Below are 144,179 nucleotides of genomic sequence, written 5' to 3'. Positions count from 1 at the left end.
AATTTGCTCAGACGATATTTACATTTATATATTCGTGCATTGTGTTTATTCAAGTTTTTTCGTACACATTTATATTTTTGCCGCCTATTGTTTTTCTCCCACTTTTTACATATTATTATTATTATTATTATTAATAATAATAATAGTAATAGTAGTAGTCGTTGTAGTAATAGCAGTGGTAGTAGAAGTAGTATTAGTAGTTTTGGCAATAATTTCTTTTAATATTCAGTATATTAATGTTGTTATTATTACCATTATTATTATTATTGATGGTAGTCATATTAAGAGTACATTTCTTGGCAGTTTTATTGCAACTTTTATTGTTATTATTCTTGAATTCCATGTAAATAAGAAGACTATTCGATAAGGGGAAAATTGGTTTAGGATAGACTAGAATCGAACCCTGTAGGCAATTTAAGAAGTGCGATTTTAGAAATTTAGTCTATCGTTAAATGCTATTAGAATAGTTGATAGTTCAATTTATAGAAATTGGAATATTAAATATGCCAGTAAAAGAATTAACAATGCAGTTAAATTATATTGTTAAAAATAGGTTAGAGTAATATATTGAGGGTTTTTTTGTTCGTCAAAAGTATGTTGGACAAATATATGTAAAGTCACGTGAAATTGGCCACGTTTGAAAACACACGTATGCCGTCATAGACAAAGTCCATTTCTTCATATTATGGGTTCGGGTTTTAGTCAGCCAGAGAGCAAGTCAGTTGGCAGTCAGTTATGTATTCTATCTCCTGTATCACAAGAAATGCCTCCCCTTCTCCAACATGTGTTATGATAAATATCTTCTCTCCCTCATCATCGCCATCGTGTATTACGTGAGCCCCGTTATATATGTGCCCCAATATGAACTCCCAGTCATATCCTTAATATGAACCCCCATACAACATACGTCGATTTAGTGCTCGTATCGAGTGCACCCATACAAGGGTGTGGAAAAATTGAATTTCGCGTATACCACGGAAACAACTAAAGTCTTTAGCTAGACGAAATACACAAATACACACAACGAAAAAAGTAAAGCACACATTCTCACACGGAAAAATGTCGATAGGTCACGAAGAAAAAAAACAATAATGAAAATATCAATACTAAAAAACCCACACGAATATCTATTTAGAAAGGTAAAGTAAAAATGCTAGACGATTTATGAAGGAAGAAATGCTAGACGATTTATGAAGGAAGAAATGCACGTAAAAAATAAAAAGAGATGATATGCCGCAGAAGAAACAAAAACAGTGTAGATATGAATAAAAAAGCAAGAAAACACTCACATACAAGAAAAATCAAGTTCGAAAGTACTTTTGTGTAAAATTCATTGTTAAATAAATTGCTTTGTTTTGAAAATACAGACCCGTACGTGTTAAAAGTTGGGGGTCATCTGTTATTTTTATGACATTTGTGTCAGTGTTGAAATTGTTTAAATTTAGTCCGTAAATCAAACTTTTGTTATGAGAAGAAATTTACTTTTGCTGCAAAAAGAATTTGTTGTTCATAGTTGAACATTTCAGCTCTCCAGGTGTTATTTTTGTTTTGTTTTTCTTTTTTAAATGGAAAATCTTTTAACAGACTTTGTTGTTGTTGTTGTTGTTACAGAAATTTTTTAAAAAATTATATCTGTAACGTTTTGCGTTGATAATAGTTAAAGGTAATAGTAACATGTAATAATGTACTTTTTGAAAATTTTATATATGGTTGAACAAATATTGTAAATTATTTTAAATGTATGTATAATGTTATTGTATTTGTTGTCAGGAATTCAAATCATAATTAAGTAAATATATTTAAATGAAAGAAACAAGTCACAGGAAAAAATTAAAATGAGACGTAACTTCAGACAAATGGTTGGTCTAAAGATAAGTTAGACTTTAAGAGAGGAGACAAGAGAAAATTACGTAAACGGGTATTTTGAGTCTTTTTACGGATGTTTATTACTGCAAAAAGAGATATCTTTTTCTTTTTTCTTTTTGCTTTTTTTATTGATGGCCATAACATTTTTGGCAAGATGTGTAACTTCCAGGCGACAGTATTCGATATGCCCGTTAGGAAAATATATATGAGAACCTGCGATATTGTGTGCTTATCAAGCATGCTGCACACAAAACGTCTCGACACAAAAAAAAATTTAAAAGGCAGACGTTGAAGGATACGAGAATTCCTTAGGGTACGAAAAGACTATAAGAATCAATGTCACGGCAAATCACATATATCCTAAGAAGGTAGAAAAAGTAAAACATACCGTGAGTTCATAGGAAGAAAGATATGACCTTATAATTATTTTTATGTATGAATGCAGGATATCTCTGTTTTGGAATCTTGGACGCTCTGATGGAGGAAAAAAAAAAGAAAAAAAATCACAGAAATCAGGGCTATAGTAAAAATTCAGTGGACAAATAGGAATTTTAGCGCAAGGGACGGGGGTTACTTAGTTAATGGTGATGTTTTCTAAGTATTTATTGAAGTCCAAGAGTCTAAGCAATGGAGTCCGAGTGAATCAGTGTGATGAAAAGATATATCTTAATAATTAGAAGCCAAACACAAATATTTAAGTAAATTAGCTTCGTATGTCCGAAAAGAAATAAAATAGTTCCAAAATGAGACAAAGCTCTAATAAGTATAACAACCAAGCAAAAGAAATAATCAGGAAACATTTGGACGAAGAGTCGTCGATTTCGTGAAGAGGTAAAATTGGACCTCGGTTTATAGCATAAGCGTGGCTGGATGAAGCAGCTGATATGAATCATAGGAGGTATACCCTACACCCAAAAAGAAAATGGCAGGGGGATTAGAGAGAGATTCTGATCTAAATAAAATAATTATGGAGTCAGTTGGAAAAGGGCTTACTAAAGAAGTTTTTAATGGTTTCTGATCATTCTAAGCCAAATGGTTGTACAGGTATAGAGAAAACATACTAGAATTTGAAAATGCGTGCATTTTCTGAAAAATAGGATAGATAAGGATATTGCATAGAAAATAGCTGTCCTCTTTTCAGTAAATAAGAAGAATATAAGATAAGTGAAACATGAGATAAGGATGAGCCTAGTATCGAGCCCTGTAGGCAAAGTTAAGAAATAAAATGTTAGAAGTGTAGTCTATTGTTTAATCCTATTAGAATACAAAATATTGTTTATATCGGAAAATGAGTTGATTGTCCATTCTTTAGAAATCGGAATATTAAATATGCATTGAAAGAATGAACAATGCAATTAAATTATATTGTTAAAAACAGGTTAGAGTAATATATTGAGGATTATTTTGTTCGCCAAATGTGTGTTGGACAAACATATGAAAAGCCAAATGAAATTGGTTACGTTTGAAAAACACACTTCTGACGTCATAGAAAAAGGACATTTCTACATATTATGGGTTCGGATTTTAGTCAGTCATAGAGCAAGTCAGTTGGCAGTCAGTTTTTCTGTTGATGAGTTGGAGTCAGAACCCATTGGGAGCGAGGAGAGAGGAGTAAACCAATGTAGCCATACCATTTGGATTCCTGACGTCAATCGACCGGTCGATCAGAGGAATAAAGCAATGCTCATTGTGTTTTTAACTGTTGTCTTGTGTCATCCCTCACGAACGAATTTTAATGAACATTATAGAAACCTTTCCAAGTTTTGTATCCCGTCTCCTCTACCACAAGAAATGCCTCCCCTTCTTCAATATGTGTCATAAGAACTGATATATATCTTCTCTCCCTCATCATCACCATGCATTACATGAGGCACGTTATATATGTGCCCCCAATGTGAACTCTGGGTAATCTCCTTAATATGTATGGAGTATTGCTGCCACATCTGGGCTGGTGCATCTGCTACTAGTCTCTCGCTACTTGACAAAGTTCAAAAGAGAGTCGCAAACCTGATAGGCCCTGAACTGACATCTAAGCTTCAGCCTCTGTCCCATCGACGAAATGTTGCATCTCTCTGCCTTTTCTACAAGTATTTTAGTGGTGAATGCTCTGACGAACTGCAATCACTTGTGCCTCCACGACGTGATCACCCTCGACAAGCCCGACAGGCTGCTAAATCCCACCCCCACACTGTAGAGATCCCTAGATGTAAAAGATCTTTTTACTTCAATAGTTTCTTCCCCAGAACCGCTAGACTCTGGAATTCCATTCCAGGTCCCTGCTTCCCCAACAGTACTGACGTGCAGAAGTTCAAGTGTAACGTGAACCAACATCTTGCTGCCCAAATCCCTACATAGTAACCCAGTAGTTGTTGCCCCTGATAGTAGCCCCCTACACCAAAGTGGCAATTTGCCTTGTTTGGGGTGAAAGTGTAATAAAGAAATTAAAAAATAAAATAAAAAATATGTACCCCTATGCAACAGTAGTTGTTGTAATATGATTTTAGAATTACTAGATGCATCTATATTATTTTACTCTGACAATAAGTGATTATTATTAGTAGTAGTAATAATCGTTGTAGTAGATTAATTATGTTTAGCAATTTTATAATACTTATATTATTATTATTATTATTATTATTATTATTATTATAAATAGTATATTAGGGATATTAGTATTAGTATTAATAGCCAAATTCTTATTAGTAACAGTAGTTTACCGCAGTGATAGTAACCACCTTAAAAAGGTATGAATATCATCAATGACAGTACCACATGACTTCAGTGCATGCGCCTTGAAGATATGTGATTTGCCCGCTAATTCCCGCCAGTGCTCGCACCCGTCTTGTAATGACAGTAACTACACTTGATGTTATTTCAAAGCAGTCTATTGAGGCCTACATTTGTCATGGTCGAGGACGCCGATGCACGCCGTTAAATGCAAACACAGTCATCAATTTATTTTCAGATGAGTCCAATGGAGGCCGGTACTAGACATGGCCGCCAGTGACCGAATATATATGCAAGGAACTGACAGAGGCAGTTGTTAAAGCAGGCAATGCCAAATAATACAGCCCACTGAACATCATTAAACGCCATTTATCCAAAGGAAACCGCTTCAATATAACACTAAATTCCAGCGAGCATTGGATGATCATTGAAAGCTAGATGATTTGAATCATGCGCATCCATTCCCGCTACTGTTCCAGAGACAGCAGTTACTTCCACTAACTACCGTACAAATTATGCATAATTAGCTGGTGTAGCACGATATTCTCTTATTAAGTATTTTGCTATTATCTTAATCCCACCTGCTCTACTATATTAAGCAGAAAGTTACACACTGTACAATGGCACCATAATTATGTTGGAAGCAATACAACAGCGCCACCTAAGAATAATTATGACAATTAAATGAAACGATCTTATACCAATTGTTGAAGAACTCAACACAACCAACAGAAAGAGCATAGAAGCCGTCCTAGGCCCAACAGCACTGCAACAAACTGGACATTGAGCAAGAATGGAAAACAACCGCATCCTTAAAACTCTATTGTATAGAGAACTGAAAAATGGGAATAGGAAAATTTGTGGGTTGAAACCCCGCTACAAAGATTTGATAAACCGGCAGCTGAAGGCAATGACTATAAACACGTAGAATTGGAAAGAACATACAGGGGACCGAATTTCCTGGCGCAGTAGCCTTTTAAAAGCAAATACAGAAACAGAGAAAAAATAAATACCCGGTCTAGAACAAAGATATTATCAAAGGCAGAACGCTGGTAACTACACATGCATTACTTATGAGGAAACTTCTCACACAACGTGGAATGCTACAAACCTGACTAGCCATGTCTTCTATGAAGGACTGAGTGGTGGTGGTGGTGGTGGTGGTGATGATTATGATGATGATGATGATGATGATGATGATGATTTTTTACCCAACAAAACCAGACAAAAGTTCCAGTTGGTATCGCTTTTAATCACAACACAGTTCGTGTTACGCTTCTATTAATATACATTTTCCATTACTACTTTTGTATACGATGCTTGACAAATAACTACCTCAAGATGTTCTGGCCAATTTTTCATTAGTTGCTTGTATGAGTTCAGCATATTTAGCTATAAACAAAGTCAGGTAATTCCGAACAGTAAAAAAAAACATGAAGTAAAAACTCCCGTCACCAAAGAAGTTAACATTGGATACTGTTAGAGTTACGGTGACGAGTTCGATCATCAGAACACAAACAATTTGTGCACAATTTAATCGATATTCTCCTTGTATATACTTCACTTGTTTCACTTATTTACAAGAATGATAGACGATATACGTTTATTTAGGTAAATACCGATTTGTCTTTAGGGGAGGTGTTCTTTAATGAGTAAATAGTCAAAATATGTCCACTTAGCGTACTATGTGATATTCATTCATCATTTACATTATTCAATTAAATTAAACTTTACCATTTAACAATATTTTTATTCAAAATATTGATTAATCGTACATAATAATATATTTTTAAACAGACTCTTAATCAATAGCCACAATCTCGGCGTTCGTTTGTTAAAAAAAGTGTTCATAAAAAAGGACCGAAACTCAAGAAAATCCCACTTTACTTAATAAGATAAAGTCATTCTATTTTTATTAGATATACCATTTCATATAATGAAGCACATTATATAATTAAAACATGAGTTATCGCCTAAAAAACACAGTGATCGGATCGAAACAGCAGTGACCGCACTGCTACTACCGTCGGACACTTCCTGCCACTGCATACGTGTATTTTACACTGCACAATTGTGTCAGAGATCACCTGTAAATCACTATCAATCACTGTCGTATACGCTAATATCAATAATGCCCATCACTTGAGGACAATACTATACATTAGTATGCAGTGCAAGAATATTGAAAGCAAGCAATACCTGTTCAAAGTAGTCAAATGGGACGGGCACTGATCATGAACAATAGCGACCGTCAATGACGAAACGCAAGTAACTGGCTAAAAACCTCAGTGACCGTAAGTACTCGCCATTGAAGACTGGCAATTTTATTTCGGAGCAGGCTGATGGAAGCTTATACTGGCAATTGTCGACAGTGAACACGAGGAACAATAAGAAATATCCACGAGTAAACGCGAGTAAATGCAAGTAATCTCCTAAAACAACATTAACAGTATGCGTCAATAACTTCCTCAACATCGACCAATAAATGACAGTGCCTATAATGTCAGAAAGTTAAAGACAGACGATTTCAGTTCGGAGCAGTTCAATAGTAGCTGGCACTGATTATGGTCGCCCTTACTAGCAATTACAAAGGACTCCAGTAATAATACGTAAACGCCAGTACCCACTATTACTCGCAGGTAATCTTGATAGTAACCTACATTTCTGACAATGACAGCAACTGAGTCTCGCTAGTTGCTATTGCCAGACAATATCAGATTGGTGAAAAGAGATGATTTCGTCTGGGTTCCGGATTCTAGTCTCCGCAACTTTCAGGGCTGACAACTGTAATTTAATTTTTTTTCAGGGGTTCTATTAGGGAATCGTATGTCAAACTAACAGAGGCCAATGCCGATACATGGATCTTGTTTATAGTAAATACGTTCTTTTCGCACCATAATTTTTGCTATATAAAAAAGGCTGCAAATTAGAGCTCTTAATGAAACATCCTGTAAACAATAGTTATACGAAGAGAACTGTGTAGAGAAAGTGACATAAAATAATAAAGAGTAAAAATAAATGATTAAAGGATATTAGAAAATAATGATGAACTTTATGTTTAATTTGTTTTATAGATACATGAGTTAAGATGAACAATATAAACAAAAAAAAAAAGAGAGAATGGAACATGAAACGTATGCTACAACATTAAACTTTATATGAAATAATAGAATTGAATAAATATTTCCTTTAAACAATCATTGGGAGTGAAAGAATAATAAATATAATGAATGATTTTTGTAACATATTTTTACTGTTTCGCTTGCCAAAACTTCATAATTCGCCTCCTCACAAACACGAGTGTGATTTAGTACAATAGGGAAGTATATTTTCTCATCGATGTTTGTAAAATAAAAGTGTATTTAGAAAAATGTATGAGATGTGTTTCTTTTTACAAGCTAGATCTATATGTCATTTTATAATGCAACGCTCTTTGCTTAAACAAATGGATATGCTTGGGTAATGTCGTTCATTATAGTTTCACTGTCCTGCTTAGAAACAAAAAAAAATAAGGAAACGCCGACTGTCGTGTAGGCATCGATTTTTCATAATAGCTTAAAGTCTGTTGCTAGTCCAGTCGCACTGAGAAGTTTATTTAACTGTGCTTAATCCCTACAATAATTTAGTGAAGAATTACATGTCGAAAATGTAGTAGAACTGTAATTTCTCACTCATTATATTATCCTTTTATTACAATTAAACACGTTAACAAACATTTCATTATTAATTTTGTCCGTGCTTCTTAAAGTGGAGCTTCCATAAATTTCTACACATGTACGTATGCTCGTCGCCAACACACTGAAATGGGTGATGCAAACACTACATTCGAGGAGCATTAATACCATTTTCCTGTTATTATTTACTGGCGGGGGGAATAATTTACTCAGGCTGCCTATGCTTCTATAAGGGTACGCTGGTATTCCTTAGTTTATCATAATAACGTTCGCCTAGGGAGGATCGTTTCTCTTTTGCATTTATGTAAGTAAGGGAGCGTAGTGTATTATCTCGGCAATTTTCCGGATACTACTTTTCCAGATATCACTCGCAACATTTATTAAATGGTAGGTTGTGTATGATGTATTTCGTGGTCAGTATATCATTCTAATGATTCCATTGCATTTAGTGGTCGTGATTAGAATGTAATATGTATTCTATTATCATTATACTATTCACCCACGCAATACCCCCTTTTACAAAGTACCAGTGTACGATATTTTCGTTCTGTCAATCCTAAAAGCATAAGTCGATATTTCTTTTTGGTTAATGTATTATCCTTTCAGTTGTCATGAAAAAATCTCTTCAGGATATACCCATTAAGTTTATAGAGGAGACTTCTACATATTCAAACATTTTTCCGATAATATGATATATATTCTATAAAAATATACAATCGGTCTAAGTATTACGGCATATATTTTCGTGTTGTAGGAGTCAGTTGAACAGAGGTTAGTTCGATATAATACCAGTCTCCTATGCGATCCGAACATGCAATTTCCGTAAATTATTCTGGGGAAATGACAATATTCAAGGCTGTTTCTCATTGACTTAATAATTAGTGTTGTGACAACAAAATATTCTTATAATTGTTTTGAATCTTCAATATATATCTGTTAATATCTTATACGTACGTATATAGACTGATGTGGTTCTCGGTTGATAAACTGAGTCTGTGTCAGATATATACACGAGAGTCAAATAAAGTCAGCAATATGCTGTTGTCACAGCCCTATAATGAATATAGTCACTGATTATTAAATCAGACAGTGTACGTTAGAATCAAAAGCAAGTTTCTATTTTCAAAAGCAAGTTTCTATTTTCAATAACCTACAGGTAAACGGCGCACTTGAAATACGCTAATTGTATATTTAGAATATTTTGAACTGTTTTAATTTTTCGCTTATAAAAAACGTTCATATTCAGTACGTAAAATCCGAAACAGGATTTTATATTTAAGCAAAATCGCCGGCAAAAAAATGGTAAATAATAACCTAATTTATTTTCAGTATAGATTTTGTTTTCACTAAATCATGCACACGTTGTGCGCATATTTTTTATTTCGTTAATTTAACGAAATATTTGGCTTGTTCAATCAGATAAAAAGTTAAAGAAATGAAATTAATTAAATCTTACCGATACTTTTAATATTAATTGAATTTGGAAAAATTATTCACATTTCTCAACAGTAATCTTTTAATTAGAATTCTGGGAAAAGAAAATGAATGTGGAAAACGAATCTGTTCAATACTTCATCGCACTAAGGAAACGGCGCATTTCATAAATCATTGACGTGATTCGTGCGTCTAGTGTTATCGAGCTGTTTCGATTATGAATGTTGTACGAGTCAGCTATTTTTCGCAGAACATTAACAATAAGTCCCCCCACACTTTATCTGTGCCTTAACTTAAACATAGATTCCATGAACAAAGCTTCTTTCTTAGAACTGTACGCCTGTGGAATTGTCTTCCGTTTTCGTGCTTTCTAGCTGACTACAATATGGTTGTCTTCAAGTCTAACGTAAACAAGTTCTTGATTAGCCGTTCCACTTGTTAACAAATTAACTGAATTTCCATTACTAACAATTACTATATTGTACACTCTCTACTGCCCACTTAAACCCTTATCCTCGAGTGGCATCTTAGCCTTGATAAGTGGTGATGCATGTGTAAAAAAATATAGATATACATATTTTGCAGCAGTATTGAGTGTTACGAACCAAAAAATCAAGAGGAAATATACAAGTATGTAACTGATGCTAATAATTAGATGCAAATCATCCCTTTCTCTCCCTCTTGCTCTCTCTCTCTCTCTCTCTCTCTCTCTCTCTATATATATATATATATATATATATATATATATATATATTACATTTTCACCCCAAACAAGGCACATTGCCACTTTAATGTAGGGACACAAACTACAGGGGACTATGTGGGGAGTTGGGCAGCAAGATGTTTGTTCACATTACTCTTGAACTTCTGCATATCAGTACAGTTGGGGAAGCAGGAACCCGGAAGGAAATTCCAAAGTCTAGCGGTTCTGGGGAAGAAACTACTGGAGTAGAAGACTTACATCTGGGGACCTCTACTCTGTAGGGATGCGATTTTACGGCTTGTCGGGTTCGTCGGGTGTATTTACTTCTAGGGAGTATAAGTGCTTGCTGTTCGTCGTAACATTCACCGGTAAAATACTAGTAGAACAGGCGGGCGGATGCTATATTTCGTCGATGGAACAGAGGCTGAAGCTTAGATAACAGTTCAGGACCTATCAGGTTGCCGACTCTCTTTTGAAACCTGTCTAGGACCGAGAGACGAGTAGAAGATACACCAGCCAAAATATGACAACAATACTCCATAAATGGGCGAATGGTGGCCTTATAGACTTACAGCATACTTTCGGGTGTTCGTAGCTTTCTAGTACTGTAGAGAAAACCTACCTTCTTCGCAGCGGTCCTGGCATTGCTCTCAATGTAATTGTTCTAATTCATGTTTCCTATAAACGTTAGGCCGACGGGGTTAAAAGATATACTTTCAGATAAATAGTCTTTGGCCATTGCTATTGATGGTAGGGAAGGTTATATATATATATATATATATATATATATATATATATATATATATATATATATATATATATATATATATATATATTGGCAGCAAGACGTAATCGAGGCAAATCTTATTAAATACGAGAATTGGATTTCTCTACTTTTCTGTTTATTCATCGAAATCTCTAGAGAAAATTAATGACAAAATCATTCGACTACATAATACACATTTTATTAGTAAACTTTGTATCATGTAGCTTAGTGAAATCTTAAACTAAAAAAAAATGCCTGGCTGAGAATGAACCGAAAAAAATAAGAAAAAAAGAAACCCTGTCGTATTTAAGCAGACTTTGCGCAATATGTCTGTATGTACATACACACACACAACACACACACACACACATACACACACACACATATATATATCTATATATCTATATATCTATATATATATATATATATATATATATACATATGAAAAAATGATTAATAAAACATGTTAAAAGACATTTTGAAAAAGAGTTAAAAACATATTTAATTTTAAAAAGGAAGCACAATATAAGTGGATAGTCATTAAGCCGCGGAGTTTCGAAAAAATACTCTCCTTATCATCAGAGGGCAGGAATTAGCAAAATGCGCGATCGGAATTTAATTTAGAAACACGAGTATGTATATATACGTGTGTGTGTTTTTGTATATGTATACATATATGTATATATATATATGTATATGCGTGTGTGTATGTTTGTACATGTATGTGCGCATTTGTGTGTCTGTATGCATGTGTATGTGTATATGTATATATATATATGTATATGTATGTGTTTTTATATATGTATATATAGTTTTTTTAAATTTTTTAAACTTACCTTCTAAGCTTTTTATATTTTCTTTGGCCGGTTTCCCATCTGCTGTCTCCGGTTTATGGTATAAGTATACCTATTAATTAAATATATACATTAGCTTATTCATTTTTATTCTATGTATTTGTTTACTTATATTTTACTATATGCATTTACATACACATTTATTTGCCTTATTCCGGAGTTTGTAGATACTGGCCATTCCCTCCCCTTAAATTGTGTGTAAGTATTTATGTATAATGCATTTGTTTAAGTTGTACATGTTTTTGGATATGTGTATATATTTATGCATTTGTGTGTGTGTGTTTGTACATATATATATATATGTGGGTGGTATTTTATACGTATACATATATGTATATATATGTATATGCGTATGTGTATGTATGTACATGTATGTGTGCATTTGTGTGTCTGTATGTATGCATGTGTATGTGTTGGTATATATATATATATATATGTATATGTGTATATATGTATATATGTATATATAGGTTTTTAAATCTTTTTAAACTTTTTAATTTTTAATTTTCAATTTTAAATTTATTTATTTTCATTTTTTTTTTTAAATATAATAGACGCTCCATTTCATAAACTTAGCCATTTATTTGTTCCTCTGACTCGTGTTTCTTAATTTAATTCTGGGACTTTCACGTGCATATGTAAGTTGACCTAATTATTAACGCTAACTTTCGCGCTTTTTATCTCGGTCAGTTTAACCTTGCTTATCAAATTTAAACTTTCACGGTTTTTCCGTTTGTTTTTTTTAAACCTTAATTTACTTGATTCCTCCGGCCTTGGCAGACTTGTTTTAAATATTCTTCCCAGTGCTTTTTCTGTGCACATTTGAACTTTTCTGTTAATGATTTGGAACTCATTCCATTTGTGATTTTTTCCAAGGAATTCTGCCTTTTGGATCATTTTGGACCATTTCGAACTTACCTGTTGGATTGGAAATTTTTAATTCGACCGGGTTTGGATTTTACCATTCTTGGATTTTTTACCCTTCACCGGACTATCCATTCATGTGAAATCTTTTTATCATTTTTCTTTTACCTCCTATTCCCCTTACCTCACCCTTTTTTAACCAAGTAAGATCTGTGACTTACTTGTAGTTCCATTAAATGCTTTTACATGCAAAATCCGATCCCGCATTTTGCTAATTGCTGCCCTCTGATGAGAAGGAGAGTTTTTCTTCGAAACTCCGCGGATTAAGGACTATCCACTTATCTTGTGCGTCCTTTTTAAAATTAAATATGCTTTTAACTCTTTTTCAAGATGTCCTTTAACATGTTTTATTAATCATTTGTTCATATTATAAGCTCTATTTCCTTTTCGGTTTTATTCAGTTTTTACATCTGGTTGAGATTACTTGTAAATATAAACTGTTTAATATTTATAATATATTTTAAGTTTACCATTTTGATTACCTTGGTAAACCTACTGTAATTTATACATATATATATATATATATATATATATATATATATATATATATATATTTGCATATGACAAAAAAGCTCCATGCATGGGCGAATGGTGGCCTTAAGAGTTACAGGATACGTTCGAGTTTTAGTAGCTTTCTAGCACTGTAGAGAAAACCTACCTTCTTTGCAGCTGTCCTGGCAATGCTTTCAATGTAATTGATCCAACTAATGTTTCCTGTGAAATATATCCATGTACGTATATATATATATATATATATATATATATATATATATATATATATATATATATATATAATATATTTTAGTCATCGACATACAGTCCTGTTTCATTGTATCGCAACTCATCAGTGCCGCTAGACTATAAACTATCCCAAGTCGAGGATCGAACCTAGAACCGTCGTGATGACAGTCGGCAGTTCTACCCCTCGACCACGGAAGCGCAACTAATCTGTCCGAATGTCTATTTAAATAAACATCCGTCCGGCACTCGTACAGTGCTCAAACGTTTGTTTGTAAACAAACCGCGAGCTTCGCATTTTTCAGCCAAATTAAGTAGCGAGTGAGATTATTTACGATAGTGCTCTACCCAAGGAGGGGGGCTATATAATATATAAAATATATTTTAGTCATCGACATACAGTCCTGTTTCGTTGTATCACAACTCATCAGTGTCGCTAGACTATCACCTATCCCAAGTCGAGGATCGAACCTAGAACCGTCCTGATGACAGTCGGCAGTTCTACCCCTCGACTATATATATATATATATATATATATATATATATATATATATATATATATATATATATATATATATATATATATATATATATATATATATATATATATATATATATATATATATATATATATATATATATATATATATATATATATATATATATATATATATATATATATATATATATATATATAAAATGTTTTATTGTTAAAGAGTTTTTTATTCAATAAGTCTGAAGAAAAGCTGGTCTTGTTAAAATTTTCAAACGGCATAATATTTGGATTTGTCCGTATAGTCATGAAACAATTGTGACTTACAATGAAATACATTATTTGTTGATATCAATACATTCTTTAAGTCTTGGTTTTTGTAAAAACAATACATGAATGCCCAATTTTGAAATATGATAATTGTGTGTGTGTATATATATATATATATATATATATATATATATATATAAAATATATATTAGCAAACATAGATATATATATATATATTTATTTATTTATTTTATTATTTTTAAAACAGTAATCTACGTACACGCGTGTTTCAAGGTTTTTACCTCTCATCAGCGTAGTTTAACTGCCTCTAGGGATCGAACCTCAAACCATGTTTACCACAGTCTTGTCCCTTAACCGTTAGGCCATAATCCCTAGATTTATTATACTGTTTTTTTTATCGCTTATAAATTTAGATTTTGTTAATGTTGTTATTTTTAAAGCGATAACTACGGTTAATATTGGCGCCGCCTCGGAGCTCATTTTTTTATTTACTTTGAAAGTCGGCCTTTTTAATTTGGACGTATATAACATTTTTATTTTTTTAATTTTGTTAAAACAGTATTCTACGTACACGCGTGTTTCAAGGTTTTTATCTCTCATCAGCGTAGTTTAACTACCTCTAGGGATCGAACCTCAGACCATGTTTACCACAGTCTGGTGCTTTAACCGTTAGGCCATAATCCCTAGATTGATTATACTGTTTATTTTTATCGCCTATAAATTTAGATTTTGTTATTGTTGTTATTTATCAAGCGATAACTACAGTTAATATTGGCGCCGCCTCGGAGCTCATTTTTTTATTTACTTAGAAAGTCGCCCTATATATATATATATATATATATATATATATATATATATATATATATAAGCAAACATTATTAAATGGACGGGATTATGATTATTTTTTTTATTTTTTTAAATTTCCCGCATAATCTTTTTATATAAAAATCAAAAATAATAATGGAGGTTTCAGAATTGTTACTCTCACGATTCCTTCTGCTTCGTCCAGAATCATCTTCAGGTGTTGAGGATGTAAAAGTGAGAAGATACGAAAATGAAAATTAAAAAGTGAAAAGTAAAATATACGTCAAACCGTGTTAGTTGATGGTATGTTAAAATATATAAATCCGATAAAAAGTCGATTAAATTATAGCTCGATAAAAAATGAAAGTATTAAAATCAGCAAAGTCGTGGAAACTATCGGCAGAGTGCGTCCATTACGCACTACGCAAGACATTTTAATACATGGCTGCTTTTCTCGAATGCAATATTATTTATAGTAGGGTGATGAGTTATAATGTATGGCACTTGAAGTCTTTTTTACTTTTTAAGTTTATTTTTTTTACTCATGCTTTTATAATTGTTGTGTTGTCGACAAGAATTTTTCATATATTGGAAGGAAACTGTTGTCTTCTTTTACTAAATGTTTATATGTAGCGCTAGTATTTTTTAATGCATGGGGATTCGTCGGGACGACGTGGCTGTTCTATGCCCAATCTATATATTACTCTTATATTTATTTTCAGAGTTTCATTTTGCTACAGAACATTGGAATTTCTGCACTTGTACCGAAAAGAAATAATAGTAACGTTATATAAAAAAGGACAATTCGAATCAAATACGGTAAAAAAAAAAGAATTATTGTTTTAAAAAGGTGCTCAACTAAAAATATAAATTAAATATTGCTTTTTACAATGTGATTTAAATCTTTGTATTGAAAAAATATTTCAGCATATTATACGTTCAGTATTTGTTAACACTTATTAGATTTTCTCATTTGGGTCAGTTCTACATGACAAATATTAATAACAATATTTTATAGAAATGTGATTTAACTCATATTTGCTGAGTGTTATTAATGTAATGTCCTAAAACGTATTATATATACAATATTTAGAAACGTGAACCAAAGTAGTATGTTACATCTTGTATATTATAAAAGAGGTGCTTTCCCTTCTGGACCAATATACCGTGCATTTACAGCTACAGATGGCAGATAAAAATGTATTATGTTCATGCTCTTAGACATTACCTTATTAATTTATAGAACGCTATTTCATAAACATTATTTCGTAATATTAAAAAAATTTACATTTATTCTAAGTAGCACCATTTTTATCATCGTCATAACCTACAGGGGGTGTAGCTCAATTGTCCCCTCCTCCATAAACCCCCTTACGCCCCCATTCCACATCATATGAATTCATAATTTTCCCTTATTTTCCAGTGTCAAAGCAGTCATTAACTGACTAGTAATTTCTTACACATCGCATACACTTAACGCTTTACCACTACTCAAATAATGATTTCTCCCTCCTACAATTTTCACAATCTAATTAGTTGACGTCTTCATATTCTGACATTCCGAATTGACCGAAATACCATTCAGAAAAAAAACGCTACCGAGATTAACAAAAACATGGCTTCCCTGAGTAGAATCATTATATGTTAAATACCCCGATTACAAACTTCGTAATTTCGAAATAAAACTTGATTCGCAGTACATTTTAATTATTATTAATTTCATCCGTAGGAAACAAATTACTTGATTTATTGCTTATTTGCCGTATTATTTTGCTAAACGGAAATTGGAGTTCGTATTTATATTGCGTGCTACATTTATTTTATTCCCAGTGGCAAATAATTATTAATTATATGTTATTTTATTAAAGTACAGTGGCATATTATTATTATTATTATTATTATTATTATTATTATTATTATTATTATTATTATTATTGTTGTTATTATTGTTGTTGTTGATGTTGTTGTTGTTTTTGTTGTTGTTGTTGTTATTATTATTATTATTATTATTATTCATTAATTAATTAATAAAGGTTACAGGCAGTAATTCATTGTTACTAAAATTCACTGGACAAACCAAAGGAGGGAAGAGCGGTAGCTCTATATATATCCAAGGATTTTGACAGAGTATGGCATGAAGGTATTCTCAAGAAAATCAGATCATACGCTGTCACTGGACAAATACTTAACATAATTAAATCTTTCTTAGATAAGAGAAAAATTCAGGATGTCCTCGACCATAGTACATCTAAACAATATGATATAAATGCGGGAGTGCCTCAATAATCTATCCTTTGCCTTTTATTATTCCTAATATTCATAAATGACCTCCCCGACAGAATTGCCTCTGAGATGGGTATCTATTCTGATGACACCATGCTCTATAACAGACATAGCAGGAAAACAAATGAATAAATATCTAGGGAAATGGCAGAAACACTATAGGATGACCTCCAATCTGTAGTGGAATGGGGAGAAAAATGGATGGTTACATCCAATGCTGCCAAGACTAAACTTGTTTCCAGAAATAATAACAAGAAACCCTCTGTACCACAAATAGCAATGACCAAAGATCCATTAACTGAAAGTACTTCTTTAAAACTCCGTAGCCTTCCATTCACAGGAAACATGAGTTGGAACAATTACATTGAGAGCATTGCCAGGACAGCTGCGAGGAAGGTAGGCTCACTCTACCGTCCTAGAAAGCTACTAACACCCGAATGAACCCTGTACCTCTATAAGGCCACCATTCGCGCATGTGTGGAGTATTGTTGTTGTATTTGTGCTGGTGCATCTGCTACTAGTCTCTCGCTCCTGGATAAGGTTCAAAAGAGAGTCGCTATCCTGATAGGCCCTATAATGTAATCTAAGCTTCAACCATTGTTCAACCGACGAAATGTTGCGTCCTTCTGTCTGTTCTAGAAGTATTTTCATGGTGAATGCTCTGACGAACTGCAAACACTTGTGCGCCCACGACGTAAGTACCCTCCACAAACCCGACAAGCAGCTAAATTCCACCTCTACATAGTAGACATCCTTAGATGTAAGAGTGCTTTCTACCCCAGTATTTTCTTCCCCAGCTAAACATTGGAACTCCTTTCCGGGTCTCTGATTCCCCAACTCTACTGACATGCAGATGTTCAACTGTAACGTGAACCGACATCTAGCTGCCCAACTACCTACATAGTATCCAAGTAGCTCTTGTCCCTGATAGTAGTCCCTATACACCAAAGTGGCAATGTGCCTTGTTTGGGGGGGAAATTAAAAAAGAACGTTTATTTGAGACTCTTTGGAAAACATTTCGTCTCATTTTGTTTTTAGCTTGCCCATTCAATTATTATGTTTTCACGTTTTTTTTAATTATAACTGCATATAAACTATAAATGGCTAAAATTAAATCAACCATGAATGGCTAAAATTAAATTTCACATGTTTAGATGTGGTACACAATTATTTCGTTTCATTTGTCTTTCGAGTTTCCGATTCGATCTATATGTTTGCATGTTTGTTTATATACACAAATTATAAATGGGCACCATTACACCACGCTATTATTACACACGTAGGGACGTAATTAAATTTTAATTTCACTTAACCATGTTATTTAACAAACACAAAATGGAGAAAATGTGAGGAGTTTTTCCACCTCCGACCAAGGAAACCAATTATTAGTCTATTGCTTATTTGCCCTGTTATTTTAACAAACGGAAATTTGAGTTATATATTTTCAATTGCTGTTAACATTTATTCATTTACAGTGATAGATAATTATTGATTATATTTTATTTTAGTAAAAAAAGATAATGAGACAGTAATTCATTTTTACTAACGGTTATTAGGACCTCTTAGGAAACATTTTACCCATTTTGTTTCCGCGCTGTCGATACGATTTTTAAGTTTTCACGTTTGTTTAAATTAGAACTGATTCACAAACTATACATGGCTAAAGTGAAATCACGCTTTTATTTTCAATGTTAGGATGTGGTAAACAGTTAATTTAAATTAACCTTTGTATTTTATTAATAAACATAACGCAATAGATCCAATTTTTCTGTTTTAATTCGAATTATATTTTATATATAAAGCATATACGATAGTTATTTAAACAATATTTTGTAATTACTGATTTGAGTGAATGCATCCTGTCCTCTCTATGCAATATACGACACGCTTACATCTATAGTCTTAAATTAAGAAAAATATATTATTCCTCAGTGTTTACAGTAATATATATTTATATTGCCCCGTTTTATTAATGCTCTTTGTTTACATAAACACAGGTTGTTCAAAGAAACGGATAGTCATTCATATGGATTGTGCTGAGACACGACAGATTATTAACTTAAGTAATCACCGAAAACAAAATGTGACGTTGAAATAAAAAAAATGTGTTGGTCAAGGCCGAAGAAGGCGACATGTAGTAAATTTAATTACCTATGTTTAATTATCAGTAGACAGCCTTTCTCTATTCTTTTTCATCTCAATATCTGTCAAATCAACAATCTTCATTATTAGTTTAATAGCTTTTTTCTCCTTGTTAATCGCTCAACAAATGATATGGTATTCCGGGGCAACAACGGAGTGCTTTGCTGATTGTCAATTTAGAACATCGGATATTATTATTAAAAATATAAAATGTTAGATGATGCACATAAATATTGTTTTGAACTTTTATGTAGATAACGTTACGACGCGGTAATGTTATTGAAACAAAGGAATGCTAAGTGAAATATTTTATTAAACTTATAAACAAGGAAAGAATGGGGGGTCCAAATCTAGGAATAAAACAATAAATTTGGTAAGAAAATGTGACTAAAAGGTATCCTGCTGGGCCTTGTGTGGACGACTGACGTAAGCACAAAGGAATAGTTACATATATACAAGTGAGTTAGGAGTTAAGAAGTGGATGGGGTAGCGATACGGCTAGACGCACGAATAGAAGTCGGATACACTGCCGTAATGTCCTGTGTACGGGGGTGAAGCAAAGTCTAAAAGCCGTACAAGTTTCCAACGGACAAAACATGGTAAAATAAACGGTGTCTAAAATATAATCGAAGCCGTATGGATCTTTCTTTAGAATAAATGTTTATTTAAGCTTTTCATAGATTCATCAACTCAGATACTGATGAACAAAGGTATGATTGGTAAGATACATAAATATCCTGTACTCTTTTTTACTGTTATCCCTTACCCCACAAACATTCACAAGTGTTTATGAACTAGTCGCACGAAACAAATTCACTATATACACATCTCATCTTATACCCAACGTATATATATATATATATATATATATATATATATATATACATATATATATATATATATATATATATATATATATATACAAGCAAAAGTACTCGTCGTTGACTGGGTACAAAAACAGCCTACAGAAAATGAACTCGTGTTTATGAAAGTATGATGGGTTCTGTAAAGAATTTGGGGGTATCAAAACCAAAGCAAAATATAAGAAAGTAAAAATAAAATAGATAACCCCATAATTTATTATACCATGCCTGTTCACACTGAAACACTTATCACAATACTCTGTGGATCTATATTTAAAAAAAACACTTGTTAAACTTTGTGACATATTTCCATTCTATGGAGGTCAGGTCCGAACGAACACCCCATAATTTTATTATACCATATTTCTTCAAAGTGAAACATAATTATCAAAGTGTACTAACGCAAGTAGATATGAACAGCCTTTATTAAAGTTTGCGGCTATTTCCATTCTATGGAGGCTAGGTGCGAACGCAGATCCCAAAATCTTATCATACCATCCCTATTTAAGTATAAACATACTTATCAAAGTATTCTTATGTACATCTATATAAACAACACTTGTAAACGTTTTTTTTTAATTTTTTATTTCCATAATTTCTACACCAGGCTCGTACGCAGACCCCACAATTTTAATGAATCATTATTATGCCAGATTATACATACCCATTCCTGTATCTCAATATATCTTCTATCATTATATGTGATCATTTTTCTATAATAGTCAAACATATAGGTGCCTATTCGTAACCAGCCACACACAGACGTTCAGCTTTATATATATATATATATATATATATATATATATATATATATATATATATATATATATATATATATATATATATATATATATTACACTGTCCGTGACCTGTTGAGTCAGTATGTTATATTAGCTATGGAGTTCATGTATGAGCATGACCCTTTTGACGGAATGAAAATATTTTTTGTGACATAACAGAAACATTTCTATGAATGTATATTAAAATGAAAAAACGAATATATATAGTTTTCTATATGTCGTCCTATTTATAATTGTTTTTTTTTGTGAAAAAAAACATACAGCCAGTGGATTATAAATGGTTTGTCATACTTATAGGGAAATGTGCACTGAACAGACACCATAATACTTAAAGTTAAATTAAAAGTTTTATATATCTTTTATTTTAAACGCATAATAAAAAACCAAAACAGTTGGGACGTTCGAAACGTACACAGTAAAACAATACGTTTCATTTTAGCGTTGATTATTTATTTGTAACGCGAATAAAGAAAACACATATTTTCGGGGTTATTTATTTATGTTGGTAGTGTAGGGAAAAGGTATGAACGTTTTTTAAAGAAAAGTGTATTAAAAATTAAGAATAAATTTTTAAAAAAGGCAGGCGTCTTTGTAAAATGATCTCATGGTTGCCAACGGGTTAAAGTAGATTTATTTGTAAGAAAATTGCATTAAAATCAATTAAACGTAATACGGAAATGAACGATGTAAAAAAAACGCAGAAAATATTAACAATTGTTTATTTTGATAATTTAAACGCGAAAAAAGAAATTGGGACGCTGACAACGTGCATAGTAAAATAATATATTTTATTGTCGCGTTGATTGTTTGTTCATGTACGCATGCGCAACCGAAATTCGAAAACCGGATGTTGCGTTACAACACGCGTTACAAGGTTATTTGAGTTATATATATATATATATATATATATATATATATATATATATATATATATATATAACTCATTGTAACTATAACTTTTCAATAAAAATCATATTTTATTGTTCATTGGCCAGTTAACACATACGAAATTACTTTCATTTCACGGTAGAAACTAATCAATTACGCCCGGTTAACTGTCAGTGTCTACGTTATCTGGCTTTGGTACTGCTAAATCACAATGCGGATAAAATACATTTCATTTTTAATAATGCCGAGATCAAAATCAATAATTAATATCGAGAAATGTGACTTTTCTTTTAGCCTCAACTCGTAAAGTCAAGTCAAATGCTGGGTTAGATCTATCTGATCCACATCTGGCATCAATTGAAATGAATGGCTCCCGTCTTGAGGAGACCCCATGTTTTGACAAGCTTCCGAGCTTGATCTTTACTCCTGATCTGAAATGGAACACGTTCATCAAATCTGTTGGCAACGTCGCTGGAAAAATGGTGGGAGTCTTCTATCGCTCCAGTAGATATCTTACTGCTGATGCAATTCTCTACCTATATAAACGCCAGTTACGTCAAAGGATTGAGTACTGCTGTCACATCTGGCGGGAGCTGCTAGAAACAGCTCATCCTGCATTGACAGAGTACAAAATAGACATCGTAGCTTAGTAGGAATGCCCTTTTCTCTTCCCTGCAACCTCTCTCCAACAGAAGAGACGTTGCGAGTCAGTCTTTGTGTTATTTTTATATTTCCATTACATGTGTTCGTCTGAGCTCCAATCCCTGGTCGTCCTTCATCAATCTTTCACGAAAAACACCTCTTTGGGCATAAACTAATGTTAATAATAATTTTCCCACTATATATCTGTGCCTACATCAAAACGTAGATTCCATAAAGAAAGCTTCTTTCCTAGAACGCCTTTTGAACTCTCTTCCTTATGCCTGCTTCCCACCTGAACAACGGGAATGCCTTCAAGTCCAACATAAACAAATTCCTGATAAATCGCCCCATAAGTAATCCAATTCATCAAATCTCCATTACTAACTATTGCTACGATATTACCACAATTATTACTTCACACGAAATAACATTTATCCTCGAGTGGCATCCGGGCCTTGATACGTGGTGACTCCCATGCAAAAAACAATCGATCTTCATCAAATCACCCGTAGATGATTACTATTTTTTATGCTTGGCTTCCATTGTAAAAACTGGCTTTCACTTGCCCTTATTTGTATGATGATAATTCTTGCGAATATTATTCAACTGCATTTTTTCTGATTTTATCACCCGTCTATCTATTTTGTTTGCATGAAATTTACCCTTCAACAATAAAATGAGAGATAAGTTGATCTGATGTAAGCAGAGCATTAACAGGTGAGTCCCACCCTCCAGGAACCACTCTCCAATGCATAATTGCTACTTTTGAGATTAAGTCTGTTAATTGCATCTTTATTCACAGACCATTATTGTGAGTGTTATGCCGACAGACTTCGCAATTATTTCTAATAACAGATTTCTGCACGTCCTATTTGTGAGTCGTTGATCTCCTTAGATTCTAAAATATAAGGAAATCGTGTTGATTTCTGTAATATCGTATTAAATAATAATGATAAGAATATATGATATATATATATATTTTATCTCTCTCTCTCCATATATATAAATAATTACATATGTGTGCATATGTATATATGTATATGCATGCATATGTGTATGAATTCATATATATATATAGATATATATATATATATATATATATATATAGATAGATAGATAAATATATATATACATATATACATATATGTATACACATGTAGATATATATATATATTAAGATATGGATGCGATTATTATTATTATTATTATTTTTATTATTATTATTATTATTATTATTATTATTATTATTATTATTATTGCAAAGCAAACAAGCAAGGAGACAACAGAAACAACAACACAAAAGCTGGGCTGCTAGGGCATTAAATACATATGTAGACAAAATTGAGCATATATTATTAGTTTAGCAATTTTTTACCGATTGTCATAAAATTGTCTGCTAGACATTATGTACAAAAATGGAGACAATTTTGGGCATATATTATTAGCTTAAAAATATAGAGTTTTTACTAATTTTCATAAAATTGGCTATTGGACATTGTATATAAAAATCTAGACAAATTTGAGTAGATTTTCTGACGTTAAAGATATAGGGTTTTTTTCACCGATCGTTGTAAAATTGGCGGCGGACTTTATACATAAAAATGTAGACAAATTTCAGCATGATTCAGCTTAAAAATATAGGTTATTTTTACCATTTTTCATAAAATCTAAACCACAAAATAGTAATATAATTTTGATAAAGCCTGCTAATATTTATATACTTTAATCATGCATGTATGTATGTATGTATATGTAAAATTACATGTTTAAGGTATATGATTTAAAAAGGTTAATCTTCAAAAATAGAAAATTTTATTGTTTTAAAACAAAACATACAGATTAATACAACTTTTTTTTAAAATCATGAGTTTTCAATTCGTGTTCCTATTCTCAGACGAAAAATATTAGCAAACAATTTTATTGGTTTGCATCTTATTTGCTAAAAGCAATAAACATACATAATTAAAGTTATTTTACTTATGTTACATAAAATATTTAAGATACAAGGAATAAGGGAAATGGACATTGAAACAGAAAAGGATATTTTCATCTAAATCCAGATTGAATGTTAAATCATTAAATAAAAAATCCTGGTAGTAAGGAGGTAAAGAAATCCAACGTGTCGTGTAATTCTTCCGAAATACTAGGTAAAAACCACATGCCATCATATTTATTTGCTTTGTATACCAGAAGATGTATTGCAGGTAATTACTCTGAAGAATATATATATATATATATATATATATATATATATATATATATATATATATATATATATATATATACTAGCAAAAGTATCCGTCGTTGACTGGGTTCAAAAACATCCTACAGAAAATGGACTCTGATTTATGAAAGTATGATAGGCTATGAAAAGAAAGGGTTGTAAAGAGATAGCTTCGAATTCGGGGGTATCAAAACTAAAACAAAATATGATCAAAGTAAAAATTAAATAGATAAACCCCATAATTATTATACCATACCTGTTCACACTGAAACACTTATCACAATATTTTGTGGATCTATATTAAAAAAAAACTTGTTATACTTTGTGACATATTTCCATTCTATAGAAGTCAGGCGGGAACGAACACCCCATAATTTTATTATACCATATTTCTTCAAGCTGAAACATAATTATCAAAGTATACTTACGCAGATAGATATGAAAAGTCTTTATTAATGTTTGTGCCTATTTCCATTCTATTGAGGCCAGGCGCGAACGCAGACCCCATAATTTTATTATACCATCCCTATTTAAGTTAAAACATACTTATCAAAGTTTTATTATGTACATCAATATCAAAAACACTTGTAAACGTATTTGTTTTATTTTTTTTTTATTATTTCAATACTTTGTGGATCAGGCGCGAACGCAGACCCCACAATTTTAATGAACCACCGTTCTGCAGGATCAAACAAACCATTTGCTGTGTCTCGATACATCTGTTATCATTATATGTAATATATATATATATATATATATATATATATATATATATATATATATATATATATATATATATATATATATATATACCAATTTTTTGGCAATTTAAAAATTGTAAATCTCGGCGACTATTTACCAGGATATAACAAGTTAAGGTTCCCTGCAAAGCTAATTACCTACCTTGTTTAGTGGGATATGTGACATTTTCCCTTCAGGTCGCACATTATTAATTAAACAATTTGGGGATAATGTTTCTATATTAATTTAACGTAAAATTAGCACCCACTTATGGCAACTTTGGCTATAAATTGAGCGTTTATTTTACGTTAAAATAATATAAAAAAAGCATCTCCCCTCCTTATTAAAATACTACAATTGATGCATATTATTGAGATTACTCGTTTCCTGTGATTTTTACTGTTGTTTTCGTTTTCAGCGCCCTCGACAACCTATAAAGTGATAATTTTAAAGAGTTTTTTTTAGTGGAAAGATATGCCACCTTGACCAATATTTCAACCACAGACATATCTTTTCTTAGTTTTGCATATGAATTGCAGCATATCTGATATTCTCCCCAAGTATCTGGCCTTCATGGAGGGAAGATTAAAACTTGCTAATATGACTTCAAATGATCTGCAATGACAGCAAGAGGAGACTTGATTCCAAATATTTCTCATATGATATATGTCCTCCCTTTTGTTTTTATACATGAAGTAAATTTGACAGTGTATTAAGATCATTTGATACTAGAGAAATTCATAATCTTAAAATATTTTTAAAGGTAGGGAGTTATGGCATATGAAATTTTTTTGGAATCAAGTCTCCCCTTACGTTTCTGCATATCATTTGAAAACATAGTAGGAAGTTTAGTCTCCCCTCCATCAACATCACATGTTTGGGGATATGTATGCATATATATATATATATATATATATATATATATATATATATATATATATATATATATATATATAAGTACTTAAGTTTCTCACATAAAATTAATATAGGAAAGCATAGATTTATGCGTATTTACTTCAAACGTGGTCAATACGTAGGTAAAGCTATTTAGTAAGTTATAAAATGTATATGGCGATTAAGCTACACTGGATATTCCGCGTTTCATCCACTCTAGGATTCTTAAGGCTTATGCGCATACGCCTGAAGAATCCTAATCACCATATAAATTTTGTAAATCACTATATATATATACATATATATATATATATATATATATATATATATATATATATATATACATCATATACGCATGTATATATGTATCTAGGTATACATTCACAGCTATATGCATATATATGAATGCATATAAATTTATATCTGCATTTATTTATATATATACATATATATACTCTATGCATGTGTAAACGTGTTTATATGCGTTGATAAATATATATATATATATATATACGCATATATATGTCTATACACATACATATATATATATATATATATATATATATATATATATACAAGAGAAACTGCTATATGAGTGTATTGGTATAAGAATTAGTATTTCTATCTGTGTAATTGATACATTCGTCCACGTAACTGTACATATGTTTATGTCTTTCTATCTTTCCTAATCTAATTCACTTGTAATATAATTTACTTCTTTATCAAGTTATAAATACGAAGTTTATAACACATCTGGCTTTTGTATATGTTATGAATATAATATCTATAATTTAACTCATTTTTATTAAAAGAAAGTGTTTTACGATATCAGTATATCTGTACAATTTTTTAGCTCGACCCTTCGGATGATAAATACCGAAAACATAGCCAAAAAAACATTAATTTATTCACCCTCAACCAGACACTTTTCAACAGGGAGGGGTCGCTTTTTCGCCGATATTTTCGAAAGGCATCATCTCTTTTCGATTGTGTAGCCTCAATTTAAACCTACCCCACTTCCGGTTTGGCGATGTGCGCAATAGATCACGCGTCACGTTTTTTTGTCACATTTTTTCTTTCTTTGCGGTACGGGTTATAGCTTGTCTGCCAACTACTACTTTTTTTGCCTTTGCAATTTTTCCCTTTTTGAATATTTCTCTGCCAACAACCTTAAACATACCTCCGCTTTCATTCCCCCCTTGACGTTACATGTCCGAGCGAGCCTGCCTTCTTACTATAACTTTTTAAAAAATTATTTTCTCAACGCACACCTAGAAAGAACCGGGCAACGCCGGACACCCTATTTGTTCGATATAAACCGAGTTTTTTTTAGCTATTACAAAATATATCCATAAATCTGTCCAAGCATGGTTGGTTTAATCAAATATTTCCAGGGTGCTAAAAATGAACAACATCTTATATTTACAAATCCAAATATTTATGATTTGAATTAAATGTTTTTTCAAAGTCAATACAAACTTATTTAGTAAAATTTCGCGAATATCAGTTTAAGCATCTTTAAGGTTTATTTTCTAATTGAATCAGGATTACGTATAATATGTAAATGGAATTACAATGTTTTAGTATTATCATATGTGGATTTTGAACGTTGCTGTTGGACATATAAATATATTTTTTTGGTGTCAGTTGAATAATAATGCAATTCAAATAATAAACGACGAATTTTGTAATTTGTAATTTACATTGTTTAGTGTAACTGTGTTAATGTGTATTTCATCGGACAACAGCATACATCGCATGTATGTCTTAAACTAGACATTTTTCCTCTGTTTTTATTTTAATTGTAATCTTCATGGGTAAGTCGAAGGGTATAGAACACAGTGTACCGTACTTTTGACTATTGGTAATGTAAACATTTTTGTAATTTAAAGAAAAAATATACTTTTTATAAACGATAATTTCGAACACATCCATTTGTTTTTATATGTTAGCATTTTCGTTTTATTTTTGACATAAGAGTTTCTCGGTATAACTGTCTGTCTACAAATGGTAACAGAATTAAACGTTGATTTCTCTGTAAATTCTTATAAAATCAGTAACTAATTATTTCGACGCTGAGCATTAATGGAGACGTGATTTCTCAGTCTTTATAAACTTTATTTTAAGAGGCGACGGATTTCAATGAAAACAAATAACAGAAATATGTATTTTTCATGAAATTATTTAGAATATTAAACGTTCATACTTTGGCATTTATAATTTAATTATCATTTTACGGACCAAAGATTCACGCAAATGTGTTGCTATCTATAGACTCATTCTTTCCAAACTCTACGCAATAATTACGGCTGTATTACGGCAATAACAAGCCGAATGTGTTCTTCTATATTGCCTTTTTTTGTCTAGTTAATAAGCGTAAACATGGGACGTTATATACCTCAATGAAAATAATAAAATCAAGTTAAATAACACTAAAAGCTGTTCAGTTTACACACCCATGTATAGGAATTGAACAGTCATCCACATGTTTTTTCTCAGTAAATTGATTGTATTATTTATAATTTGCAAAACTGCTCGGATGTCAGTTTCTTCATGATCGTCGAATCAATCTAAACTCAAAATAATCGATAGTTGCTTAATATGCCATTTTAACCATATACAATAGAATTGTGAATTTTAAACATGTCTGTAAAACATCCTATAGGTGTAAGATGACATCGGACACATTTTTAGATTGTATTTGAAGCAAATAGAACACATTTTGATATTTGAATTTTAGTCAAACTCGGCTTTAGCATTCCTATTCTATATCTATGTTTTCATGCAACATCAGGAACGTGCGATTGATAATTCGAAATAAGAGCTAATCGTTATCTTGCAATTCTAAGAACTATTTAAAAATCAGTCTATTACAAGATCTCATTTCTCTTTTAGAAAAAAAAAACAAAACTCATTTTTTATATTATCAACTCAAGGTGGAATATTTCTAGAAACTGCAGTAACTTAATTTTTAATAGTCCAGACCTGATAACCAATGTGCATTGTCTAATTGAACGACAATTCATTGAAAATATTTAACGAATGAAATATTATCTCTCACTCATCAAACGAACACGCGAATCAGATTATTGAGCAGAATTTTTCATGTTGGTTTTTTTTATAATTATTTAATTTGATTCTCATGTTAGTTCTTTTTTAAGAGATATCTCATTATTCACTGCCATTTCACGCACGCAAACGCAATGATTATTCCTCCCCGGTTTTGATTAGACAATTTCGATTTCTGATATGCTATCGCAATTGATGTTCGTATTAAATCATCATTCTTCAGCGTTATTGAATTTTACGCATAAATGGATGTTAACGTTGTCTATTGTTCAGAGTTTATTTTCTCTTTTCGGTATAAATTTACCTACGAATTGTCCATAATATGGTAATGCGGCCCTAAGATTCTAATGTGTGTGTGTTTGATCTTTATGAGACTTTAAAATGCATTTGTTTAATGTGTGTATATATATATATATATATATATATATATATATATATTTATATATATATTTATATATATATATATATGCGTTTTATTTTTTGTTACCGTATCTTTCTGTTGAGTTACATTATTGTTTCAGCTACTCGGCCGTTTTCTGGCCGTCTGTAGTTCCCTCAGACTTTTTCTGTAAAAGTCTGAGGAAGCTACAGACGACAGAAAAACGGCCGAGTAGCTGAAACAATAATGTAACTTAACAAAAAGATGCGGTAATCTATATAATACTAAAACTCTATGGATCTTGTATGTTTGCAATCAGATTTCCGGTTTTCAACATCCGGTTGCGCATGCGTAAATAGCAACGTCTTCAATCCGTTATTCCAATTCCGGAATTTTTATATCGCTTTTAATACAAACAATTTCATTTAATTTGATCAAATAGTTTTTTTTTTTTAACGGCTAAAAACATTCAACTTCGTAAAGTCTGTCGCAGTTTCAAAAAAACTTCTCCCTTTTAAAAAACAAAAGTAAACAAACAAGAAAAACAACACTCATTATTAATAGAAGCAGCGGCGGTGAAAGAAAACACCTCTCACTTTCCCTCTAATAGATTTCAACACTCCTACTCCCTCTGTTTTCGTTACGTACGCGAGAAATCTGTAATTCATCTCATTATAAATAAATAATTTTATAAAATCAACCGTAGTTTTTTTTAACGGCTAAAAACATTCAACTTCGTAAAGTCTGTCGCAGTTTCAAAAAAACTTCTCCCTTTTAAAAAAACAAAAGTAAACAAACAAGAAAACAACACTCATTATTAATAGAAGCAGCGGCGGTGAAAGAAAACACCTCTCACTTTCCCTCTAATAGATTTCAACACTCCTACTCCCTCTGTTTTCGTTACGTACGCGAGAAATCTTTAATTCATGTCATTATAAATAAATAATTTTATAAAATCAAACGTAGTTTTTTTTTTAACGGCTAAAAACATTCAACTTCGTAAAGTCTGTCGCAGTTTTAAAAAAATTCTCCCTTTTAAAAAACAAAAGTAAACAAACAAGAAAAACAACACTCATTATTAATAGAAGCAGCGGCGGTGAAAGAAAACACCTCTCACTTTCACTCTCATAGATTTCAACACTCCTACTCCCTCTGTTTTCGTTACGTACGCGAGAAATAGTTACGTGTATGTGTGAGAGAGAAAAAGGGAGCGATGTAAAACTGGATAGAGTTATCCCCCTTAACTAATGCAGACCTTTTTACTAGAGGGCGTTATTAGAAAAAAATTTCTTTTTCTTCTTCCCATGTTTTTTAAAGTCGTCTGCTTACATTTCCAAACGGAAAGCTGAATCGGTAAATGCACACATTTCTATTACATTAAATAGTGTTTTCCTTTGTTTTTTTTTAAACAGCAAATACTTGAATCATATGTTTTATACATATTAAATCCATTTTTTAAATCCAATATATTTTTTAAATCCAATATTTTAAATTCATCAGAAGTTTTTACACAAAAACGGAAAGCCGCATTGCTAAATGCACACGTTTCTATTACATTAAATAGTGTTTCCTTTTGTTGTTTTTTAACAACAAATACTTGAATCATATGTTTTACACATATTACATCCATTTTTTAACACATTTAATATTTTAAATTTTTCAGAAGTTGTTACACAAAGCTGTAACAAATTATTTTACATTATTTGTAGAACTTTACTAATATGTCACACAACCAAATAAAAAGTAAAAAACCCAAAATCAACGACGAAACCAATGTGGATCAGCAACAAGCTGGTCTTTCTGGCATGCCACAACTTACTGAAACTGAACAACAAAGACGAACTCGACTGATTCGTTCTAGAGAAACGTATAAACTTCAAAGAGCTTCTGAAACAAGTGAACAAAGAGAAATTCGCTTGAAAAAACAAAGGGAAAAAGATTATAGATATCGAAATTTAGAAACGCCGCAGCGAAGAGAATACCGACTGAGCATGCAAAGAATGCGAACACGAGAGACAAGAAATAATGAAACAACAGAGAGGAGAGAAGAGAGACTGAACAGGCAGAGAATTAGAGCTGAGCAAAGACGAGCTAGCGAGACAGCACAACAAAGAGAAGAGAGACTGAGTAGCCAAAGAATAAGAGATGAACGAAACCGAGGTGACGAGAATGTTGTGGAAATAAGCAACATACTTGCTTTGCGAAATAGTCAATATAATTTACAGCGCAGAGCAAACTTACAGGGAAATGTTGGAAATTTGAATAAGCTATGTTCTCATTGTAAAGCAAAACTTTTTGTTGGAGAAACTGCACATTTTTGTTGCATGAATGGCAAGGTTAGATTGCCAAAGTTGCACAAGTTGCCACATGAACTCTATTATTTGTATGCTGATCAAGGTGAAGAAGCCCGCCACTTCAGAAGACACCTGAGACAATATAATAGCCTGTTTCAAATGACATCTTTTGGTTGCAAAGAAATCAAGCCACAACACGGATGGAATCCATCTATAGTTATTCAAGGGCAGATTCATCACTATATTGGATCATTATTACCTGAGCCAGACAATCAAGCTCAGTTTATTCAGATATACTTTCTTGACAAAGAATATAGTATTGATGTTCGGATGAATATGTACCCGAACATTGAGTTACGTCGGAATATCATAGAAAATATTGAGTATATTCTAAGACGTGCTAATATCTAGCTGACTGCATTTCAACAAACTAAGGACATGATATACAACATACCTAATGCAGTTATTGTTATAGATCCTACGAGGAAACCGATTAATGAGTATGAAAGGCGATACAATAATCAGATTTAATTTAAGGAATTATTATTCAAAATAACAATGAACAGCAAACAACATCACGCCACATAATATTGAGAGAAAAAGGTGGTCAGCTTCAAACAATATCGGAATATCATCGACCATATGATCCACTACAGTATGTACTGTTTTTCCCTGATGGTGAGGATGGCTGGCATCCCGAGATGACAATGACAAATAACCGGAAATTAACTGCTATGCATTATTATGCCTACCGCATTATGATCCGTGATGATGAATTTAACCAAATATTAAGAGGTGGGAGATTGTTTCAGCAGTATGTTGTGGATATGGCAGGAAAAATTGAAGTAGATCGTTTGAACTACATTAGATTGAATCAATCCTCTCTTAGATCTACAACATACAGAGGTTTTGTCGATGCGTTACATGATAATGCTGATCTTAGTAACATAGGCAGAAAAGTTATTTTGTCATCAACATTTGTTGGTGGTCCACGATATATGATGGAAAGATGTCAAGATGCTATGATGTATGTTAGAAAATATGGGACTGCAACTTACTTCATCACAATGACATGCAATCCAAATTGGCCTGAGATTAAGGATAATCTCATTGAGAACCAATTTCCTCACGATTTACCAGACATAATTGCAAGAATTTTTGATTTAAAAAGAAAACTTTTCATTAAATATTTAACAGGAACACAAGGTCTGTTGGGTAATTGTATTGCCTACGTTATAAGTGTTGAATACCAGAAAAGAGGTTTACCACACCTACATTGCCTGCTATGGATGGAAGAAGAATCTAAACCCAGACCCCAGAATTATGATGATTTTGTTCAAGCTGAAATACCAAATAAAGTCGAACATCCAGAAGACCATGAATTGGTATTGACGCATATGATACATGGACCAAACTGCAACAGTACATCTCTGTGCTGGAAAAATGGGAGCTGTTCAAAGAGGTACCCAAAACCATATAGTGATGAAACAAGATGTGGATATGATTCCTACCCTATTTATAGGCGAAGGTCACCAGAAATGGGAGGTCATCAAGGCTATAAAGAAGGTAGCAATGAACCTATAACTTCCAAATGGGTTGTATCTTACAACATGACTCTCTTGAAGTTATTTAATTGCCACTTAAATGTAGAAATATGCACTTCTGTAAAATCCATTAAATATGTAATTAAATATACATTAAAGGGAAGCGATCAGGCAGATTTCAGTGTAAGCAAAGACGAAATTAAGCAATACTTGACAGGAAGATATATTGGACCATCAGAAGCAGTTTCGATGATACTGGGATTTCCAATTCATGTTAGAGAACCTGCAGTTGTTCGTCTTCAGATACATCTCCCTGATCAACATATGATCTATATTCAAAGGACAAGCAACAGAGACCTTAATAGAAATGCTTCTTGCACAACTCTAACAGAGTTTTTCAATATTTGCCAGAATGATGAATTTGCCAGAACACTCTATTACTCGGATGTCCCAAAATACTATGTGTGGCAAAATAAGAAATGGCAAATAAGAAAAATGGGTAGAAGAATAGTTGACCACCCAGGAGTTTTTGAAGCAAATATTCTTGGTCGTATGTACACAGTCTCACCAAATAGTGGTGAATTGTACTTTTTGCGGCTACTACTTCACCATGTAAAAGGACCTAATTCTTTTGAATCTCTGCGAACTGTAGCAGGTCATATATGTCCATTATTTAAAACTGCTTGCAAAGAAAGAGGATTACTGCTTCATGACAACCACTGGATACAAATAATGGAGGATGCAGATAAAACGAGAATGCCAAGAGCGATAAGGGATCTGTTCATTGTGATACTTTTAAACACAGAATGCTCAAATCCTCTTGAGTTGTGGGAAAGATTTTCCAACTCCATGGCAATGGATTACTACAATGCAATGCAAATCCAAGTCAACAATCAGAACATGGTCAATAAAAATGCCATCAACAACACGTTGAGGTACATAAATGATAAACTTTGTGCTGCTGGCAAATCACTGCAAGATTTTGGATTGCCTTTGCCTCAGAATTTACCTAATGTGATTCACATAAATAGAGCCATAATGGATGAGCAAAGTTACAATATAGCAGAGCAAATGACATATGTAAAGACACGTCAACATTTATTAAATGACGAACAATCGATCATCTACAACTTTATATGCAGTTGCTTAAACACAGACTCTTCTTCATTGATTTTCATCGATGCTCCAGGAGGCACAGGAAAGACCTTCTTAATAAAACTTCTTCTTTCAAAAGTAAGGAGCTTAGGACAAATTGCACTGGCTGTAGCATCATCAGGTATTGCTGCAACATTGATGCCTGGTGGTCGCACTGCTCATTCCAGATTCAAGCTTCCTCTCAATGTAAGAGAAAATGATGTTTGTAATTTTGATAAACAATCAGAAACAGCCAACTTGATAAGGGCAGCAAAACTTATTATTTGGGACGAATGTCCAATGATAAGAAGGGAGAGTTTAGAGACGTTCGATAGGACTCTCAAGGATATATGTGGAAACCATGGAACATTCGGAGGGATATTGACGGTGTGCAGTGGTGACTTCAGGCAACTACTACCAGTCATAAAAAGAGGAAATGATGCTGACATTTACAATGCTTGCATCAAAGAGTCGTTTTTGTGGCGTAAATTTAAGAAATTTTATTTAAAACAAAACATGAGAGTTCAAGATGATGATGATGAATACTCTAAATTTATTATAAAGATTGGTGAAGACAAACTTGAAAAAAATGAAAATGGTGAGATTGAACTGCCTGAAGATTTGATAATCCGTGCAGATAATGTTGACCAATGCATTGAATACATTTATCCTTCGTTTGACAATCTAGAAATGTTTGCAGAAAAATTGCATATTAGTACCATTTAATGATACAGTTAGAGCAATAAATCATAATTGTATTGAAAAAATTCCTGGACAAGTCAAAGAATATTTGTCATTTAATTCTGTTCTTGAAGGAACAGAAGCTACACATTACCCAACAGAATTTCTTGATTCGATAGAGTTATCAGGATTACCTCCACATAAACTTGAACTCAAGAAAGGAGCTCCAATCATATGTATGAGGAATATTGATCCACCACGCTTATGTAATGGTACAAGACTAATAATAGAGGAGCTGTATAATAATTTGATTGTTGCTAAAATTATTGCATCACAGTTTGAAGGAGAAATCGTTTTAATTCCAAGATTGAAAATGGTCTTATCTGAAGGTGACAATATTCCGTTTGCCAGAGTCCAGTTTCCTATACAATTAGCATTTGCTATGACTATTCATAAGTCTCAAGGACAGACCTTACATAAAGTTTTAGTTTATCTAGACAAACCTGTCTTTCAACATGGTCAACTATATGTTGCACTCAGTAGAGTTAAGCGAAAGGAAAACATAAAAGTTTTTTTTTTAAAACACTCAAATTGTACAAAAAATGTTGTAAATAGAAAAGTATTGTCTTAGTTTTAGTGACCTTATTATTAGCATATGAATACAATATTTATTATCTGTACAATAAGTGCTTAAGCACCTGTGCTTTTCAGCGATACATATTCAATAAAATAAATTGATTAATATAATTAATCTGGATATAAGAGAGTTAGAACCTGATAAGAAGTCTCAATTAAGCAAAAGGATAACAAAAGTTTTCTTTAAAAAAAATTAATTGTACAAAAAATGTAAATAGAAAAGAATTGTCTTAATTTTATTGACCTTATTATTAACATACAAATTAAATATTTTACACAATGGGTACTGAATGTTTGCTTAAATTAAATGAAAAAAGTTACATTTTATTTTCATTTTCTATTTAAAAAGCCATTATTAACATGTGGAGAGTGTTTTTTTTATTATTCTGTACTTTCAACTAACAATTTCATTTAAAAGATGATATATCAAAATTTGAATTTAACTATAATAAGGATTATGATACCTGTTCAGTGCATATTTACCTATAAGTATGACCAACCACTTATAATTCAGTAACTGTAATTTAAAAAAAAATAACAATTATAATAAACAGAACGACTCATAGAAATCTATCTATATTCTTTTTTCATTTTAATATACTTTCATAGAAATGCTTCTGTTATGTAAAAAAAAAAAAATATTTTCTTTATGCCACAAGTGTCACGCTCATACATGAATTCCATAGCTAATATAACGTACTGACCCAACGGGTCACGGGTGGTCTAGTAAAAAATAAAACGTATATATTTGCTCTACAACAGTATTAAGCACGTTATCATTTTTTATTTATTACCATTTCCACCATATATATATATATATATATATATATATATATATATATGTATATATATATATATACATATATATGTGTCTGTGTGTGTGTGGGGTGTGTGCGCGCGTATAGGCGAATATCTGCGGGTGCGTGTTTTAGTTTACTTCATACTAAGTAATATAGATAAGTAATCGAACCGTTAACCATACCTCACAAGCAACTCCAATTTGAGTATTATCGACGCCAGTTCCTCAGATGTACTCAATCATGACGCCTTTTTAAATCGTGTATATTTATCTATATATCTATACAAGTGAACGTGTCTGTGTGTGTGTGTGTGTGTGTGTGTGTGTGTGTGTCTGTGTGTACTACTTAGCCAATTTCTAGTCTAAACATTTGGAATTAAACATAAGGTGTATTCAGATATAGGGCAAACTTTTTAATTGGTTTGCGTCGAAAATTTGAGCTTCCAAGGGGGCAAAGTTCACAGTTTTGTTCTTTGTGGTTGCATATGTTTTAAACAAATATATATGCATACATAAATATCTATAAAAGGAGGTTTGCGTTTACTATAACATTTTTACGCAAATATTACGCAAGTAACATTTAATGTAGACTTTCTCAGTGAATATGTCTGTAATAGTTAACTAAATATGATCATCTTATAAGAAAACCGAAACAAAACTAATACTGAAGAAATTACAATGAATGGTTTAAAGACTACACAAATTATGTATATCTTTAACAGATTGATACAATTCCTCGAACGATATAATACAAAGTTGTTTTTGCTTTTTTTAAATAGCTAGAAAAAGGCTTTTGATTATAAAACTTTATAGAAGCATGTTTCTACATGTCTATAAAAGTTAAATAGTATGTGTGCATGTCTGAGTTTGTACATTCCACCCAATACTCTGTAAATTTTCAGTGTACAGCCTCAACGTTGACGTCATTAAGTCGACAAAAACGGGCTCCTACCGTTAAACATCGCCCGTTTTTTTTTTTTTTTTTTTTTTTTGCACACTTTATTTTTTTCCAACTCCGCGTCAAGGCTTCTACGATTTTTGTTTTCATTTACCCAAAAACACACACACCTACAAAAACCCGGGCAGCACCGAGTACCCCCCGCTGGTATATATATATATATATATATATATATATATATATATATATATATATATATATATATATATATATGTGTGTGTGTGTGTGTGTGTGTGTGTGTGTGTGTGTGCGTGCGTGTGTGTGTGTATATATGTGTATATACTAGCAAAGATACCTGCGCTTCGCACGGGACTTGCTGCACACCTGGACCCCGCCCCATAAAGTATATTGAGCTATGAGAACATCTTTCTACTCACTTTTTGGCCAGAAATTTGTCAGGTAAGGGGTCAAAATTCAACGATTGGATCTTGTAAAACACAATAAAACTCCTCCGCCAATTTTGTGTCTAAACACTTGAAATTACAGATGTTGGTTCTTTGGTTATGCATCTAACATTTTAATTTGATTAAAGCCTATAATAATTAATGTTAAGGTTTCAAAATTGGGGTCTAATTTTAAAAAAATGACACCTAAACCAGGTTTTGGGATAAACATTTTAATTTTTTCATAAAGTGTATTCAGATATAGGCAAAGGTTTTTAAGCATTTTTTTAATAGGAATTTACCTTCCAAGGTGTAAAAGTTCGAAAAGATCTTATATTTGCGTGCTTTTACAAAATATTCAGCAAATTTGGGGCCAAAAAATTTGAAATACTACATAAAAGGTATTCAGACATGCAGAATGCTTTTTGTTTTTTGGACGAATATTTGGCGGTCAAGAGGTCAAAGTTGAAAGCGTTTACCTTTGCAGACTCTACCAAACTCCTCTACCAATTTTAGGTCCGAGCACTTGAATTTTTAGATGTAGATTACCTGGACATGCGTCAAAACTTTTAATATATATATATATATATATATATATATATATATGGTTTGAAGAATGCTATATATATATATATATATATATATATATATATATATATATATATATATATATAGAATTCTTCAAACCACATCAACATTGATTGACTTACGGTCAATATCATTTCACATTAAATTAAATCTATTTAAATAATTAGTTTTATGGTATTACTTATTCGATATAATAGCCTCGTTTCAACTTATATTTAATTTATATTTAATCTAACTGATTTCCTCAGAAATCGTTTAATTTTCAAGCCAGAAAACCAAGGGGAATTACTGTGATAGTTTAATTCTTTGCAATAATTGTTTAAAACGGAGCACGTTATTAAATATTTTCTGTAATCGATTTGTTTTCATTTATAAATATTCTTCTAAGCTGAATTATTAATTTTATTTTTAATTCGGAAGTTATTTATTAATTAATTATTTTTTTTTGCTTATTCTTAATTTTTATGTAACCTTTTTTATTTGTTATTGTTGGGTTATCTGTTTCTTTCCCTGTATTTATTAGTTTGGGTAAATATGAGGAATCACTCCACCCTCGAAATTTCCTTTAACATTACCATTTTACATGTTTTCGCGGGCGCTTGAAACGAAAATAACGTTTAAAATTACAGGAAACGAGTAGTTTCCAAGATGTATTAGTTTCAAATAGCGCGGGATCACTTTTCTACAATAATGTAACGTATACTTATTACCCACTGTGGTCACCATTTTTTGTGGGGGGGGACTTTTTTTTCCACCATTGGAAAATTTTTATAATAACCTCTAACGTTAAAAATTCTAGAAAACAAGTATTTTATAGAATATGAAGAAATGCACCCACTCTATGGCCACCGGCCGTGGCCGCCACAACACCCCGCCCCTATATCGCCCCCCATGAAATGTAAACAGAATTTTTGTGAAATATTAAACGGCTCTTCTGCTCGGTTGATGTTGGTGCATTACTTACGTTAAAACAGTTAATTACATTTCAGAGGCACCTGTTGAAAAAACTAAACAAGTTCTATATCGAATTACCCCCCCCCCCTCCAAAAAGAAGAATATATAAACCGGCGTCCCCACTTTAAATGATAATCAAAGAGTGGGTGCTTATTTTACGTTAAATTATATAGAAAGTGATCCCTCACTATTTTGTAAACTGACATTTCTTCATATCTTGGAAACAACTGCTTTGCTGTAATTTTAAACGTTATGTTCGTCCTTAGAGCCACCGAAAACCTTTAAAAGTGGCAATTTTTACAGAATTTTCGAGGGTGGAGTGATTCTTCATATTTGCCGTAGTGTCTTTAGTCACGTAAACTATAAGTACGCCGTTATAATTCATAAGTTGTTTTTTGACAAACTTCTTCTCCAGAATACATCATTTTTACTTATTTTCTACGCCAATTCTCGGGGAAGGGGTCTATGGGGTGAGGGAAAAATAATTAAAACTAATGTCCTCATTTACTTGCATCCACACGAGGGCAGAGTTAGTCAGACACAGGGCCAATCTTACATGTGAGAAAAAATCCATCATCTCCTACACTACATGGTCCTTTTCTGTTATTAAAATTTAATCGATGTTGCCCAGGATTTATTATAATAATTATAAAATAACAAGTGTGTTTAATTGCCCGCGAGACAGATTTTCTTTATAATTTTTAATATAAAATATACATTTTTTTTACCATATATGATATCACATACATCACTATGGTATAATTATTACCATAAAATTAGTATTTATTTAAATTTATCAACCCCTCGGCATTCATCTTTGAATTCTCGATTTGTATAAATTTCTGTGTACGCTGAGAACGAATATTGCCTCTGTTTCTTGCGCAAACGAGTAGTTATTAATATTTGAAGACATTCAGTATCCAACGTAATGACTACAGTTTGACAAGCAAGACGGCCACCCGTGCATTTAGGACCCACCCCTCACACACAGATCCAAAGAGTCGAAAAATAACACCGCCCCCTCCTCTCATCAATTTGGATATTTAATACACTTCCAATGATTTAAAAAATAATTATCTTTATGATAAAAAAACAAACATTTATTTTCGTTTTTTTACACAAACCGCTTTATTTTTCTGACACCAAATCAGATAACCAAACCCGTCGCAAGTTACTGTTTGTATGGTATGAACTCAATAAACGTAAAGTGGGGAAGAACTGTATTAATTAAATAAAAAGATGAGCACCCACACGTTGCTCCCCCCCATAAAAAACACATTTTGTTTACATTAGGGTGGGGTGATGTCGGCAGCGCCCGGGATGGGGGGCGGGGTCCAGGTGTGCAGCAAGTCCCGTGCGAAGCGCAGGTATCTTTGCTAGTATATACATATATACACACACACACGCACACACACACACACACACACACACACATATATATATATATATATATATATATATATATATATATATATATACCAGCGGGGGGTACTCGGTGCTGCCCGGGTTTTTGTAGGTGTGTGTGTTGGGTAAATGAAAACAAAAATCGTAGAAGCCTTGACGCGGAGTTGGAAAAAAATAAAGTGTGCAAAAAAAAAACAAAAAAAAAACGGGCGATGTTTAACGGTAGGAGCCCGTTTTTGTCGACTTAATGACGTCAACGTTGAGTGTGAGACGATATTTTATTTACCGCAAGTCTGTTCGCTTCTTTTCTTATACGAAAAACTTAATGCACATGAAGCGATCGAGTATTTATCTTTTGAAAATCGGGCAAATTAAATAGACAGGCGAACCCGAACTGAACTATGCTCGTGCTCCGTTCTTTTTTTTTTTTTTTACATAGGCATCACCACATTATCAAGGCCAAGAGGCCACTCAAGCATAAGGGTTAAAGATTGTACATTAGAAATTGGACAATATAGTAATCATTAGTAATGAAAATTTGGAAAATTTGATAACTTATATGGATCGGCTCATCAAAGAACTTATTTGCGTTAGACTTGAAGACAACCATATTGTAGTCAGCCGGAAAGCAGGAAAACGGAAGACAATTCCACAGGCGTGCAGTTCTAAGAATGAAGCTTTGCTCATGGAATCTACGTTTAGGTTTAGGCACAGATAAAGAGTTGGGGGTAGTTATTGGTAGTGTTTACAGCTAGACGAGTGTTTCTTGTGAAAGTTTTGCGAGGGGGGACCATAGATTGAAACTCAGTCGAACACTTTCCATGAAAATAACGATACATCAGACAAACTCGCAACATCTCTTCTGTGAGATAGAGGTTGCAAGGAAGAGAAAAGGACATATCCTACGAGGCTACGAAGTCTATTTTGAACTCTATCAAGGCAGGCCAAGTCCTTTCTAGCAGCTCCTGCCCAGATGTGGCAACAGTATTCCATCCCTGGACGTACCTGGCTCTTATATAGATATAGAATAGCATCAGCAGTGAGATATCTACCGGATCGATAGAAAGATCCCACCATTTTTCCAGCGGCCTTGGCAACAGATGTGATGTACGTGTTCCATTTAAGATCAGGAGTAATGGTCAAGCCAAGAAGCTTGTCAAAACTAGAGGCCTCCTGAAGACGAGAGCCATTCATTTCAATTGATGCCAGATGTGGATCAGAATGTTGATGATGTAAAGAGAGAAGCTTGGTTTTAGATGCATTAAAAGTAACCATCCACTCCTTACTCCATTGTACTACGTGCTCAAGATCAGAGGAGAGAGAAATGGAGAGAACTTGGTCGTTTACTGTCTTAGATGTGGTACCATAAATGGTAGTGTCGTCAGCATAAATGTTTACAAGTGATGTAAGGATATGATTTGGAATATCATTAATATAGATCAGGAAAAGATTTGGGCCCAGGATGGATCCCTGAGGGACACCGGCATTAATACTGTGAGCTTCTGATTTTTGCCCCTCAACTACTACTCTTATGAACCTATCAGAAAGAAATGATTTAATAATTGAGAAGACATTTCCAGCAATACCATAGCTAGAGATCTTATGCAGTAAACCTTTATGCCATACCCTATCAAAGGCCTTAGATATGTCAAGAGCAATTGCCCTAGAAAAGTTGCCTCCGTCGAGAGATTTGCTAATCCTATGAGATATAACTGTAAGCACATCTTCTGTAGATCTAGCAGAACGGAAACCATATTGAGTGTCACTAAGAAGGTTATTTTTGTTGAGATGGTTGATTACTTCTGTATTTAACACAGATTCCAGCAACTTACTCATGACGCACAGGAGACTTATTGGCCTGTACTGAGAGGGGGATGAGCGATCACCTGAATTCTTAAATACAGGGCATGATGAAATTTTCCAGGGAGATGGGTAACTATTCTCCTTAAGACAACGTTTAAACAGTTTTGTAAGTATGGGCACTAGTTAAGGTTGAAGTTTTTTGAGTACTATAAGTGGAATACCGTTCTATCTCCTCTAGGATCCTCCGACCACTGCGTCGTATCAGTAAAGATAAAAATGAAATATAATTAATCTACAGACGTACCTCTCCACCGTACTGTATACCGATACTCCTTGGCGGACTAGGATAGATTCCGTACATTCATATCTGATCTCCCTCTCCATTCCATGTTTAAAAAGGATGTGTCCTCTAGAGTATCAGATCTGACCGAATGGTTACTTGTAGGCATAGGCCAATTCATACCATCCAAGAAATTCTAACAAAAACCTAAAAAGCCAACCATGGTTCTCCCCCGAATGTGCTGCAGCCATCGCACACAGAAATCACTTTTTCCATAGCTACCAACGTAATAGACGCACTGAAACTAAAGCTGCTTTCAGAACCGCCAGCAACCACTGAAAAAGAGTAATAAAAATGCAAGAGAACTATATGCGCAATCCGTTAAGTCCAAAGTAGCTGAGCCGCAGCTTGGTTCCTACCAGTTCTGGCAAATAGCAAATAGGATCTTGAACAGAAACGTGCGCTCTATCCCAACCATTATCAATGGACTAGAGGTAATCTCGAGAGTATCCGACAAGACCAAACTATTTTCCAAAAACTTTGCGGCAAATTCTACCCTGTGTGACGAAGGCCATCAACTCCCCATATTCCCTCCTATTACAGACACCACGATAGGCAAATACAAATATATGTGAGTGAGGTCGCCAAGCTAATCAAGAACCTTGACTCCAGTAAGGCAACTGGTCCCGACGGTATTCCAATGATAGTGTTAAAAAATTACAACCAGAATTGCCCCCATACTTTCCGAAATGTTTAAGCGTTGCCTTAAGGAGAAGTGCTTTCAAACACCCTGGAAAACCTCATCAGTGTGCCCTGTATTTAAGAATTCAGGTTATAAGTCATCCCACTCCCAGAACAGACCAATAAGTCTCCTGTGTGTCATGAGTAAGTTGCTGGAATCCACAATAAATAGAGAAGTAGTCAACCACCTCAGCAGAAATAACCTTTTTAGCGACACACAATATGGTTTCCGCTCTGCTAGATCTACAGCAGATGTGCTAACGGTTATATCTCATAGGTTTAGCGAATCTCTCGACAAAGGCTTCATTTCTAGGGCAATTGCTCTCGACATATCAAAGGCCTTCGATAAGGTTTGGCATAAAGGCTACTACACAAGATTTCCAGCTACAGTATAACTGGAAATTTTTTCTCTATCATTAAGTCATTTCTCTCAGATAGGCTCATAAGAGTAGTTGTTGATGGGCAGAAATCAGAGGCCCACAGTATTTATGCTGGAATCCCTCAGGGGTCCATACTGGGCCCAACTCTCTTCCTGATCTACATCAATGATCACCCAAAACACATACTAAAATCATTCGTTGACATCTATGCTGATGACACGACAATCTACGGAAACACAGCAAAGGCCGTAAATGATGATGTCCTCTTTGATTCTCTCTCCTCTGATTTTGAGCGTCTGGTACAGTGGGAAAGAGGTGGCTGGTTAACTTTAATGCATCTAAGACGAAGCTCCTATCTCTACATGATAAACGCTCTGATCCCCATCTAGCATCAATTGAAATGGATGGTTCTCGCCTAAGGGAGGCCCCAGGATTTGGTAAACTCCTGGGTTAGACTTTTACACCTGATTTTAAATGGAACACATGCATCAAGTCTGTGGCTAAGGTCGATGGGAAAATGGTGGGATCCTTCTACCGCTCCAGCAGATATCTCACTACTTATGCAATTCTCTATCTATATAAGAGCCAAGATAGACGAATATTGGCTGAAGAGAGCTCGATAAGGATACCTTAAACGTGCCTTATTATCGGGCTTGAAACCGACGGTACCAATGACCTGTCTCAACTAACAACTTTCTGTACACAAAATATAAGTACGCTCTTAAAATTTGGATTTTCCTTTTAATTGAGCACTCTGCTGGAATTCTTTTTCCAAAAAAACTAATCATATATATATATATATATATATATATATATATATATATATAGTTATATAGTTAAATATATATATATATATATATATATATATTTTGATATAGATATAGATATAGATATATAGAGATAAGGTACGATATACATGCACATAAAGTTACGAAGAGGACATAGGGCCCGAGAAAAACCGGGCTAGACTGCCTATATATATATATATATATATATATATATATATATATATATATATATATATATATATATATATATATATATATATATATATATATATATATATATATATATATATATATATATATATATATATGCATACACACATATCTATATACATATATATATATATATATATATATATATATTAATATACATATATATCAGATCTAATATATATATATATATATATATATAAATATATATATAAATATATACAATCACACACACACGTGTATATATATATATATATATATATATATATATATATATATATATATATATATATATACACTTGAATATTAAGTTACGAAGAGTACATGGGTCTCTAGCCAAGCCGGGCTGAATTGTTAATATATACGTGACGTTGCGCGGGAAAATAGGGGTGTTCAACGAATGTTTCGCTTTCCTCAATTTTATTACCCTCGACATCAGTGAAATCTTCCAATTTTATATCAAATCTTTAATTTGGTGCTTTAGTTTAGAATCCATCGCGGTACACTGGGTATTTTTTATATAACCCCTATGCAGTAATTTTATAACCATACTTTGGAGTCTACTTTGCACGAAAAGAACAACAGTCTTTTTAAAGAGAATTGTTTCATAATTAACGTTGTAAATGTGAATATCGAGTTCCATACTGTTTTAATCATAAACGTTCATTTTGAACGCGCCTCCTTCATATAAAAGTATGACGTAACCCTCTTGAGGGAGCGATGTTGCTCCCTATTGGGGAGATTGAGATTCCCCTTTCCCTGAGGGAGGCCCGGTAAATATATTGCGATTGTCTGTTGAACGTTAACTGAATCTCGGACAGCGGCAGGGGACCTATCAAAAGGGATGAGAAATTGTACTTGTTTCGATATGTGTTCAAAAGCAAGGAAAATGAATCACTTCTATGTCTGTACTACTTAACTCTTTTTAGTTTCAATTCATTTATACAGTTCCGAAAATGTTTAAAAGGTAAATACAATTATCTCAAGAAACTAATGTTTATATCGTTGAAAATTAAAGATAAAATATGGAAAATATATTTACATTTTTTTCGTACATTTACTTTATTGTTTAACGATTTTGCTTATTTGTTTGTAATAGGTATATGCCGGTTTTTACTCTATCGTCTTAGTCATTGTCCCTCCAAACACAATTATCACATGACATAAACATCCTGTTAAAACTATCTTTTACTTGAAACTAGTGTAAATATCGATAATTGTAGTTTAATATTTCATTTTTACAATGATATGTAGAAACGTGTACTTTACAATTCTATTTAAAGATCAAATCCAAAAAAGAAATCTTGATAGACGACTGAAATGACTATTCATCGGAAATTTCAAACGAGCGAAATATTATCTCTCAATCATCATACAAACACGCGAATTGGTCGAAGTGATCAGATAATTGAGTGAGATTTTCATGTCAATCTTTCATAATTATTTAACTTGATTTTTATGTTCGTATTTGTTTCGTTGAAATCGCATGATGGATCGCGATTTAACGCATGCGCAAACAGTAGTTAAATAATATCTCCCTCGCGGATTTTTTTGAATAAATTTTCATCTTAAAGATATGATATAATTTATCACACTGTAAATACTTTTGCCTTGCCCGGTATTGTAACGGTATCAACTTAATATATAAGCAATAAATATTGGTATGAATAAAAGAATGCATAGAATTCTATGGTAAAAGTATACCAAAATACGTTTTTAAAATAATATCAAATATCGGTACGAAATTTAGTGATTTTATTGAAGCACTAAAATCTTTTGTTTGCATATTTTGCAATCATACACGTTAGTGAATATTATTAGTTCATTTTCTATATGACAAGATAATTTACCTTTTATTTTATTGTATTCTGTGTGTAAAGGTTAATATAAATCTAAATTTGATATATATGTTAATATATGTGCATTAAGCTACTGCGACTTTTATATGTTTTAAACATCGCTGTATAAGCACTTGTATGCGAAATTCTCTATATAGCGAAGGGCCAATGTAAGTTTATTCTTAAAAGAAAGTTGTATGATTTACCAACTGCATACCATCAATGTGGCTACGATATGTAGATGAACTAGTCATACACTGATTTTATCAGAAAAATATTCAAATATTACTGGATCATGCGAAATCTGTCCGCCATCTTTTCAGTTGACGACATAGAAACAACATAATGATAAATTATCCTTCTTACATGTGCCGATAAATCGCTCTGAATTTACGAATTTAGTTTTCTGTATATCGAAAGCTTCCTTAATTGGACAAATTTAAATTTATACTCCACACTCCATATTGTTACGAATTAAATCATCTCTTGACTATAATCTTGAGAACATGTAATATGTAATAATGTGAACAACAGATGCGAACAACAGATGGCGAAAAATGCACGTGGAAATGTCAATTTGAAAATACTTGAATTTTAGCAACAGCTATATTTATAGTTATTTAAATGACAAAGCTTCGCAGAATCGACCTTGCGATGAAATATACGAATGAATAGGCATTGTTGTAAAAAAACACTAGTCCAGAGAATCGGTATTATAGAACTGGGATACTAAATGCCGTTATGAACCTAGAAAGTAATACTGAACTATAAAAGATACTTAAAGATTTTTTTCAAATAATCACCAATTCTCTCCGTTATTATTTAGATTTTTTTAAGTTATAACTGCAAAATCCTAGTTGAACTAAAACATAACTTATCTGTTTTCATTTTTTTTACTTTATATTTTCTCTAATAATATTAAATATTGTGACAAAAATTGATTTTACATTTTTTGCTAAGATAAAAAAGATAAACTAAGAAAATGAAAGTTGTACTTACTTTATTTTTTACCTCAAGATCACACTGTGCTGAACGTTGTAAATAGTACATTATTTTGTTCATATTCACATTCACATACAATTTATTTCCCTCTTGTTCTTAGAAAATAATTAAAAGTCTAAGATTTATTGCCACACAAATATGGTTACATCAAATAAATTTGCAGCAAAAAATACAAATAAAGACCAATGCAACTTCAAGAGAAACACATATATAAAAAAAGCTAACAGCACCCAAGCAAGGAACTACAGGCAGACCAACAATAAAATTGAAAAATAAAAGTTTTAAAAACTCTTACTTGAACAATAAGAGAAACCAGCTTATTACTGAAAACTTTAATAAATAAAAATAGAAGTTACAGAATGTAACAAAGTGTTCTTTCAAAACAGTTCGACACGCTATTGATAATGTAATTTACGCGTCAGCCGAAGAAAAACTTTGGCTTCATATTTTAGAAGGTATGAGCTTATGTATACACACTAAATGTGGCAATTGGGCAGAGTGTATAAAGATTTGTTGATCACTTTTAAAAACCAAGATACACAGAACACTACAAGTTCGTAGTTACATTTGTTTAAAAAAGTTAAAACTTTTTTGAAACCGTAAAATATTTTACAGATCTGTTCATTCTAAAAATGTCATTATTTCATAAGAGATGGAAAAGCTTGAATTTAACCAAGAAAGTGACAAATAATATTTAAAATGTGAATTAATAGTAAGAAAAATATTGCGACGATTTTAATCTCTGTGAGCAAAGTGCTGACAATTCAAAATGCTTGATATACGTACAAGCATTGGTATTGACAAAAGATTGAAATACAGCATAGGGGTTTAACTAAATCAGATAATTTACCTAACAATAATTTGCAGAAATCTTCCAACGAGAGAATACCATGAAATGTGATTCAAAAACATTGAAGAATCCGACATCGCGAAAGTAAAAAAATAATCCGCATTAAACTACTAGCACTTTATATCAGAAACAGACAGCATTACTCCTAAGGAATTGTGTGACCACATTTTAAGCAATTGCCGTTGAACAAGTGGTGCGGTAGAACTTTTCAAATATGATTCAACACGTCAGATTACACCGCACGGTTAATCACACCTTGGTGTCATTACATATAACAAATAGATTGCCAGTCAGTTTAGCAGCACGGCGTCAGGAAATACGCAAAACAGAGGCCAGAGAAGATCTTTGCTAATACGTGTCGGCCCGGAAGAATCTTCTAAATTTATGGCGACTAGTATAAAGCTCAAGTCATCTAATAATAAAAATTCATCTCGATCCACAGCAACAAAGGCCATTTTATCAATTGATAATTCTAACAACTACAAAAAAAGATACTAAGTACTTCTTGCGAGGTAAAGGCTGCCCTATTCTCACATGATGAATTCTGCGATCCATGTTATAAATAACGAAGTTAATAATCTTTGGGGAGGAATATTTCGACTTAACACGGGATTACAGACCATGTAACAAACAGTCGGAAAAACCGAAAATCTGTATTCATATTTACATCCTTTTCAATATATATATATATATATCTATATATATATATATATATATATATATATATATATATATATATATATATATATATATATATATATATATATCTAACACTGTTTGCATCTTTATTAATGACAATTTTCCTAGAACCACATATAAAACCTATGTCATTAAGAGTGTATTCAGGTACGACTGTATCTGAATGCATCTCGTGTGAATAAAGGCGCTTAAGTGAACGCCATAAGTAAGAACTGAATCTAAATATCATAAATATACAAAGGTTATTTGAACGCTGAAAAGCTTTATTACATAGCCATATTAGAGATTTGATTATAGCAAAATATAGATTAATGGAAAAGACAGACAAACAAGAATTATTTCCGTTGGCAATATTATTATTATAACTGCGCTCTTTAGACCAAATGTTTAACTATTAAACAACTGACGTCTTCTTCCGAATTCTTATAGTACAGATAATCTTCTGTCAAAAAGATGCTTGCCCAAATATAATCAACCACACCAAAATAATGGAAATACAGGTTATAGTAAACGCATTATTTATTACAACCAGAATCACACGGAAGCCATTCATATGGTTGAGTTATATAAAATTAATAATTTACTTGATAGTTCTTCGTCCGCAGTTTATTGTGCGAACAGTTTGCGATCCTTCGAAGATGCTTGGCGTGGTGGCATTTTTGCTGACTTCTGCACCGTGCGAATTAAGGATTTCCTCGGCAGGAACGTGTAAACATTGAACCATAATACTGCATTTAGTTTAATCCTAATTGTTATAGTTATCCAAATCCGAAACAAGCTTAACGCTAAATCTAAAGTAATTAAAACTTAAACGCTACATATATCTTGGCAGAACAGACAAATGTATCTCGCTGACTTGTGTGCTCACTGCAAATACTGCATCTGAATAGTTTTGCAAATATATATTTCTATTTGAACTAGAGTTAATTAAGTAACGGCCAACCATGTTTCCAAACCTATGACATTTTCCTAGTTATCATTTTGATATTAACATTTAACAGAATATGACTTGAGGAAAACATGTGTAATTATTTCCCTTCGATCATTAATTACCCCTCATGCAAAAATGCATAGCAGAACAGAAGAAACATTAACTAAAAACTAAAACTTGTTCTAAGTTGCACTGAATCGAGAGTACCGGGTCATTAGATTCATTGTAAATATTTAAAAAAGCATCATCATTTTTTTTCTATCAAAATACTTCTAAGCATTCATTTTCTTTGGACAACCTGGCGACTTTAAAGCGAATAATCGATGTCAGCATACGTTATCTCTTGATTATATAACACGCACGCCACATAACCGGAGTCACCAGATTGTCAATTAGTCATTCGCATGAATCAACCGAAAATAGGATTAATGTTTCACGTTTAATGAAATATACGAAAAAAAAATCAAATATGAAAGAAAAGAATGGCGGTATAACAAAATTTTAAAAATGTTTGAATTGTTCAATTTTATTTAATATTTTCTTTATTTTCATAAAGTCTCCGAAGGTTATACGGTAATCGCAATATCTTATTTTATAGCACACCCAATGATAGACAGGCTCCCTCTCCCTCTCTCTCTCTCTCTTTCTCTCTATCTATCTCTCTCTATCTATCTCTTTCTCTCTCTCTCTATATATATATACATATATATATATATATATATATATATATATATATATATATATAGAGAGAGAGAGAGAGAGAGAGAGATAAATTAATAGATATGGAGAAATGAAAAATAAACTAACCAAATTATATGTTTATCAACGTACTATCTTTTATTGAAGAGGACACATACCATTTCCAAACTTTATTATTAAAAATATATATTTATGTTCTATTTCCAAACGAAAAAAAAACTCCTCATCATTAAAAAACATGCATAACGTTATGGAATACGTACCATTTGTATAACGTAATATAATTGGTCATTCAATTGATGTACTTTTTGGAATGAATTCAATATGCACGTGTAATCGGCGTGAAATGAGTGTATCTTGTTTGGTTATTTATTGACTGATTACATATATTACATACTATGTATATTACGTTGTACGGTGTGGCTTAACATGTATGCACATTTTAATTTTGTTCATTTTAATAGGAGGGTTTTTTCTGTTTATTAAAACAAAAACGAAAGTCTATTTTCAAATCTTATACTGGTATTTTTTAATTCAATCATCCCGGGAGAAGTCATGGAATAAAGAAGAAACTTGATTTGTTCCTTTCTCATCTCGTTGGAATATTAATTCTGCTAGTTCTGCCCCTCCATATATATATATATATATATATATATATATATATATATATATATATATATATATATATATATATATATATATATATATATATATATATATAGCAACAAAAGGAATTGAAATGCGATTTGAAATGGTGAAAATCCTTTAATTGATAGAGAAGCTGCAGTTACCTTTACATTTTTCCATTACAACATATTGAATTTTTATCAAAGTCATCAAACCCAACTATTCGTACTAACAATTTTAATTAATTCATGAGTTTTCTACTAAAATGTTCTATTTAATAATTAGTAAATTAATAAATTCTAAGCTATGCATACATATTTATGAAAATAATATCAGCAAATTATAAAATATTATATATGTATGTATATATATATGAAACTAAACTAAGCTACAAAAAAAAGATTGATCATTTTAGTCAGTTATCGTAACTAAAAAATTTATCCGAATGTAAAACTATACATAATTCAAATCTATTATCTATTACACCAATATTTACAATTTTTATTTTTTTATTCATTTATATTCGTTTATTTTTATTTATTCTATTTTTAAATTAAATTTAACTAATATTTCCGAAATGAAGTTATAGCGTTAATTTAATTAGTATATATATTAAAAAAAATATATACAGTTTTTTTCTCAGTAGATGTACAATAGATATGTCTTATTATAACTATAAAATTGATTTTTACATTCATTCTAACAATTAAGCATTTAGCTTATACATTGTAAACCAACTTAATCAATTTGTTGCATCATGTATATTTTATTTTTAGATCAATATTTGTAGTCTGAATACCATAAACCCATTTTTAATATTATGGTTACCACCATTTATCTATTTATATTTCGTTTATTTATTTATTTATTTTTTGTATTTATTTACTTTTTTATTTTTCGAATCCATAAATTACCTTACATAACAAACTCATCTTTACCATCTATAAACATTATAATTAATCTAAGTAATAACACCATGCATATTTCTATTCCCTATACTAATTTAATATTTAATTTTACCTCCACTGTTAATTGTATAATATAGATGTATTTTCTTTTCTTTTATTTTTTATTTTTTTATTTTATTTTTATATTTTTATTATTATGTTTTATCACTAAGCATTAAAATAATATATTATGTAATATATTAACATACTTACCTTCATTGTTCAAATTAAATATTAATTTAGGTATATTTTGCCATCCTATATGTTATCATTATCTAAATGCATTTTGCGTATATTACAATTTTTTAAAGTTTATAACGTTTTATTTATTTGTTTATTTCATTAGCTAATAATATTTATATAAACTATTTATCTGGATATGGAAAATGCTTAAACTTATGCTATAAAGGTAGCCACATACATACACATATATATATATATACACACATATGCGCACAAATACATACACACATACATATACATAAGCATACATATGTACAGCCATAGATATATACACACATACATATATACATATATATATATATATATATATATATTCAAATCATGTTATATTTAATTCCGTAGGTGACTTTTTGTTTAAACTACTTATAAATTACTATTATAGAATTTCATACTATTAATATTATAACATGATAATTTTAGTCCATACTAAATAGTTCAAACATAACATTCATATCTTTTGCTTTTGATTTACTGATTATATAACCCTTAAAATCATTTATTTAATTTAGCTTTAATTGTTTATCTAACCATTATTATTACTGTAAATCTATTAGTTTCATTTTTATTCTCAACATTATTTTTTTACATTTTAGTCACAATAAATCGAAATAAACTTTACTTGCTAAGTATGTTAATTCCATTTCAATTTAATAATTTTACTAATCGGTTTTAATCGCGATAATACATATTTTGATGTATGCAAACAATTTGGAATTACTTCCTGACGTTTGCTAAGTAGGTTTTATTTTGATATTATTATATGATACGATTCAAGATTGCAAAGGTTACACCAACCAGACTTGCTTGGTGGGTATTTACTTGCACTACCCAATATCGACTATTTCAAGTTGTATTCAATTTTGTTTTTTTCATCCAATTCGCTAATGATGTTGTTTTCTTTTAATTTTGACATGTAGTATTTTGAAGGATGATATGTAATTATGAAATCTTTCTTTAAAGCTCCATCTATGTTCTAATTCTGTTATTATCTCTTACATCACATTTACATTTGCATAAGAACCGAGACATTTACCTTCTAAGGGATATTCGTCAACATTCCTACAATTGCTAAGTGAATACACTTCAATATTTGGATAATTTAACAATCCTCCATTTGTCTCTTTGGGTATTTTTGCATTGTGAGAACTAAATTAGTCGACGTCGAAAAAGATATTTTAACATCATTCCGGTTTATAATTTAACTTAGGCTATTTCTAGTAGGGAAATTTTTATCGATAATTATTAAAAAAATTATTTTGGTAAATTATTTTTTATGTGTGCTTCTGTAAGGAGGATTGAACCAAACATAACTTCTTTCCATATTTTTCTTTTTAATGGTATGTGTGTTGCTAATTTTGGACTGACTGCTATTGTCTATAATATTACTTTTATGAGCATTACTATTTTTCCTACTATTTGTATAATTTGATTTACCCATTGCCATATTGTATAAAATGACATGTGACGGTTTAGGTTTTGATATTTCCTTCCTCTGATGCTTTATGTACGTTGTTAATATATTTTACTTCGCCTTTATATCCAGATCTGGCTAGTGCTTCGTTGTAATATTATTTCTTGTTATTAAAAATAACTTCATTTTGGGATAATTTGGAAATTCTTATTGATATCCTAGGTATAATTCCTTTTTTATTGAAATTGGGTTGTTTGATTTATAATCAATATAGAATATCGTTTTATTAGGCTTATAATAAGGTTCATATATGTTGTTAATTAGATTCAGGGTGACATCTAGGAAATTAACTACTTTATGATATTTATCAATAGTTACTGTTAAGTCAATATATTTTAAAAAATTGTACATCCTTTGACTAATCCTTTCTAAATTTCTACTTTCAGAGTTCATGAAAAATAGTGCATCAACTCTATACACCTCCACCTTTTATATTTGTGTTCTTATTCCCCAAATCCTTCAGAATATAGAGGCCAACCAGATCAGTTACCTATGCAGAGTCTGGGAATCTTCGTATCATAAGAGTTAGATTCTCTATTTTTTCAGATTTCGCAAATTCTAATGTCAAATCTAATAATTTAGCAGAAATAGATGGGTAATATGTGTCAATGTCAAACATTATAAACTTACTTTTATTACATTTAGGCAATGTATCTAACGAATTCAAAACTGATTCTGATGAAAACCATAGATTACGAGGTACTTTAGATTAAATCATTGCCAATATTCGATCTAAAATCTTTTTACTAATGTTGTCTATATCTGAAATACAAGGAGAAGTTAGTCTTATTGTGGGGTCCTTCAAAGTAAATCTCGGGCATTTTGGAGTGTAGACTTCAATATTGTCAAATTATAAGATAGTCATTTTGGAATATACGTTTTTGTTATTTATTCTATATATTGCTCTGTAATCATATTGAGCGTCTTATATGAGGATTGATATATAATAAAAATATATTTCCACAGAAAAAAAATATATATACATACTTTATTACTCAGTTGTTTTCTTGATTTTAATGTGTTTAAAACTTACTAAAAAAATAATAAACTTTTTTTTTACATTTTCTCCTGTAAAATGTAATGTATTCAATTCATTTAATTTTAACTTGTCGTTCGTTTTCAGAAAGGAATTCTACTTAGTGCAGTTCCTAAAATCCCCTAGAAAACTAGACTTAGAGATTCGATTGGGCATGTAAGATGTACATGGATATGTTGCATACACACGTATGTATATTCGAATGTTTATATATACATATATATATATATATATATATATATATATTTCTACGTATATCGTATAAATATAATTATAGGCGCATGTGTATATATATTTATATAAATATATGCATACATATATGTATATATTTGATGTTTATGATGGTTTTTGAAGCATGCAATCGATGTACTCATTTTTATAATTAATTTTTTTCGAGCTACTTTCTGTCACAAGAGCGGATAACCGCTAAATATAAAAGAAATAAAATATTAAATATAAAAACAACGACCTCGTGTTCTTTCTTCAAAACCGCTCATAAGCTTGAAATTACTATGCTAGAACAATTGCAGGAAATTTTAATATATATATATATATATATATATATATACATATATATGTGTGTGTGTTTATATATATGTGCTATTATGAGATATCTGATGTTCATAGAAAAAAAAGCAACAGAGATATTTAAAGAAATCGTTGCTTGGTATATATTAGTAGGCGTTAATGTTTCTTAATAGATATTTAGGGTATGAGATTCCAACTAACTCGAAGTTAGGGTTAGAATTTAGTACATCGTTATAATGTTGGATAAACCTTTTCCTATATGTCGATGATAAAAAAAAAATCAACATAACATAATATATTATTTCGCTTCGTGTTTCCCACTAATTCAGATAAATAAGTAAACGGAAAAATAAAACTGAAAACAGAAATAGCTCCACACATGAAATAATGAAAATTGTTTTTTTTCGGACAGTGCAGTAGCCCAAATGAGACCGAACAATAAAAGGAGAGGGAAACAGTATGAGAACCTTCATCATCAAATTTTGATTGTAAAGTTCAACATACAGTCTTAATTTTTCTCTCTCTCTCATTCATATATATATATATATATATATGTATATATATATATATAGATATAGATATGACGTGGTGAATTTTCTTTAAAATTATAAAAATGTAATTGTCGTAAAAATGGTAAAAAATTATATTGCGCAACTTTTGTCACCAAAGAAATAATTCATTAAACATTAGAAACAACACCCCGAATGTATTTGTGAGATTTCGAAAAATAAACAAGATAAAAAAGCATTAAATATAATCTTTGTAGTAAACCAGGAAAATGATAAGATGGATAGTTTACGTCAATTCTGTTTTAATCACTATGTATCCATATTAATAAATATGAAAACGAAAGAGAGTTGAACCGCGAAAACATATGAAGACAAAGCAAGAAATCTATATAATTATAAAAATCAAATGACTTGTAACGGGTGTTGTAACCTAACATGCGGTTTACGACATCCAATTGCGCATGCGTACATAAACAAATAATCAACGTGACAATAAAACGTATTGTTTTACTGTGTACGTTATCACATCTTAATTGTTCTTTGTTTCATTTCAGTCTTTGCCGCCATAAACACATATGTAATGACAATATACGGCACTTTCATCCAGCCTGTTTAACTTGTTACTTCTATTTCCGCTACAGCAGTGGATGAGTATCAACAGTGGTCGCTGAACGGACGTGGTTAATTTGGGAACTAGTCATTAAAAGCGTCGTGCGCCTCCTTACATACTTTTACGAGTTTAAGCACCAGAAAATTCATCATAACTTTTATTTTACTGAACGAAAATTGAAAAAAAAGCTTCACAATATAACTGAAAAACTCATCTATAAACTGCCATAAATGTATGAAATTTGGTCGAAAAATGAGTGAGCGATGAAGCTTCAAACCAGTTCTAAATGACTAAAACGGCCAGTCTACCATATAATCAAACACTACTGTGTTTGAATTATATATATATATATATATATATATATATGATTTTTATGCATATATATATGTATGTATATATATATATATATATATATATATATATATATATATATATATATATATGATTTTATGGATATTAAACAACGAACAGTAACTTGTGTCCGACTAAGACATAGTCAAATAATGCGAAGACTCAATGAAAGGATTACAAAGTATATTAATTAATATCAATTTTCTGAGAGATAAATAAAATAAATGTGGTGACCAACGAATGAAGCTTTTTGTGCGAACGGCGTTACTTGAAAAAATTAAATGACGAAAATTGTTTTTGGTTTCGTCTGCGTGAGTGTAATTATCTTGTTTAGTTGTTTAGGTGTTCTTTAAAAACGAATACATTTATTTAGTGACAATTTCTTCGTAACGAGTAAGAAGACGCTAAATTACGAAAGTAATATACATTTTAGTGGCATCACACACTTAAACATAAATAATCACATACTTCGTGATGCAAGCATTTTTACTCATACACGTGTATATATATATATATATATATATATATATATATATATATATATATGGGTGGGAATCGATAATACAGCAATATATACTAGTACAGATTGATTTAAGTATAAATTTAATTAATTGCATCAAGAAATATAAAGGATATACTTGCCTTTTCTACCCCGGTATTTCGCAGCTTTAAAATTCTAATCAGGAATGGAGAAAAGTAATAGGAAACAAATAAGAAATACAACGTTTATCGATAGGTATATTAGGTAATATATATTAAGGAATCTAGGATAGAAGGTAAAAAGTATATATAAGGGGAATACAAAGCTGGAGAGCTATCCCAATGATTGTGGAATATGTCAAGCTAGAATGACTACATAATGAATATAAGGCATGGGATAGATATATGGAGCCATTCCTTTATAAAATATGTGATTAAATAATATGCATGAGTATATTTTATTCAAATATCACTGCCTTCTTTCGTGTCTAATTTCCACCTTATAAGTTGAGCTTGGGATTACCCCACTGAGTTACCATTTAAAGATTTTTTTTTAAATTTTGCTTGGAGACCCTCTTATATACAGTATCGTCAAAAACAATGTGCACACTTGTCATGGTGTCATAAACAGCATATTTAAGCAAAATTGCACGCAACAATTTAAACAACATACATTTGATTCGCCAACATCATTTGATTCGCTTTTTATTCCTTTATAATTTTTATTTTTAATGATTGACTTTTAATTGTAAGTATCTTAGTGTTCGCGTCAATCTTAAAAAAGATAACTTCAAATCGAGAAGTCAAAAAGAAACACTGTAGAATGGCAAATTGTTATTTACATGTAACTTTCAACCATTAATGCAACACAAATACAACTGACACACAATAAACTAGGTTTATTTAGTAGCATCGCTATTCTGCAATTTGACAGCCTGCAAATTTTGGGGCATACTCTTGAATTAGTCTGCGGCAGTACTCCGGTGAAAGAGCATCACGCTTCTCTTTAATTATTTTCAAAGGTCTTGAAGCTTTTAAATTGTATCATTTAGTATATCTTGCTTGATGTAATGCTACATGTTTTTGATAGGATTGAGGTGTAAAGATTGTGCAGACAATCCAAATACGGAATATCATGCTCTTCAAGGAATCTCTTGACTTGCCAGAGAGCATTATGCAGCATAAAGATGGGGTTATCATCCAAATACCGGCCAAAATAGCGTAGAAAATTCTCACTAAACATAATATATTTGGTGAAATAATTTCGACCTTTGAAGCGACCTATAGGCGCTGGACCATTGACATTAAATAACACCCTACACCAAAACCAAACCTCCATTATATTGCAGCGTTGACACTGTGCACATAGAATTAAAATCTTCGTCCCTCCTTCGACGTACGTAATGCCTACTATCACTGTCTAGACTAGTGAACTTGCTTTCGTCGCTAAATAACACTTTTGACCAATATGAAGAGTCATGGCCTTCATTGTCTCTGGCGAAGCCCAGAAGGCGCCTTTTATTCTTTACAAAATTCAGTGGCTTGCGTCTCGGAACAAAGCCTCGAAAATTAAACTCCTTCAATATGTTCTTAACTGTAGAAAGAGAGTACGTTTATCAAGATTACACTGTTGTTGGGAGCCGTTTCACATCTGTTTCTAAGGCTGCGGTTCTTGATAGCATTGTCTTCTCTGTAAGATGTAACTCTAGGACCATTTTATTTAGGGACATCACAGACACTGCCAGTGTTTTGATGCTTTCACATAGTCATTATTACTGTTTTCTAATCACATTTCAATCTGTGGTCGATTTCTTGATAAAATAAACCAAAAATATGGAAAATAATGAGCTCTTGGTGATCACGAAAAAAACATCCGAGGTATATGAACCAAATTACACGTTGTATAACTTGGCAAATTAAAATAAAACGACTAGAGACTTAAAGGTTGATATTTTACGATTAAAGATGTAAAATGTGGATATTTTAAGCGGGTTTTAGGCTCATTTGTTGGTGCGGAGTTTCTTTTTGATTTTGGATTCGAAGGTTTTTTTTAGATTGACGTGACCACGAGGACACGTCCATTAAAAGTCAAATATGGACAATTATAATTATTGAGGAATAAAACGCGTATCAAATGACGTATATGTTTAGCTTACATTTGCGGTTTTTAAAAAAATACCAACGTGGACTTTTGTGGGGGCGGCCTTAAGTTTAAGGTACATACAAGTTTAAGTTACAGACACGTTTATTTACTAACCGCTAGCAGATAGTCAACACATTGGTATTGTGCAAAACATTTGATGCAGTATAATTTGGGTGTTGAACCTTTGATGGGCATTTTGTTTGATAGGGGCATCTATATGACTTGTTTGATACGGAAATTAAACGTGCATATCGCTCTCTTTCTTTCTCTCTCTTTCTCTCTCCCTCTTTCTCTCTCTCTCCCTCTCTCTATATATATATATGTATGTCCATAATATATATATAACTATATATATATGTCCATAAAATATATATTTATATATATATATATATAACTACTTAATTTACTCACTTAAAATTAATATACGAAAGTATACATTTATGCGTAAACTTTAATTATTTACTTCAAAAGTGTTCAATACGTAGGTAGAGCTAGTTAGTAAGTTATAAAATGTGTATGGCGATTAAGCTACACTGAATATTTCGCGTTTCATCCATTCTATGATTCTTCAGGCTTATGCGCGAATTCTGTGGTTGTTTGTCGTTTTTATATACGCATCTGCTATTGAAATTTTAGTTAGCCAATCAGCTTTCTACTATCCACAGAATTCGCGCATAAGCCTAAAGAATCCTAGAGTGGATGAAACGGGGAGTATTCCGTGTAGCTTAATCGCTATATACATTTTATAACTTAATATATATATATATATATATATATATATATATATATATATATATGTATATATACATATATATATGTGTCTGTGTGTGTGTGTGTATATATATATATATATATATATATATATCCTCATAAGGCCTGCTAAATTATTGATTTAAATTTACGTAATAAAGTTTGAAAGGATGTTTATAATACTTATATAAAGAATAAACAGGACCCACACATTTACACAGCAATTCAGATTTCAGCATTCGCACATGTCCTTTTTCGTCATTCACGATTGACTGTCGGTTAAGGGTTAGGTTAAAGCTTACAAAAACGAATACATAAACATTAATTTTATTTTTTTAATGAAAAGTTGTCTAAAGTAAATAATCTCAGACATAAGAGATTTTTATCATTTAATAACATATACATAACATATTCGGTTTTGTAAAATTTACAAATAAAACAAATGTATTGTTGTAGACGACGAGATGTGATGATTGATTTTTATAGCAATTAGAAATGATTCAAATCTAATTTTATTATTGACTTAGCGGCATTAATTGTCGATCACAAATCGAATTATTTCATTTTACTAGTGTGCGTAAGAGAAGATTATGTATAGATATCAGCCATCTTGTATTTTTTTACAAGGTGGTCACCACTTATAAAGGCCCGGAAGCCACTCAGGGATAAGGGTTATTGTAAGTACAGTACGTAAGTGTGGATATTTAATAAAGTGTCTAATTAAGGGGGCGGTTCTTCAGGAATTTGTTTAAGTTGGACTTGAAGACATCCAAGTTGTAGTCAGGAGGAAAGCAGGTAGACGGAACAGAGTTCCACAGGCGTGCGGTTCTAAGAAAGAAGCTTTGTTCATGGAATCTACATTTTGATTTAGGCATAGCTAAAGAGTGGGGGAAAGTTTTTGACAATGGATTCAGTTAGACGGGTGTTTTTCGCAAAAGATTGGCGAGGGTGGACCAGAGATTGGAGTTCAGATGAGAACCTGTCATGGAAATAACGATAAAACAAAGATAGGCTTACAACGTCTCTTCTGTGGGAGAGAGGCTGCAGGGAAGAGAAAAGGGCATTCCTACTAAGCTACGATGTCTATTTTGTACTCTGTCAAGGCAGGATATAGGAGGAAATATGGGTAGTTGATATCCTTCGTCGCATAGGGTAGAATTTGTGGCAAAGTTCTTGGCAAATAGTTTGGCCTTGTCTGAAGCTGACGAGATGACCTCTGATCCATTGATAATTGTTGGGATAGAACGCACACTTCTGTTCAGGATCCTATTTGTTATTTGCTAAAACTGGTGGGAACTAAGCCGCTGATCAGCTACTTTGGATTTAACAGACTAGGCATATAGCTCTCTTGCATTTTTTATTACTCTTTTACAGTGGATGCTGGCGTTCCTCAAAGAAGCTTTAGTCTTAGTGCATTGATTACGTTGGTAGCTATGGAAAAAGTGATTTCTAATCGCGATGGCAGCAGCACATTCTGGGGATAACCATGGCTGGCTGATAGGTTTTTGTTAGAATGTTTTAGATGGTATGAATCGATCTTTGCCTACAATAAACCATTCGGTCAGGTCTGATAATATAGAGGACACATCCTTTTAAAACATGGAATGCAGAAGTAGATCATATATAAATGTACGAAAGCTATACCAGTCAGCGATAGAGTATCGGTATACAGTACGGTGGAGGGGTACGTCTGGGGACTTCTTACATTTCGTTTGATACGACGGAGTGGTCAGAGGATCCTAGAGGAGAAAGAACGGAACATGTACATAGCTCAGGGGAAGTTGAGAGAAAAAAGTTCTAGGAGGCTTGCATATTGACCTGTAGTATCGGGCACACGGGTGGGCTCACGAACAATCTGAGTGAGGACATAAGCAATGGCAAAATCATGAGAACCTCCCCTCATCGTCAGTCTTATTTGAGTGGGTCAGTCATTCTACGTTCTGGATGTTGAAGTCACCACAGATGTGTATGTTAGCCAAGGGATATGCAGACAGGATGTGGTCTGTTTTCCCACATATGCTCTTAAAGATAGTAACTCCGCTGTTGTGGGGCCGATAGAGGGCAAATATAAATACAGTGGTGTAAGCAAGTGCAAACCGGAAGCACATATGAGTAAATTAGGATCTTCTCTAGAGATATTCCTGCCATATGGGAAGCCATCTTTAATTTAGGCACATATGCCATGCCCATGGCGATCTTGGGGGTAAGATTTAGATGTTAAATTTTAATAGCCGTTAATAATCTAGGGAAGTCGTTCGCCCTGTTCCAGTTTCGCTTAGAAAGAATATGTCCGGATATCCTGTAATTGGATATCAACTTCTGGAAGGTTGGAACGTAGACCCCTGATGTATTCTTTAATTGCCCTTATTTATTGTTGCTTAGACATTCCCACAAGGCCTCTTAACTAATTTTGCATCCCATAATGAACGTAGTTTCTATTCTGTTTCAGTCAAATTTAATATTAGGACTCATGATTTTATTTGAATACACACACACAATATATATATATATATATATATATATATATATATATATATATATATATATATATATATATATATATATATATAGTAAGGTATAAAATATATATGGCGATTAAGCGACACAGAATATTCCGCGTTTCATCCACTCTAAGACTCTTCAGGCTTATGCGCGAATGTTGTGGTTATTTGTCGTTTTATATACGCATCTTCTATTGAGAGTTTAGTTAGCCAATCAACTTTCTAGTATCCACTGCGCCCTTCCTATCGGCCAATGAGCATGAACTTATCGGACAAAGGCCTATTTGACATCTGGTTGACCTGTTCGTTTGTATGTGCTCTATTTAGCTTGGATATCTAGTTTTTTGATCTGTTTTAAATCTAGGTTAGGTTTAAAAAAATTAAATATAAATATATATATATATATGCACATACATATATGCACATATATATGCATATATATATATATAGATATATATATATATACATACATATATGTGTGATCGTTTTTGTATATTCATGTTTATTTAATTAATTTATTTGTTTATTTTCTATTGTTTTTGTAAGTTTTAAAACTATTTTGTATCGCTATTCTAGGGTAAATTTTATCCTGTGAACACAGTTGTTTGCTATTTCTCTTCTACAGTTTAATAGATGTTGGGGTTCTTTAAAGTAATGGATAGCAAATTTATCATGAATGTATAATCTACATGGGTCGTCTAGGTCCCTACACGTAGTAGCTTGTCTCATTATTTTCCATTCGACTATCGGCGAATGTCCGCTTTCCTTGAGTTCCCAGTATTTATTTGCTAGCGTTGTTTTCATACGGTGTTTTTTTTAAATTTTTGAATGTACTTTTCTGGTCATAATATCGAAATTTGAAATCTAAGGAAGTCATACCTACGTAATATTTCTTGTTATTCGGGTTTTCTTACTCTTTTGGTTAGACATTTATTTTGAAGTGGGCAAACTGTGCGGGGTGTACAGTTGCATTTATCTTGTTCGTATTAGTATTTTTATTTCTAGTATGGTTTTTCTTGTCCGGGGTTGGTTTACTATTATTATTATTATTATTATAATTATTATTATTATTATTATTATTGTTATTATTATGATTATTATTATTGTTATTATTATTATTGTTATTATTATTATTAATTCTGCTATGTTAGTCTTATTTTTATCATGGTGTCTACTTTTTTATTGTTAATTTTGTCGTTGTGTACATTGTTTTTATTTAATAGTTTGTTATTATGTGCTTTAATTATCATCTCTAAATTCTCCAACAACTGTAAGATAACTTTAAGGTATTTTTATTGAAAATTTTGTGTAAGGGGGTGATTGCGAGAAAGTGTTTTTCAATAAGATCTAGAAATTTCTTGCCAAGTTTTGTTTTTAACATTTGATTGTATGGGACCATACACCAAATTATAGTTCTTTTTCTTCTAGTTTTAATTTTATTATAGTTATTGGTGTTTTGTTGCTTATATTTGATATCGATATTTTTGTCTCCACTATTTTTAGGGACGTTTTATAGATATTGTTTACGCATAACTTTATACTTTCGTATATTAATTTTATGTGAGTAAATTAAGTAGTTATACATATATATATATATATATATATATATATATATATATATATATATATATTCTTTCTAGGGGTCCAGAATTTCAAAATAGTAGTGTACAGACGAAATTAATTAATTTTGATGAATGAAAACAATAAAAAGTGAAAAGATACATAATCGGCTTCGCACCCCGCCAAACAGCCCCTTTAATCGAGGTGAATTACGATTAGGAACAAATATATATGTGATGGAAATATTCTGGGAAACAAGTGGGGAAAAACATAGAAAATTCAGATAAAATCTACACTGTTTTAAAATGTCTGTGCTTGGTCTGCAAAGAGAAGCTCTAAAGGATTTAAAATATATAGTTTCTTAAATTTATTTATTGATTAAGCGATAACAGATAGCCGAAACATAGGTATAAGGCAAAACAGCTGATGCTGTGTAATGTGGGTGTAGAATCTTAGATGGAGCGTGTTGTTTGATACGAGAATCTATATGGCTTGTTTGATACGGAAATTAAACGTGCATATTCATCCCTCTCTCTCTCTTCTTATCTCTCTCTCCTTATATATATATATATATATATATATATATATATATATATATATATATATATATATATATATATATATATATACACACACTCATGTTGTCTTATATCTCCCGAGTCGGTTGATAAGTTCAATCGGAGTTATAACAAAATATATTACTATCGGATCCTACTCTATCACTTTCACTATTACTTATGCCAAATGCTCTCAATCCCTAGATACGTATTGTGGTGTTGGATTAAATTATTGAGTAGACAGGAGTAATCAAGCTTATTATTATCTAAAAACAGGAAAGCAATAATAGTTTTGTAGTTTACGACACAGTTTTCCCACGTGGATTCACTCAAATCCAGTTCGTGCTGAAGATCCTTAAATGGATTTTCATGAGCAGAAGACAGAAACCAGTTTGCCACTATACACTTTCTTCACTTTTTAACCAGATGGTTAAAAATATATGTTGTACATCTTATATAACTTAATTTAGAAAACCCTCGTACAAGAAAACTGCATGGGGATATCAACTGTATGTGTACTCTGCCAGGACGGTCTTACTTATATTAAATACTTTTATTTTTTACGAATAATGTATTATGATTATGTAAATATTCTCACATGAATCATCAAAAATATTAATTAAAAATAAAGGTATGGTAATTGTTAAGGTGTTAGCAACGCGTGCTACCAAGTGGTATAAAGTTCGAATTAAATTTGTCCCTAAAAACATTTTTACTTAATACATATGTACTTTTTACGTAGGGTTTCCCATATATTTTATTTTCCATGGAGGTGTTTTTACTAGGTAAATATCGTGGCAAACAATGCTAATAATGTAAACATTTCATGCGCTATGAGTATATGACCTAAAAACAAGTAATTTTCCGGTACTTATGCATATTTTGACCCAGATGTAACTCAGCGTCCGATCCGCTTTGCTCGGAACATGGCGTCATGCGCTCTTGTTCAATTGCTACGTGACGTAATACGACGATTAGCCAATCAATGCACTGCAAAATAGCAGATGAACTTTTCGAAATAAAAATTGGAACAAAATAAAAATCATTAAATTCATTAAGCAGCTCACACCTGTAATAGCCATTTTCTGAAAAATCTGTAAAGAAAAAATGAATATCTCAAGTTTGGAAAAAAATATTTGATGACGATGGAACAAGCGGTCTCATATTGTTAAGAAAAAATATTAATTGCTGAAAAAAATGAAACATATAAGGTTACTGTGTCATTATCGCCTAAAGAAGATCTGAGAATAATGGATATGGGTGGAGGTGCACACGCACGCAATACGCCCCCAACCTCCACATGTTAAGAACGCCTTTAGGAATAACCCCCCCTCCCCAAACTGTCCATGTAAAGAACGACTTTCGGAATAAACACCCACCTCCAACATCCCCATGTTTAGAACGTCTTTCGGAATAAACACCTCCTACAACCTCTCCATATTAAGAACAGCTCCCAACCTCCCTATGTTAAGAACGACTTTCTGAATAGACTCCTCTCCTCATGTTAAGAATCACCATTAACGAAAAAAAAACATAATTTATCAATCTTTTTCTTGAAAAAAAAGTGTATTTAATTGTTACACACAAACTTTAAAAAACACTTTTAAAACACCTTGGCTTATTTAGTTTGGAATCATTTCGTTGGACAAACAAAATTACAGTAAAAACTGTTATATATATTATTTTAATTGGAATTCATTTTTGAGATTAATATTATTTATATTAATTTATTTATTGCGGACTATTATTCTCATCTTTATTAGTCGGTGTTTACCAACGCTACGGCTAACTATTCCTCTGACCTTCGTCAGGTGATAACCGCGATGGATAGGAACTTCGAATCTCCTAACTGCATTCTCAGCAATCACTGCCATCCGTAGTTGTTGTCGTCTCACCACGTTTTTGGCCAAGTAAACATCTGGGCGGCTTTGGGTAGGATTGAAACCACTATCTTCAGACAATCATTATCATGAACCGTAGAGATTCCACGTCAATATCTTCGTGGTCGTGGCGCAGTTGATAGAGACGTTGAATCTCTACAGTTCCAGATGATGATTGCCTGAAGATAGCGGTTTCAATCCTACCTAAAACCGGCCAGAGGCTTACTTGAGCGAAAACGTGGTGAGACGACAACAACTACGGACGGCAGTGATTGCTGAAAATCAAAGTAGGAAATTCGACGTTCCTATCCATCGCGGTTATCACCGTACGAAGGCCGAAGGAATAGTAAGCCGAAACATTGTTAAACAGCAACTAATAAAGATAAGAATAATAGTCCGCAATAACTAAATTAATATAAAAACTGTTATATTACAAAAAAAAAAATGTAATGGCAGGTCGTTGTTTCTTGGTTAATTTTTTCTTTTGCTTATTTTTTGTGTTAAAATTATATTTACGTGTTTCCCTCATGTTTTCTTTTAACCAGCATTTGTTACGCTTTCATAATCGGCTAAGCTCGGCGGTTAACGTCATGCTAATGGCAACGTTGATCGGATGTTGATTTACGTATGGTTTAAATTATGCACATTTTTCTAAAGTTCCTTACTTTTTCTATCAATTTTCTTCTTTTTTCTCAGTTGAGGATAAATCTACGCATCAAATTTCAGGCAATAACCGGCTACGCGAGATAACAGCATAATCATGTTGTCAAAACGATTCTCGTAAGAATACCAAAGTTAAGCAAGCTGGAGCCTAGTTCGTATACGACAGGTGATCAATTTGGGATTTTCATGCGGGTATCTAGGAGGACGTCAACACCTCACTGAAGAGTTGCAAAAAACGTCTTCGCCTCCCCTAGCGGGGATATACTTGCGACTATGGACCGCTTGTGAATTTTATACTTCCATGAAACTTTCTTTCTTTTCAGGAAACGAGTTTTAATTACAAAGGGTTAGTGTCGTTTCTAGATTTCATAACAGAGGGATCCTTTTTAAGGTCCTAACCACCTTTCTGTGCAATCATTCGTATTTATCTTGCACTTAGATCATTGAGCAAATTGTCTAAATATTTTTTAAAACTTTCCATCAGTAAGGTCGTCCTTATAAATATTTTAATAAAAAGGTCTTGCTGGGACACCAGATACCTTTCTGCTCGTGCATAAATCTTGGTATTTCCTTGTTTTTTTTTCTTTTTTATGTGCTACTTTATTCAGTTCTACATCATATATTTAGAATTATCAAGATATGTCATATCGGATAGTTTACCAGAGTACATCGAGCGTTACATAGATTCGGATTACTAAAACAGTAAGAAAATGTGAACTTGGTGATATTTAATGCATTACAAATAAGCACCGTATAGGATTATTTAAAAAAAAATATGTAGTTTGTCTGTATTTACTTTTAGGGTAGATGTTAATATATTTGGACCGGAACAAATACATTTATTTTTATATATTAAATAAGTAAAAGTAAAAAAAAATATATATATAATGAGCGAAAAACATGACAAAATAAGTTAACTTCGGGGAATTCAACTCGATATATGCAAGTCATGTAAAAAAGGAAACAAAAACAAACGACACAATAACATATCTAAGATGGTAGCTTGAATAAACATTCTGATTAGATTCAATCCTCCGTTCCCAATGGGATAATGTTCAATTCAGAATCATGCTTAAATAAAGAGAACGTATATATTTTATATTCGTTGGAAAACCTTGTGCGTTTTATTTATTCCATATCTGTTGGAATTATATAGCGTTAATATTATTGCAGACAACAGAAAATGAAATAGCTACGTGTCCATTTTGGATATGATAGCTCAGTTGCGCTACGGGCTCAAAGAAATGTATTATCTAAAAACAAGGATATAATAACAATTGAATAAAAGCAGTCTAAGAATCGACATCTATATATTTGATAATAAATAATTGGATGCATGAAAACACACACATGCACATACACACATGTATAATTATATATATATATATACATATATAAATATATATATATAAATATGTGTGTCAGCGCATTATGTTTTCCTGTCGATATTTAAGTATACACTACTGAAATAAATTGGTTGAACGTACCTTGATATATATATATATATATATATATATATATATATATATATTTGATTTGATTTGATTTAAATATTATTTGATTTATAATATTTTTTGATGATATATATACATACATTGGTGCATTATGCATATGCATTATATATTGTACTCTATTTTTTTATTGAGTTGTAATGCCGTACTCCGGGGGTCTAATGTATATATATATATATATATATATATATATATATATATATATATATATATTTATATATATATATATATATATACATATTATGATATCCCTTTCTAATGAAACCATTCAAGTATTATTGAAATGTACCCAACAACATGATATGCTTAGCTTTATAGCTTATCACTTACAAAACTTTCTAATGTGTGTTTTCCGAAAAAATGTGTATATTTCGTTTCCATTTAAAATGTAATTATGACTAGACACCACTCACATAAGTACACACAAAATAAGTCTTTCACTCTGTAAGACATTGCTCTCTCACGTCACAAATGCTTATCTGGTTTCATCGACTATTTTTAAACTAGATTAAAATATTCGTAATAAACTTTTAAAGCTGCCGGTTTCCTATCAAAGAATTAACAACTCGATATTTTACTGAATTATTTAAATATTTCTTTCATGTTTTTACTAAACGTAATTGCTCTAAACAAACATATATCGCTAGCTTATAAATCAGCACTGCTGTTCAAATAATAATAAAAAATATACTCTAAATACCATGTAAGGATTGGTGGATTCAAATAGACCAATTGGTTTACTATATTTAACGACTGTTTAAAAAAAAAAAAACTAATGAATAGCAAAATGTGTTTTATCTTACAATCACCGTCATTTAAAATTAAAAAAAAAAAACTAAACAAGATGTTACTATTAAATTGATTAACATTTTTACTATATAAAAATCTTCGTATCTCATTACTGAATTTTTGATGATGCTTGATAAATCAAAGTATTCAAATTATTCGGACTAGTCCCCACAACTTGAGCGTTTTCATTACGATGTAAACCCTGACCCCAAGCGACTCTTTATCTGAGAGTACATCTTTCAAACTGCTTGACCTAACGTTCACATAGAAACATGAGTTGGAACAATTATATTGAAAACATTGCCAGGACCGCTGCAAAAAAGGTAGTCTCTCTCTACCGTGCTAGAAAACTACTGACACCTGAAAGTATCCTGCACCTTTATAAGGTCACAATTCGTCCATGTATGGAGTATTGTTGTCACATTTGGGCTGGTGCATCTGCTGCTAGTCTCTCGTTCCTTGACAAGGTTCAAAAGAGAGTCGCCAATCTGATAGGCCCGGAACTGGCATCTAAGCTTCAGCCTTTGTCCCATCGACGAAACGGGACACCCCTCTGCCTGTTCTACAAGTATGTTAATGGTGAATGCTCTGACGAACTGAAGACCCTTGTGCCCCCACGACGTAAACACCCTCGACAAACCCGACAGGCATCTAAATTCCACTCCCACACAATAGAGATTCCTAGATGTAAAATATATTTCTACTCCAGTAGTTTCTTCCCCAGAACCGCTAGGCTCTGGAATTCCATTCCAGGTCCCTGCTTCCCTAACTGTACTGGCATGCAGAAATTCATGTGTAACGTGAACCGACATCTTGCTGCCCAAATCGCAACATAGTGCCCCAGTAGTTGCTGCCCCTGATAGTAGTCCCCTACACCAAAGTAGCAATGTGCCTTGTTTAGGGTGAAAATGTAATAAAAAATAGTCCAAATTATGCATAGAATTTCGATTTTTGCGTATAGACATAGTTTATCTTATCTGTTACCAGGGAATTCTAAAATTTTCTCCAATCATGATAAACCTGTTATGTTTATATATTACTTATTATGGGTATGTATAGTAAATAGACACTTGCAGCATATTGCGTTTTTCCCACGTAATTGTGTTCATTCAAATATGTTACATTTGGAGTTAGTTGAATACACATGATGCTGAATACACATTTTGACAGACAAAAATATAATGTTAGCTATGTGTATTATGCCATGGACATAGCCTATGTTTGTGTAAGAGTTGTGGCGTTAGAGAAACTGTTTATGTGCTGCAGTAAATATCTATCGTTTATCTCTCGGATAGAATTATATTATTCAAGTATTTTGCAGATTTGGAAATGTTTCTATATTGTTGTATTCGGTAATGAAATTTTAAAATATGGAGAGTCTTAAAGTATTCCTCTGTTATGCAATTTCTGATGCAAACATCCTGGTGTCATAAGTAATGCATGTAATGCGCTTGTTTTTGTTTGTGTCTGGAAACTCGCAAATAATAAATTCCCATATTTGCAGCAGCAGCAAAAAATTACTCAAAAACTCTCGCGTTCAATTTAACTAGGTATTTTCGATTTTCCTGAGCGACCAGAAGACCCACCGATTAGAACAAAAAAGAGCAAGCATATAATATATTATACTAAATTTAAAACCTCTAATTTAGTAATTTAAAACAATAAGACTACTAACCCCACACTAAACCAAAGTAATGTAGTGTATGAATGTATTTGCACCTTCGAAGAATGTCTCCGAACCCACTCTAAAAACTAATACCTATGTTAATGTTTGTTCTCGTTACTTTGAATAGAGAAATGGGTTAATCGGCGAAAGTCGTCTAATGATACTTCGTCCTAAATTCCAGTCGACGATACAACTTCGACAATAATTCCAACATAAACAGCTCATTTTGATGGTCTTTAACTGTCAGACGCAGCTATTATTTTATAGGTTATAATCTGTGGCCATATTTTTCGCCTATGTTGTGGATCCTATCTTTGGGAAGGGATTTGGTTAAACTAATTGTTTAAACCACCACTACCGGAGAACCCAGACGTGTCTCGCCTAGATAATTTTGTAGTCTAGCCTAGTGCATTCGCTTACATCGTATTTTACTGACAGGTTAATGAAAGCACGTACACGGGCATAAAGTAGTGCCCACTATTAGTCGTGATATCATTGACACTGGATTGTGTAGATTCTGCGTAGCATATGATGCGAAGTCGATATAATCAATGAAAGGATTCTAATTTAAAATTTCGAGGAGAAGTGTAGTACTATATCTGTCATCATTATTTAAAATAACTAGCTTCTAGTTTAATATAAAATAGTAATCTAGTAACTGTACATTAATCAAAACACGTTTTTGTCATGTATTACTCTTTTTTGATGCATAGTATTTGTTACTATGTCATACTCCCATACGGCTTAAACGTTATTTTCATCATTCAGGGAGCAGTGTACTATTATTTTTCCAACGTGAAAATATTTCCCTTGGTATAAACACAATTTAATACATACATATTAAACTGCTCATTACCAATCTTAACTAATATACCATTACATTCAACTTAACAGAAATAGAATAAGAAAATAAATCAACTTGTATCTTTATGAGATTAGTTATAATAGCAGGATCCTCTGTGGCCAGAAATCAGTCGGGAGATTGCATACACGTACACACACATCTAGCTATCTATCAATCTATCTATCTATCTTTATATATATATATATATATATATATATATATATATATATATATATAAATGAAACGCTTGTTTTTTTTTCGGCTTAAATAAACTGGAAAACTACGGCCAGTTTTTATTAACATTTTGCGTCAACATTTTTAGTTAATCCAAGCGTGTTTTTATATACTTAAAACAGAAAAATATTAAAATATTAAATAAAAAAACTTTTCTTTCGAAATTCTTTGAATTCTTTGTTTATCGGAAAAAGACGTATATGCTATAAAGCAGTACACACTGGCCCAAAAAGAGCGCCGATTGGCTGAAATCCAAAAAGAGGAAGACGCGAAATTGATCGCTACGTCACTGATACATATGTGGACTATTAAAAAGAAGATGTCGACGAATGATATTGGGGAAAAATTAGCGATCATTATTTCAGCAAACAAAATTTGATTTTGTTAAAAAAAAAAAAGAGTAATACCTTGACGTACACGAGTCGAACACTACATGCAAGATACAATGTTGAACATGGATTTTGCGATACTGTTATTTTTTATTTAATGCATTTCGTTATAGATTTTATTTGGGAAGGTAGGCATTTTGACCGTTATTTGTGTGGTTACAATTTGGCGCTTTTCTGGTCGATTATTTGTACTTAAGCACGTTGTGTTATCGTATATATTTGTTACATCAGGCAAAAAAAAAAAAAAATGCTCGCCATAAGTTGCGTTTGAGTTTAACTTGGATAAACAACATGGACGGCGCGTTGTAGCAGGTGCCTATTTGGCAACTGGGGACCGATTCGTGCATGTCAGTTGATTAATGTTTTGTTTTTGCTTTTTTACCGTAAATAGTTAGGTTAAAGTTTAGTTTTTCAAGAACACTTTAACAAAATTAGAAGTACACGTTATCAAAAAAAAGTTTTTATTCTTTTTTTCTTTATTAAAACCGTACATTGTTAGGTGAAAGTACAAAATAGATTTTTACAAAGAAAACCGTTATTTTTCAGACATTCTTACCATTGGGAGGGATGTTGATTATGTAAGTATTCTGTGCTTTCCACTAAAAAATTATTTAAAAAAGATATCGTAAAATTTAAGTTTAACTTGGAAAAATATTTTAAAATAATGCGGTACAAAAAATAAAAAATAGACAGAAAAAAAGCCCTTCGGGTTTGTATGACTATGCACAAAGATTCGAAAAATTTATCAACAAAAAACAAATATATAACAAGTAAACGTTTTCAAAGTCAAGATATGTTATGTTTTTACCCCAACTGGATAAATTGTGTGTTTTTATTGGGTTGATATTTCTGTACACATAGATGCGAAAAAGTTGTCAAAAAAAATATATAACAAATATTATCAAAGGCAATATAACTTACTTTTCTCCAAACTGAAAACTTTCTGAGTGTTTTTATTTAATGTAAAATGATTATTCAGCTCGGAAATCACAGTGTTTACAGATATATTCGAAAATTACACATGGCGTCGGATTCTGTGTTGAAAACGTTAAGTTTAGGAAAATATGTTTAAACTAAAAAACACTATACAAAATACTGTTAAAAAATCACCGAATATATGTCAGGCTGTATAAGGTAACACATATTGAGTTTGTTCCTAATAATATTTTTTATACTTTTTTAGTTTAAACTTATTTTCCCAAACTTAACGTGTTAAACACAGTCTGTCGCCATTTTCATTTTTCAAATATACCGATAAACACTGCATGTTTTCGATCAGATATTAAAACACTAAAATCCTATCCAGTCAGGGAGAAAAGTAACTTATCTTGCTTGTGTTAATATTGATTTGTTATATATTTATTTTTTACAACTTTTTAGAATCTGTGTTTAGTAATAGAAATCCTTTTTATTTAATGCAGCGTTTAGTCGGCTCGAAAAACATAGTAGTGATCTGTGTACGAAAAATAAAAATTGTGGCTGATAGTCTGTTGATAATGTGAAGTTTGGGAAAATGAGGGAAAACTACAAACTATGAAAAATGCTGTCAGAAACACACTGAATATGTAAGCTTATGCACCGGTAACATATATTCAGTAGGGGTCTTACAGTGTTTTATATAGTTATTTTTAGTTTTTATCTTATTTTTTCAAACTTAACGTATTAAACATATTCTGCCTCCATTTTTCTTTTTTAAAATACATCAATAAACACTGTATGTTTTTCTAGCCGCTTTAACATTTTACATAAAAAAAAAAACTAAAAAATCATTCAGATAGGAGGAAACGTAACGTATCTTACCTTTGCTTTCATTTATTTGTTTTTGAACAGCTTTTTCGAATATGTGTATAGTACCCCTCCTTCACCCAAATATTAATTTAAAACTCGCATTTTTTAATTAAAAAACACAAAAAAACTCGATTTAGCGTTTCAACATTTTCGAAACATTCGGCTTAATCCAGTGATTGCTGGTCGAACCTAAGCCATGATTGACAGAAACTACCGAATATCCGGGTCAAATTCTGCAATGGTAGCATTTCTTGTTTAGTTTCGGCTTCTTCTCACCTTTTTGGGCTGATTGCTGTATAAAGAATATAAGAAACATGCATTTTCTCTTTTTATTAGATTTTTCCATTACACCAAATTGAGCCACAGCAACGCGTGGCAGGGTACAGTTGGTATATATATATATATATATATATATATATATATATATATATATATATATATCAGGTCGATGTTGGACGTCCATGTTCAATTATATGCCTTTTTCCCCGGCTCATAATCGTTCACAGATGTAGCAAAGGGAACCTGCCAGTATTTGCTAGAGCTTATGAAAGGAATAATTTTTGCAACTTTGAGTGTCGTGTCAAACCGTTTGCAGATTTACATACTAGTCCACGGATATTACAAAATTTGAATAATATGAGTGGCAGCACATTTCATAAAATTGTTGGTGCTGTCGAATCTTGTTTGACATAACGTGGTTCACCAAAACAACATTGAATCAAACGAAACCTACCATATATTGTGCACTTCACTTCTTGTTGTAAGTTGGCAGGAATTGGAAACTATTATACTTTCGGCTTGTTTAATCCGTTTTCTTCCAAAGATTATTCGTCTCTTAATAGTTAATCTTCTCCTCTTGTTTCTATCTACAAGTTAAATTCCATAAGCATTGGCATGGATTTCCATCAAATGAAGGTTATATATATATATATATATATATATATATATATATATATATATATATATATATATATATATACTAGTCTGAATTCCGGCGTTGCCCAGGTGTTTGCAGGTGTGTCTTGCGCAAAAAATGAATGACTACAAAATAGGTAAAAAAGAAAGTGATAGTAGGCAGACAGGCTCGAACTCATACCGCGAAGGAGGAAAAAACATGAAAAATATACTTGATTATATATGCTGCTCCGTCCATGGCACAAACCGGAAGTGTCCTAAGTTAAGATACAGGCTAGTCAATCGAAAAGAGTGGATTAATTTCGAAAATTTCGGTGAAAAATGCGACCCCTTCTTGTGGAAATGTGCCAAGTTGGGGTAAAGGAATCGGTATTTTTAGCACATTTTTTCATATTTGCCGTACGAAGGGGCGGGCCGTAATATGTTCAACCTCTGTCAAAAGTTTTAAGCAGGTATATCTACATACATACATACATAATACATACATACATACATACATACATATATTTTAACAAACAGATGAGATTTATAATGTAGAAGTATATACGTGTATGTGTGTGTGTGCTGTCAGAACTAACCCTACGCAGGGTTTAACCGGGTTCCTCCGAGGGAGGAAGTTTCATGGGAGTATTAAATTCACAAGCGGTCCCCAGTCGTTAGGGTAGATGACGACGTTAGGTTTTTGCAACTTTTTGCAGGGATGTGTCGACGTCCCCCTAAATAAAGCACCTGGACTTCCGAAATTAGTCACCCATTTTAGTAATGACCAGGTTCAACGTTGCTTAACTTCGGTGATCGTACGGGATCCATATATATATATATATATATATATATATATATATATATATACTTCGTAAGAATAGATTGTAGACGTTTCGTCCAAAATAATATCTTATGTGTTATTCATATTATAAGGTAAGCTCAAGAAATGCACGATCTGAAATACAACAGCAGAATTCCAAGGTATATATTGCATCCTTTCCAATAATGAAATATGAATTCTTTCATATTGTATTGCTTCACAAAATATAAGATAAACCTCATATTTTTTTCTTCATGATTCTGGGAAAAAATAAGGTTATAACAAAAACATGCTTGTTTCTGAGCTCAAAACATTATTCATTGTCATACCTTCCCAACAAAAATAATTAGCATAGTTCTGATCATAGTTATGTATGTATGTATGATTTAATGTTCCATGTTATATAATAGCTTCTAAAAGCAAGACTTTTATATTTCGATAGGGTTATACATTAAGTATGCATAATAATTTTACATAGAAATAAAAAGAGAACAAACTAAAAGATAACAATTATTTCACTAACCTTTTATTAATTTAATACTATGTAATATTTAAGCCGGTATATGTATGAATTTGTGTGATGTTTTATGCCCAGATAAAAGTAAAAATAGATCCCACAAATAACCAATAAAATATATTTAAGTGATGTTACCTAAGATGAATCACACTAAACATTTAGATGAACTTGGCTTGATATGCTTTTTCCACGCATGTTATATGTTTCATTACTTTTAAGGACTTTATGCCTTACGCCTACTCATGTTTCGATTTATCTATAAGAAAATGTTGTGTGTATGTATCCGGAAAATTGTAATAAAGAAGATAGCTAGATAAATCATAGAAGGGGAAAGAGCTATAAATAAAAGTGGAATATCAATTCTGATAGAAATATGTTGTATTTTTGTCCCAGGCAACACCAAGTAGCCTTTCTCGTTACATTTTGAACTATTTTGTAGGTCACCATTGGGTTATTTTATCCGGCTATTGCTATCCTTTTTGTCTTTCTCATTCTCTGCACTTTTTTCTCTTCCTTTTAACATTGCGAAAAAAAGAGTTCTTACTCATTACGGCATTTGCACATGTAACGTAATATAAAAATAATGATGAAAAGATAAAAATTAGCGTTCTCAGTGGCTATATTCAATAAAAGTAGCGACTAAGCTTTTTATAGTAATTTTATGAATTGGAACTTATTATTAGATATGCTTAAAGCCGAACTGACTTTAGCAAGCAAGCTTTAAATAAAGGTACTATACATTTTAGTCAGTTAGAGAAAGAAGTGCCGCGATTAGCAACATTGCGTCCCCCGCAGAGTGCACCTTGCGGTCCGTCTACCCACAAAAATACCTCTCTTCCCCAAACATACTGAGCCAAGAATAAACAGCACTTTAAACAAAATAGCATATTCTAGGGACGCAGATATTTCATATTCACTAAATATCGGAAGAGATCGAGAATCAGATTTTGAAACTTGCGATTAAGAATGTTTTCACGATTTTTTTTTTATTTAGTTAATTTGTATTATTTTACAACTATTTTATAGCAATCGGTTTTGCCTTTCAATCTTCAACAAATTTTAAGAATTTTTAAATCAATTAAAGAAATAAATTCTGTATGTAAATTCAATTTTTGTATCAAAGAAAGTGAATGTTTCTAAAAGTAACCGACATATTTAAAAACGGAACGTTATATGATAAAGTCATAAAAGGCTTAGAAACATCCCGCACTGCAAGGAAGATGCGATAAATATAAGCTGTGCAACTTACAATGAAAACCTGTGAAGACATTTCTCGAGCTATGCATCTATTAGTGCTATTTAGAACCTTCATCATACAGATACAATCTATATTATGATTCTACAGCAGAATTTGGCCCCTTATTATCAGATATTTTATTTAAAAGAGTTAGCACTTACCGAAGCCCGATTATGTTTATGACTGGACGGTAGTTACTAAGACAATATCGTAATAACCATTAGTAGTTGAATCCTGGTAAATTGGATTACTTAAATGTATGGCTAATCAAGAACTTGTTCACACTGGACCTGAAGACGATCGTATTGTAGTCAGCTGTAAAGCAGAAAAATGTAACAGAGTTCCACAGTTCTAAGACAGAAGCTTTGTTCATTGAATCTACGTTTAGGTTTCGGCACTGATAAAGAGTGGAGGAAATTATTGATAGTAGTTTCAGCTAGACGAGTGTTTTTCGTGAAAGGTTTGTAGGGGGTGATAGATTGGAGCTAAGCCGAACACTTATGAAAATTACTGTCAATGCAGGATAAGCTGATTTTACCATCTCCTGACTAGATGTGGCAACAGTACTCAATCCGTGAACGTACTTAGCTCTTATAAATGAAGGAAAGGGCATCAGCAGTGAGATATTAAGTGGAGTAGTAGGATAATATTAGCACACGCTATAACACGACCGGAACAAATCTCCGGCAAGAACATTCTCAGAGCAATCACTGTTTTCAACACCCACATGTATCGAGAACGCGCAAGCACGCCAGATCATGATGTGAGTACCAGCACACATGGAACAAATACATTATTGTACGTTTCCTGGCTGGAACATTCGAGAACATCGCTATATAAAGATCAAATCATGTTTCTTCTTATTCTCCCACGAACTGGATCAGATTAACTCCGTCACAAGGGAGATGTTAAAATCTATCGCCTTGGATTTACGCGCCAAGCACAGTAACCTTACTTCTAATTATGAAAACTTATCACATCGTTCGATAATGTAATTCTTCTTTTTAAGCAATTGTATTGCAAACTGATGTCCTAAGGAGATGAACACAAACACACGTTTTCAGTTTTATGATTATGGACTGTTATCTTCTAAAAAATACCACATTATTTCAATGCAACACGTGACACTTTGGATTTAAAAATCAGTAATTACAAACGTTTGCACCTTACTACCCCTGCACTACGAACACTCCACGCAAGAAAACACTTATATCTGAACAATTTAAACTAATATTCTTGACACATTAATGAATGTTTTTAATTTCCCGTTTATACAGTGAGATCAGGTTCTTTGTCAAGTGTCTTTATTTTCTATATTTTTATTTTTATTTATTTGAGGATGTTACTTGATGGAAATCTTCTAATAATAGGCAATCTCGTAACATTTACTTTTAACGGTCCCGCGGATACCGTCCTACTTTCGACTGTAAGAAATTTCAGTACCTGCAATCTCGTCCTAAAAGTTGACAGATCCTGATTTTGAAATGAAGAACTCTGACTCGCACACTTACAAATAAGACTCTTCGCGGGGTTTCGATAATCAGCAAAATCTGCACATCTCGTCATAATCGGTAATAATCCAACCATTTTTCCAGCGAGCTTGGCAACAGATTTAATACAAGTGTTGCACTTCAGATCATGAGTATAGATCAGACCAAGAAGCGTGTAAAAATATGGAACCTCCTCAAGACTAGAGTCCTGTATTTCAATTGATGCCAGACGGAGATGTGAGCGGGTATGATGTAAAAAAAAAAAAAAACTTGGTTTTAGATGCATTAAATCACCCAGTCACTTTCCCCCCATAGCAACACGTGCTCAAGATCAGAGGAACGAGCATCAGAGAGAACTTGGCCTTTGAAGTGTTGACATAGATTGTAGTGTCATAAGCATAACTATCTACGAATGAGATTAGAGTGTAGTTTGGGAGATTAATAATGTAGATCAAGAAAAGAGTTGGATCCAGTGTTGTTACCTGCCAGATTCCTGCATTAACACTGCTAACGTCAAATTTCTGCCCATAAACGACTACTCTTATACATTTATCAGAGATAAATTATTTAATAATTAATAATACATTTACAGCTATAATGAATCCGGAGGTCTTGTGAAATAGACTTTAATGCCATACTCTACCTAAGGCCTTTGATTTTTCAAAAGCAATAGTTATAGAAAGGAACCCTCTATCGAGCGATTCACTAATCCTATGAGATATAATTGTTTGCAGATCTGCTGTGCTGAGGTTGTTGACTAGTTCTCTATTTAACACAGATTCCAGTAACTTACTCATAACATAGTTGGCATTGACATTTACTAAGAAATATATGACTTATCACTCGAATTTTTAAAAAAATACGGTGCATACTGATAAGTATGTTTGTTATTGGCCTAAAATTTTGGGAACCAAGCCACTACTTAGCTACTTTGGATTGACGCACTGAAAATATTACTCTTTCCCGTTCCTTATTATTCTTTTATAATGGTTGTTGGCAGTCCTAAAAGCGGCTTTAGTCTGAGAATATTTATTAGGTTGGAAGCAATGAGAAAAGTGATTTCTGTGCGCAATGGAAGCAACACATTCTGGAGAGAACTACGGCTGGCGGTCAGGTTTTTACTGGAATATATTGGAGAATATAAAGCGTCCTATACCTACAATTAACCATTCCGTCGAGTCCGATACTATAGAAGACATATTTTTTAAACATGGAACACAGAGGTAGATCTGATAAAAATGTAGGCAAGATATCCCAGTAAGCCATTGAGTATCGAGATGTAGTGTGTCAAGTGGTACGTCTGAGGACTTATGACATTTAGGTTTTATCTTTATTGAGAAAGCCGAGAGGTCGGAAGATCCCAGTGAATACAAAACGGAGAATGTACATAGCTAAGGGCAAGGTGTAGGGAAAATGCATAGGAGGCTTGCATACTGACCGTCAGTGCCGGCACACAGGCAATCTCGTGAACAATCTTTATAAGGTTAAAAACAATTGATAAATCCTGACCAACTTTCCAATCATCATCTGTCGTGGTTTAATTTTCTACAGACTTAAATGTTCTTAACAATAGTAATTCTCCTGCTGTAGGGGGCGCTACAGGGCAAATATAAACGTGTGATGTGGCAAGTGCAACCAGAAAGCATATGGGGAACAATTTAAAGTCTTATTTGAAGATATTAGTAACAACATGCAAAATAATCTCTAATATAGGAACATATTCCCTGCCTATGGCGATTTGATGGGTTACATTTAGATGTTAAGTTAGAGTATACTTTAATCCCGAACTCCCTTAGAGAAATAATAAGCCCAATTCCAGTTTCGCATTATAATAATATGTTTGCTTTCATCTCCGGTATTTGGGGTTCAACGACTTAAACGTTGGAACACAAACCCCTGATGTTGGAGTAGGAGACAGGGTAGTGGGGTTCAAGGTTGAAAGTTGGTGTTCTAGGTGTAATCTTTTATTCTTTCTGGAGATTTTTCAGTATTGGTTAGAACAGAGTAAACACGGAAAGTAAGGGAGAAAAAGAAACCAGGAAATCGATTGTTGTAGACCATCTATATATATAACAGCGAGAATGTATTATGTATGTATGTATGTATGTATGTGTGTATGTTTGTGTGTCTGCTAAAAACTTTCGAGAGACATGATGAAAATTCACAAACTCGGTATCCCATCAAAGCCCCATATTTCGCTCGAAAATGATCGAAAAATTATTTAACAACGTACATTTTTTCATCCCGAAATCGACAATTTTCAACAGGGGGGGTCAACAAAAACGGTCTTCTCGTGACGACAAGCGATTCTACGCATGCGCCAGATGACGTTATGACATGATTTACTTTAAATAGTTGAAAAACTGAACAAATTTTATGTACGTCGCGTTAGATCAGTCGATTAGCGCGTTGCATCTTTATCTAAACGTTGTGGGTTCGAATCGTGTTGTGTCTTTTTTCGATTTTTTAAATTTAAATATTGAACCAGTGTTATTTAAGGCATTTTTCACGTAATGTTCGTTTTTTCTGGTTTTCTTTTACCACCCTCGACCACACACCCAAGAACACTCGGGTACCTACCGATTTTTGAGATTTTAATATCGAAACAGACTTATTTAAGCCATTTTTCTCGTGTTTGTTTTTTCTGATTTCATCGTTTGTTTGCCTTACGTTAGTTTATTTTTTCGATGTTTTGATAACCCCCCCCCGATTAATTAAAACGTTGTTTTCCTTTTTTTTACTTCGCTTATAACAAACAAACCCACGTCGTGGTCGTCGTCGTCGTCGTCGTAACGCTCGACCATTTCAGGGCGCGCACCTGTCAATTTGGATCTTTAATAATTTCAAACATCTTTCACTAACTCATTTTGGCTGGCCGATTTTATTTTCAAACTTCGTCTCAGGGCTTCGGGTTCGATCCTACCCCCGGGTTCTTTTTATTTAACCCCACAGCCACTTACAAACACCCGGGCAATTCCGGATACTCCCGCTCAAGATAATATACAGTGTAAAAATTGCGCAATAATATTGTATCGGGAAGCTCCACTAGAAGCTATTGCATGGTCAAGAATCCATCTACCAAATGGCCAAATAGCAACCCCGAGTGCTTTGCATTTTCTTGATTGAAACGGATTCCTTCGAAGATAATTTATGCACGGCAACTTTACAAATCCCATGGCAGTAACTAATAAAAAAAATGTAACGGACTAATCTATAAGCGATGCAAACGCAAAGAAGAAAAAAAGAACAAACAGTAAAGCAATTGAAAACGAATATGTCGATTCAAATAAAGATGAATTCGTTCTTTATATAAGGTAAACGTGGGTTCACTTATATGGTGAATAATAAAACACACGGAATAGGCTTTATTAGGTGTATTCTCTTAATATTCTTTAGGATAGTAAACACATTTTTTAAACAGATAAACTCGTTATATGTGTAGTAGATGTGAATGTGTACTTGTGTTTTGTACTGAAATTCGGTTAGTACATAAATCGACGCTTCAGTAAATATTTAAAAAAAAATTTAATTCGATATGTCTTAAAAATGATATTAAAGCATGTTTTTAATCACAAAAAGTCTGTACATGCTGGATCAACAAATATAGTTGAAAAAAAACGTATTAGGCCGAGCGACTAAAATAAATAATTTAAAAAAAATGGGTATCCATTTCAACACTTATAATTACATATTGGCATTTCTGGTTTTCTCTGTGGCAGACTAATGCACTAATTACTCCAGGTTTGTTTCTCAAATAAATTTCCTGTGCGTGATGAGTAAGTCGCTGGAATCTCTGTTAAATAAAGAAGTAAACAACCATCTTAGAAAAATAACATTCTTAGTGACATGCAATATGCTTTCCGTTCTGCTATATCTACAGCAGATGTGCTTACAGTAATATCTAATAGGATTTGCGAACCTCTTGACAGGGGCAACCTTTCTAGGGAAATTGCTCTTGACAAATCAAAGGCCTTTGATAGGATATGGCATAAAGGTTTACTTCACCAGATCTCTAGCTATAGTATAGCTGGAAATGTCTTCTCAATTATTAACTTATTTTTTCCTGATATGTTCGTAAGAGCAGTGGTTGATGGGCAGAAATCACAAGCTTACAGTATTAATGTTGGAGTACCTCAGGGATCAATCCTGGACCCCAATTTCTTTCTGATCTACATTAATGATCTTCCAAATCACATTCTTACATCATTCATAGACATTTATGCTGATGACACTACTGTCTACGGTAGAGCATCTAAGACCGAAAACGACCAAGTTCTCTCCGATTCTCTCTCATCTGATCTTGAGCACGTGGTAATGGGGAAAGAAGTGACTGGTTACTTTTAATGCATCTAAAATCAAGCTTTTATCTTTGCATAATCAACGCTCTGATTCCCATTTCGCATCAATTAAAATGAATGGCTCTTGTCTTAGGGAGGCCTCATGTTTTTACAAGCTTCTGGGCTTGACCTTTACTCCTGATCCGAAATGGAACACGCACATCAAATCTGTTGCCAATGCTTCTGGAAAAACAGTGGGATCCTTCTATCGATCCAGTATATATCTCATTGATGATATAATTATCTATCTATATAAGAGCCAGGTACGTCCAAGGATGGAGATGTTGTCACACCTGGAAAGGAGCTTTAGAAAGGATTATCTTGCATTGATAGAGTTCAAAATAGGATTCATAGCCTCGTAGGAGATGTCATTTCCTCTTCCATGCAACCTTTTTTCTCACAGAAGAGATTTCGCGAGTTTGTCTTTGTTTTATCTTTATTTTTATGGCAAATGCTCGACTGAGCTTTAATCTAGGTTCCTCCCTCGCCAAACCTTCACAAGAACTTTTCGGCTCGCTGAAAACACTATTAATATAGCCCCATACTTTCTGTGTCTAAACCTAAACGTAGATTCTATGAAGAAACCTTCTTTCTTGGATCTGCACACCTGTGGAATTGTCTTCCGTTTTCCTGCTTTCCAGCTGACTAAAATAGGGTAGTCTATGGTCCAATTTAAACAAGTTCTTGATGAGCCGTTCCACTTATGTTTACAAATTTACCGAATGTCTATTATTAACGACTATTATATTGTCTAGTGGATAAGGGTACACTCTTAACACTTATCCTCGAGTGGTCTGTGGACCTTGATAATCGGTGATACCTATGTAAAAAAATTAAAAAAAACAGGGAAACGCAAGCTGTTGATGTCAATGGCTAAAGCTCAGTATTTCGTTTTGATGAATCCATTTCGACTATTTAAGACGTATTTCTGAGATCACTTCTTAAATTTTTGTTGTCTGAAAATTCAACGACTTAACAGTTTTCACATCCGCGTTTCATCTTGTGTCCGGGTACCCTTCAAGTCTTAAGTGTGTCATGTGCTTCTTTAGAATAACCCAGCGCTTCGTTGCCCCGGCATATGAACTATGTCTCTCTCTCTCTTTCTCTTTCTCTCACTCTTCCTCTCCCTCTCTCTCTCTCTCTATATATATATATATATATATATATATATATATATATATATATATATATTCCAGATAGGGAATAAAGAAATGAAAGTCACTGACGCGCTTGCAGCCCCAGCTATTATCAGATTTAGTCGGTTGCTTGCGAATAGCTTGTATACATCATTCATTAACGTCAATTAAACGCGCCTGCACTCCATGATTTTTTCTCGCATTTTGGATTCGCTGTTGTACAACTGCGCAAATATTTTTATAGCAATGTAATTCTGAGATAGAAAGTCGATAATATTTTGAACATGACCTTCTTCAGACACATAAAAAAATCAACGAAAATGTAACTTCTTTTCTGCTTCAAATCTTCCTGTAAATTCAACTCCCTAGTTGCTGTGTATGAGATATATAAGGTGTGCAATCCAGCAATATGCTTTAATTTTTGCATGCAATAACCTTGGAAATGATTATACTCTTTATTGAGTAAGCACACAGGTCTATAATTCGTGCAGAATTCAATTGCTGAGGAAATTGCTCTTAGTTAATCTGACATGTTCACGCACGACGGAATCAAAGTTTAATATTAGTTAACCTTCGCCGAGGAATTTTGATTTTGGTGTCAAAAGTTTGTGTTACGAAGGCCAAATTTATCTCTGTTAAACACTGAATTATATATATATATATATATATATATATATATATATATATATATATATATATATATATAAAGTGAAAATGTCTGTATTTTCTCTATGGTAGTTAAGGTAGTACAAAAAGGCATTACTTTACATACTAACACATTTTAATATATACATATGCACATAACCTTATGAACAATACATAGGGCCCTATCAAAGAAAGGCGGAACTGCTATAATATATATATATATATATATATATATATATATATATATATTCACACTTGTTAATATATACATATGCACATAGCATTATGAACAGTACATAAGGCCCGAGCAAGGTCGTGCGGAACTGCTAGTATATATATATATATATATATATATATATATATATATATATATATATTATACAATCTCTCACATTCTGAAAAATCCTATCATGTTGCTCGGTTGGTTAGCATTGCTGGATGGCATCGTCCTTTCGAGTTAAAACTCCTACTTGTGAGACATAACCTTGGGGTTATTAGCTTGTTGGATGACCGCGTCCCTTATTGAGACGAAGTAGGTTCATCTCACAGTCGGATTTCGGCGCGGTTTGCTTGATCTGTGTTGGTTAATAGAAAGTCTTGTATGCAGGACGTTTGCACAGTTGGTAGAGTGCTTGTCTTGCATGCAAGAGTCTCGGGTTTCGAATCCTGAGTTCATATGTGTCTAACTGATGAGCCCAAATGAGGGCGAAACTCGAGTCTTGGACTTCCGGTTCTTTGACTGTCATGGCTCTCGTGAGCTGCTACGTCGTTTGGCTTTGGAATTTATTATATATATATATATATATATATATATATATATATATATACCAGCAGTTTCGCCCGACCTTGCTCGGGCCCTATGTACGGTTCATAATGTTATGTGCATATGTATATATTAAAAAGTGTGAATATGTAAAGTACTGCCTTTCTGTATAATAGTCTCCCTTAACTACCATAGAGAAAAGACAGACACACATTTTCACTTTTATATATATATCCTATCATAAAATCCTATCATAAGTTGCTCGCTTGGTTAGTATTGCTGGATTGCATCGTCCTTTCGAGTTAAAACTCCTACTTGTGAGACATCAGCTTGGGGTTATTAGCTGGTTGGATTACCGCGTCCCTTGTTGAGACGAAGTAGGTTCATTTCACAGTCGGATTTCGGCGCGGTTTGCTTGATCTGTGTTGGTTAAATGAAATTCTTGTGTGCAGGGCGTTTGCTCAGTTGGTAGAGTGCTTGCCTTGCATGCAAGAGGCTCGGGTTTCGAATCATGAGTTCGGATGGGTCTAACTGATGAGCCCAAATGAGGGCGAAACTCGAGTCTTGGACTTCCGGTTCTTTGACTGTCATGGCTCGTGGGCTGCGACGTTGTTTGGCTGTGGAATTGATTATATATATATATATATATATGTATGTATATATGTATATATATATGAATATAGAAAGATAGATAGATAGATTGGATGCAATATATATAGTAATGATGTAAAAAGTATAAAAAAGACTCATGCGCCGCCAGCGAGAATCGAAACCAACGCATTTACCTCAAGATTTATTTTGCCTCTATCATCAATGACTGGGCTATGAAAACATGTTTACTGCAAGGCAGAAAATTAAAACAAGAACCAATAGCTAATATGTTATGCATTCGTAATGCCGGCGTTTGACATTCACCTGGCAAATTTAACTCGTTTAAATTTTCACACATTTGCACCGATTGTTCCGGACTAAAACCCAAATAGAAAGTTTTGCATAGATTCAATACCTTATATATTAAGTTTCATGTCTGTAGACCAAAAACTCTAGGAGGGGATTGGTAGGAAAATTTTGTTAAAGAAACATATATACGCATACGTAAATATATATGCAAACTATTTTGTGTTTAATATGAACTTTTTGCGCCAATATTATGCAAGTATAAATTATGTAGAATATCTGCATGAATATAATTACACGTAATAGTAAACTAAAGATGATAATCCCATAAGAAAACCATAGCAGATAATAGGGAATTTATTAAAATCAATGTTTAAAAGAATATGCAAATTAGCTAGATATTTTTGTTAGTAAATGCAATTCCAGAACCCAAAATTATATTTTCTTTTTAAATAAATATAAGTGGGTGCTTTGTATATGAATATGAATACACACAAACGAAAAACGAATTCAAAAGAGTATATATATATATATATATATATATATATATATATATATATATATATATATATATATATATATATATATATATATATATATATATGGATGTTTTAAAAAAAGAAAATCAATGCGAAAATGACCGGAATCACAAGAATTAAGTAAAGAAAAACAAACAAACAAACAAACAGATGGATATATACAAATGTTTATTCATTTATAAATCGACCCCTCATTACATAATAAATTTGCGACCAAGTTATTTGTATATCCGGTGTATATAAAGTCTGTTGGTGATATGAAACTTTGATTAATTTCGGGAGAAATACCTGCCCTTTACAAAAAAAAACAAAAAAAACAAAAAGAAAACAAGAGTCTATTCAAGATTGACGAAAACGAATATGATACATACGTATATATATATATATATATGTATATATATGTATATATATATATATATATATATATATATATATATATATATATATATATATATATATATATATACACTTCGGATTTTTAAACCAGGCCACTACACCTCGTGTAAAATACAGGATCCATTCGAAAAGGACCTTATGGATATCGTCAGACTAATTAGCTTACACTAAACTAACAAACGCAATCATAGAAAACTGGATCTTACTGGCAAGGAAATTAACAACTCGAGGCACACTCTTGTTAATGCAAACAAGATGCGAAATTTAATAAATCACCAAACAGGAGTACAAGAAACTTCATGGGCAAAATATTACAAAATATTTTAGAAAATAAAAATCAGACGTCATTAATAAGATTAAACGTAATAGCAAAATAATGACAGACAAAGTAAAAATAGTTAACGGACTTAGGAAATTGAGGACTAATGAAGCTTCTATACCTTTTAAAGATCAAAAACCTAATTTTCAAATAAACTAATAACTAGAACAATACACTCCACTAGCCCAAAACAGGAAGCAATAGCAAAATGATACTGGAAAGAATTGATTATCAAATTTAATCTGAGTATAAATTAAATAGCTGTGTAAAAACTGCTGAGTCACTTGTTGGATTGCCAGTATTGAAAACAACCATAATTGTTCGTTTATTTAATCTAACATTAAAAATTATTACCCTAGAGTTCGCCCCCATTCTCTCTGATATCACTCAGGGCGAAATCGATATATTTAAAGATGTAGAAATACTGTTTTAATCAGTAAAAACGAACAATAGGCAAAAAGTACCTGGCAGGCTTTTTTGATGTGTCCATGGGCGCCCTGACTTAGCAGAAAAGATGACATAGTAGCCATGTGCATTTTTTACAAGGTTGTCACAACTTATCAAGGCCCGGAAGCCACTCGGGGATAAGGGTTATTGCGTATAGAGTACGTTAGTGTTGAGATTTGATGAAGTATCTTAATTAAGGGGCGGTTCACCAGGAATTTGTTTATCTTGGATTGAAAACACTCCAGTTCTAGTCAAGTGGGAAACAGGCAAACGGAACAGTTCCACAGGCGTGCATTTCAAAGAAAGAAGCTTTGTTCATTGAATCTATGTTTTGGTTTTGGCACAGATACAGAGTGGGGAAAAATTTTTACAGTGGTTTCAGCTTGACAGGTGTTTTCCGTGAAAGATTGACGAGGGGTCCAGGGATTAGAGCTCAGACGAAGAGCAACGAAAAAACAAATACAGGCTCGAAACATCTCTCTTATGGGAGAGAGGTTGCAGGGAGGAGAAAAGAATGCCCCCACTAAGCCCCAAAGTCTATTTTGTACTCTGTAAAAGCAGGATAGAGTGTTTTTAGCAACTCCTGCCCAGATGTGGCAACAGTACTCCATCTTGGACGTACTTGGATTTTATATAGGTAGAAAGTTGCATCAGCAGTGACATGATCTTTTGTAGCGGTAGGAGGATCCTACCATTTTCCAGCGACCTTGGCAATATACTTGATGTACGTGTTTCATTTCAAGTCAGGAGTAGCGATCATTCTCAGAAGCTTATTAAACATGGAGGTTCCTCTAGTCGAGTCCAATGATTTCAATTGATTCGAGATGGGATCAGAGCTTTGACAATGTAAAGATATGAGCTTAGTTTTAGATGCATTAAAAGTAACCAGTCACCTCTTTCCGCGCTGTACCACACGCTCGACATCAGAGGAGAAAGAATCAGAGGGAACTTTTTTATTTGCGACCTTTGATGTGTAGTTATATATTGCCGTTTCATCAGCATAGATGTCAACGAATGATTTAAGTATGTGTTTTGGGAGATCATTGATGTGGATCAGGAAGAAAGTTGGCCCCAGGATCGACCCCTGAGGGACTCCAGCATTAATACCGAGGGATTCTGATTTCTTGCCCATCAACCACTACTCTTATGAGCATATCAGAGAGAAATGATTTAATGATTGAGTAAACATTTCCAGTTATACCGTAGCTGGAAATCTTGTGAAGTAGGCCCATATGTCATACCTTATCGAAGACTTTTGATATGTCAAGAGCGATTGCCCTAGATCGGCAGACTTTGTAAGGAGATTCAGTAATCCTATGAGATACAACCGTTAGCACCTCTGCTGAAGATCTGTCAGAAGTGAAACCATATTGCATGTAACTAAGAAGGTTATTTCTGCTCGGTAGGTTGCCTACTTCTCTTTTTAATATGGATTCTGAGAGGGATACGACTGATCACCTGTATTCTTAAATACAGTGAATACTGATGAGGTTTTCCAGGGTGTTCGGAAGCACGTCTCCTTAACACAACGCTTAAACAGTTTTGTAAGTATGGGAGCAAGTTCTGGTTGTAGCTTTTTCACCACTATAATTAGAATGTCGTCAGGGTCAGTTGCTTTACTTGAATCAAGGTTATTGATAAGTTTAGCGACCTCACTCACAGATATTTGTATGTTGCATAGCGTGTTGTCTTTTATAGGAGGAAATACGGGAAGTTGATGGCCTTCGTTGCATAGGGTAGAAGTAGCAAAGTTCTTGGCAACTAGTATGGCTTTGTCTGATGCTGGCGAGATGACCTCAGGTTCATTGATGATTGTTGGGATAGAACGAACACACGCTTCTGTTCAGGATCCTGTTTATTATTTGGCAGAACTGGTGAGAACAAAGCCACTGCTCAGCTACTTTAGATTTAACAGACTGAGCATATTGCTTTCTTGTATCTTTATTACTCTTGTACAGTTGTTGCAGACAGTTCTGGAAGCAGCTCTAGTCACAGGTCATCTATTACTTTGGTAGCTATGGAAAAAGTGATTTCTGTGCGCGATGGCAGCAGCAGATTTTGGGGAGAACCATAACTGGTTGTTAGGTTGCTTTTTGAATTTTTTCGATGGTATGAATGGGTCTATGTCTACAATAAACCATTTGGTCAGGTGAGATACTATGAAGGACACATCCTTTTTAAACATGGAATGCACGGGTAGATTAGATATAAATGTACGGAAGCTATCCCAGTCAGCCTAGAGTATCGATATACTGTACGGTAGAGAGGCACGTCTGAAGACTTATTGCATTTCGTTTTCATCTTAACTTTTATCTTTTTTTCGTCTTCATCTTAAATTTATATTATACAATATTACTAAGAATAATAAAGTGGGCATCTAATGTGTCTACATGTGTGGTGGCCTCATCGTCGGAAAAAAAACTCTAACGGCTCAAAATGCGAAAACATCTTTAGAGAATCTAAAAGAATTAATCTTGATATTAACTCTAATATTAAAGTAGTGTATTTCCTTGATGAAACCTTAAATCTGCAAAACTAATCGTTTCGAACGTGATAGAAAAGATAATGATAATTCATTATTTGTTCAATCTATGCCCAAGCACTCAAAATCGGCGATTTAACATATCCCGAAATGTATTATTTAAAGAATTAGTGAAAACTCATCTGATAAAAAAATCCTGGACGCCTATTAAAATGTTTATAATAGCCCCCCAAAAGATAGTGGATATAAAAATAATCAAATGGTATATACTGGGACCTTATTTATTAAAATGAATCTACAAATAATATAAAACGCAAAATCATCTGGTTTATATTTCTCTATATCCTCATGGAAAACAGACACAATAAAAGATTTCATATCAAAGTACACATTTCACAAGGAAACATTCTCCATAAAATATTAAACAAAAACACTCTAAAAATAAGTTATACGTGAAGTGAGAACCGTGAAAAAATAATCAAAAACACAATAGGAAAATGTTAAATAGCTTCCAAGAACGTAATGTGTACGGCACAATAACGTGGACACACCGGTTCTCCCCAGATCACCAAGGTTAAGCAAAGTTGAGCCTGGCCAGTACAAGATGTGTGACAATTTGTGAAAGCTAGGCGCTGTCTGTACCTTCTGGAAGGTTGAGTGTGGGGCCAGCACCATCACCCTGTAAAAGCAGCATCCCGCTACAAAAACATCTACAAAAAGTTGTAGATGGCATATGCCCCTCCAGCGGCTCAAGGGCTATGGATGGATGGAAGAAAGTAATGTATCTGCATCCAAGTCATGAAATTAACCAATCTTAATGCCCACTTGAACGCAATTGCTTTGTCAAATCTGTAGTATACAAAGCAACTATTATTGCTGAGAAAACCCCTAATGTAAGTAAATATTATATTGATATGGCTATTTCCGGCATTAAATTTTATTTTTACAATCCAAAATATAAGAACAGAGCATCACTTGCCACATGGATATTTAAAAGAAGAAAAGTAAACACCAGTTGCGATATGGTAAACAAGCGCAGGCAAATCTTTCAACTCATATATTTACTTGTTCTTAAGTGATTTTTCATTAATTTTAGGTTGAAGGATAGAGATAAGCTCGTAAAGAAAAGATGAAACCACTATAAACTACAGAACATTACAACCCCCACTTTTAATAATTTTGAGCAACGTTTATCTTCATTTTGCATTACTAAGCATCATGAAGTGGGCTATATTATGTGTTTTTCGTATGTAATAAGTGTAGTGGTATATCTCACATACTTTTCCTTTTCATGACCCTCTACTTTAATTGACTGCAATTTAACCTCTATGACGCACGCCTCTAATCATTTTTTTAGAACTTCTACTGTTTTTTATACATCCTTCTTTCGTTTACTCCTGTAAATTTTTGTCCCTCAGCATTATTATTCTCATTTTCAATGACTTTCACACCATCAATCTCTACTATAGTTGTTTATCTACTTATTATTATCTTTTCATCGAAGTTTCTAACTTTAACCTGCTAGCATTTTGAAACACTAATACTGTAATGTTGTTAACCCTTATTGTAATATAATTTTATTTCTTCTTCTTCTTCTTCTTTTTCTTCTTATTCTTCTTCTTATTATTATAGTATCATCATAATCATCATTATTGTTATCGTTATATTATAATTAATATCCTTATTATTATCAATATCATTATTATTATCATCATCATCATTATTATTATCATCAGTATTAATATAATTATTATTATCCTTACCATTATTATTATTATTATTATTATTATTATTATTATTATTATCCTTATCATTATTATTATTATTATTATTATTATCCTTATTATTATTTTTATTATTATTATTAATATTATTATTATTATTATCATTATTATTATTATTTTTATTATCCTTATTATCATTATTATTATTATTATTATTAATACCCTTATTATTATTATTATAAATATCCTTAATATTATTATTATCCTTACTATTATTATTATTATTATTATTATTATTATTATTATTATTGTTATTGTTATTGTTATTATTATTATTATTATTATTATTATTATTATTATTATTATTATTATTATTATATACTTAACTATTAAAGCCATGGTTCCATTATGCTTTTACTCTTACTTATTTTATAGCTGTTTACTTCTATTTTATTTCCATACTTTATATTTTACATTTTATCACTTTTCTTGTTATTCTAATTATTAATTATACAATATTTTATGTTAATTTTTTGTGGGTATATTCTAGTTGATTTTCCACTTAGTATTTAACAAACTTTATTACTTCCCAAATATACTTCGATTTTGTAAATTGTCACTATGACTCTGCTATTTACTATCCTATTTTCTAATATCCTTTTTATTACTGTCTGTGTTTATTTATTAATATACTTCATTTTTTTTTTAAATATTTTCCGAATCATTTAGGTTGTTTTTCTTAGTTTTATTATTATTATTATTATTATTATTATTATTATTATTATTATTATTATTATTATTATTGTTCTTTTTGTTGTGCCTGCACGAATAATTAACAAGAACACGAAAGTAAAGGTATACAATAATATAGTAGGAAGAAAGTTATACATATGTACATGTCTTCAGATATACTTCTGTTGGAGATATTTCGGCGGGTGGCGTGTTGCACGTCTTACTTAAGGCAGCATAATCGTCTTGCCTATTTGACGGTCGTTGCCGGAGTCCCCCGGTATTGGTGATTGATAACTTTATATATCTCACTCACCCGCCTATGTTAATTAGTAGGCGTCTCCACAATCATCATCATCATCATCATCATCATCATCATCATCATCATCATCATCATCATCATCATCATCATTATTGCAGTTGTTTTCTATAAGTTGTTACTATCACTGGTATTTTATTCTTCAATTTTAAGTTTTAATATCGACATTGTAAATATTACTTATTAATAGCAAAACTGAAGAAAATGTATCCTACAATAAATGCATACGGATTTTTCATGTCAGAATATATCTTATACACGCATATATGTACGCACATGCATGTTTGTGTGACTATCCTTCTGTTAGTGTATAAATATATACATTCATGCGTGGTATATGTTTTGATGTAAGTTCTATGCATACATACATATGTGTCCACCCGCTCTCTTTGTAAATAATTTCTTCTTTTTTCAATACATATTCTGTTCAGAACAGATTTCTTGTTTAGAAACCTTCCCCCTCCCCACTTTCATAAATAGTTTAACTATGCCCATCATCCTGTCATATCTTATGGCGCTATAAACACTTATTTTTTCTTTCTTTTTTCGTTTTTCCCTTTTTTCTTTTCTATTCTTTTCTTGCCCTCTAACGACGCTTTCAATGTTTGGCATCTTAAATGTTACATAACCCCTACCCCCAACCTCTTGATATTAACGTTTAAATTTATCAAAAGGTATTTCCTCAAATCTCTCATTTGAGGACCAGACGTCGTCAGTGGAACACAAACTTTATTACGTCGCCTTACGAAGTCTTGTGGTCCTGATCGATCACGCATAATTATTTATAATATGCTCGCAAATCGAGGGAACATACGTAATACTCAGAATATCCGAAGGTGAAAATTTTGCATACTGAATCTTTGATGGTACGTGTCGTTGAAAACGAAAATTCAATCTTAGCGATGTCCGCCCAACGTAGTTCGCGCTGCATTTGATAAATAAATAATAGAAATATCATAATGACGGGAGATCTATGAAAATTAACGGCAACATAGATCTGTTTGAAAAAAAATACGCGTGTGGTCGATGCAAAATGACATCGTTGTACACACAAAAAATGCTTAGAAAATCGTTGCTTGATATTACCTAGTCACGGTAGACAAAAGGTAAACAGTATATCTATTAAGTACAATTTCTTTGTATTTGTAAAAATTAGAAATTGTATTAGTAATAATAGATTCAACAATGTCTATGCGGTAGTACTTATTACCAAGAGTGTTGATAATAAATTTAAGATTAGCTTCGGAACAATCATCAAGACCCTATCCGTTAAAGTAATAATTAAATTAAATTTTCAGTTTGCAGGACAAAATGTATCCCAACGCGTATAGACGAAGTTAAATTCTGGTTTACGATAACCGGAACCAAGAAAACATCAAGATGTCTTGGAAACAAGAACATCTGAATACGGAGGAGTAAAATTCTTTTCCTTGCCTTCGATTTCCTAGCACCTTAAGAATAATCATGCGTGTACCACGTATTTCACTGCTCTTAAGTCGCACTAACTTTTATGTAATAATTCTGGAAACGATTACTATTAAGTCCTTGAGACTTTGTGTTTTCAAGTAAAAAGAAAATATCTTAGGACTTAATTTGATTTCTATGAAATTTGCCCCGTTTATTTTTCGTCTTTTTTTCTCCTCTAACATATTCTTCACTATTTAATTAAATAATAGTAATTTACCGCGATTTAGCTCAGAAGAAATCGAAGTTAGCTTATCTTTATTTTCATTTCCTTATTTTTTAATCTTCATGTAAAATCATGTTGATCTTGTATATATATATATATATATATATATATAAATATATATATATATATATATATATATATATTTGTAGCAAATTTGGATTTTAAAATGCCCGTATCTTTGCTTCTATTAGGAGGAAACTACATGAGCATTTAAAAACTTTATGAAAATTTAAATAATGTAAATATTATTTTATAGGAGGACAATTACTTAAAAAAAGTAACATATATATTCAAAGAAATTAAACATGCCCAAATTTTCCTACATTTGCATATCTTAATTACTCGCAAGTAGTTGCACTTTTTTCCGTCGGGTTCCCCCTTTGTGGCTTAGCCAGCCAACTAATAATAATATACTATCTTTAGGCAGCATGATTGTCTTGGCCACATGACCAACACATTACCCAAACAATTAACCGTACACCTTTCAAATACATACCCCCCACATACATACACACACACATATATATAATATGGGTGTGTCTGTGTGTGTCTGTGTGTGTATTTATATGTGTATACGTGTACGTATAGTAACATGTGTACCTATTTATATTTTGTAATGTAAATTTGTTAATTAAATTGAAAAGAGATATAACTGCTATGCCATTTTATCAATTACATTTTAAAACTATTTATTCATTTATTCAGTCGCGTTCAAAACACATTAAAATATATTTATTTACACATGAGACGCTTTACTATTTTAAGTAGTTTAAATGCATTTAAAACTTAAGCATAGAAAACCATCTAGATTTTTAAGGAAACAGTAATAGAAAACTTCCTGAAGGAGACTGAAGAGAATCAGTTTCAAATACTTGCAAGCAAAAAAAAAACAAACAAACAAACAAAAACAGATGAACGCAAGCGACTATGGCACTTTCTTATAAATACTCCCATATGAAATTGTAAAAACATCCGAAACATGAAAAAATTTCAAATACAGAGGACTTAGCAGAAATACTCTGTACTGTTGAACAATATTTCTCTCTCTCTTTCTCTCACTCTCTCTCTCTCTCTCTCTCTATATATATATATATATATATATATATATATATATATGATTATGTCAGGCCATGTCTTATGCTACTGGTACCATGTAACCCAGTACTACTTGCCTCATGGTCGGGTCACCGGCGACTAAACTGGTACCCCCACCAGAGTTGATTGGTGAGGAGGGTAGCTAGTCTCCCTGAAGGATTAAAACAAGACCTTCCACAGGGCGAATGAACTAGCACCGTGTGAGTTTGTGTGTATGTATGTGTGTGATGGGGTAGAGAGGGATCCCGTAAGACCTGGTGAAGCAAATCTCTGATTTAAAAAAAAAACATAAATCGGGAGACTAGTACCCACATTAAGCTGGTCTACAGTTTAATTTCTTGATGGCTATCTTGCTCTTGCTTGTTGCTAGATCTCAACATTTAAAACCGAAAGTGAGACTTAACTGGTGTACAAAGCTAAGACTCTTTAAACTCATCTTTGTATAGATATCCCCTAAGGCATTTGGCTCATGGACTTTAAGTGTGTTAGGGAGTGACACTTGTCTGACAAGACGTTACAATCATCATGTGACTATATATCTATATATATATACGTATATATATATATGAATATAATTATATATATATATATATATATATATATATATATATATATATATATATATATATATATACGTGCATATATATAAGCAGTCTATTTCTCTTTGAATTTTATTATTTAAAAAATACGAATGAATCAAGAAAAGCTTACCCCTCCATATACAGAGTGAAAATGAATGAGTGAGTGCATGATTGAGTAAGTGTTGCGTGCGCACGCACGTGCGCGCGCGTGTGTGTGTGTGAGAGAGATATAGATAGAGAAAAAGAGAGATGTATACTTCTCCATACACGTACGGTAATATTTTTTTTATTACAATAGATATGCGGATCCAAGGAATCTTATTGGTCTCCAGGTCCTTACAGCTAATAGGAGACTTGCAGCCCCGAGGGCATTTGCTCTTCTCAGACTCCTAAAGCACAGCAAATATAGGAAGCATCGATTACGATATTTTTCAGCGTTTTTACAGTGTTGTACAGAACACGTTTTTCTTTTTTATTTGAACCGTCATTGTGTGGTAATTACTGCTACCCGAAATTCACGCAGATCAATTATTTTATAAGGCGGATGACTGCTTTGGGCCCAAATATTGCTCGAGATCATAGTCAATGTGTTTTGGGCAGATAGTGAGAAAACACTGTGATGATCGGTAATTGTGAGACAGTGGAAAAATTCATATATTTTTAAGAAACATAAAACAAGAACGTATTTACCTTAGAATTTAACACGGATATATCATAGCTCTGACGCAGTCACATAGTATTGTATTCTGCAGACGTGGACCCATTTAAAATAAAATTTCCTCATTGGATGTATGTTTAGTTTTAGATATAGATGGATAATAATAAATATCATGGATAGATGTTATTGAGAGACGCGTGTCTCGCAAATGTTCTACAGGTAGAATTAACTCAGATAGAAACCTGCTGAACAGTTTGCATGAAAATATGGATGGAGCAGAGTAATAAAAATTAGGAATGCGATAACTAGATTTAGATGCCGTTTATGTACCTTGTTATTGCAGGAGAGCACACACTTAGCAGCTGTTCCATAGATGTCAATAAAAACAATAAAAAATGGATTATAAAAAAGATTATAATCAGGTGCCAAACGTTCGTTCATGCATAATTGTTCTTGTAGAAATCGTCCAGTTCCAAAATAATCCTACATGAGAAAACAAACTTTCAAATCAAACTTACGTCAAGTAATTAACAGCCCCCCCCCCAAATAAAACAAATAAATACTAAACAGTATCTAATGAAAAATTACGAACGTATTCAGACGAACGCACACTAGCTTACATTAATAAAATGCATGTAGAAAGAGTTATTTCATTGCTGTTCAATAAAAAAAAATCGTCGCAATATATATTAATATCACCAGAGGTGACTACAGAGAAGCTGGGAGGGTTGAAAATCGACGAATAATAGTAGCATCCAGACATTGCGTAGAACGAATGCATACTTGAATATCGAATATTGAATATTGAATATTGAGACAGTTTCTTACGACTTAAATTTAATGAATAAAGCTACATGCGTTATCAGCCATAACTTCAGTGCGATATAGGTGATTGATAACTCGAACTAAATAATAATAATAATAATAATAATAATAATAATAATAATAATAATAATAATAACAACAACAACAACAACAACAATAATAATAATAATAATAATAATAATAATAATAATAATAATAATAATAATAATAATAATCGGACCTCCGCTGGACAAGCGCGGAGAGAACTGGGATCGTGGGGAGGCTTAGTGCCACTCAAATTCCAGTATAAACCAATGGCCACTACCAACGAGAAATCAATGGTATGAGGCAGTTGCGATGACGCATATTTATTTGCAAATTCTATCGAAGCAGGTTGAGAGAGCTGGGCGTCTGGGAAGAGTTGTTGTGAAGCAGCTTCCAGAGAACACCACAGGTCTCCAAACCGATCGTTTGTTTACTTGTGTGAAAGTTCCATGTGAGCCAATAATAATAATAATATTGAATTTAGAGACGAACACCACACATAAACTACACACAAACTTGTCACAGAAACGGCTACTAATGAAAAACACAAAGTAACATCATATGGAGTCATAAGAACTTAAACTGTTTAATTTACAAATAATACCCCACTTTTTTTCTCTGAGAGTGTCATGATAAACAACCGCCACACCGAATGAGGAGGGCCAAAGAGGATGGAAAGACCGAAGAAAGAGAGCACTAGGCCGACCTCAGCTGGATGAAAGCAAAAGGCCTGGGTAATTGCAGAGGCTTATTGCTACCCAAATTCCAGTTAAGATCAATGGTTGCCGCCGACGAGACATCAATAGTAAGCTGTTGCGATAACGCACACTCTTTTGCAAAGGTTATTGAAAAAGGTGGAGAATAGTGGAAATCCGGAGAGACGTTTTGTCACTCAGACTCCGGGGAACATCACAAGTTCTTCTCAATGACCAATCGTTTATGATGGTTTGTCTGACTACTTCTAGTGAGTAAAAAAAAAAAATAATATCCAAAGACAATTTTTCACTAAAAATGCAGAGTGAACAAAAAGCTTGGATCACGGAGAAATAGATGGTGAACAGCTGTTACGAAAACGTAAAGTGATTTGCAATGGGTATTGACAAGGCCGTAGAATATTGTATATCTGAGGGACTTGTTGATTGTCAGATTCGAGAAAACGTACAATTTTCCTAGTGGATGACCACTAGTATTGTGCTAGGTGACAACATTCTAATGAATAAATACTACTACTACTTCATAATAATAAGACAAAAAACTATTATTATTGCTATTATTATTATTATTATTATTATTATTATTATAATAATAATAATAATAATAATAATAATAATAATAATAATAATAAAATTATTATTATTATTATTATTATTATTATCTATATAATATTCTGCTTGTTACTTGCTTACTGAGTACTTAAGTTATGCTTTGAACAAGGCAAATATAGTCCTTTTAAGAGCCAAGTCTAATAAATTTAGGTTTATAAACGTTAAGCTGGCTACCTTAACCAAGAATAGTACAGTGAGCTCCTTTGACGTAGCATTAATTAGTTTTTTCTTAATCTATTTGGGGTGGGGCGATCCTTGATTTAAAATACAATGGCCCCCTTTTCCATAGAAATATTAATAAACGCATATTTGCTGCGTGTTTCCTTTGTTTCCAAAAACTTATATTCGTGCTATCCAAAATAGATAATAGTGCATGTAATATATTCCTCATTTCGTGTATCCTACTAATCAAGATAGTGATGCAGAAGTTCACACTTACAGACTTGGATGTTCTGAGAATGTAGTCAACATAGAACAAGACAAATGAAATAATTTTTATCTTTAGATTATTGTAACCGACACGAAACACGTTCTCGTTCGAAAGAGAAGAAAAAATATTATGCCTTATGTGAATACAAAACATATCAACTAAGATAACCAGGTGTGATAAGTCAAGAAGAAGAGGAAAGATGTAATATATTACACCACGTAGCTCAGGTTTGGTTTGCTTTAATATTCACTACTATTCGAAAATGAAAACGATGCACGTTTATACCGTAACTCATCGGCAAGTTTTTCCTCTACTAATCTCAGTTTGATGTGTGACACACATTAATACTCGGAATAAGATATTTAAAATATTGAAAATCTCCAAAGAATCAGCTGGAAATTTAATCGGATGAAGACGAGAAAGTATACCGTTCGTTTATCCGTTTCGCGTGCTGTGTCTTGTAGTTCAAACGTTATATGAGAAACATTTCTGACACGTATAAAAATTATGTTCTATTAGATGGCACTTGCAGATTTATGTGTTATGTAGAGGCGCTTTGCGCATTTTGTTTGCCGTTCCAATAATACTTATCCTAGTTTGGAAACTTTGAGTAACCCCTAAGAAAACTAGTCATATCAGTAGGTTTATTGCCATGTCTCGATTGTAGTGTTGACTTACGAGTAGTTTCCAGTTTGATGTCTCAAATTTATATTCATGAACATATCTACAAGTTGTCTTATCTGTATAGAAAAATAGTTTAAGCATGCGTTCTTTTCCTATACTGCTTCGGTAATGTTTACATGTCATAAGCATCGAAACAAGGTCGACATCTGAAGAGACTACATGACACGAAAATCAATAGGAAATAGTAATCCTACAGCAAAGATTTTATAATGAGCAAAATCTTTGTTTGGGTGGATGAATAACGCGTATAGACAGATATTACACGGTTGAAATATAGCTTGCACATGCGAAAACATGGAATAGCTAAATATGGTTGAATTTTATAAGATTTTATATGTCTGGGAATTATCAACCGCTGTTGGTGCGTACAATTTTCCCGTGGCTGGAGAGCTAAATGTTTCAAATTAAATTCTAGCTGATGTTAGACAAATAATTTCTTAAATATTTGAAATTATTAACCCATTAAACATATATATATATATATATATATATATATATATATATATATATATATATATATATATATATATATATATGTAATTCAGAAAGGTACCTTCGATATAAACACGGAATCTGCATGAATTGAAATATAGTAACTCTGTTTTAAGACCTGCTGGGTCGAGCCTCCACTATTAGTATAGAATAAAACTATTCTAAACTTTATAGTTTAGGGATTTACACGATGTAAAAAGTGTCTTTAAAATAGGTTGTCCGTACTGGGATTCATGCGGTGCATCGAGAGGAACTTCACTGTAATGACTTTATCCGCAATACATTGTAGGCTACATTTCGCTGTAGAAAACCTAATGATGAGTTTATAAAATTATTTGGATATATTGGTTGTATTAAAGCTTAAGTTATTTATGGAAATATTATAGTTTGATCGTATTTTACACAGAATTATTCATTTAAAACGCACCCTATGTTATAAAAGAACTTATTCTTGATTTTATAAGCCAGGATTTTCTGCTTGTACGACGATAAAACTTCTTATATACACTTATGACGCCAGGCTGTATTAAAGTATTAACTGTAGTAAAAATCGAAGTGTTTCTGCTTCAATTGAATTTTTTGATTATCGATTTATACTTTTAAATTTTTTTTATAAAAGACAGTATGCAGTATAAATTTTGTCATCATCTGATTATGATGATGGATAAAAACAGTGTATTAAATTACATCTGTTATCAAGCAAATGCAATACTACCTTTTTAAACGCAATAAGAAAAGTGGGCAAGTTATTTGGCATAACACTGAAAATTTACATTTCTGTAACGATTACAATAATGATTGCTTCTAACATGAATTATTTCTGATATCGTCTATTATGCCTAGCCATTTGAAATAATAGAACGAGCTAGTAGGGTCAACTGAGTGTTGGTTCATGGAATGATTTATCTAACGTAGAGTATTTCTAAAAATAATAAATTTAGACAATAAATAAAAGAAATCAACAATAAATAAAAAAACGGAACTAAGTAAAAATAAAGTAGTCTGCACATTGAAATGGACAATATAATGAAGTATACGAAAATCTACATCAAAGTAACACGAGTAGCGATAATCAAGCACCCTAGGATTATATCGTACACACAAACTTATTAATAAAGACAAACGCATATGCAATTCTGTTTGCATAGAAATAAGTATTTACTATCACGCCTAACACTTTACTTGGTAACTGAAAGCAAAACTAACATTTGAATTAAAGGGTTTATTTGTAAAAATAAGCACAAAATGACAATAGTCGAATATCATTGCTTTATGCAAGTGTATGAGGAAAATGTAGAACCCCCAGTCATTAATTAGCACTGCACGAATTCATAAACATAGTATTAAACCCATATGTAATATATATTTTTGACATATTAAAGCAACTAACACACACACACACACACACCCACATATATATATATATATATATATATATATATATATATATATATATATTGTAATAATGTATTATGAAACACACTATTAATGTTTAAGATCATGAAGATATAATTTATGAGAAAAAACTGTCCTAAATAAAGCGCTGTGATAAATATACAAAAAAAAAATAAAATACATTTCGGTTAAAAGGCAATGTTCTTAAAAAGTTAAACGTAAATAAATGAGATAAACTCTAATCGAAGTATGTCTCTTTGACTGGGAAATTTAACAAAGAATTTGTGTTTAACATTTATCTCTATTATACATGAGTTTCTGATGAGTAAACGCTCGAAAAGATTAGTTATATCATAGTAATAATTGATTGTTTCTGCGTAACGAAACTGACCTCTTGTAATGAATCGATATTTAGATATGCTGCAAGAACTATTTGTAAGAAATATGAATATTTGGACCTTAAAAAAATAGCTATTCAGTTGCTAGTCTATGTATGCCCTTTTGTTATATTTAACAAAATTGAGCTTCTAATAAATAATATGTAGACACACTGGTAAAAGTGCAATATAGCAAGCATTTTACCAAAACACACACACACACACACACACACACACACACACACATATATATATATATATATATATATATATATATATATATATATATATATATATATATATATGATTGGAATCGGGAATCGGAAAAAATCGACAAATTTGGGAGTATCGGAATCGAAAAAAAAATGGTGCCTATTGTCCAATGCGAAGTTTGTTCTCATAATTGTCTTTTTTATTTGATTTTGTTTAATGCAAAATCTTCCATTGCTTGTAATAATGATGAAATAATAAATATTTATTGATTTTATATATCAGTAAAGGGAAAATCGATAGATAATCCTTCATAAGTGTTATTCTACGGTTACGAAAATATCTGCATATTTTACATGTGCTTTTTACAAAAATCGGGGAAAATAACAACACTAGACAAATATTTAGAGATTTATAAAAAATCGGAATGTGCAATTGTATCGAAATCAGGAAAAATATAAGAAATGGAACCATCACTAATACACACGCGCACACACACATGCACACACATACACACACACAAATATATACATATATATTGTTATGTAAGTTGTATTATATACATAGTAATGTATATGACTTTAAATATTTTATTTAATATGTATATAGAGTAGCCATAGAAATAGATTACTATGCCAGATTACTATGGATAATGTCGATGAGGAATAAGATCATATTTTATTTTTATTAAATATATCTTGGTTGTTGCATCATATATATTAGAACATATTTCATTTTAGAAGTTTAATTTTTAATCTATTGAAATTTCAAACTGTTTTCCCGAATTGTATGATTCATAACTCGAATAAGGCTGTTATACAATTGCCATGGGGTATATTCTCATCTACTATATGATGTATACTTAAAATCCCAAACAAATACGCACACAAATTTCAATTTCTAACTCCAATCGTACTTAATATTACGAGCTTAAAGATAGACAAAGCCATGATTTTCTGTATTTTCAATATCACCATATGAGTTATTGACTTTTAGGAGTATAGTCCGCGTTTCAATTGGAACCATGAATTACGTGAATTCTCCCAGGTGATAGAAAGAAGAATACGGGCAATTGTCAAATCTGACACGAAGCAGAAGTTACAGGAAATCAATAATCCAAGAGCAATTAAATTACGCATAAAGATCAGTCTTCCTCAAAAGCAGCGTCATTGTCGAGTGTATTCGCTTGTAGAGGGAAGGATGAACGTATTCCCGATAGAAACATAGTTTCACGGAGAATGTTCACGTGACTCTCAATAAATCGAATCATTTATTATCTCTATAAGTGGATAAAAGTGATAAATTCATTGCCGTTATTTTCTTTCTTCATTTCCTGATAATTTAGCGAGTGATTCCCACGAATAGAAAATAAATGACAACAGATTTATTCTTATTTTTTACGTTTTAGGTCTACGCGGGGTACGAATGTGAAATTGTGGATGATTCCTTTTAGAGAAAGTTCAAAGTACTTGAAAATACGCTATTCACCAATATGTGGAAAAATATCATGATTTAATCGTAAGCCCGACTACTAAACAGAACATTGACCTTAGATTGCTTCATAAAACTTAAATATTAAGATATCTAGCTTCTTCTTTGATTTATTTGTATTTAATATATATATATATAAATATACATACATATATATGCACCGACACATATATATATTATATATATATATATAATATATATATATATATATATATATATATATATATATATATATATATATATATATACACACTGGTGTTAAACGTGGCACACTACACTGAGGATTCCCGAAAGGATGAAATACTAGTGTCTGTAGGCAATTAATTATTATAGTAAATAATTATGTCAACCCCTTTAAGAAACTCCTTTCTTATCGTTGAGCTCTTTCAGTAAAATTAAGTCGCTCAATTTACCTCTTCTGCATAGATCATCATATAATCATTAGATCACTCCGACTGACGTCAAAACCTTTAAAAATAAAAAAATGTTTAATTAACTTCAACATTATTTCACGCGGTCAACGGTAGAGGAATGGATACAGTCTTCGCTAATAAAGCCAGAGATAACTTGTGTCGCCAGTTTCGAATCTATAGACTGGTGTTAATCGTGCCAACCTACACTGAAGATTCCTGAAATGATGAAACACTAGTATCTGCATGTATTTTATTATTATAGTAAATAATTATGTCAGCCCCTTTAAGAAACTCATTTCTTATCATTGAGCACTGTCAGTTGAATAAAGTCGGTCAATTTAGCACATACGCATAGATCATCATATAATGATTAGATCATATAAGGGATTGGCATCTCGAAAACTTTGTCACGTAGGTTTGTAGCCTGTAGAATACTCGTTAAAGAGTGGCTATAAAAAGCAGTTTACTTCGAATTAGTAAAATGACTAAATTCTGAGCGTGCGTAGTTATACATTTGTAGGTGAAGTTGTCTAAATTTTACGTCTATTTATCTATCTATAGCACAGACTGAACGAAGGATGGGTGAATTGCTGGATCAAGAATGTTGGATATTTTAGTTTCGAAACTAACTGATAGCACTGAAGTCATTTATTTTAGTTTTGGAATTATATATATATATATATATATATATATATATATATATATATATATATATATATATATGTGTGTGTATGTATGTGTGTATTGGACAAAAAAGGATTTCAGCAGAGTGCTCTATTATAAGGAACAATTCAGAAATTGGAGAAATATTATTTATAATTTTTGTTTACAGAATGTAAAGACTGTACCTATGGTATATCTCATGTAAACTTTCTGTAAATAACACACACACACACACGCACACACACACGCACACACATATACATATTATGTGAAAGAAAGGCATTGTTTTTATATAAGAACCTGAAGAGAAAGTATATTCTAGAGCAATTAAATGACAAGGAAAAACGGTAAAAATAAAAATGGAACCGTTTCAATTATTAATCCATCACATTCCAAACATATAATAAACAGAAAATGTCATCGGATAATAAACAATAGTTATGCTGTATACAAAAATAAAACAAATTATTACTCAATTACTCATTATATAAGTTTAAACCAGACATATCTAAAAGCTAAAGCCGTATTAAAAAACACATTAGTAGATCATATAGAAAGACAAAATTCCAGTAAATTTGTAATTTATCAAAAAATCATTTTCATTCTAATCTTTTCACCTTTAAATACATATGCTCACGCGGCACTTCTACACTATCAGAACAAAATTTTGGAAATCATATTACCGAATTCCACATGATAAAAATCGAATCTACGTATTCCTTGGATTTTAAGATGACTATATTCCAAAATTACGAAAATCGATGAGATAGAAAATGATTTATTAAAGTAAATAGAACATCAAATTCGAAGAAAACGATCATATTTTCTTATGTAAGATGCAGGGGAGTTTAAAACGGATGTAATTTTCCGTTGCTATTTTAACAGGATGGCAGCAACTTTTCACCTAATTATATGATAAAAGTATTTTTTTAAATAATTCAGTAATATTCAGGTAATGTAGACTTCATAATTTAAAGCTACATTGGAATTTATTAGAATTGACAACAAAATTAGTAGAAAACATTGATTTTTTCTAAAAACATTATTTATCGACTAATAAATTTCGTTCTGATAGTGTAGAAGCATCCCACACACACACACACACACACACACACATACACACACATATATATACATATACACACACATATATATATATATATATATATATATATATATATATAGAGAGAGAGAGAGAGAGAGCGATAAAGGGAGATAACAGATATATAGTTATAGATACATATATAGATATTACAATAATTAAAATTTTGTATGTACGTAGATCGATCAACTTTTCAACATTTTCAATAAAACTTTGCTGTTAGAAAAAATAAAATAAAATAAAATCTTTCCAGAGGACAATCGATAAAGGTAAAACATTAACCAATAACGAATATCGCATAACTTTAATAGAAGTTCGAATATATATGATATAAGTTATGCCTGTAATTCTTATCTGCATTATAGAAAAAAAACATATCTTAGTTTAGTCTGGATGAACTTTGAGAGAAATCAGAAAAACGAAATCGCATCGTATCACACGGCTTAAATGCTCTTGAAAATATGAAGGATATTTTATTAATATCATATATCTATATTTTAAATGTTATTGAGAAATAATTATCAGAATACTGTCCATATCCTATCTAATACCTTTTACGATTGCCCACATTACAAAACCATACACATAAAAAAAATTTCAGTCCATTAGAAACGGAATATATCAAAAACACTGTATGTATTAATGAACCGATGTAAATATTTAACTTTGTAGTTTATGATAATTTGCACCAAACCACCCGCCCACACCAATGTCTATATAATTCAAACACGGTTGTGTTTGAATATATGGTTAACTGACAGTTTTAGTCATTTAGAACTGCTTTAAAGCTTCATCGATCACTCATTTATCGACCAAATTTCAAACAATTGTTAAAGTTTATAGTTCCCCCTTTTCAGCTATATTATGAAAAAAAAAATCAATTTTCGTTCAGTAAAGCAAACCTTATGATGAATTTTCTCGTGTTCAAAATCGTAAAAATATATAAGGAGGTGAGCGACACTTTTCATGATTGGTTTCCAAAGCAACAACATTGCTTCAGCGATCACGATTGGTACTAATTCACTGCTGTAACGGAAAGAGAAGAAAAAAATGAAACATAGGAAATGTAAGGGAGATAAATGAGGGGATTTTATTGAAAGCATCCAAGTGCTATACATTGTTATTACATATGTGTTTGTAGGGACAAAAATAAGAAAGACATTAAAAAAGAACAAGTGAATTTATTAAGAGCCTGGACAACGCATGGATTATAATAGAAAAATGCGAGCATCAAAAGTAATATGTTTAAGCTTAAACATAGAAAAGTAAGAGAGTAGTTGTTTAAACTGGAAAAGAAAAAGACAAGTTAGTCTAGTAAAAAATATAATAAATTATAAAATAAAATATTGCAGCATTAAGTTTTTTTTTTTTAATTCAAATCATAACATTATATAATACCTTACTTAATGCTGGAATTTTTAAAGAAAACTTTGTCATATTTTTATCTAGAATATCTCGTCCTTTTCTTTTCTAGTTCTAACAACTAGTCATTTACTTTTCCATGTTTAAGCTTAACCATATGACTTTTCATAGTCGCATTTTTTTTTATTCTAACATTGTTGTTTGACTTATGGATCACCGTGGAAGTAAACAATAAATTCTAAATTATATGATAAAAATGTTTTCTGTGTGTGGCAATTATTTCATTCCTCATGGACATTGAAATTGCGTGGCTTATTTTTTATGAAATTTCACACAACTTTACTTTCCATATCTAGTAGGTTTATTAAGTTGTGTATCGTAGTGTCTACGATAATTATCGATAATCTATAATCGAAAAATATGATGAAAGAAAGAATAGGCGATTCGGACAAAACTTACCACCGTATACAGCTTAACATCACAATGCATTTGAGAAGTTTTAAAAGCACACAAGCAGAAAGCCCTGCAATATGAGATAAACAGTATATTTTGGATATGAAAGAGGCGCATTAAAAATAAATGTTCCTTTTTAAAGCAAAATAGAACTGTGAGACTGTTTTCAATTTTAAAATTACATTGAGGCCATAATTACAGCATAAGCAGAAAGCCCGTTCATATAAAATCAATAATAGTTTGTTGGTGTTTTTTTGATAGTGCAAGGAAGCATTCCGGATGAATATTCCTGTTTTGAGCAGAAATGACCCATGATAATTGACTTTTGATTTTAAGATTTAATTCACGCTATAAAACACATTTTTAAAACATATATATCGATTAAGGTATCTGCATTAAGCCGTGTGCCTATACGGATATGTTCAAATAAAATGTAAACACTCGTTAAATTATCTCAACTTACTATATGAATATACTATACTAGGTTCCCAGGAGATTTTTTAGGAATAAATAATGGCACTACCAGCAGATTGATTCACTTCCCCACTATCATCATTGCGTAAGAAAGTATCTTGATAGTCACCTGCAAAACACATATTAAGGACGGATAGAACGTACCGATTAGTATCCAGGCTCAGCGGATTTGATCTCCCCCATAGATTTTTCTCTATTTGGGAGAAGAGTTGGGTGGGTGAGGTCATGTTAAACACACAAAACGAGCTACAATGTATGAGATTAAATCAACCATTGAAAGACAATGTGTCAACTTACCAATTAAACTGATTAGGAACGTTTTTGATTCAATCAGTGTGCGTTGTCAGCTTTTCATGGACCACAATTATTTGAACACTTTCGATAATTAACTGGTTTCTATATTAATTCAAACTATTTTGATGTAAGAAACGTTTCTTTCCCTATGATAAATGTTGATTTTATGGTATTTGAAAAGTATGTGCATTCTATTAAGACACCCTGTATGCATACCCACATATAGTTGAGAAATTATGCCATAATGAATTTTATATATAAAGATAAAAGTGATACTGATTGTATAAAATCAGGAAATTTGAAGTATTTGTTGGACACATTTCTGGCTCTAACGAAAAATAACTTACACTATTTATCTAAAATATGATCAACTATGGATAAAGAATATATCATAGACATTATATATCTGTATTGTGTATTCAGATGGCAAAACTACATTGCAGTACTTAATAGCTTTTCATTAATATATCTTTCCAGTGTAATGAGGTTGAAGTTGTAATTGATTTGAGTTTTAGAGTATCCATTGATTATTTGTATAATCGTTTTTTTTTATTGCTGCAGGCAGTATGCACCCATTGAACGATAATCATGAACGAATATATTTCGAAATCATTAGGCAATTATCTTCCTTAATGAATGTTGAAATATATTCTCTATGCATAGTGATTGTTAATACTGAAAAGGTGGTCAATAAACATATAAACAGATTTTAATATATATTTATATATATATGTATGTGTATATATATATGTATATATATATAAGAATATATATATACACCGTGACATAGATATATATATATATATATATATATATATATATATATATATATATATATATATATATATATATACTTAACCTGCGACTTAATGAATACAAAAACACAGCCATAAATATGATACATTCAAATCAATTTCCTGCTATTTTATTTTAGTATAAAGTGCTAATTTATTGTAGAATACATGTGGAAAATATATACATTGATGGCAATCGTATATTTTGCATTTTGACGTCCTTGTTAATTCGTTATTAAAACTTTACTATTATAAAAACGTAGTTATCTCACGGGTATTTCATATAAGATAGTGTTTTTTATGTCCTTACGTATTTCGTATAGTAAACTGTAAATTCGTTACTGAAAATTAAGCTACTAACCCTCTGTAACTCTGCCATATTCATATCTCACTCACTGTCTCTCTCTCTCTATCTATATATCTATCTATATATATGTATATATATGTATATATATGTATATATATATATATAATATATATATATATATAGAGAGAGAGAGAAGGAGCGAGAGAGAGAGAGAGAAAAACCATTGAAACAATAATCAAGTTTCTCATATCTCTCGCAATGAATCAGTCACTTGCTTGTTTATGATATTAAAACTTGTTAGGTGTAAAATATTTGATTTATACTGTCTATATGCTGTATTGTTTGGACGCAAATTATAACTCTGTTTATTTGCATGTAATTTGCGTAAAGTTTATTTGGCAAGTGAAAAGTGCGAAATATCATATTCAAGATCTACAAAACTGCATCTTTACATTGCCAATACTTAATTCACAAGGAAAACTTAGAACAGAATAAAACATTCAAGGGCATTAGTTAGTTGATAAATATGTTCGAGTATTTGAGACGAAAGACAAGAATGAAAACCAGTGCGTACATTATGCAATTATTACAAAGGGCACACTCACATGTCAAGCTAAAAAGGACAATGTTAATGTTGTTTTGGAACAGTGAGGGTCGATATTTTCTTACACACCTACACACGGATACACACTTAATATACATTTACACATGCATACAAACCTGCACATATGTATTTATATCTATATGTATATCTATACATCTCTTTCTCTCTCTCTCTCTCTCTCTATATATATATATATATATATATATATATATATATATATATATGTGTGTGTGTGTATGTGTGTGTGTGTTTATTGTGTAGTCTTATAATTTTCCAAGTAACAAATACGTTGAGGGGGGGGGGCTACCCTCTGAATGGACTCCATTACCGTCCATGTATAACAGAACTCCTAAGGATCCCAGGTAGGGCTCTTGTTCCTCGATAACTTGCCCGGTGGAACGTAAAACTATTTTCATCATGTACTCCTTTGTTTGTCGTTTATTAATACATACCTTGGCTTAAAACGCTGTTCTTTTTTATCGTGGCTAATTCAGAACATAACAAACTATCAAGCTTTCTAAATTGGCTGTTTATTATATTTAAAAAGTATCCATTCAAATATGTTTTTGTATTGCGATTAACAAGTCTGCCAAATTGTCTTATTGCTGCATAGTTAGTCGATTTCCCTTCAGAGTTTTACCTTAAAAACTCATAAAACGACAATTTTGCATACTTTATGAGAAAGAATGTTTATTAATTAGGATTGGTATATACAGACGGACTACGTTTCAAGTAACTGATTAATCCGTCTATCAGTCTCTCTACCCATCTATCTATCTATCTATCTCTCCCTCTCTCTCTTTCTATCTCTCTCTCTCTATATATATATATATGTATATATATATATATATATATATATATATATATATATATATACCTGTATTTTAGGTTACTTGAAGCATGTTACAAGAAAAATAAAACGCTCATTTATTTATGATGTATGTAATGCTGTGAGTGAAAATTTGTTCAAATATTTTTAATGGAATCGTTTTCTAGAAATAACCTATATTAATTATCTAATAAATCACCTGGGATTAAATATGTAGCTAATAAACAACTAGATCATAAGATTACTTCCGAACACCAGAAACATATTTAAATACATTTTTAAAAAGCTTAGATAAAACAGATATCATCGATATCGTCGACCAATCTGATAAGAAGTCGAAGAAAAAAAGCATTCTATTAATACCCTTCACTCTTTTCTTTTAGCATTCATTCTTGTTAATTAATTATAACTCGACCTATGCAAACTTGGTAGTGCATATTTTGTTTGTTATCTCAGTATTATATTCTGTATCTTTCCACTCAAATTGTACAGTCCGTCCCAAGGCACAAGACTCTGAAACTATTTTTCAGTGCGTATATTACACAGCATTAAGCAGATAAATAGACGGCCAAATACATATAAGGAGGTTGGAATCCACTGATGTTTTGTGAACGATCGCCACAGTCTGTAATGATAATCTTGAACAGGTTTTAGCATAACATACATCGACTGAATAATTCTGATCAGTTATTGTTATAGTCACGCAGAAAGATAGTGCAATTCATGGTAGATATGCTACATGCCGTTTGCACATGACAAAAAGTAATTGAGAAACAAGACCGAAATATAAACTGCAGATTAAATGGGCCGCTTGCATGCTTTCCATACATTTAAGGATCTCTTCAGACAGTTTTGTATCTCTTACGGCTACGCACATTCCATGCTGATTTATAAAAAAACTGACATTTTTGCTCGTGCGGAAGACGTTTATTGTGCGGCTAATTAAACTGCATAATTACTTTAGCAGGAAAGTGATTGGGAAGTATATCATGCTTTATATTGTCGGGCAAAACGTTTTTCCTTTGTTTCTCTTTCACTCCTTTTCGTTTCTCTATTCCTATCTTCTTTCGTCTCTACCTCTACCCCCTCTCACTTCCTCACTCTCTCTCCTTTTCTCTTACTTTTTATACAGATATCCATATATATATATATATATATATATATATATATATATATATATATAATTATAGAAACAGTATACACACAGATATATATATATATATATATATATATATATATATATATATATATATCTGTGTGTATACTGTTTCTATAATTATAGATTGATCATTTTAACTTTCAGAAACAATTGTTTATTACAAAAGAACCCGTGAAAAAATTTACTAACTTCTGAAAGATTCGAAGGCAGCCACGAAGTCATCTTGAATGCCAGAAATACCGGCTGAGCGAATCGAGAAAGTTTCTCTCATACAAATAAATATTGAGTTTCTGAATTAAAAATTATATTTTCTATAGTCAGCCCTGTCATTTTCCTCCTAGTTCTATTAATGTGGGATTTTTTTTACACGGTGGTCACTACTTATCAAGGCCCGGAAGCCACTCAAGGATAAGGGTTATTGCAAGTACAGTAGGTAGTGTGGAGATTTGATGACGTGTTTACTTAAGGGGGCGGTTCATTAGGAATTTGTTAACGTTGGACTTGAAGACATCCAAGTTGTAGTCAGGTGGGAAGCAGGCAGACGGAACAGATTTCCACAGGCGTACAGTTCTAAGAAAGAAGCTTTGTTAATGGAATCCACGTTTTGATTTAAGCACAGATAAAGAGTGGGGGGAATTTTTCACATTCGATTCAGCTAGACGGGTGTTTTTCGTGAAAGATTGGCGAGGGGGGACCAGAGATTGGAGTTCAGACGAGCACCTGCCATGGAAATAACGATAAAACAAGGATAGGCTCGCAACGTCTCTTCTGTGGGAGAGAGGTTGCAGGGTAGATAAAAAGGGCATCCCCTACTAAACCACGAAGTCTACTTTGTACTTTGCCAAGGCAGGATAGGCTGTTTTTAGCAGCTCCTGCCCAGATATGACAGCAGTATTCCATCCTTTTGTTCCATGTGATCTCCGGAAACAGCTGAGTAAATTTCTTGGAAATTTCAGAAAGATATACTTGATATGTCTGAAAGTTTTATTAGATTATATTTTAATTGGAATGCCTGCGATTTGTATCAAAAATCAATATTCGTGAAAATTTGATTTAAAAAAGAATGGTTGAATTTTTACCCAATTAACACTCTAATATAACATAACATTACAACTGAATTTTACAAGTTTTATCACCGCACAAGCACAAGATCCCGGTGTATAAAATCAAGTGTATATTCTTTGATGAGACAGGTGCGCGTTCGAAATAAATATCTAGTTTTATAGCACAATAGAACCATGATAATTGACTTTTGCATTGTAAATGTTAATTAAATTCATTATATTAAATAATTTTCTAAAATCAACACTTGATTTTCTACAGAGCAATATAAACTACAATACATTGTCGAATGAAGTATTGAAGAATGACACCTGCGATTTATCCTCGGTGCACCGCAGTGGACCTCAATCTAAACCATGCCGCAATCGGATTGATTGAGAACTAGGCGCTTTCGTTGATTTCGATGAAAATAAAATTATCGGAAGTTAAGGGGATTGTTTGATCCTAATTCCCTCTACATTAAGTCGGCCCTCTTTTCCTAAAAAAATATAATCTGATGATTATACTATTTTGATCAATACAATGGTCTGGTGTCCTCTTATGATTTACATCATCCTTCAATACGTAACAATTAAATCTTATTTACTCATATATTATCGATTAATTTCTGGTCTAGATAGGTGGTTTGCCATAATCTCTTATATCATAATAATCTGCAGAAAGTCCCCTAAGTATTAAAGTATCTGAAGTTTAAAACATCAGATGCCATATACAAATATATTACATTTAACCTATTAGCCACTATTATATGTAGTTTTCAATACTTACACACACATTCAGCCATAAAAATACTATATTCTATCTTACGATCATCATAGGAGAAAAGAATCCTTACATTTTTCTCAGTATATTTAGCCATACAACTATTACAAGTTCCCAACGGTTTCGTATTTTACATTTTCCAAATATACTTTGATTACATCCTCCGTAACTGGCTTAGAAAAACAGAGACTTAACACTTTCTTTTCAGTCTCCGAATACTAAATAGTAACGGTCCCTTATCGATGTTCCGCCCTTTCTAATTGGACGAGACCGGACATTCGCATATTCCAGAATGAACCTAATTTCTAGAAAAAACAAACACTTTTAAAACTTTACAAAAATGGCGTTGTTCTGAACATGAGGCACTAGCGCTAAAAAAATAATAAAATTCAAATATTTAAACCAATCATAAACGAGCACTTACATACAGATTACTTTTATTAATGGAACCAACGTGCACAAGTAAACAATTTTATACACATAACGTGTTTCTCGTCTTCGCTTGGACGTCGGGAAGACTTACAGAAATGCTAAATATCTTAAAACAAAACAATAAATAGAATGTACTCGAAAGTTTCGATAAGTTATATTTGGCAAATATCTTTTTAAAGACTGTACTGTCGCTAAAAGAAAACAGTCCTTTACTTTTGCATGTTTAAGCTTACCCATATTCTTTATCATGCTCGCATTTTTTATTGTAATCCATACGTGTTTCAGGCTTTCAGTAAAATCACTTGCTCTTTGTTTACTTTACGTCTTATTTCTTGCCCACATGAACATAACATACACATATATAATAACAATGTACGTCACTCGTCTGCGTTCAATAAAATTCCACAATTATCTCCATTTCATAATTTTATGTTCTCCCTTTTACTTGTTACTTTTCCCATGTTGTGAAGAACGGCTGTAGCAGGAGACAACAGCTTTGGCGAGAGGGGAGTTAGCGGGAGAATTATTCTCCAAACTTAAAAATTTTATCGTGATTATCCTTGTCAGCATTCCCACTAAAAGTGATTTCAAAAATTGTCGGTAGGAGAGAAGTAGTTTTTTTTATCGCGGGTGCGTACACAACTAGCAGCCATTGATCTCTAAAAGTGCTTGTCAGCGCAAAATTAGAATGGGATTTTCTTAATCAGCATAGTGGAGAAAATATAAAACTCGTCTTTCTAAAAGAAATTGTGAAAGTGGACCAAATGTAAAAAAAAGCAAAGGAAAGTGCTTGATATACCTCTCGAAACTAGCGCCTCTTGGTTCAGAAAATCTATATACGATACACACTGAATTAGGCCATTCTATTTTTCCTGCGGCTCACTCACTTAATTTTAAATGTATAGCGCGAAACCAATAGTATCGACGTTAATGCTTTAAATCTACCCTGAACTCTGGAAGTTATATTCATCAAAGTACAAAATCATAATTTCCCCTACTTTTTACTTGTGCTCAAAATCTTACGAAACTTCCATGAGTTAACTTTTTCATAAGAACTTTAAACCAGGAGGACTGCTTTTATATAAACTGAAACCATAGCAGCAAGTTTGAGTGTACCCTCCATTAAGGCCAGATGTTAGTGGAGATATAGGAATTTTGTAATTTATATATAAAATTACAAAAAATAAATGCCTCTAATTAAAGCTTCCTATGGCTGTAAAAATTACAAATAATTAGGGTCTGGATGATGGATTATCCCCAACATGTGCAACGTAAATGACTAATGTAACATAACCAACGACACAATTCAGGTAATTACCATTCAAACGAGTCTTCATTTGTTTAATTCTGATTAATAGTAGCTGAGATTTAAAACTAATAAAATTACCAAAAAATGCTATGCTAATTTATACACATTTTCTCAAAACTTCTTGCCTGGATGGAAGGGAAGACTAAAACATGCTGCTATTGTTTCAAATGATCTGAAATTACAGCAAAGTGAGACTTGATTCCAAATATTTCTGATATGTAATATCTCCCTTATTTGGTTTGCATATCAAATTTAAGTTTTACAGGGAATAAGGAGTATTAGATAGTGGATATATTCATAATTGTTCATAATTTTTAAAAAAGGGGGAGATATAACATATGAGAAATATTTTAAATCAATTCTTCCTTTGCTATTATTTCATAGAAATACCCACCATAGCAGCAAGCTTTTGTATCCTCTCCATCATGGCTGCAGGTTTTAAGGAAACATCAAATATTTAGTAATTTATATGCAAAACTAGGAAAATAAAGGACTCCGATTGAAACATTTCATGGCTTAAAAAATGTACTAAAAATATGTTCTTGGTGATGGATGATCCTCATGAGGTTCAACGTTAAGGGCGAATATCAGATAGCCCATTCAGATAATTCATTTTTCCATGGGTTTTAATTTTTTAAATTTTGATCACTAGTCGCTAGGATTCGACACATAATAGTTGGTATATATATATATATATATATATATATATATATATATATATATATATATATATGTATATATATATATATAGTAAGTTATAAAGTAAGTTGTGTGTGTATTTATGCATGTTTAGTAGAGTGTAATATCGAGTGTATGCGGGTTTATTTATCCAAAACCATTACATGCCCACCATTTCCGTAAGATTAAATTTTCAAACGCCACCTTCTGTTCTAATATCCATTTCGTTTGATATGGTCAGATTGTGTACATTTCTGGCGGGAAACCTTCCTTGACTCTCCGGTGAAAAGGCGAATAAACCAACGGTCATGAATTGGAACGATTCCAACATACGCAAAGGCTGCTTTCTCGTAATAACTTGGCATCATAACTCACGTTCCATTCAACTAATCCAAATTCCTTCCAGCTGTTGTTAACCAAACTCAAAAGCCACATCGCAATATGCTTTCCTATTTTTTTCTTTCCGGGAACTTTTATTTTTTTGTCTTTACTTTTATTGATTTTAGTGTCATTTTTATCTTGTGGAGAATGCATGAAAAGAGATCTTCGATAAGATGTGCAGTTTCTTTTTCTATTACTATATTTTGTATATCATGTTTTAGCAGCCAACTCATATTAGACTAGTACAAAAAATGCATCCTCACATTCACAAAACTACGTCGTATTTTTACAGTCCTTTATTATCTGTTATCTTTAAACTTACAATTGTTTACATTCAATTACAAAAATAATATGAAATACTAGACTTTTACCCAGTTTACATGGGAAACATAGACCGTTATTTCTTGAAAAACTTTCGCTAATATATAGTAAAAGTTCTACTTGTTTGTATATTTAATAGTAATCTATAATAAAGCCTAGCTATCCAGCACTCTAAATCGACCTGATAACAGAGTTTACTAAGCATTACCATAACAATGGTGTATAACAATTGTAGACAAATCCTCTCAGTAGTTTCCACGAAAAAGTGAAAGTAAATGGTATATTGCGGTGACCAATTCATGTTAATCCCCATGAATCTGTTACCACCGACGACATAAATATTAGTTTACATCATTTTATTATAACAAGGCCCCATTCAAAATCAGAAGTGTCAGGAAATCTATATGATAACACTGTAGAGGTTTGTACGTGCTTTACGTATACATTATTACGCTGCTGATCATATCACATTGATTTTACCAGGAAACAGCAATAATACACGAGGAGATGTTTATAACTAGTAAAATGATAGCTTAAAGTAATAAATAACGCACACATAATATGTTTTAAGTTGAAATTCAAAGTATTCATTTCAACTTGACGACAAATATTTATTAGGATTACGAGTGCGCAGATTCACTTATGGCAAGTATTGGTTTTATTTTAGATAATTCTAAACGACTACACTTGCTAGCTCAAACGGGAGGGAATGTGGATGCAGCGCTAAATATTGTCGTTTCGATTGTACATAATAAAAACTTTTGAAATTAGTACTACATACATTTATTATATATTAGAGAATTGACAATGTAATAACAAATATGAAATCTGCATGACGTAAAATATAGTTAATAGCGTAATGTTGTGCGCCCTCTACTAGTGTAAGACTAAATATTATATTGTCTTCCCTAAGTTATATTAATTTTTATGAATACCTAACTGGGTATTTAATCGTTGTAATAATACTTATTTCGCTGGACACTACGAGAGCAAAACTCCATAGAAAATATTGTATTGATTAGGCAAGTAGTTTCCAAGTCGAAAAAAAGTGAGTATAAATGTAGTATTTTGGTGATTAATACTTACCACGGCCTAAGTGTGCATTTAACGAATACCGTAAAGTGTAGCCGTGTGAAATTTGTGGTAACAAAATCCATACAAAATTCCAGCCAAAGTGGTTCAGTTTTATTCCGAGAAAAAGTAAAACATAGAACAAAGGACGACCAGCATACATATAATCATAATAAGAACTAAATATAAAAGAAGATGACAAACACATTCATTGTTTTTGTATATTGAAATATTAACAATAATTATCTGCGATAAAATTTCACGTAATATTAGGTTGTTGCAAAAATATATATAGTTGAACGCTTAAAACCGACATTATTTCGGCACCAACGCAATAAAATTACATTTGCTCAAATAAATACTCTTGGTGATGGTATCTGTTTGTGTTTTTAGACAAAATATCCCGAGAAATATTATAGGCCGACAACGATGATTAATAAAAACTTTTGGGTTTTGTTTGTTTTGCTTCTTGTTTGTTCTAGTGTAGAAGCGGACTTTTCATCATGTTTTCAATATTCATTAAAGTAGAGTTGGTGCATTACCGTCCAAGGGATATAACACCAGTAAATAATAATGTAAATAAGTGCCTTAAATAAGCGAGTGCAAATTTTACACAGGTAATGGTTGACTTCATAATATCTTGACCTGTCTTATAAGATGAAAATAGGAAGATTTAATAAATACCTTATGGTATTCTATCTATAAGACAAGTCTAGACATTTAGCGATCGAATCTAGAAAACCACTGTTTTGGATTTTTCTTTATATCTGTCTGCCTATATTAATTTAAGTGTCTCCTCTTTTATTTTCTTGGATGATAAATAAGATGTGACTCCTACTCGGATCAACAAACTCATTCCCAGAGTAAATTAGTCAAACGTTGTTATTTCTTTTATTTCGATGTTTTAAATATCATTGTTGGCTCTCAGTGTCAATACATTCATTTTATTTATGACTTGAAAATTAAAATTATTGAAGTTATATAACAGAATAACAATTGCATAAACGGTGAAGGGTTGAGTGCAGAAATATACATTCCTAACATTTGGATTCATTGGACTACTGTTTCTATCTTGACTGTGATTTCAACAATGTTTCGGCCGATGTTACCCCAGCCATTCTTCACGTGTATCTTGTCAAACTCGGGAATGCTTCTCTCGAACTCAGGAATTTGGACGGAATTTCGAGCGGAAGCCTTTTTTTATTTCACGTGGATATCGCCCTCATGTTCCGTCAGATATGACTGGATAGACGTACTAAGTAATTCGTAATTGTATTTTTGCGGTCGCCCACACTGAGGAGTGACGCTTCAACATTCAGAAACATATCAAATGTAACAATTGATGTTTTTAATATTCTACCTACTGCGCTACAGGTCCGAATTTCTATCTAAATTCCCGAGTTCGACAGAAACATTCCTGAGTTGAACAAGATACAGCTGAAGAAAGTCGAAAGTTACATCAGCTGAAACGTTGTGAACTCATACATGAGATAAGCACAGTACTCCGATAGATCCAAATAATACGAATAAACAATCCTCATATGAGAAGACTAGATACGTCAGAAAAGTTCATGTTTCCTCAGTTATCTTCTTGAAATTTCCTACAAAAATAATTTAATATAGTCTGAAAATACAAGGAAACAATATTCTGCCATACAAACAGCAGATCATGTTATTGCGTTTCAAGTACTCTTATTAATTCAATGCACATTTTCCTTATAAATGTACGAGCGCTTTCATTTCAAATAATGTTATTAATTGGCTTACATGTAAAACTAATATTATGATTATGTTGCATTAAAAAGAAAACTTTATTAATACGCATGCATTAAATATAAAGCATGGTGGAATTTATATAGAAGTATTTTAATCAGATTCTATAATTGATAAAAAAAACATACAGAGTTATAATAGTATTGTTCCTTCTAGTAATGAAAATTATGCTGTGTTCTACCTTGAAATCCAAATCATATTCATTTACTAAAATTTTGAAACCTACAAAATCATTTTTTTTCTATATATCATATTTGTTTCCGACTATATTTTCTTGAAGTAAAATATAAAGAAAAGAACACAGAGATAAATACTTTCCAGTCATGAATTAAAATTAGATTTGCTTCTTTATATATATATATATATATATATATATATATATATATATATATATATATATATATAAATATATATGTATGTATATATATATATATATATTATATTATTGGTAGTATTTTTAGTTATTTAAACAAAAACAAAACTAAAATGTATCAAGCAAAGAGTGCTCAATGTTTAGACAGAGCTATATGAATACGTTGAATATGAAAACTAGTGGCTACACATATGCAAATATATTTCAGTGTCCACCCTGCTAGGAAAAATCACATCATCAGGCCAATAATATCTCCGAAAGTATCAGTCAAAAACGTTAAGTTATCGATTAGAAAAAACGATGATAAAGCTTGCCGTATGTCTGAATACAGTTTGAGTAAAATTTCAAATGTAAATACAAAACATTGACTGAGTAATTTGATAGAGATCGCAGAGGTCAATTTGTTTTAACTTTGACTCTAATTTTTACCTCTTTACTTTTTTTTTTAGGTTCGAATCGAATTAAAACGTTTGATCCATGTCTACGTTACCTACATATAAAATTCCATGTGCTTAGACACAAAATTAGCGGGGACGTTTAGTAGAGTTTTCACAGGTCAAATCGTTTAACATGGACTCCTTGATAATAAAATTTCAGGCGGAAAATGGATGAAATATCTTTCAAATTTGTCAAAATAATTTGTTAGAGACCGTAAAGTTCAACTCTCTTGAACTTTCATCACTTGACAGTTCATATTTCCGACCAAAACTGATTTTAAATCTTGCCCCATTTATGAATGCCGTTTATGTAACGTTTCGAAAGTTTAGTTCAGAAACAGGTAAAGTACGTTGGTAGCAATTACCGTGGCATATTTTACCTCGATTTGGCCCCTTAACATTCAGTGTGTTGGTCTCAAATTAAATTAAAATGTTTGACACATGCCCAAGTAACCTACATTTTTAATTCCAAGTGTTTAGACAAGAAAAATCGGCGGGGAAATTTGCTAGAGTAATCACAATTCAAACCGTTGAACTTGGACCTCTTTACAGGCACATTTCTGGCTGAAAACCGATTAAAAATATTTTCTCTAATCTTAATACCTCTTGTGTAAAATCTCGAGTCTATAGACCGAAAATTCGCAGAATGCTTGGTAGTGAAATGTACACACACAGAGAGACACACACATAGACATTTCCATATCTATATCTATCTATCTATCTATCTATCTATCTATCTATATATATATATATATATATATATATATATATAGTAATTTATAAAATATATATGGCGATTAAGCTACACTGAATATTCTGCGTTTCATCCAACTATAGGATTCGTCAGGCTTCTGTGCGAATTGTGTAGTTGCCTCTTGCTTTTATATATGTTGAGGATTTCTAGTTGGCCAATCAGCTTTCTAGTATCCACCGCGCCCCTTCCTATCAGCCAATGGGCATGCATTTTAGCAAACAAAGGATCTGTTTTAGAACTAGGTTAGTGGTTTTAGGTAGACGTTCTCCTTTTTATGCATATAAATATACCTATGTGTACACACACATATATATATATACATATATATATATATGTATATATACATATGTGTGTGTGATCGTTTATGTATATTCATGTTTATTAATTCATTTATTTGTTTGTTTTCTATTGGTATTGTTAGTTTTAAAGCTATTTTGTATCGCTATCCTAAAGTAAGTTTTATTTTGTGAACACAGTTGTTTGCTATTTCCCGCCTACAGTTTAATAGATTTTGAGGTTCTTTAAAGTACAGGATAGAAAATTTTTCATGGAGGCATAATTTACATAGGTCGTCTAAATGTCTGCATGTAGTAGCTTGTCTCATTATTTTCCATTCGACTACCGGCGAATGTCCGCTTTCTTTGAGTTCCCAGTATTTATTCGCTAGTGTTGTTTTTATACGGTGTTTTTTTATTTTTGAATGTGCTTTTGTTGTCATAGTATCGGGTTTTGAAATCTAAGGAAGTCATGCCTATGTAATATTTCTTGTTATTCGGGTTTTCTTTCGCAAATATTGTTGCTTGATAAACTACGCTTTTTGTTAGACATTTATTTTGTACTGGGCAAAGTGTGCGGTGTCTACTGTTGCATTTATCTTGTTCGTTATTACTATTTTTATTTATGGTATGGTTGTTCTTGTCCGGGGTTGGTTTGTTATTATTATTATTATTATTATTATTATTATTATTATTATTATTATTATTATTATTGTTATTGTTATTGTTATTATTATTTCTGCTAGTGTTGGTTTTATTTCTGTCATGGTGTCTATTTTTATTGTTTATTTTGTTATTTACATTGTTTTCATATAGTATTTTGTTATTATGTGTCTTGATTATCATCTCTAAATTTTCGCAACAGCTGTAAGATAACTTCAAGGTAATTTTATTGAAGATTCTGTGTAAGGGGTTGGTTGCGGGAAAGTGTTTTTCAATAAGATCTAGACATTTCTTGCCAAGTTTTGTTTTTTACATTTGATTGTATGGGGCCGTATACCAAATTATAGTTCTTTTTTTTTCTATTTTTAATTTTATTATAGTTGTTGGTGTTTTGTTGCTTATACGTTGTACGTTCATATAGTTTGACATCATAGACTTTTATCCCTCGATATCCGAAGAACTTTTTAACATTGCCCTTTAAAATTAATGTATTATAAGTACTTCTTGTCGTCATTTTAATTGTAGGTGTCATCGCCGTCGTCTGCAACTTCGGCATCGTTGTTTATCTGGAACTTTATGCACATGTTTCAAAACATAACTAAAAACGCAGCTACAATTTACGTAATAAGGATAAAGAAGACATGCTAGTCATAGCCGCCAGTTACTTAAATTGAAAAAGAAACCAGTGTATACCAGCAAACGCTTGTACCCCTAAGTAACTGCTCTAAACCAGCACAGATAGCAAGTAATCAATAGTATCGATTAAAACCGCCAGTGATTCTGTTTGCTATAGCTGACAGAAACTGTCTGCTAATGGAAGCAAATTCGTCTTATTAGGAGCATGACTGTCAGCACCATTTATTTTCCAGAATCCAAAGTGAGCCTTCCTAGCAAGCGGCGTTTTATTTGTTTTCAAACGTAGCATTTTCCCGAATATGTTCTTTCCTTTCATATTTAAACATGGTAACGTTTTTACAGAACTCCTGCTAGTTTATACATATATATATATATATATATATATATATATATATATATATATATATATATATATATATATATATAGCAAAACTGGTAATTAGTAAAAACCTGAATTAACTGCCTAATACTATTGGAGACCAATTATATATATATACACACATCTATCTATATATATATATATATATATATATATGTATATATGTATATATATATGTGTGTGTGGGTGTGTGTGTGTGTGGGTGTGTATGCGTGTGTGTGTGCGTGCAAATATATCATTTTCAGCGGAAATCAGGAAAATCTTATTCACAAACTTCCGTTCAGAAATGAACCATTTATAAATGACCATTTCTGACTTCTAATCCAATGTTCGAAACAAACCGAGAGTTCAGTAAAAGTATTCCCGAGTTAATCGAGATAGCATTCAAAGAAAGTAAGAGATAACATCGGCCGAATCATTGTAATAATAGCTTTCTACTCCGAATAACCAAAATAAGAAAGGTATCACTCGTCATCCCATATATTAGAAACATAATGGTGCATTATAAAAGAGATCATGCTTAATTGAAAATTAGAAAAAGCCTTGTGTCTATGAGCTAAACATTTACTTTTATAGCATATTATTAATCTTTACTGACAAAAACACCAAGATAATTTATACAAAGTAGGTGCCCATACAATTCCAGATCGTGCGTATACAACTTGGAGTTGCTTAACTACCTGCGAAAACACAGATTATTTTCCAAATCAAAACAAATTTTTTCATACTGTTTACCTTGTTATAGATAACTATATACAACTATTTATTATATGTTGATATGTTGCTTATATTTGTAATATCGCACTAGGAACTAGATTATAACAATGAAAATATATTTATATTAAAGTTGGGATGTTTGAAACTATTCCAATTATAGGTTACATCAGATCTAATTAATCTGAACACCAATATCGGCCATCGGGAAAAAGAGACAACACTAGATTGCGACTTCCCGGATCGAATGTGTCGAACCTGTGAAACTAAAGTATTAGATGTTACAGCTGTCGACGTAAAGATATGCCTGGAGCCTTAGACTAGGAAGCCAGATTTCTTATTGACATTTAGGTTACTCAGATATATTGTCATCGACAATGTCAATTTGTAGCCAAGAGCGTTCGTTATAAAGTTTGTGACCTATATTCATTTCGATATTGAGTTATTTCCTATTGTTTTGCATTTTTCCCGAGTTTCTATAAACAAGGAATGCGGTGTTTTATCTGGTTCTTTATATTTTTTTTATTATTGGCTTACAAGGAGCTTTCACACAGGTCATCAAAGATCTTCCCTTGAAAACAACTTGTGGTTTTACCTGGAAGCCTAGTGACAACAAGTCTCCCAGGATTTCCAGTAATCCCCGCCTCCTCCGATAACATTAGCAAATGAATTTGCGTTATCGCAACATCCGCTTGCCATTGACTACTCGCTGGCACTATAAATTTGAGTGGCAAAAACATCACCACACTCCCAGTTCTCCTCGCACTTGCCCATATGCGGTCTAGTCAGCGTCTTTCAATCCTCCTGGAGCCTTCTCTTCTATTCAGCATCAATTTTGGGGGACGCGCTGATGGGGCAATGGGAGTGGGTGAGAGAGAGAGAGAGAGAGAGAGAGAGAGAGAGAGAGAAGATAAATATTCATCATCAATGTTCTTGATTCCATGTACTACTTCTTCATCTTTTTTCTCTGCAGCAGTTTATCAGGCCTGCACTTGTGGCCCAAGTGTATTGAGCTCCGCATTCAAGGGTTTTCCTTAGTATTTCAGTTGTTTTCATTTTTGTTATTCGTTGTATCATTCCAGCCATTCAGCTGATGCCAATTGCACCCATTCTGTTTTCAAAGCTTTCCAGAATCGTTCATAGTACTCCTACTATTATAGGTATTATCACAATGTTCTTCATTATCCGTTTCAGCTCTGTCTTGCTCTGTGAATTTGTTGTTTGTTCCCCTTTTATTTAATATTCACTGTGTGGGTATCTAGAACAGCAAAGTATACGATTTGACAGAACTTTTCTTTTCTTGCTAATAATTACCTGATCCGGTCTGATAGGTTGTCTGTTTGTATGTCATTGTCCCATGACTTTTTCTGTGTCTCGTTTTAAAGTACTGTTGACGGCGTATGCTTGTACAATTTGTCTGTGTGGTCGAGAGGCAGTTTGTCGCTTAATTCCCAGTCTATACTCCCCTCAATTGGTAGTGTCTGTTTTGTGGTCTTTTTGAGCTAGTTTGTAGTATTCGTTCAATATATGGGTGCCCGTTTCGTCCTTTGTCCAGAGAGCTGTTTTCTTGTATTTTGCCCATCTTTGTTTTGATGTGGTGTGTTTTATAAATTATCTTCTGCTGCAGTAAGTGAGAAATCAGTTTCTCGGTCGATGTGCAAATGTTTTCGTGTTTCTCATCTTTTATCATTCTTATAAATCTTCGCTATAGTTATTTCCCTTCCCATTTTACTTTTCCCGCCTTATACTTTGTCTTTCTCTTTTCTGTTTTACTGCGTTTTTCTGTCTCTCTCTGCCATAATTGGCCTTTCAGCGTTTTGCGTTATGTATTTTCTAGATCTTTTTATGTATCATCACACAGTCTTGTGTCATTTAAACCAGTCCTCTCCTGCCGTTTTTTCTTTTCACGTAGAGTCGATCAACATTGCCGTTTTGGTGTGGTGCATTGTGCATGATCATAAGTATGTTGGTCTTCTGGTCTAGCTGTCTCAGTTCTTGTTTAGTCCACCCTATGAACGGTCCACAGTATCTTACTGGTGATACAGCACATGTGTTTATACCTTTTAATAGGTTTCTGCTATCTAATTTCGTTTCCAGGGGTGTTCTTGTTCTCATAAGATATTCCTTCAATACTAATTTTCGTTTTTGTTTGCTTAGATGGTTTCTGCTTTCAGGACTCCTAAGTATTTATAGGTGTCTTTTTCCCATAGTGTTCTCATCTCCGTTGTGTTTGTTTGTTCCATTCCTTCTCCAATTCCCCTTTTCTTATAACAAGTCCTGCGTACTTTTCTATATCAAACTCTATTTTTATATCCTGTAGTATTTATTAGTGTCACTAGTTCCTTTGCGTTTGACATCATTGCAAAATGTTTCAGATCGTTCATGTACATAAGTTTGTTTATTTTTCCTCTTTATTAGAGAATTGTATCCGGCTTGGCACTTTTCCAGTATATTGTTCAGGGTAATAATGGCTATGAATAACAGTAATAGTGATAGTGAATCTCCTTGAAAGATGCCTCTTTGTATGTTAATTGTTTTGTGTGTGTTGTCCATCAGCTTTTGGTTCTGGTCTCTATGTTCTCATTGCATTTTAAATTATGTTGATGATGATGTTTGGTATTTCATACATTTTAAGCATTCTATTATCCACGTTTGAGTGATCCTGTCGTATGCTTTTTGCAGTCGATCCATGCCATGGCTTAATCCTTTCTCTTAATTTTTTACCTCCTTCATGAGATTTTGATCTATATATAGCAGATCATGTTTTTTCCCAGTTTTCTTTTTTTGCATCATTTCTGTTCTTAAGTATAATTCGAGATTATTCAGGGAGTAATTATTTGTTCCCTCAGATATGCTGTTTATATTTTCTATATAGTAGGTAAGCACGTGATAGTCTATAGTTGCTGAGGGCGGTTCCTTTCTCTGTGCCCCTCTGTAGCCATGTGGTTCTATCTTTTTCTCATTCAATATGGTACGTTTGTTACCTGCGTGTAGCTTCTCAGGTTTTGAGCATTACATAAGTGTAATTTGTGAATAGTTTGAACTACTCTGCATGTATCTCGTCGTGCTCTGGTGCTCTCCAATTTGTAATTTTTCTTATAGTTTACGTTAGGCATTATTTACTGATTTCATTCACTGTTTCTTCGATTTGTAGTAACTCATTTTGCTTGTCTTTCAGCTATTCGACATTTCTATTGCCATTCCGTCGTTCTCCCCATATCTTACATCAGTAGAGTTTAGTTTTATTCGGCTTTGACCCTTCCTCTTCTTCTTCTTCTTCGTCTTCTTATTATTATTATTATCATTAGGAGGAGAAGTAGTAGTAGTGCTACTTGTACTACTACTAATTTTTGTAAGATAATTAGTAATAACACTGTGCGTAAAACCTATAGTTTGTCTGTAGACATATATTTCACGGTAATTCTTCACAAAAACCGTCAGTAAAAAAGCAGACTTATTGAAATACTACTAGTGCTACTACCACTACTACTACTACTACTACTACTACTACTACTAATAATAATAATAATGCTAATAATAATAATAATAATAATAATAATGATAAATGCACTTGTGAAAAATACGCTACAAAAGGAACCATTCTTAGAGACTGACAATCTATGCCCTGTTTACGTACAATATGAAAAGTACCCACAACACAACTGAATGAACAGTTTAACTACTCCCTTTACAAACTTGAGGTGGAATGATGCCAACAAAGAAAATAAAGAAGCACACATGACCTACTACAAACATCTTGAAAAAAGTAAAACTAAAAAAGAACATACCAATGACATGAATGTACGACGAGAAAGCGTAACAAACGATAGTTCAAGCTTGAGAATGTACAAACACCAGGCATGATTATCAATTTTTATTCAATGACAACAACGAAACCTGAACTGACAGCTGTTGGATAATACATAACTGAGATTAAAATACAAAGAAATATATTTCCTATCCCCGCTAATATTCATTATAGCCATAGTGCCCCATAATAATATCCTAATGAAGTGCTAACTGGATGAATACTTAATGTGCATGGATGACCTGACACTATTCTCAAAACCCAGGAAGGGGATCAGGATCGCGAATACATACAAGCAGAACTGTTAGCAAGATATCCAGATCGGATTCGGCAGATAAAAGTACGCATTCTACTTAGGAGAAGAGGAAACTAGAATCAATGGAAGACATGGGACTACCTTACCAAACGTACATGAGGACACTTGTTGAATAGTACGCTATCGATATTTAGGAGTCTTTCAATATCACACCGTTAAAGCAAAAGAAATGAAAGATAAAATTGGAAATGAATACCCCAGAGAGAAAATTCTCGAAACCAAACAATACAGTAGAAACAAAATCACAGTTATAAACACGTTGACAGTGTCACAAGTAAGGTAGTTTTGACCGTTTATCGGTTGGACCAAAGAAGATTTGAGGTATCGACCTTAGGACCAAAACACCTATGGCTATACACAATTAACTCCACCAGAAAAATAGCACTGACCGACTTTATGGGGGAAAACACTAAGGACGAAACTTGTTTGTATAGAAGTCTGTAATTGACACGACAAAAGAATTAGAAAAAAACACATGATGCAAAACACTTAAAGAATAATTACCGCAGCAAAAGCACAAAACGAACAAATAGAAGTAGAAAAGACAAAGGTTAAGGACTATTGTTTAGGTTGAAAAATGATTAGAGTAAAGAAAACATTTGGGCATGGCTACAAAAAAGAAATCTAACAACATCCACACAAGATAATGATATTAGAACAAAACCCATACAAGCATGGGTGGGCGGGAAACTATAAAACTATAAATGCAGATCTCTAAGTAAAGAGACAAAAATATTGACCACATGATAAGCGAATTTAACCCCAAAAGAAAATAAGAACATTATTAATTAAGGAAGTGTGTGCACTGAGTTAAATGCAGACAACTGAATCTTAAACACACTTACAAATGGTACGAACACAAACACGCAGCATACTTTAAAATTAAATTTACAAAAACTTATGAAGCAGAGATATAGAAAAAGACAAACCGTAATATCATAATATTATACAATGCTGAAAAACACTTCCAAATTATAGATTGTGCCGTCTTAGCAGACCACTAAGTGAGGATCAAGAAGGTAGGGAAGCAAAATGCATGCACAGAACTGGTCAAAGAGCTCACATATATATAATACTATGAGAACCTGGAACAATATGTAAGAACTTCGAAAATAGAATGTTCGAGATGTGAATCTAAAGGATGGCTTAGAATATATCATGTACAACAATAATTATAACAGCTTAAATTTGAAGGGAATCACTGGAATATGGAGACTATTACACGTGATTTACAGCCGATTCCACGGCATGTAGATACAGTAAAAGGTACATAGGTAAACACACAAAAAAAACAAACAAATGCATTGAGGAGTACTGGAATTGTAGATTTATAAGTTAATATACCCACCCTCTTTTACTTTCTTTGTTGTCAATATACACCGGGGGCACACCAAATAAATAAGAAGCGTCTATGAGGATGTAAACACCACGGGGAGGAGAGAAAGCACAAATAAGACAACCACTTGATGAATACGAAAGGATCGTGGGAAAGCTTATTGTACCAGCGATTCCAGAGAAGACCAATTGTCGCTTTGAATGATAAATGAATGCCAAACAGCTTTGACTATAATGCAAATTAATTTGCAAATGTTGTCGAAAAAGATGGACAGTATTGAACATTTGGGGAGACTTCTTGCCACCCAGAATCTAGGGTAGACCATAAGTTGTTTTCAAATATTATTTTTGATGATGGTCTCTGTGAAAACCTCTAGTGAGTAAGAATAGCGTAATTATAGATTACTAGTTCCTTAATGCACCTCATATAATATTTGTAGAATTTGACCCATACATATGTCGCCACTGTCCCTGAAGAGCTTTAGATTATATACAAATTAATTATCTTTAGAATATTTATATAATTAATCCTGTTCGGACTACATCGCAGTTCAGCATACTTTTCGAGCCGAAGCATAAAACCAATGTTACGACACTAGGAGACATTGCTATTTTATCATCACTCCATGCCATTGCTATACCCTAATCGATGCAGATAGAGTATTGTATATAAGCACGCTGAGGTAGAGTGTGCAAAAGACGCCTCCATGTAGAGCGATAAGTGGAACACACATTCAAATACTGTCTGAATATGCGCCCAGGATCACATGAAGCCTTGACTTGGCGGAGCCCATAAGATGAAACCGATTAGCATGCTTGTTTCAAATTTGATTTTTCAGAGTAAATAATAATCTATTGAAAAAAAAAATCTGTAATATTCCAATGAACATTTAAGGATATATTATTTTGACATTTCGTCATAATTTCTTGTCCGTATTATTTAAACGATAGCACAACACCGTTGCAATGTTACTAAAAACAGTGTTGCATTCCACGCTTTTCATATTGCAAGCGAAAAGCACACCTTAAATTACGTTTAGAAGAAATACGCATGAATTACATAGAGCGCCCAATATATGTATGTGTATATATATGTGTGCGTGTGTGTGTGTGCGTTTGTATATATTGTCTTATGAAAGTCAAAAACAAATGAAATAAACAAAACTGTAATTCTTCTTTTAATACACATTTCGTTCGAAAATTGTTTCCAAAATTTAAATACAGAGACACCCCCACACACCCCATATATATATATATATATATATATATATATATATATATATATATATATATATATATATATATATATACATATATATGTATATATATATTTGCATATATATCGTCTTATAAAAGTAAAACCAATCCAACAGTCAGTCCCTTGAAATAGGACGTAAAATTAAAATATTTACAAACACACGAACGTATTGCTTTACATCGCAACTGTATAATGAAATAATTTAGTTAATATTTAAAAATCCGCAAAAATACGACTTTGTTCGTCCCTGTACTATGATCGTTTTTTACTAATACATTGAAATCTGACTATATTTGAAAATCCACAAAAATAGCTACTTGTGTGTCTCTTAGTTGTCTGCAAAATTTGAATTTTTTCCCCATTACTATATATATATATATATATATATATATATATATATATATATATATATATATATATATATATATACCATAGCAGGGGACCTGATGGTTTCCGGAATAGAATGCTTCTCAACGAATGTATCCAACCTCTATATTTTATTGCTACTAAAATCGTTGAAAACGTTAACTTAATAAACTGATTGATCTAGTTAGGGAGGCATTGTCACTTCAATTTTCTCAAAACCGAAACATTTACTCCGAATGCACCGCAACCTTATCAAAGAGTCAACTGTTTTTTTTATGAAATTATTTGCAGATAAGTACTTAAATTTATGTTACACGTAAAACTGTAGAGAATATGGTGTTTATTTTTTTTTAAATGTTTATAAATAATGACTTCACTGAATGTTTAAAATACAAAGGTATAATTTAATCGTCCACTGCTGTGCAAAAAAGGATTTTTTAAAGAAACATTCTACAGTCGATGCAATAGAATTACCTTTTCCCCGTGTGCCGTGATAAAACCTTTCAAGTACTACTTCTGATGTTTTCACATAGGTCAAAATCGAACATTCTTCTTTAGTCGGACTTATTCGCCTGTGGATTTTTTTATACTTATCAGACGTTACATCATCTACTTACTAAAACCTCACAACACATGAAGTACTCTTCAAGGCAGTTTGAAAAATAACATCGGCCTAACCGTTTTTGAGTGCATAAGAAGTATTTAGAAACACACAACATAGCGAATAATAATTTGTCAAATAGAAACACGGATTATTAAGAAACGCTATCGCTCTATAGAGACTAAGCGCATAGTTTCATATCCGTGTGGGTATTGTACACACAATTATTCGCGATGGACGGAATATGCGAAAGATTTAGGAGTAATTGGTCCCACGATTCTAACATAAGATCAGAAAGAAAGACGTTGTCCTGACATTAGGGCGATGGTCGACTCGACCAATTCAGATCCCGCAGTTTCTTTATGCTCTGCGATGAAAGACAGATCTACTGTTATTACTCAGAGACCCAGACACACAGTTCCCAGTAGAATTATGCTGGCTCTCCCATACCACAAAGGAAAGACAGAGTCAATCTACCCAGAAACGTATGATGATTTAATTTTAGACATAACGAGCATAACTTAAGTGCACTGCGTCCACACTGAGCTAACCTTCAACAAAAATAATATGTTTTGATTTTAAGGGCGTTCAGAAGATATTCAGTCAGAAAAGGTCAGCACTCTTCAACTGGGGTTAATGCCATATCCTCCAGGACGGTGCGTTGTCCACTAATGTCACCCATTTTTGCCAAGATGGAATCAAGACAGTTTCTAATCATCCCTAGAGTCTCAAACCTTCTTCCCTGTAGATTTTGGTTATTCCTTAAGTTCACAGAAATCCTTAGAGACAATTGAAGAGATAAACAAGGTTGTGACGAGGGTCATTGTCATGGAACTTATAAGGGGTCTTCCAGGAGTTGTTTGAACGGTACAAGCGTATTGCATCAGAATGAGATTCTTTCGAAGGGAATAGAGTTTCATATGTGTACTACCAATAAATGTGCCCATACGAAAAACATCTTAAAACATATGAAAGGCACCTCGTATATAACGAGGAAAAGATATAGCAAATAGACTCAAATATGGCTTCGTGGATGGGTGTGAATCTCAACACCTGGAGGCATTACACTCCTACACTGATCATTCGTAAACAAGAGGCATTAGTGTCTGTAGAATATATATATATATATATATATATATATATATATATATATATATATCATCAGTGCGGGGTGTAACGATTAACACCGGTCGATAAATTCGAACCCAGCAACGTAGCAAGGGTCAAATCTATTCGGCCACCGTTAATCGCGAGAAATATTCTTGAACGTTCAATAATTTTTAAATAAAATGATTTAAAAGGCAGCAACAGTGATCTAATCATTATATAATGATCTGAGCATGCAAGCTAAATTGATTGACTTTATTTCAAATTTTAAGTTCGGAACGATAAGAAAAGAGTCTTGTAAATAGGCGTACATAATTATTTACAATAATTATGTTCACCAATTCGACCATTAGAATCTTCTAACAAGTTTGGGTCTAAACACTTGAAATTCTAGATGTAAGTTACTTGGACATTGATCCAAATTTTGATTTCATTTGGCTAAAATTAATGAATATTTAGGGGTAAAAATTACGAAGAATTTTCACCTCCGCGGTCTTTACCAAATTACTCAGCTAATTCTTGGTCTAAACATTTGAAAGTTTACATAATGTGTATTCAGACATAGGAACAGCTTTTTAATCGGGGTTTGGCCGAAAATTTGGCTGCTAAGGGGGTCAAAATTAAAAAGATGTGTCATTTGCGATGTCTAAAAAACTATTCAGCTACTTTTGGGTCTAAACATTTTAAAATTCACATAAAGGCATTCAGACATGCAGAAAATTTCTTTCATCCAAGAGATCAAAGTTGAAAGAGTAATTATTTACAGACTCTACCAATCTCCTCTGCTAATTTTAAATCCAAACAGTTGAACTTTTAGATGTAGGTTACTTGGACATGAGTCAAACTATATAATAAATATATGCATATGAACATAACGTTATGAACAGTACATAGGGCCTGAGCACAGCCGGGTTGAACTGCTGGTATATGTAAATGTTGAATTTTTGTTCTTTGTTAGATGTTAGTTTACTGACAGTCCATTTTTCTCAAACGGTTCTTAATGAAAACTACCGCGTAATATCATTATAGACTATATATATATATATATATATATATATATATATATATATATATATATATATATGTATAAATATATATATATATATATGTATATATATATATATATATATATATATATATATATATACATATGCATATATATTAAATAAGAATTTGTTCTTTTAACAATCAATGTAAGTGGTGTTATCTGGACATGGACTGACATTTTAAAATAGACGACCTGGTTGCTTACAATAAAGGAGATTTTCGCTGTGATTTGTAAGTCGATGTACCATGTGAGGAACTGAGATTTGACTTAAACCAAAATATCATAGGGTTTGATCAAAAAGAATGTCGTTGTTTTACGTATATATATATATATATATGAAAAAAAAAGACATTATTTTTGCATGAGACTAACAGAATAATACTGAAACCGTTGGAAACGCCAGCTGTCCGATCGGGACTCGAGTCAAAAACGTATTTATCTTTGGGGTTCGACATTCTGGTTGGAACCTTTTTCGACTTCAGGGCCGATTCGTTTTTCATACAAGCATTTATGGCAGACACAAAAAACGACGCACGGCAAGAAACACTCCTAATATATGAGAAATATAATCAGCTATTTATTTTACAAAATGTATACAATGTATATATATTAAAATATTAAATAGTGTTTACAGATCATACAATAGATTTTAACCATTACTTCTTTTAAACTAACCTTCACTAGTTTTGAGGGAAAGGGGATATTCCCTCCCAACATTTTGCGTCATACCCAATGCTGTTTGGACAGAAAATAGAGGGAGAAAAGGAGGGCATTATTGGAGTGCATTCTTTTCGCTTATGTATCCCTCCGCCTACGGCCAAATCACATCCTTGTATGCAGCAGGTTGCTGTTAACAACCACCGCAACCGGGGCACTAAGATATATATATATATATATATATATATATATATATATATATATATATATATGAATATATATTTTTAATATATATATATATATATATATAAATCAAGAGAGATAGTAAGAAATAGATAAAGGAATAAAGAGTGAGAGAATGATTTGTGTGCAATTGATTATGTCATTTTTCTGCACCGACAAAGAAAAACAATTGTATTCTGTCGTACTCATAAATCCTTCCTACGAATTTATATATAGATTTCAAACCAACATATTACAACATGAAAAAAAAACATGAACTGTTACTAAGACATTGCACTAAATGAAATATTTGTGAATAGTTCGACTTTCCTCGGACCCGCCAGTCGCTGGTTTGGCCGTTGTATTAATAGCCGGGTTCCTCAGGGACGCTTCGCTAATAGAAAAATATCTTATCGCTCTTGTGATGTTACTGAAAGCGAACAGTGAGAATCAGAAATAGCAAACAGAGACATCAATCTCATTAGGAAACTTTAACTTCTAAACGACGTGGGGTTTGTTGATAGGCTACCTGACAGACACACGTAATAGAGATTTAATGTCCTTAGAGGATAATATGATTTATGTAAGGTCTCAAGGGAGATTATCGAAAGAGAGCAGATTATATTGATGTCCACTTGGAAACGGGATTTTTTATGAACTGTGATTCTAAAATTTTCTTATTTTCTGATTCGGGTTTTTCTAAAGTAATGATACCATTATTAGTAGAATTATTCGTAAATGAAAACTGTTATGATTAATACATTGAGGGAATTACTAATTTGTTACTTGGGAAAAACACGTATCAAGACTCGAAGGCCAATCGAGGATAAGCGTTAATGAATTTAATGTAGTGGTATAGTAATCACTGATGGTGTAACTTAATGTGAATTTGATTATTAAAGAGAGGGACTTTACGGGAACTTGTTTGCATTAGACTGGAAGGTCATTATGTTGTGTTTAACTGTGAAGCAGGAATGCGGAAGGGTGCCTCAAAGGCAGGCAGTTGTTGGAAATAAACTTTGTTCAAGGTATCTCCGTAGACAGTGGAGAAATCATACATAATGGTTGTCGCTTGTTGGGTGTATTTTGTGGTAGTTTAGCAAAGGGGACCATAGATCTGAGTTCCATCAAGCACTTGAAATCGATTCTTATTCAGTAATTGGAAGTTCTTTAGTGAATCTATTGTAGTCATATTATATTATATTTAACACTAAAATAATTGTGTCGGTAAGATGACCTTCTCTGTATAAGGAACTCCATACATATATAAAATAGAAATAGTATAGAAAAATATACACAAATAAAACATAAAATTATTTATACATATATATACAAATATATATATATATATATATATATATATATATATATATTACTTGAATAAATAAGCTGCAATCTAAAAAAATAATGACATATAGAAAAAATTGGCAAACACACATACACGTAATAATAAAGGGAATGCCATTTCTCTGCTTATTGTAGTAGTATAAAATAAAAACAAACATCTTCGTTTGATAATCTGTCAACCTAACAGTATACGTCACTTCTTAACGCGTGTTAGCAAAACCATTTACACAGTATGGAGCATTGATGTCACATTAGGCCATCTGCTAATAATCTCGCTCCTGGACAGGGTTAAAAAATGAATAGTCAACCTGATAGATCTTGAACTGTAATCCAAACTTCATCCTTTGCCCCTATCGACTAAATGTTGTATCCGTCTGCCTGTTATACACGTACTTTAATGCTCTGACGAACTACACGCTCTTGTACCACATCGACATAAACACCTCCGATAAGCTCGACAATTAGCAAAATCTCATCCCTACACAGTATATATCCCTATATTTAAGGTATTCTACTTTAATAGTTTCCTTTTTAGAACTGCTACATACAGGAAGTCCCTTCCGTGCTCATGTACTCCTAACCGTACTAGCATGCGAACGTTCATGTGTTATGTGAACATACATCTTGCTGCTGAACTAAATAGTAACTCTGAAACTTATGTCCTCGACAGTAGCCCCCTACGCCAAAGTGGCACTGGTGTGAAAATGAAATTTAAAAAAAGTTGTAAATTTGGTTACATTAAATTATTACATTTATTCTGATCTAGCGGCTTCTCACTAATGCGTCTTCCACAAAGTATTATAGAAAATATTCACCTCCTCTAAAAGTATCCATATGCATGCCAATCATATTCATAGGATAATTTACTTATAAGAATGACATACGGTAAAAGAGCCTGATGTATTTACATTACAACATATTAATACTGTAACATAACGCATATAAGCTCGTGTGAGAAAATCATCACCAGCTGTACGATAGCTTTCTAGCAAAAATATTAGTACTAGCAGCCTTTAAAGTGCGTATCCTGAGTATCAAGTGATAGCGAGCTTGCGTCACAAGAAAAAGAGAAAAGAACGCCACGTATGCGATGTAGAAGCAAGTTGGAAGCAAATAAGATGGACGTGTAAAGTTGATGGAAAAAATAATATATCATGAAACGTCTGTTTTAATAAGCAATATATATTTATAATTATTTGATTTTTACACAAAAACGATAATAAAAATCTAACTAAATGAGTATCCACGAATGTCCGACGTCATACATTTAATGCTAGCGAAACGGGTGAAATTGCCCATTGTTCAAACAAATTGATTGAATGTCTCTTCTAGTCAGGGACACAATGTGATGGATCTAGAGCGAACACAACATTCTTTTCCGCAATGATTTAGGGCATATTGCATAGTAATCAGCATCCTACTCTAGAGTATCTACTGTTAATTTCATATATATATATATTTTTATTTATATAATAACTTTAACTTAAATTTATTATCAAAATGTAACAATTTAACTTTGCAATACTGTCTTAAACAGAACACTTCATTTAGAATGTCTCATCAAATAACCTACTGTTGATTTTCCACGCCGAGTCGTTATGCTAGTACGATCATAAAACCTCTGAAATGCACGTAATGTTAGGTTTTATAAAGTAGTGACTCTGTTTAAAATGGAAGTGTTTGTTCTTTAATCAGAATTTCTCTACTTGATTTATGCTTACAACTTAACTGGAATCGAAACCAAAATAGTTTTGCTCAAGCAATAGTCGTTAGGTAGCCCTTCAACCTAATAATTACTGTTTTTGGTATGGTTAAATAAATAAAAAGGCTAAAAAGTTCCGGACTTCAAGCAAAAATGTATATCTAATTTCTTATTTTCTGTGTGGGCACCTTACTGGCGATGTTTACAGGCTAAACAGTGGATTAGTAGGGTTTCAGAGCTATTATTCTATATGAAATGTTTCAAAACTACAGATTAATTCATCAGAGAGGGGTTTGATCAGGATGTTTCGGAAACACAGACAATGTCACTTATATATACATATGTATATATTTAATCATTTACTATAATAATTATCAAATATCTAAAGACACTAGTGTTTCATCCTTTCGAGGATCTTAAGTGCAGGATGGTACGATCAACATGAGTTGAGGCATTCGAACCCGGCGACAGAAACCATATCTGACTTAGTCATAACATATGCTTAAATATTATATTTTAATTCATGCCAATTTCGTAATTATTATTGTTGAGCCAAAGTTCTGTCGATTATTACATTGTATATAACACATGGTAATGAGTACAAAAAGAAAGCACAATTACCTTGAATCGAAACCGAAACAACCTTATCCATTCGCGTATGCTTTTATTCCATATACTTAGGAAGGAAGGGGAAAAAGGCCTCGGCGAATTATAACACGCCAGGAACAATTTTTTGCATCAATTTTGACACTTTAGAATATATTCTTCCAGTTAAAAAGCAAATCGGAATTGTGCTACAGATGCAAATGCATTATATCAAATCTCAACTCTGTAGCCCATTGGTTTAAAAAATATGCAAATTTATTTACGTTCATTTAGTCGATTGCATGTCCATAACTGAACATATCATTATTTTTTTAAAATATTTTTTAAATGTAAATATTTCTATAAATATCAATGCCAGACCAATGAAAAAAAATCAACTTTATATGTATCAGTTTGAAAAGTAAGTTTATGCGATTTTTAAGTTTTAAAATCAGATGAGCATACCTCGACCGAATAAAACATTGTTGTTCGAAATATGTGTCATTAACTGAACACACTTTTGCAAGCGCAATAAAATATATTTTTGCCACTAATGTAAAAATCCTGCATCCTCATGGCAATAAAGTGTCTAGGGATATTATTGACATCGCTTAAGTTAGTGAGACATTTATCACGTAATAGTTGTTGACATACTTGAGAGAATGGTAGAAGATAGGTGGGGAACTGAGAGAGTATGGGCGATGAGGCGGGGTTTTTGTAGGCTTAGCTGTTGAACTTCTGCATTGTCGGTTTAGCAACGTGTATTCGGACATTGACGTTTAGGAGCATTGCGCCCCTTCTGTTGACTAATGTTGGGTGCTGTTGTCGAAGTTTCTGATTCAGTTCATACATTTATTTACACCACTTCTACGCCGTATTATTTTCGCCTACATTCGGAAAACTGTAATATATAAGACCGGTCGCAGACAACACACCAAGAAGACTGCCCTTGTTTTGTTCAACTCTAGCTTCAGGAAATATCGTGGAGATTCATCGGCGTCTAACCACTGAGCTGAGTGTCACCTGTTATCAGAAAGATATTATTTTTAATACAGGTCAAAGCACTCTCGGAAAATGGGTTGTCCTTGTTGCGTAAAAGAAGATGATACTAAATAATGGCGTTTATTTGTGTTTTCGTTGAATTTCGAAGCCACTCATTTATTAATTGTTTGTCTTTTCAATCTCTCTCAAATGGTTGGAAATTATCGTATGCATTAGTCTAATTTAAAAGAAAGATCTCGAAAAGTTGTACGTTGATTTTCCTCCGCTAATGCTCCTTATTAATCTTGTTAACATCTGATGACTGATCATTACGCTATTCATTTTCAAGACTCGCGTCGCCGCCAAGAAATTTCTCACACCATCACTATGCTGTACGTTCAGTAAAGATTCCTGCGCCTAACGCTTCTGTGACATAGCGAGGAGTTACAGCAGTTTTTCAGTCTAGCTTGAACTTCAATATGAAAATTGTCCAAAATTGCTTTTTGTTCCATCTTATATATAACGTTCTGAAAATAAACATAATTGTTTAAACACGATTGTAATTTAAATAATTAGATAGCCCGAAGAACTTTTTTAAACGATATACAACGTAAAGATGTGATAATAAAAATTATTTAAAAATGCATGACTTATAAACAAAATTAAACATTCCGCAAGAACTTTCTTCTCAACTTAATATTATAAATGCTGATTTTACAACATCAGCCAGTTCGAAAAGGGAGGTAAAATATACGATATGAAAGTTTTTAAGGTATATAAAAGAGAACATGCAAATTTAAAGTAAAATATGACAGAGAAATATATAAGAGAAAAGGGTAACAGTTATAAATGGAATACAGGAATCGGAAAATTAACAAGAAAAAGTAAGTAAAAATAATACAGTGTATATATATATATATATATATATATATAATATACAAATACGTATTAAAGAAGCTCAATATAATTGCAGAGCGATATAGTGATTAAATGACAAAAAGCTATATTCAAAAATTCACGATGTTGGTCATCTTATTATTTATTCCTTTATTTAATGTGACATTTAAAATTCTGGACAGTATCTGTTTCGTAGCACAACCTGAATCAATTAATTATTATATAAATAAGTGAACCTCTTATTCCCCTATCTACTTAAAGGAAATAAAGTGTGATTTGACATGATTAAAATTCGAAAATTGGATCAGAAGCTGCAAATACTTTCAATATGTTTCCATTCCGCCATTTTGAATTCACACTCACACACACGCGAACATATATATATATATATATATATATATATATATATATATATATATATGCATATATACATATCTCTAAATATATGCATATATGTATATATATATATATATATATATATATATATATATATATATAAGAAAGCAGTATGTAAAAAAATAAGACATAACAAATGAAATATAAAATAAATAATAAATTATGAAACCCACAGTTAAAAGAGAAAATTAAAGAAAAATAATACAGCCATAACGAAAAACCAAGAGGATATTGTGAAC

This window comes from Euprymna scolopes, chromosome 12 (assembly GCF_053919585.1).
Source record: "Euprymna scolopes isolate OS-2025 chromosome 12, ASM5391958v1, whole genome shotgun sequence".
Lineage (NCBI taxonomy): Eukaryota > Metazoa > Mollusca > Cephalopoda > Sepiida > Sepiolidae > Euprymna > Euprymna scolopes.
Note: the sequence above shows the minus strand (reverse complement) of the source record.